Source organism: Macaca mulatta, chromosome 6 (genome assembly GCF_049350105.2).
Source record: "Macaca mulatta isolate MMU2019108-1 chromosome 6, T2T-MMU8v2.0, whole genome shotgun sequence".
NCBI classification, from domain to species: domain Eukaryota; kingdom Metazoa; phylum Chordata; class Mammalia; order Primates; family Cercopithecidae; genus Macaca; species Macaca mulatta.
The window spans coordinates 89,783,673-89,897,395 of record NC_133411.1 but is presented as its reverse complement, the minus strand read 5'-3'; the positions used below and the strand labels follow the sequence as shown (position 1 = coordinate 89,897,395).

The following is a 113,723-nucleotide window of genomic DNA, read 5'->3' as shown; positions in this document are numbered from 1 at the left end:
ATACATAGTATTCAGATAAAAACATTATCAGAATTATTATCGCAACTTTTGCGGGTATATATATAATCATTTCTTTGCTTGCCACAGAATCATTTCATCCAGGCTAGAAGCTTGCTCTCCATGATGGAACCAGAATGTAAAAATGTTGGTGCACATTAGGATTTAAAGTTGTAAATAACCAGACCAGTCACAGTGTAGTAAAAGAAGGATTTTAGGTTTCTTTGGTGAAACAAAAGCAGATATAAAAAGTTACAAAGATTTTAGATTTTCATTCACAAAAAAAAGTCATTCACATTTTACACTATACACGTTATGATATAAATACAGGAAAGTATTATGTGCATTGTAATGAGAAAAGAAAAATAGAAACCTAATAGATCAACACAGTGTTGTTCTGTGCTCTAAAATACCTAAAGGTGGATTACATTTAATGCAACAACCAAGGGAACCTGCTTAAACATACTGTGTATTATTGTAGCTAGAGTCATTCCTTCTAAGCCAAAGAGGTTTTATAAAAAAGAATCAATATTGGGCCAATCTCTGGGTGCCCTTTTTCTCTTTTTCTATGTGCATTTTATTTTTTGTCTACTCTTCTTCAAGTTGCTCTAAACTGAAATTAGGGAAAGAGTCTTAATTTCCATTACAGGTTTTTCTTTAAACATTAAATTAAGTGGATAAGGATTCAAAGTCATCTTCAGCAGTCACTTTATTCAAATAATGGGGAGAAAACAGAGTGGGAAGAGATGGGGAGAAATGTCAACACATACACTCCACCTAACAGGAAGAAATGCCCACACTATTTCTATGTATTCGCTCCTTTCTTAGAATGGGCAAACACCATTTGCTAAAAGCTATATACTTTTCCACTCTTTTCGTAATAAACACTTGATGCATTCTATCCATCACATTATTTAATCAGGGACAAAGTACCTATATTATATGATTCCAAATTGTGTGAGGAAAGTAAAAGGCTAACACTGAAAAATAACTAGCATACTATGTTCATTTTCAGGTCTTAGGGAAAATAACATCCAATAAATTAAATCAGTATGGCTTACTTCATTTATTTATGTATGCTTCACAGCTGCAGCATTCATACATGAACATTCAAAACTTTATAAAAGATTAAAATGGTTATATATACAAAATTTCTTTTTTTTTTTTTTTTTTTTGCATGTGTGTTGTTTTAACAATCCCCCACCCTCCAGAGCCCTAGGTCTATATCCATATGAAATGCGTTGATCGGTAACCTTACGAGTTAGTTTTATGAAAGCCATTAAAAAGTAGACCTGGTTGAGTTAATTATTAGCACTTTGACCCCTAAAAAATGCTCCTGGTTACAGAAAAGTCCTCCATTCAGGCCTTTCTTGTAAGTGAAGAAAAAGGAATGCAGCAAAGAAGAGTTCCACATTGGAGTCCCTAGTTCCATCAGGATCCCATTTGCAGCCTTTAGCATCATGTAGAAGCAAACTGCACCTATGGCTGAGATGGGTGCAATGACCTACAAGATTTTGTGTTTTCTAGCTGTCCAGGAAAAGCCATCTTCAGTCTTGCTGACAGTCAAAGAGCAAGTGAAACCATTTCCAGCCTAAACTACATAAAAGCAGCCGAACCAATGATTAAAGACCGCTAAGGCTCCATAATCATCATTAAATATGCCCAAACTCATTGTGACTTTTTATTTTATATACAGGATTAAAATCAACATTAAATCATCTTATTTACATGGCCATCGGTGCTGAAATTGAACATTTTAAATAGTACAGTAGGCTGGTTTACATTAAGAAATGGACTGCACTGGAGGCAAATAGAAAACTAAAGAAATTAGATAGGCTGGAAATGCTTACTTTCTGCTCTCATTTTCTTTCATTTTGTCTGCTGTCTTTTTGAATGCCAATACTTTCATTTAAAATGTTTTGGGAGCACGGCAACCCAAAATGACTGAACGGTGGTCCAAAAATCCAAACCAACTGGTAATTACTTCTCGAGGTGATAGGAAAGGCACAGGAAGTTAGGACTTTGGCTGAAATGATGAAAACACATGTTCGCCATTTTAGGGATCAGCGCCTCGTCTCCTGCCACCTCCGGCTCCAACGATGATCATGTTTGGATGTATTTATTGAATTGTCCTTTGCTGATGAGGAATTTTTAAAGTATTTCATAGAATAAGTCCTTTGGTATGCAGATGCTACATGGAAGGAAAGAAAGAAAAAAAGAAAACACAACAATATTACTTGCTCCATACCCTAAACTGCCGATACCACAGCCGTAAAATGAAGGTGTCTAGTAGTTGTTATAGCACGGTAGTCCATTCTTTCTAAAGGACCACTTACGGTTCATGCAGGTAATTTTAGGTATAGCCCATCTTCCATTTCCTAGGCACCGGATGGTTGGAAGGTGACGTTGAATGAAACCATCTTTGCAGTGGTATCTAATCAGGGAGTTGATTTCATAACGAGGTTTCATCTTTCCAAAGGTCTTGGCATTTTCTACAACAGGGGGCTGGCCGCAAGCAACTAAAGGAAAGCAAATTGGGTTACTTCCAAATAATCTAAGTATTTCAGCTAATATGAGTCTCTTATTTTTCTCTCTTTCTTTATGGTACCAAAGTAAGCAACTTCATCAAAAGCAATCTTTCAGAATTAAGAATATGAAATTTTTCAAGAAAAAAATTTAATGTTGAGGCTCTGGGCCTACTTTAAATCTCAGATTATGCCATCTTGAAATTTGTTTTATTAAACAACCATAGGGCTAAATGGTCATACATTCGTCTACCCCTCTGGAAGGGCCACTTTTCTGACGAAAATTCCAAATTAAAAAGCATATTGTCTTCATCACCATCCGTAAGTTTTTATTTGTTAATTACCTTCATTGGGACAATAATGAATTTAACTATTACTATTACCTCCTTATAGAAACTTACAATCTACAGGCCAGTCATGGTGGCTCACACCTGTAATCCCAGCACTTTGGGAGGCCAAGGGGGGTGGATCACAAGGTCAAGAGATTAAGACCATCCTGGCCAACATGGTGAAACCCCATCTCTACTAAAAATACAAAAAATTAGCCGGGAGTGGTGGTGGGCACCTGTAGTCCCAACTACATGGGAGGCTGAGGCAGGAGAATCACTTGAACCCAGGAGCCAGAGGTTGCGTTGAGCCAAGATTGTGCCACTGCACTCCAGCCTGGAGACAGAGCGAGACTCCATCTCAAAAAACAAAACAAAACAAAACAAACAAACAAAAACCTTACAATCTACAATAACATTATAGTTTTTAAATATGGACAAAGACTCCTAAATACAAATATCTTTTGGTTCCATTTACATTTATTTGCTCTTTTTTGTCTTCTGTATTGGTACAAGAAAAAGAGACCGTAATATTCATGCCTGAATGTCATAAATACCTTAATGAATATAAATTTAAACCCTTGAGACAGGTAAATGAGGGTAAAGCTTGGAATTCTTAACCATCATTTTAAATTTACAATGAAAAATTATAAATATCAATAAACAGCAATAATATAAGTAACAAAAAAAGAAGTAGAAGTAAAAGAAATATCTTCATTTTAAAATTCAAAAACTTGGAAAATTGATTTAATTGAATTTGTGTTAACATAGTTTTATTCAACATTAGCACACTTATTTTAAATGATATACTTTAAAAAAATCAACTTTGATTAAATTATTGTATTTTCCTATATCTCTTTAATATGAATGTAACTTAAATATAATTTTCCCTAAGTGGAAATTTCTATTGTTTAAGAATTCTGACACCACAGGCCCACAAAAACATGCCACATTCTCTCATGAAATATTGTAAATATTCAGTGGGAAAATGATTATCAGAAACCTTGGTACCAAACGTTTGAATGCCAACATTCTAATATTAAAAGTTTACAGTTATTAAATATATTTGCATATTCAGAAGACTGTTTACAACCATATTCTTTTGCAATGACAAATTTTGGTTTAGTTTAAATGTTTGACCTTCTAATTTACCTCCGCTTGACCTCAATCTGGATACCTGCACAATTTTCTTTTTTAACTTTTAAGTTCAGGGGTAAATGCACAGGCTTGTTATATTGCTAAACTCATGTCACAGGGGTTTGTTTTACAGATTATTTTGTCACCCGGGTACTAAGCCTAATACCCAATAGTTATTTTTCTAATCTTCTCCCTTCTCACACCCTCCACCCTCAAGTAGGCCCCAGTGTCTGTCCTTCCCTTCTTTGTGTCCCCATGTTCTCATTGTTTAGCTCTCACATGTAAGTGAAAACATGCAGCATTTGGTTTTCTGTTCTTGTGTTAGCTTGCTAAGGATGATGACCTCCGGCTCCATCCATGTTCCTGAAAGGGACATGATCTCATTCTTTTTTATGGCTGCATCGTATTCCATGGTGCACACTTCTTTTATTGCAATATGAAAAGCCTATACTAGGGTCCAGATAATAGCAAGTATCAGATGGAATAAGACCAAAGTGATAGAGAAGGTTAAAAATGATCAATTCAATTATTCATTATACTTGATTTGGTGCTAACAAATTTGAAGTCATTTTTATACTTTTGAGGAAATAATTGTATAGATTTCTTCTAAAACTAAATATGAAGACTTATTAAAAAGCTAAAATAATTCAGTGAGTGTGGTATTGGCAAGGACAGGAAAATAGACCAGAAACAGATTTATACACATATGCTTGATATTTGAAAGAGGCAACATGGCAGAGCAGAGGGAGAGTGTAGTCTTTTCATTTGAACACTTGTGTATTCATACGGAAAAAAATAAACTTGGTTCTGTACTTCAGAGAATACATTAAAAATAAATTCTAGATGGTTGAAATATATAAACACAAAAGGCAAAACTATAAAACATTTAGAAACTATAGAATATCTTTATGACTTCAGGATAGTGTCAACCAAAATTAAGGCTGTTGAGGCAGAAATAATTTGATAAAGGTTTATTGGAAGCGAAATGCGAGGATCTACCTGGGAAGACACACCACAAAGTTGGACATATTCCAGAATCTGCTACAGGTTGGAAGGCTTTTATGGGGAAGTTCAGAAGGGAGGCCAACTCCTCAGACCCGAGTTGTGATTTTCATTGGAGGGTACAAGACAGAGGTTATAATCATTGGCTACAGACTACAAAATACAAGCTAAAATGCTCTATGTGCAAAACAATCAGTAAAACCTCATGATTCACAAACAAATCAGTGTTTTTCCAGTGTCAGTAGGCTACATATTAATCAGTATGTCAACAGTTTAAGGAATTCATGATAAGATTTGAGGAACTCACGATAAAACTGTTTACTCAGGGACAGGATGTAAGCCATGAATCATAAGACCTCCCCCAGGTGGATTAATTTGGAAGCCTGCCAATGTGACCTGTAGGTTATCAGTAGGTAAAGATTTCTTAAAATACAAAAAAGATTAGATCATAAAGGAAAAAAACATCAATAAAGTTAAGAATTCTGTTCATCAGAAAATTTTAGGTAAGGGTGAACTCAAGTGACAAACTGGGAGAACATATTTGCAACATATAAAATTGTCAAGGGATTAGTAACCAGAATATAAAAAGAACTCCTACAAATTAGTATGTATAAGATTATAAGTAAACAATTTTCAAAAATAACCAAAAGATATGAACAGAAACTTTACAAAAGTAGAGCTTCAGGTGATTGATAAATATATGAAAAGATATTCAGAGAGACGTATCAAAAAATGTGAATTAAGTCACAAGAGATTACATTTTATACCCACCAGATTGGCAAAAATTTCAAAGTCCAATAGTGCCAAATGCTGGAGAAGATGTAGAGCAACAGGATCTATCACAGATTGTTGGTGGGAGTGAAAATTGGTACCACCACTTTGGAAAAAAATTTGGCTTTTTAAAGTAGATTTTATGGTACATATATCCTATGACTCAGCAACTTCACTCCTGGAAATATATCTTACAGAAACTCACAAAAGTTGACCAAGAAGAAGTTCAAGAATGTTCATAGAAACATTATTTATAAAAGCAAAAACACTGAATATAACTCAAGTGTCCACTGACAGGAGAATTGATAAGTAAAATGTTGTATAGTCATACAAGCAATACAATACAGAAACGAAAACAAAGAACATGCCACTACATGCATCAACATGAATAAATCTCACAAACATAATGCTGAACAAAAAAAGAGCAAAGCACAGACTATATATAGTATGATTCCACTTATTTAAAGTTCAAAAATGTAAAAAACTAAATAATTTATTGTTTAGTGAAACAAGTGTATATCATAATAGAAAAGGGAAAAGCAAGGGAATTAAGTCATTATCTCGGTGGGAGTTGAGAAGTAAATGGATGGGATTGAGAGGAACCCACAGGATATTCCATAGATGTATGGATAGTATGCATTGAGGTGTTCTTTTTAAAAATATGCCTTTTGTATATATATTATAATTCTTTGCAAGTATTTAATAGTTAATTAAAAGGAGAACTACGTAGGTCTGTAGGTTTAAAATATCTAAAAACAGAAAAGGGTATCTTTTTAAAAAGCCTATAAACATTTCCAAACTTCCCCAAAGTACTGATTAGCAAAGAATTGACTGCACAAATATAAAAATCAGTGAGTAGGGGAGATAAAATACAAAAATAGGGGTTTTTTTTCTTCTTCTTCTTTAATGAGGTAGAATCAGTATTTTATAAAATTTGTTCTCCATTGGGAAATGTAAACAATCATGGTGTTTTGGTGAATCTTTTTTGGTATGGGGTAGTGGTTCTCAACGTGGAGCAGTTTACCTCTTCTGGAGACATATGGCAATGTCTAGAAACATGTTTGCCTTTTACAAGGCAGAGGGGATGTAAAAGTGCTACTGACATGTAGTATGCAAAGGGCAGGGATTATGCTAAACATGCTTTAATGCACAGGATAGCCTCTTAAAATAAAGAATTATCTGACCAAAAATGTCAATAGCTCTGCTGTTGAGAAACCCTGCTATAGGAAAAAATAAAATAGGAAATGTAAGAATGTATAAATCATAAAATGAAAAGTATGACTCCGGGGACCATTTGGAGACAAATGGCAAACATGACATTTGGACAGAGACGAACAATTTAGGAAAGTTTTCTATGCTGGAAAAAGAAAAACAGAAAATCCTTGATTTGCTATTTTTACGAATCCCATCGCAGAGGTGCTGAAGCAAGGGATGTGGTCAGGAAAGCTTCTCATGTAGAAAAGGTATTGAGAATACGTTCTACCTTGGGTGAGAAAATAGCAGAGTAACGTACTCATTGCTAACAGCCGACTTTCATGAGACTCAGGCTTTGTGTATGTTAGTGTTCTCTTTCTTCTAATAGAATTTCTCATTATTGGGGTTTAAATCCTTACTAAAATGTTTATAGAGTGTGATTTTTAGTTTTATTATTTTTGTATCCAAAGACAAATGAATCAAATAGGTTTATATTTTGTATTTGTACTTTGTACTCTTATTTGAAGTGGGTAAAAGTCTGGGTCTAGGGGCTAAATATTCATGTGATAACACCATTATTAATTGCAAATAGGTTAAAATATTTTACAGAATTTCTATTTGTTTAGGGAAAAAGTCTGTACAGCGTGCTTTAGAAATTGGCCAATGATAAACACACCTTTTAAAAAATTAGCTTTTAAAATACTTTCTGTTTAATGTTAACTAAACAATTCTCATAAAATTTACATTACACATGTTCTTGTTTTATCTTATAAATATTCAACTACAGATATAAGGATGGCATTTGTGTTCCATAGTTTACAAGCATAAAATAAACTTCTAAGGGAATGATTAAAAAACTCAAATGCTTTCTAAGGGAATGATTAAAAAACTCAAATGCCTATAATTGGCAAAAAACAGTGCCAATTATAATCCCAAAAGATACAATCTCAAAAGTCATAATCCCAAATTTTGAAATTCCTAAAGACCAAAATCCGTAGAGGTTAAAATCCCCAACATCTAAAGTCCCCAAAATCATAATTCTGAAATATGTTGAAATCCTGAAAGCCAAATTCTAGGGAAGGGATTAGTGCATTTTTGGTTGTATGCAGGATAGTTATATCATGTCAGGAGGAATCATTATATTACCTTGTCATTGTCTTTATTTGGAAATTTAAATAATGGTTTAACAAGATGCATGTGGGTGCCAAGCTGCAAGGGGTAGACTTGTGGACTTAATTTTAGGTGTCAACATGACTGGATTAAGGAATATCTAGAAACCTAAGAAAGCATTATTTGGGGCATGTCTCAGGGTATTTCCAGAGAAGATTAATGTGTCAGTGTGAGTGGATGAGGTGCCCTCATTGTTGATGGGCATCATCCAATCAACCAAGGGCCCAGAGAGAACAGATACAGAAGGTGAGCTGGTCTTTCTCTGAGAGCTGGGACAGACTTCTGCCACCACGGACATCAGAATTCCAGGCTCACTGGCCTTTGGATTCCAGGACTTACACACCAGAGGCCCCCCAGGTCTTGAGGCTTTCGGTCTCAGACTGAGAGTTACACTACTGGCTTCAGCTTCCTTCCTTGGTTCTCAACATAAAAAGGTTGACACTTCCTCAATAAATGAAGAGATGTTCTTTTGTACATCTCCATTTATGAAAGATAAGATTTCTCAAGATCTTGGCTCTTTGAGCGACTGAACATGCGGTGGTAACCCATCTCAGTTTTTTATCAATCTTGTGAAAAGATTTGTTGTTCATCATAGTATTTCACATGACCACCGTTATAAAGCTGGTGCACATAATTACAACCAGAGTGATGTGCGTTCATACATTTTGGGTTTTCCCCAACTGCCATTAGTATACCTGAGTGCTTATGCTTGAAAATATATGTATGTTTTTATTGTCTATTTATTTTATTGTCTAAAGTGGCTTATGAAGCACGCTGTCATGTTTTTATATGTTTCTCTAATAAATCATCATTTTAAAATGTAAATAAATGTCTTAAAATTTTTTTCTCTTTAAAATAAATGTCTTTAAACTTTGTTTTTTTCCAGAACTCTATTTTCAGGCTTTTAATCCTTTGGGATTTCAGCATTTAGGATTATGGCATTTGGGATTGTGTCTTTCAGGATTGGGGCACAGACTCACATAAAACAAAGGAAGGACTCAATGAGGACTGCAATAAATGGAGATTGCAGCCCCAACCAAGGGAGGGCAGTGGTTCTCAGCTCTAGTACTTGAAACCACTGACAAACTTGAATATGGGTCACATGGTACCAGGTCTTCTTATTTCTTAAAAAAGCTAGACATCTAGATTTTAAAAATATAGACAAGTATTTTATTTTGTAATGTTCTACTCATCAAAATAAAAAAAAAGAATTCTGTCAGGAGCGGTGGCTCACACCTGTAATCCCAGCACTTTGGGAGGCCGAGGCTGGCAGATTACAAGGTCAAGAGATCGAGACCATCCTGGCTAACACGGTGAAACCCTATCTCTACTAAAAATACAAAAATTAGCTGGGTGTGGTGGTGCGCGCCTATAGTCCCAGCTACTTGGGAGGCGGAGGCAGGAGAATTGCTTGAACCGGGAGGCAGAGGTTGCAGTGAGCCAAGATCCCACCACCCAGCCAAGATCTCCAGCCTGATGACAGAGAGAGACTCCATCTCAAAAAATAATAATAATAATAACAATAAATAAATAAAAATAAAAAGGTCTATTGTCCTTTGGGCTGGCAGTTGTTCTTCTTAAAGATATTACCAGGCAGCATTCCTACATTAATGCCACGTTGTTATCTTTAAGGACCTGAAATCTAAGGTGAGAACATTGCTGAAAACAAACTTTTCAATCGTTTTGGAAGAGTGAACTATTCCAGAGCAACGAGAGATGACATCCATGGACATACCCAGTTTAGGTCTCAAACAATGAATTTGAATCACAAATTCCTGAATTATCTTTATAACTGAAATGAAGATTAAGTACACATTATTAACGGAGTAATCATTACCTGTTCCTTTCTTGCACGTATAGGTGAGATGGTAATTGCAGGGAACATCATTCCACTGGCCATTCTCATGCCAAATAATTACAACACAGTCTTCTCCAGCAGAAAAGAAGCTGTCTGGCTGGTTGGGCCTCCAATTCTCGTATTGCTGTCAAAATGGAGGGAGAAGGTAACTACTTGCTAGTGAAATAGTAACATAAGAGCAACGACGGTATTATATCACAATCTAATTGGAATAGACTCAACAATTTCTGTTGTTTCATATAGCTGAAATTATTTTGGTGGTAAAGAAAAAGACTTAAACTGTGAGTAGAAAATATATGTGTCTCAAAGTCTTTAATTCAACAAATGTCTACAATTTGGCAATGAGATATCATTGAGAAATTTTGGTCTAGTTATTCTAGATTTCTAAATATATAACCAACCCTCAATTTAGGAAATTTCATCATATTATTAATTCAATAAAATTAATGGAAGTAGAACTAGAGAAAAAAAATCTCATCATTTTAATCTTGTTTTCTTCTACCTCTTATGTGCACATATAAATTTATATAATTGTGATGATAGTTCAATTGAATTTTCAGCCTGTCTTTTCTTATCTTTACTACTATAAAGTACCTTTGTCTCATTTATTGTAATTGCTTTTCACCCAAATTCATCTATTTGGTTTAAAAAGTTGAGATAGTTGCAATATTTATTTTTTGTATTTATCTGACATACCTATGCTAATCATTTTATATACAACTTTTCAGAGCTAGTTTGTTTTAGATGTGATTCTTATCTGTACCATACAGTTGAGTTGTCCTTTATGATTTAATATGAAATGTTTTTAGTGGAAACATTTATGACATTTATGCATATTGATATAAAAAGATACGCCTTCAAAAGTAGATCTTACTATAGATTTTTTTTTTGTGAAATGTATGTTGAGATCATTGAAAAGGATTTTATGGGTTTGACATTTCTCTGCTGGTTACCTTTATATATACGTGTGTGTGTGTGTGTGTGTGTGTATATATATATATATATCCTACTCTGAGCAATAATATACAATTGGAAATATCTTTTGCCTTCCATCATATGTGTCATTCATTTAGCATCTACAATAGATGAAGCCCTTTTCTAGGTACTTAATATGCATTATCTGTTACCACAATCAAGCATAATAGGGAATTATTTGGACCTTAGAGATGTTACGCACCCAGGACTCTCTGGTTTAGGTTCATTTCTTTGTTACTTAAAAGATTGCCTCCCTGGCAATAATAATTGTGTAAAAAACATAGTCGCTGTGCCTATTCAAAAATAACAAACTTTGATAAGACGAAAATAATATTGCCCTATAAATAAGAGACCAGTTTCCCAGTCCTGGGTCCTCTTAACTAGAATGTGGTATGAGACAAGTTTGTTTGTTCAGCGCCTTTCTGGGTCAATTTGAGCATCACTTTCTCACCATGCTTTGCCTACTCTCATGCTTTATCATGTCTAGCATGACAACATTAGTGGTGACAAACTTCCAAAACATGCTAGAAATACAGATTTAAATTTATGTGACAATGGCTAATATGACTGTCTTTTCTGGGCCTACAGATCTGTTAGTCTTTCCTTGAATTAAGTTTAAAGTAAGTTTATGGTTTGAGACAATAAGTTAAGTGACTTTGTTTGGCAAAGAGAAAGTCAGAGATTAAAGTGTATATAAGATTTAAGGCAACTATTCTCAATTCAGAGCATCAGTGAATGCAAAAATGAAAAAAAAGGAGGGTCCAACTACTCTTACTACCTACTTATTCCCAACAGCACCATCACTATTTTTATGTCTTTTAAAATATATAATATGTCTGATCCATTTTACTGTATTTACCCAAAGTACTATACTTAGCTATCTGCAGTGTTTTCAATACCAAATGTTTCTTTTGTGTTTTAAATCTTTTCCTCCTACCTATGAAACTGAGATTTGTATACCAATAAACTCTAGTTTAAAAACCAAAACAGTATAATTAATATACTAGAGGATGTCTGTAATCTTTCTTCTCAGAACAAGTGGTTTTCAAAACTTTTAAATATGGTAAAAAAAAAAAAAAAAAAAAACACTTAGATCTTGGATAAAATAATTTGTGAAAAGACCTAAAGTTTGAAAACCTGCTTTTCTTTCAGTCTTCTAGCTTTTTGTCTTTTTAGATTGTGTCCTCCTCAATCCTGCCAGAATTAAGACATGAGACAAGAGATCACTGCTATGTAAAAAAAGAGTCTTTGAAGAGTGATAAACTTGCAAAAAACCAAGAGACCCTTAAGGAAGTTTTTTTTTTTTTTTTTTTTTTTTTTGCCAAAATACAGCATGAAGGGTGGTTTTATTTCTCAGGGGAAAACCTAATCCAGAAGTGAGGCAAATTTAAATCCAACTTATAGCCTAAATGGTCCCACTGTGTTACTCTCCAAATGGCCCGGAAAAGATGCTCAGGGGACCATACTCACTGAAGTACTCCTTGACTGGTAGGTCTCCCTGCAACCAGGAACTCACCTTGGCTCTGAACTGGCTTTCTAATTCTTTCCGTATTTTCCTTTTCGTTGCTCATTTCCCTCATCATCCCTCAGCCTCCACTCACCAAGCCTCCTTTTTACATTTTTGATACTCTCCTTTAGTAGATAATCAACAAAGCAGAGATATGTCATGTTCTGCCTGTTGCTGATACAGAACTAAGTTGTTTGTAATGAATGAGTTAAAGTAGGATAAAAATTTAAAACCAAAGAATAGGAATCCACTAAAACTAACAAAATCTATATTTAGTACTCTCTATGGTCAACGATTCCAGAGTTCGCCGAATATTAAATTTGGATTTAGGAGCTCAATATTTTCTAGCTTACTTTCCAACTAGTCTCTTACAGGAAACCAGTAATGTCCTCAAAGGTGGAAAATTTTCCAACGTCCTAATACTATGTGTACACTGTCCATTATTCCCTCATTCTTTGTCCCAACCTACACTGTCCCATCTCCCTTTCTTACTTTCTTTTTCTTCATAACATTTATCATATTCTAACATCCTATATAATTTACTCACTGATTGCATTTTTTTCTCCTAGTAGAATGTAAACTCATTGAGGACAGGGCTTTGGTTTATTTGGCTCATTACTGTCTCCTCAGTGCCAGAAACTATGTTTGGCACATACTTATGTTTATTTATTTATTTATTTATTTATTTATTTATTTATTTGAGACGGAGTCTCGCTCTGTTGCCCAGGCTGGAGTGCAGTGGCCGGATCTCAGCTCACTGCAAGCTCTGGCTCCTGGGTTTACGCCATTCTCCTGCCTCAGCCTCCCGAGTAACTGGGACTACAGGCGCCCGCCACCTCGCCCGGCTGGTTTTTTTGTGTTTTTTAGTAAAGATGGGGTTTCACCGTGTTAGCCAGGATGGTCTCGATCTCCTGACCTCGTGATCCGCCCGTCTCGGCCTCCCAAAGTGCTGGGATTACAGGCTTGAGCCACTGTGCCCGGCCAGTTGTTTAATAAATAGTTTTGATACTTAGAAATAATGAACCACAGAGGGTGTTTCATTCTTCCCAATCCACACCAATCCCTAATCAAACATCCTACTTGCTGCTAGCAAATAGGTGAGACAGGCAATTAAAGACATAGCCAGTGGAAGTAAATAACCTTTCTGGAAAACAGTTGGCAATGCATATCAGGAGCCTCAAAAAGTTCTCGCTTTTGGACTCCAAAATTCCACTTCTAAAATTCTGTACTAAAAAATAATCAGAGATGTGAATGACATTTTATATGAAATACTATGTTTATTAGCAGTAAAGGGAAAACAATTTATAGAGTAAACATATGTTCGATAAATTGATATAGCCAGACAAATAGAATATTGTATCACCATTTAACATTTTCTTTGAAGAATAAATGAAGAAATGGGGGATAGTAAAAGAAGTGTTAAATTATTATATTATAATGATCCAAAGTTTACTCATGCTCTCAGATACAGCTGTGTGTATGGGTGGATGTATGTGTGCATGTTTGTGTTTGCATGTGTGTGTGCATATAAAAGACCAAAAGCAAATGTGGCAAAATCTTCCAGAGTTTATGTCTGAGTGATATGAGACTGAGATAATATTTTATTCTATATATTCTTACTCTTTATATTTTCCAAGTTCTCTAGAGTGAGCATTATTTTTCTAATTGCTAAAAATGAACTTTATAAAATGATATGTGCATTTCTCACAAAAAATACAAATTTCTTAGCTAATCATTTTTAAATCTAGTCTTAACAAATATCACTTCAAGTTACTAAAGTCACCTGACTGCCCTGTATTTTGCAGCTGACACTTCCTCCTGATCTGAACAATAACCATCTCATTTTCACACTGAAATGAGATTCGGATTCCATGCCACTAAAGTGATTCTCAGGGCTCAAATTGCCCAGATTCAGGCCTCTGGTAAAAGATTTAATTGTTTTGGGTGAGAATTACATTTGGCTTGCAGCAATGACTTAAAATGAGTGTTCCTGTTGTTGCTTGGCAGAGCTGTGTTTTAATGGTGCAGGACTAAATTTTAGATCTGTGGTTTTTACAAGAATGTCTGATACCCACAGGCATGTCACACTGTTACCTCATATCTGATCATTCCATTGTGCAGATTTATCTTGGCTAGGATGCTTTGATTTTGCTTCATGTTATTGCCAAACTGACTTAGCAAAGAAAACTCCAGTTTTCTTAACAACTTTCTTTGTGTCCTTCTGAATTCTTTACAGCCTTATTTAACATTACTTACAGGGAGAGAGTATTAAAAAAAATATTCAACTTTAGCTTCAATAATGTACTTTTCTTTTCACTAAAGTTAAATGTTAAGAAGGAATCCCTTCTCAGGGAATCAATTATGGGTTATAAGAATGTAACAGATCTTCTCGCACAATATGGTATCTCAAACATACAGGAATACAGATTCTTGGAATTAGCAGGGAAAAACTCAGTACCTCCCATCTGGATTTCTTTGTTCTTCACTTGGAATTATGAGCAAACATCCTGAGTGATCTATCCTGGATCAACCCTCTTCTAGGGCTGAATGTGTAAACTAAGAATTATTCCCAGAAGCCAGCATGGGTTAGGGAGATTCATTTTAACCCCTTAGGTAAAAATAAATGCTGGTCATTCCCTTGCATGTTTGTCTGTGCCTCAGGGACTCAAGTTCAGCTACATACCTCAAACTCTTGTTGCCTCCCAGGGACAAGAATTAGATCACTACTCTACCTGTAAGAGAACCCTAAAATTACTTTGCATTTTCACTCTCTTCTGATGGCAGAGGAAATCGTGACATAAAAATCAAAGAGTTGCTGGGTGCAGTGTCTCATGCCTGTAATCCCAGCACTTCTCATGCCTGTAATCCCAGCATTTTGGCAGGCCGAAGCGGGTGGATCACGAGGTCAGGAGTTTGAGACTAGCCTGGCCAACATAGTGAAACCCCATCTCTACTAAAAATACAAAAAATTAGCTGGGCATGGTGGCGGGCACCTGTAATCCCAGCTACTCAGGAGGCTGAGGCAGGAGAATCACTTGAACCTGGACGGCGGGGGTTGCAGTGAGCCAAGATCGTACCATTGCACTCCAGCCTGGAGGATCAGGCAAGACTCCGTCTCAAAACAAACAACAAAAAAAGCAAATAGTTGATGTAGAGGAAAGCCATCTCAGATGCACATTTTTCTTGCATTTTATTAAGAGATAATTATTTTATATCTAGTATATAACTGCTTAATGCTGGATAATATATGATAAAATTGCTTTATTTTTAGAGTCCAATTAATTAACTAGTTCTCCAGGTCTGTAATAACATGCCAAAAAGGGCAACTATTTCAATTAAGCAGGAATCAGTCACTTTTCAGCTATTGTTTTTCTTTCTTTTTCCCCCAATTGAACTCAAGCAAATCAGCTGCCAAAATAATAAAATGATTCAAAAAACCCTGGACAAAATCTAACAGCTAATAAGTGTGATTCTCTCCACAAACTAGAGAACTCATTGTGAACCAATCCTAACAGAGGGTGAAAACTCAGAGCAGACTGAAGCTATTCATCGAAGTCTATTGAATTCTAAATGTTTCGATTATTTTGTTCCAAATAATCTGTATTTGTCAAAAAATTATTTCTGTCTCACAATAACACAAAAGAGAAGACTCATCCTGCAGGTCTTCTGCGGTGCACATGACTTCTGTGCACGCCAGCAACCTTAACCGTCAGAGTGACCTCAATTCTACATGTCTCAGAGTGATTTGACTATTTTTCTCACTCAGAATGATTGGAGAGTTATTTCTCTCCTTCCCAGTTCTTTGCAAGTCTCCAACTTAATTCAATCAATATACCAAGGAAAAAAAGATGATAGTGGGTGGAGAGAGGTCTCTGCTTTTGAAAGTTACCAACAATCTACCAAATTCAGATGGGGTTTACATCTGTTCAAGGAGAATTTCTAATTACACAGTGTCTAGGAAGTCCCAATTGTCATTCAGAGATATCTTTTATCTTTTAAAATACGTACCAGGTAGCCATGATCGATGACCTAAAATCTCAGCAGATAACTAGCATCACAAGCATGAACAAAACAAACTGATGATGCAAATGTAATGTACACTAATAGACCTTTTCCTTATGCAGTGATGGATAACTGCCTTTTTGCAAAGGTTAAAAAAATCAGTTTTTCAGGGCCAGGTGCAGTGGCTCACGACTATAATCCCAGCGCTATGGGAGGCCGAGGCAGGTGGATCACCTGAAGTCAGGAGTTCGAGACTAGCCTGGCCAACATGGTGAAACCCCGTCTCTACTAAATATACAAAAAATTAGCCAGGTGTCATGGCGGGCACCTGTAATTCCAGCTACTGGAGAGGCTGAGGCAGGAGAATCACTTGAACCCGAGAGGCGGAGGTTGCAGTGAGCAAAGATCACACCATTGCAGTCCAGCCTGGGCAACAAGAGTGAGACACCATCTCAAAACAAAACAAAACAAAAGCAGTTTTTCAGAAATAGATAAGACTTAGAAATAAATCAGGAGTTTTTTTTCCTTCTTTGTGTTAAAAAATGAGTTTTCTTGGGTTCATCTTTAGCACTACTTTCAGTTGAAGAAAGGAAACCAGACCATCCAGTATCAGTCACTGCTGTCACAGTCAAGTCCCAGCTGGCCCTTGCACATCACACAGAGAAGCAAATTCATCTATGAGCAAAAGACTAAGAAGTTTTAAGAGCAATTGTTCTTATCACAACCTAATCAATAACTAGCGCTTCTTTATAATACTCAACCCATTTCAAGTTCTTTTCACTGAGATTTCACAATTCCTTAACTTGGTCAAATAACCACAAAAAATAATCAATGAACACTGGTTCTACAGAAGAGTCAGAGTCTTTGTTTAGAATCTTTCTATTTCTTTTCCTCTCTACTGGCTCCTAAATCATACAATATAAATAAAAAGAGACAGAATTTTCATAGACACTAGACAAAATTAAAGTCCTTATTTTTGTGAGTCATAAATTTGAGACTCACACACACACACACACACACACACACACACACCCCACACACACACATACAGTACTTCTTGGCATTAAAGAAGTGCCTAAGACCTAAGACTTGGTAATGCTTCTATTAACACACATCTGTGTAGCAGATAATTTCCTGCCATAAATACAGTAGAGAACAACCAAAATGGTCAGCAGAGTAGACAGCAACCTACTTCTTGCAGTGGGAAAACTGAGCTGTCCAATAGACAGACTTGAGAGCTCACCGAGAGTTTTTACACACTAGCCAGTCATTGGGTACAGTTCAAATTTGTGCCTGAGTAAAAAGTACAAATGTTTTCATACTGCAGAACTTCAGGATCTCATGTATAACTGAAACTGCAAATCTTGACTCTGTAACTGCCAAGGGCCTACTTTCCAACTCTCTATCTATCCATATATTATCTACAATTTTTCAGCTTAGATGCAGTCACCTTTTGTTTTTTAAAATTCGCCATAGTTTAGATTACCTTGAATGACCAACTAAAGATGATGTTGTACAGATTTTATGGATTTTGCCAAACACACCCCCCCTTTGGGAAAAACCATTCTTGACATGTGTCTAGTCAAGCCATTCACAATATATTAGTTTAATTGTCAGGAGAACTTACTGAACTTCAAATTATGATTTGGAAGTTTTTCTCTTGAACGGTTCAGTCACTGCTCTTCACGTACTCTCTTTTCCTCCAAACAGTGCTAATTTAGTTCACAGTAAAAAAAACAAAAAATTCATTTATAAAAACCCCGCAAAAGCCCTCTCGGTTCACCTCCCAAGGAAACTGGCCAAGGAAAACTTTCTCGAGGGTTCTACTATTGTGTATAAAGTGAAAACACCGGACAGATAAGTCCTAATATATGCCTTAGTTGCTAGGATTTTACTAAGCACTACATGTGTTAGTTTCATGCTGCGTTTGAAAAATCCTCTCATTTCACATTTAACTTTCAGGATCACAGTATCATGCAATTTATACTAGAATTTAGAAACTACTCAAAGCTACAGGAACTTGATTTACAGATAGTATTATTCCTGTGTGTATCTGGGTGGAGTTCTGCGAATGCGGTTTGAAACACAAAATACAATACGACCACTAGGTGGTGATATGTATCTACTCTCATATTATGAATTAACAGCTACACCACTTAACAAAAGAGAACTTAGAATATGTCCCCCCAAATTGTGATTATGTACTCCATGTAGAAAAAAAAAAAAATTGAAAGATTGTCTGGGATATGTTCTTTCAGTTTGGTGAGTGAAAACACAAAGAGAACACTTTGCAAGCAGACAGACCTCAGTGAACCAGTATTTACCAACCTGACTGCATTCTATTCTGTTGAAGTCCATTCTGTCTATAATCTGGATTTTCTTTCTGACTAAAATGTTCACCTACAGCAGTTGATTCTTTTCCATTCTGTCTTTTAAAATTATCAGGTGATTTACATCAATGGTGAAATTGCATCAGAACCAAAGCCAAATGTGTAATATCCACCTAAAATCCTTAGGACAGGTCAGATCATAGATCAACACCCAAGCACACAAATGCAATGTCTGCAGTGTGAATCACAGTTAGTTTGTTTTTCAGTAACAATTTGTCTAGATTAGCTATGAAAACGTGACACCTGCAGTAAGAACTGACTTCTTTGTGTGCAAACTCTTTTCATCACCTGGGCCACTGCTGTACTCCCAGAGCTACAAAATTCAATCCAAACACACTGGATGCCAAGGGCAAGCAGATAACCGCCGAAGTAGGAAAGCAAATTCCAAATAGAAAACACTTTCCCAAGAGGACAGGTACCTGTTTTAAACATACGCCGATAAGAAACCATCTTTTCATTAAATAACAAACAGAATAACCACTTGGGGTTAGCACCAGCCTTTCAGAACACAGGTCAAATGGTTATCTGAAAAGAGGCTCTGAAGACTACTTATTACAGAAATCAAAACATTTGGTAACTTTAAAATGACTTTTTTATCCCTAGATGGCTGGTGTACACAATAGACATTTGTTTGCAGTCTGGAGGGGGAGTGGGCATTTAACTTTGTCTTGTTTGTTAGGGGCAAATGACTTCCCTGCAAGGTAAAGATAAACCTTCTTCTGATCCTTGTACTTGCTTAAGGTTAGTCTAGTCTGGGTCCTTATTTATTTATATTTTAAGGGAGGTTATGGTTTTGCTGCTGTCTTTTAGTTGAACAGGGTAATTCGCTGACCGACAACTGAAAAGAAAAGAGCAGCTTTGTTTTAAAGGAGAAAGAGCCATTTGTTTTGGTGTCACTACCCTATGCTGGCAGCCTGGAGTTGGATCCTACAAACATGAATATGCTGAAGGGAAGAAAAACTAACTTGGGGTCTCCTGATAGTTGTTAAAGTGGCAATATGCCCATTATTTTCCTAGCTGGCAAACCTCTGTGCGGGAAAGACAATCTGGCCAGCTCTTGAGAACAGCACTAATCTTGTGTAATAGTGTGAGCTCACTGCCCTACAAAGCAGTAATTATCAACGCATTTTCAGAAGGATGTGAGTTACTTGCACTGTGAGACCACTGTCAGAGAGGGGGCCTCAGGCAGAGGCCCACAGAGCAACTTGCATTTAATCCATAGAATGAATGGTGCCAGTAGGCTCCTTTACCCCAAGCTTGTTTGCACAGGTCTCCAGTCATGAAGGGCTAACGATCCAAATGTAAGGAGAGACTGCCAAAACTCATTCAACATTTTTTTTTTTGGCCTTTTCCATGGTTATGCATTGCCTTAAACTAATTAGCAATTAGATTTAAATATCTGCACGTGATTTTAAGGTTGCATAGAAGACTGTTGGAAAAGCATCTGTGAGATGCTACTGCACTAAATCTCCTTTTCTTATTCTTTATAATAATCTTGTCAATTATAAAATGATTTTCCAGTAGTGAGTAAATATGGTTCTTCCAGCTGTTCAACCCACCACTTGTTGTCTGAACTGAAAGACAAGGCAGAGAGTAGGGTTGTGTTCTAGGACTACTCTATGACTCACAATATCTCATATTTAGAATCGGAAGAATCAGTTCTTGATTCCAAATTAAATTAAACTACAACACAAGTCGAAATTTTCATTAAGAACTCAGTAGTCTTTTGCAGAAAGGAATCTGAGAATTCTTCCACTCACGAGTAATGTGTTAAAGGATGAGAAATGAGCATATGTTTTCCTTGGCTTTTGGCTTAATACAATAAAGACTGTGAAGTTTAACATAATTAAATTAATGTTGATATGCAGTGTGACTTGTTCACAGAGAAATGGTATTTGACTTAGAGCTAATGTCACACCACAGCTGACACACATCCATCCGCAAACATTGTATAGAAAGTCTTCTAAGATTTTCAGGTAGGAAAAGGAAAATTTAAATTTTTGTTGTGGAGATTCTGTTTTGCATTGTTTTTCTGCCAAATCATGTGAAATCCTTTCAAACGAGCAGAAACCTACAAACAAGCTTAGAAAGCACCGGAATTAGTTAATACTCCATATTCTCTTTACAATGTCCAAGACATCTGGGAGAGGAAGGGGAATAGGAACGTTTGTGTTTATGAAAGGGTAATAATGATACATTGCTGCAGGAAAAGAATAATGGTTTATGGTCTGTGATTTGTTACTCCCTTTTTTCTGCCCCTTTTAAGTGTCTCTTCCTAGGTTAAGGGCTATTTCTTTATTGTTTCTATCTTTTTCAAAGTTGGCTTTTCTCACAATACTTTGCTTGACAGACTGATGTGTTTATTTATGAAAGAAGAAGGGGCCTCTGGATTTAGAGTCAAATCCACACATCTAGCTATTCTTGTGCATCAACTCGAATCAACTGGTCAAGGGGGACAAGCGGGTGTTGGAAATTGTAGGTGTTAAGTTGCCAAAGCTGAACTATGCTTACCAAAATGAAAAACAAAATGCAAAATTGAGTTATCTTCCAGAAATATTTTTAAGAAGAATTTAAGTTATGAAGATTAATTGTACAATCAATTGTACTAATTATCCTATCAATTAGGTTTTTTTTAGTTTATATTATAACTGCCATAGCAAGATGAGTTGGTTAGAACTAGAAAATAAGATATTTATGAATCTGTGATTTAGTAATTTGTTCTAGAACTTCCTGACCACATTTGGACAAATGGAGGAGAAAGTCTCTCTGTTTTCTCCCAACTGTGGAATGGAAAGTGAAAAGAAGGAAGCTGTGACAACTTCCCAGGAAGCAGGGCAGCCAGCAGCCTCATGGGGGGTGACATTTGAGTCCTGACAACATAGAGATGACAGAAGTAAAAAAAGTGAAGGGGATGCAGAAAATGATTTTTAAAATGTTTAGGAATAAAGTCAGGGCTTTTTCTGCAGAACAAACTAAATCTTCCAAAAGCTCCTCAATATTCTAAAACTGGAATGGCAATGTCAGTTTTATTCAGTCCTCACCTCTACACATGGCCATCTAAAGTGATGGTTCCCTTTGAAGTAAGTGCATCTGATCCACTGAAGACAACAGTGTCCAGTGGGGAGGGGTCAGCTTTGATGGCGCTGGGGGGAATCATTGAAGAAAGGCAAGTAAGGAGCCATGTGGAGCCCAGAGAATCCCCTCATGAGACTCTTACTCCAGAGGGTCCAAGAGAGAAGGAAGCAATATGACAGCTTTAAATGTCTGAGCTCCACAATTTGATTTTAAACCACTTGTTGGAGAGGTTTATCAGACAAGAGAGTACAATGAAGGCATGTAAGAGTTTCTGATAGCTCTTTAATTGGGCTGTCCCATAGACACTATAGTCCTTAGTTGAAAACAGTGTTGTGAAATCATTTTGGAGGTATATTGATAGATAAATATAAATGATTCCATAACGTTCCCTGCCTGTCTGGCTTCCTCTGCACTTGAATAAACAGCCTCAGATAGTGGATTTACAAATGAAGCCCTATCCCATCTTATGCAACCAAACCATTCTTAGCCAAAGCATCTATAAAAAGTAAAATGAGCTGATAACATTTGGGAGTGATATTTCCTTTTCTTTGTTTCACTCCATTTTGGATATAAATAATAAGGTTTCTAAAACTCTTTTTTCTTCAGAAAGTATACCTACGGAATATGTGCCTATCTGGAAAAAAAAATCCTCCTCCAAAGTTTTGAGTAATTGTTGGTTTCTTAAAGTTTCATGGAAAACCAGCCCTGATATAACTCAAACCTGCAGGGGTGGCAGAGTTTGAAAGTTTACTTTCCATTTTTAATTCCCAAAGTTTATTGCAAAGTTGTTTCTAGGACAACCATGGACAAAATTGTCATCATTTCTAGTAAAAACACTTGTTTTCCTTTGGGTTGATACATTTATAAGATGTACTACGTTCGACTATATACTTCTATTTTTAAAGAATATCTTTTTTTTTTTTTTGGTCTTTTCACCATAAAACCCATCTATTATGTTTTGATGTTTTTCATACTGGTACAACTTTAAATAAAATCTTTAATTTAGGTAAACAAAAATGTCGCAAAGAGATTCAGCCAAAAGACATAATGTGTTCATTTCAGGATTCAAAAGGTAGAGTTAGCTGAGCAATGTGTGTATACTGATTATCATTTGTTCATTCAAATATTTATTAAATATCTATTCTATGTCAACTACTCTGCTAGATGCTGAAAAAACAGAGATGAAAGTTAATTCCTATCTCAGAAGGCTCAGTGTCAGCAAGTCAATTTCACAGGGGCCTGAGTTAAGATGGGAAGAGGAGAGAAAAGATGTGGCAGCACAGAAGAGGAGCTCTGAGTTATACCCAGCAAGGAAGGCTTCCTGGAAGGAGACCCTTGGCTATGCAGGGTATTTGACTATTTGTGAGATGAAATTAGGACAAGATGTGAGAATATGCTGAACACTAGGGCCAGTACAGGCAAAGCCCCCCAGGAGTGAGAACCCATGGCTTCTTCCAGGAACTGAGAGTATTTTTGAGGTGCTATCGCTTAGGAAGTGGCAGGTGGAATGGATTGGCTTTGTCTGCCGTACTAATAATTAAAATTTGATACTGAAGGCAATGAGCAGACACTGAAGAAGTTTAAGGGAGCAAGAAGAGTTCATAGCCAGGGAAGGGAAAGGTCATTAGCACTGGAAAACAGATTTGAAGGAAAACACTCTGACTAGTCATTCATTTAACAGTTGGTTTAAGAAAGAACTTATAAGTCAGCTAATAGTATATAAGCTAGATAAGAAAAGTTTGTTTAAGTTTGCCAGCTTTAATGTATATTTAACTTGGATGGTTTAACTGAGTGTCTTTGAAGATATTACTTGGGTGACAAGCAAAGCAATTCATTAGTGAAGTTATTTGTTAGGGTTTCCAATAAAGCAGTAGGTGCATTTTGCTATAGAGAGCAATCCTCAAGTTTACAATAGTCAAGTTAAAGAGTAACTGGGTTAGGAGAAAGCCAAGTGACAAAGTAAAAACTGAAATGTATTAAAAGAAAATAATCTTAATATAAATCACAAGGATAAGGCTAGACACAATTTTCTTCATGAATTCACTTTTGTGAAATTTATTGGGCAAACACCCCAAATAAAAAAATTAATAGATTTTTAAAATATAACAGAAATAAGAATTTGGCATTTTATCAATGATAACAACATTCTATTATAGTGGCCAGTAATGTGGAATGAATCCATCAGAATCTCAAGAATAAGGGCAATTTAGATCATTTAGCCAAACAACATCATTAATTTAGTATATTAGTTGAATTAGTCTAGCTGTATAGCATAATAACATTAAATATGATACATTTATACTACAAGTTTATTGAAAGCAAAGTTTAATTATTTCAGTAAAAAGGATCGTTGAAATTGAGACCTAATATAAACTTGTCTGTTCTTACTGGACTGTAAGGCTAAATATCAAAAGATACTTTAAAGTAAATATGAAAGGTTCTTTTTGTTTTAATACTGTTCTACCACCCAAGACGGAAAAGCTCTAATAAATCTTTCAAAGAAAAAAATGGAGGGAGAGAGGGTGTGGAAGAGGAGAGAAATCACTCCAAAACATAAACAAAGTCCTTAAAATTGCACACAGTCAAGTTAACACCATTCCACGTATAAGCAGATACCGCTCCCTGTGACCAAGACTTCACTGTTAGGGATATTTTTAAAAGCAAAAACCTTGGAGTAAACAGCGAAACAAAGCAGAAGGATTTTATTCAAAGGCCTGCACACATATGGAACCCGTTAAGGGGATGGTGACTGTAGAAAAAACTACAAAGGAGTTTAAGGGACACCTAGGCTGTGTCAGAGAGGAAAAGGATAGAGGAAAGGGTGGTTACAAAAGCAAGAAAGTGGGCAGGAGATCAGTCGAATGCGAGGGAGACAGGCTCTAGGACAGATGGTCTGTTCTGTTCCAGAATGTTCAAAGTTAAGGGACACTCCTTAGCACACTTCTATTTTACACAAAGAGTGAATTAAGAAGAAACCAAGGGTCTGTCAGAGTTTTTTTCTGGATTTACTTGTGTCATTTCTTTGATAAACTTTGCTTGTTAATACATTTCATCACGTGTCTTCTTCAAACTGAGGCCCTCGGTGCATTCTCCATAATCCTTACATTTCAAGTGAAAGTGCCAACTAATTAAGAGTAAGGTTCTTGTTTACGTTGTATAATTATCTATATTAGCTTATGTTATCTTCCTCTGGAAGTTTCAGAGGAAAATTTCAGAGGAAAATCAATATTTCTTTTTTGACAAGGTGCAATGCTCACTAATTTACCACGTTTAGGACCATTCTAGACTATGGAAATGGTAACTGTTATGTTTTTCAGAGTATTTGTGTACCTACATTAAAAATTAACGGCCACAGACAAAAACTAGTTGAGTTGCATTGCTTTGGCATAGAGGAATAATGACATATGATGAATCAAGCTCACCTGTATGGCACTTGGCAGGAAAGATAAATTTCCTAAGATATTCTACAGAACCCACATAGCTGCCAGATATAGACCAATATGAAGTCTCTTTAACCAAGCACACAGGAATAAAGGATTACACTTTATCTCAGACGCCATGAAAAATAAAAAGCAGGGAAAAGAATCACTTCTTGAAAGACGTGAACTGCTAAGGGAGAGACCAGAATAAACATCTAGTAACACACATACATGCTAAGAATAAAAACACACACATCAAATCTGTGTAACCAATGACAGATTAGAAATAGACGGGACTTGGTTCAGTCAGGTCAATGTGTAGGCAAAAGAGATTTTTTCATACACTCCACCTGGTCAAATGCAGCTATTCTAGGCTCAGGGCTGGAATCTATAGGAACCCAGACAATAGGTACACTTTGGGATAAGTTATGGGCTGCATCTGCAAAGCACAAGTAAGTAGTAACTAGATAGAAATGGCCAGCTGAGTCCTGGGCAAGTCAGCTTCTGTATACATGATGGGGGCTCACAAAACCCTGCACTTTTCACTGGGCTATAAATAAGGGAAATTTGTGGGAGGTAGGCGTAATAGTGGCACCCTAAAACCCAATGTATTCCGTGAGAATGAAGTACACATTTAACAAGGAAAACTCATTAAATGTATACACTGTATGATATACGTTAATAAAATTATAAAAAACAGTTTATAATATATAGAAATAATCTCAATCATATGTTCACTTAGAAATTAATAAGAACAAAATTATCTTCAGTTAAAATGAATGTAATGTAAAGATTCATGCCATACCAATCGCTATTAATGGAATGGACCAGTATTATCCCCCTAAGTACAGCAAAATGAAAACATAAAGAGGCAACAATTGCAAATACACATCCAATACATCCAGCCAGGACAACTATTAATAGAAGAAACTGAGACTACTGATTCTAAGGTTGTGTTTCCTATAGTTTACTGGGAACATATTTTAAGAACAACCTACTTTTCCCTATTTTTCTCACATCTTGCCAAAGAACCTACTTAAGAACTTCAATGACAAACAGTGAAACAGTGTTGATTAAACATAAACAGTGGTGACAGAGAGAGAAACTCAGGTCTTATTTTGGGTTACTCGAAGCAAAAATTTAATAAAGGATATACTCTTTTTAAAGCCAAGAAGGTACTGGTCAGATGAAACTGTGGCTTTGGAGACAAGCCTAAGTTCAAATTCTGGCTTCATCAGTTAACAGCTTTGTGATTCCAGGCAAATAGCTCAGTCTAACTGACCTTCCCTTTCTTCACCTGTCAAACAGGTGAAGGAAAACCCAATGCCTCTTGTAACAGTTATTGTGGGGAATAAACATATGCAAGGGCTTAATACAGTGGCTAACACATAGATAAAGTGAGTAGTGTGTCCATGACGGAGCAGCTTCCCTTAAGACACAGCAGAACTTCCAAAAGCAGAGATTACTTTGGCATCTGTTTTAGAATGAACCTTATATTTTGCCAAACTCATTAAATCCAAACAAGTGGCAGATAATGAATGAAATTGAAGTACCTAAGTAATTCACACACAAAAAGGCCTTTAAAATTATCTTCAATTTTTTACATTTTGTTTCTAATTTAGAATTTAATTTACACTTACTATCTAGCCCAGTGGATCCCAACTTTGCATTTCAGAATCGCCTGTGGAACACTGAGAAAATACAGTGGCTAGAGGTTTTGTTGTAATGGACCTGGGAGAAGGCCTAAGCACCAGTTTTTAATTACATATTCCAGGTGATTCTAATGAACAGCCAGCACTGAGTACCACTAGTATAGCCAATCACATTTGAACGCTTTCTAAAAAATTAGATTTATTTGAGTTCAGTAAAAGTGACTCAAAACAGCTTCACCTATTCTAAGAAACTATTATAGCCTTCTCAAAGTTGTGGCCAGCATTTCCAAGTCACTTCTTTCTTCAAAATATAGAAAACCAGTTGAAATACGTAATTAGTCAGCAGAGATTCGTAAGATCATATCAACAATCTTCTTTAAGATAAAAATAAATGCATATTTTTGCTTGGAAATGTGCCATGCCTTATAGCAGATTTCCAATGCCATTTTTAAGAGGGAACAGTATTTTTTTTAAAAGGACTTTTCTCCTACATTTATTCTTCTCTTCTTGCTCTGAAGCTAGAAAAAGCAAAGATAACCATCTGAAAGACAGACCCAAGGTAATTCTACTAATTGTCTGGTTTTCTGGTTTGATGGAAATCTACTACACTCCTCTTTTAAAGAGAACCACAACCATTGAAGAGAGAACTGGATGTTGGATCAGTTAGCTTGGAACTCTTCTAACCCTTCCCTGTTTCACTGAGTGACCTTGAGCAAGTCACTTGTCTCCAGTCTAATGCACCCTCTGTAATGTGCAATCAGTGCACAGTACCAAATTTCCAGAAGGTAGAACTTGACATCATTTTCAAGGACATCTTACCAGTGTGCTGCCATCAGTCCAGCGGAAGTCATGCTCAAACATCTTGTCATTGAGGCCTATCCACTGATAATCATGGCCCACACCTAAGGGATAGGAAACCACACAGATATTGGTACTACTTTTCCATATATGGATGAAACTATATCAAAGAAAATTATTTTCAGGATGAATCATGTTTATTTAGTTGCTCATAAAAATCTCTCCTAGTCTATCTTTTGCTCTTCTGCCCAATGTGCTTTAAATGAAAAAGTTAATGTGCAAACACTGTAAAGCATTAAAGTATGACATAGACAATAATTTCCCTAGCAATTTACTATAATTAATTTTTTTTCCATCCTCACTCATGATAGAAATGTTCTATTTTTCTGTTGTTGTTGTTAAGTGATGCCATTGGCAAAAATTCAGTGGCCCAATGAAATGTGCCAGATCTTATCCATGCTACCCTCATTTTGGAAGCCATGTGTTTTTTTTTCAAAGCATTTTAATTAGTGAACACCTAGACAGTTCTACAAATTTATCCTCAAAAATATTTACTTTTACCACAAGATGAGTCACTGGCAAGGATATCACACAGTAAAGTTAAATGAACCTCTATCCAGATTACAAATTAACAAACTTCTAAAAGATAGTAGGCATCATGAGAAAATATTTAATAGAACATCAAACAATGCTTCATGAGGCTGGGAATGGTGGCTTACGCCTATAATCCCAGCACTTTGGGAAGCAGAGGTGGGAGGATTACTTGAGGCCAGTAGTTCAAGACAAGCCTGGACAATATCGTGAGACACTATCTCCTAAAAAAATGCTTTATAAGCAACAAATTTCTACATATTGCTACATGAAAACCATTTGCCCTCCTTTTTGCTGCAGTTGAAGGAGTTATTAAACAGCTCTGATATTAAGTTTCATTAGCTTTCAATCTCCACCTATTCAAGTTCTTAGGATGGAGCTCACTTTCCACAGTTTAAAATATTTAGAAACTTGAATGAGAATCAATATGCCCAAAGGGTAAGATTAGGGTACTATTATTAACAATTCAATTTTAATTAGCAGGACAAAAATAACTGAAAGTAACTGTAATTTTAGACAGGCATATAAATATTCAAAATAGAGACTATGAAAGTATAACCACAGTAAGAATTCTATTGAGCCATAAGAATTGGCTGTTTTTGTAAATTTAAAAATGATCAAATAGCAATTTCTTATGATTCAACCTATAGCAAGTGTTTCAACCATTACTGCCGGCCGACTAACCAATGCCTACATATATTATAGTTGAATGTTTCCCAAAATGGGGGACTTAGGCGAGATGATTTTAAGTAACCCACAGATGAGAGATTTGATAAGTTGTATTATGATTGAAAAAGCTACTTCTTTTCACTTGCACACAGACAAAACTAAGAGAGTGATGAGAAAGAGTGAAGTTCCCAGAAACTCATGTCTATTTGGTACATACGATTAACAAACGTTTGTTCTTCGTGAGACAGGATGCTTGTGAGATGGGCACCCTGCAGACGGCATTCCCGTTCAGCTGCATCCCATGTGCGTCGATGGGCAAAGTATTTGTAGCACTGCCCTTGGAATTTGTGCCAGCCATAGTCACATGTCTCAGTGTCTGAGAAGAAACAGGCAGGAGCTTATTAAACACACACACATCATTCAAACTTGGCACCCTGATCCAAGTGTTAATAGGATACCCAAGCCAGTATCTGTGCAATGTCCCTGAAGTAACTGATTCATAAAATTTAGTCATGATGACAAAGAAATTATTTTAAAGTTAGCCCAATTGATTCGTGTGAAGTGGATGGCTGTACATCTTTGGACTGCAAAGGCAGCATCTAACAGCAACTTCCTTGATTAAAACCAGAGAAAACTGGAAGAGGGGCCAGCCAAAATCTCTTGGGCGGCTATAGTGTTGGCTGACTTACTTGTGAAGCAACTGGGGCTAATTCCTTACCAACACAACTTTTCTAAGAGACTCATTCAAGTGATAGATAAGAATTCCTGCTAATAGGATTACGAATGCCCTATTTGCATAACAACTTCAAAGGTTCTGGAAGTAGTCCTCTCCCACTTCCCAAAGAGATATCTGAGAAGTCACAGGCTCTTGTCATAGGAAACTGACAAAGAGAAAAAAATCCGTTATGAATAGGTACCTTTTGGGATATAACTAGAGCTGTATGCCTTCTTCCTAAAAAGAAAGGTAAGATAGGTAACGCCCAATGAAAATGCATCAAGATTTTAAGTTTATTAAAAATAAAATAAAATAAATTATTTAACTCATTCCCCTATTCCACCAGGTCATATACATATGTGTGTGTGTGCGTGTGTGTGTGTGTGTGTGTGTGTGTGTCACAATAAGCACACTATAACTGATACTCCAGTGAGATGAAAATATTTTTCAAATATATCTAAATTTTACACTGGCAGTATCAGCTACACTTTCTAGGTTGCCAATTTTTACATAATTCCACAGGAAAGTAGCCTTGTTCACAGCAACTGTATTCTTCACTGGCAGTCTTCCCACAGAATCACTCATCCACAGGTGGGGTTACACTATATATTAAATCATAATCAGTAGAAATAATTTTGACTTTCACAAAATACACCCCACAATTATATTGAAGTTGTTGCATATAAAAACTAACAAAACTGCAAAGTTTATAGAATTTCAGGCACCAAGAAAACCTTCCAGAGGACCTAATAAGTATCTCCCCCCACCCAAATATGCCGATTAATAGAAGAAAACACGACTGGACTAAATTAATGTTTGCTTTATATGTTAGTTTTGGTGGCCAGATTGAAACTCAGATTGTCTCTTGACTCTCATTCCTGTTACTCCTCTTTCTATAACCGTGGGAAAGTATGAATTCTGAAAGATTTCATTTCTTTCCTGGCTTCAGTGATTAAAACCATACTCACACAACAGATGCAGCTTATCTGAGCGCAGTATTTATTTCAGTTTAGTCTATCAGGCCTGTTGTTTAGTTGCAGCCAGCTGACTAATTCTTTTGAGTAATGTGCACTGGAAGTTTTGCGTTTATTAAAGTGTTGTTTGGAGATCACCAAGTCTCATAGGAAAGGACTCAAGACACAGTTAGATGGTTTGGTATAAAAGTAGCACTCAGTGCCTCAAAATGAAGCAAATTTTGGCTACTTGGATGTAGTGTTTTCACTTTGGGGAAGTTCATTTGTAAGAATTTAGAGGTAAGGTGAGAGGGGTAGGAAGAACACAGCTCTTCCTATATGAGGGTATTAGTTTACAGAGGAGGAGAATCAAACATTTTTTTAGAACATTCTTATGCCAATGTAAATAATGTGATTTGTAATGGCATATAACTTTCCTTAACCATGGACATTATCATTTAACTTAAGATACACGATGTACAATTCTGGAGGATCTTAACCTCTTGAATAATACATCAGAAAAAACTTTTTTACATACCCTTTCTTATCTGCTATTATCCCAATTGGTTTTAGTTTGGTTTCCCCTTTTTTGTCTTTTGTGTGTGTATGTGTGTGTGATGAAGTCTTACTTTGTCACCGAGGCTGGTGTGCAGTGGCATGATCTTGGCTCACTGCAACCTCCGCCTCCCGGGTTCAAGCGAGTCTCCTGCCTCAGCCTCCCTAGAAGCTGGGACTACAGGCATGCACCACCATGCCTGGCTAATTTTTGTATTTTTTGGTGGAGACGGTGTTTCACCATGTTGCCCAGGCTGGTCTTGAACACCTGACCTCAGGTGATCCACCTGCCTTGGCCTCCCAGAGTGCTGGGATTACAGGCGTGAGCTATCGCACCTAGCCCTTTTTGTCTTCTAAATAGTTTATCATTAAGTATTTTTCCTCCTAAACAAGAAAACCCAGATGATCACAAAATGTAGATGAGTGACGACGTCACTACTAACAATGCCAGTCTCAGTTAGCAGATGCATACGTTCCTATCAGAACACAGGTCCAATAAACAGAGGCAGAGTTTCTGTTAAAACCAAACTGGGAGAATGTATTTATTTGTACTATCTAAATCATAGCTTCCCAATGATTATAAATATATCTAGTTTTTGTGTAAAAAAAATAAAGCCAACTATCCACATTGATTCACTTACATTTTTTTTTTTTTTTTTTTTGAGATGGAGTCTCGCTCTTGTCACCCAGGCTGGAGTGTGGTGGCATGACCTCTGCTCACTGCAACCTCTGCCTCCCAGGTTCAAGCTATTCTCCTGCCTCTGCTTCCTGATTAGCTGAGATTACAGGTGCTCACCACCACACCCGGCTAATTTTTGTACTTTTAGTAGAGATGGGGTTTCGCCATGTTGGCCAGGCTGGTCTCGAACTTCTGACCTCAGGTGATCCACCCGCCTTGGCCTCCCAAAGTGCTGGGATTACAGACGTGAGCCACCATGCCTGGCCACTTAAATTTTATTATTCATGAATGCAACAAATATGTAATGAAGGATAATGTGTCAAGCTGCATCTCCCAGGATGCTATTCTGATAGGAGATATTATTCATAGAAATAGTCTATTTGTTTTCTCAACCTTACCTAAAAATTATGTGAAACTCTTTTTATTTATTAAAAGGCAACCCTTGTGGATGACATTTTCCTAAAAATCATTCAATGGATGGAAAGACATCTTATGCTTTAAAACTCCTATAGGTTTTAAAGAGGTTACAGTTTCGATAGATTACAATACAAACCCAGATTGTAGTGTGCACAGCTCCTGGAACATAGAAGGTGAAACTATCACAAACAATGTCACCAAAAATGTATTCTTTTGATGCTGTACAGGTAGTGTTTTCAACATCTCTGACACATAGCCGTCAAGTCCTAAGAAAGTGCCCATCCTCTATGCTTCTCACTGCGCAAGCTGTATCATTGACTTTGGCCAGGGCAGTTTGTGCAGCCAGAACTGCCTCTCTACTGTTCCAATAGCCTTTTCTAGATTGTGTATCTGTAATTATTGCACCAAAATGTGTCCCCCATTTCAGAGTAACTGTGACTTGGGAAGTTACTAGTGCAGAGAACAGAAAATGTCAGCTGAAGGAACACCGACACGGTCATCACCGAACTTTGGATAGAAAATTGTTTAGACAACAAAATTGCTGTTAATGAAGAAAACATTTGTTCTTAGGCAACCTGGAAAGAGGAGAAAAAAATCTTTCAGTATCCTGGCAATAAATCACAGGAGCACAGCTGCACTGCATAAACAGACTGGGATCGATGTTTCTCAGCAAAGAATGTGCATGAAAATCAAACTTGCTTGAAAATAAAATAGAAAGTACCTGAAAGTTAGGTGGCACCAGAAATAAAATTAATTAACACTTTTTACTTTCAATATTCTTTTGAAAAGAAAGAGAAAAGGTCAACAGCACCAAAGTCCCTTCCAAAAATCTGTTACTACTCAATCCATCAGATAAACATAAATACAGGGTTTATCTTTGAGAGTTACTGTAGAAGTGTGAAGATATTCAGAGAAACTTGGGCTGTAGAGTTAAGCCATTTAGGTTCACTTTTCCCACTGTATGATTTACTAGCTGTGTGACATTAAACACATTACTTTTTTTTCTCTGAGCCTTAATTTCTAGCCCATTTAATGCATAGAAATGCCACGCCAACCAAATGAAATGTTCCAGGATGCATCTGATAGTCTGTAAAGTATTACATTTTCTTCTCTGCCAAGAGTTATGCTAAGTCACCAGGATCAGGGACTTTGTTTTGTTTGTATTTCTATCTCCAATGCCCAGAACGGTGCCTGGAAGACAGTAGGTGCCATGTTGAACAAATGATTTTTTGAATTGCTTCTTGTACTTGGAACTAACAGAAGCCAGAATCATGTTTAACATATTGCAATGTCTCAACTGTCTCAGGCTTTTGTTTTCTTCAACAAATGCCATCTTTCTAATGTTTCTACTTTAAGAAGAGGATCTTGCTTGGTCTATCTTTATATTCAAAACCTAAAACAAACAGATTCACCCTATGCAATAAAAAAAGAAAAAACCAACACCTAAAAATGTAGCCATCATCCATCCACTTGGAATGGCAATTCAATACATGCTCCTTTTGGATTTGCATTCATTGCAGTGACGTCCAGATTAACACCATGAAGCAGAATGTGGGACCAGACCAACGTGCCTGAGTGTCTAATGCATTTTCAGTTTGTCTGGTGGAATGGAAGTTTGGCACTGAACACTTTTATCAAAGCCAAACCACTGTACGAGTTTAAGTAGAGGAAATCGACATTCCAAAGCTGAGTGTGCTTAGCACGCAATCTGTTTCTTATTGATGGACCAAGAAATGCTCCCATTAACCACCCAAAATATACTCTCAGGTTGGCCATAAAATGCAAATTACAGGGATCATGAGATTCAAGCCATCGTGAACATAGGGCTTTCTTTCATTCAGAAAAAGTCAACCTTTCTTTAGTAGGAAAATTTCCTGGTGAGCAGATTCACAATATCTTCTACTTAGCATGTGCCAAGGCAAATGTATTCTAACAACTATATCAACTCATTCTCCAGATATGATTGACTATGAAAAATAAGTCCATTGAGTCTCAAGTGCTTAGAAGGAGAAAATAAAAACAGCTAGCATTGAATTCAGTACTCCTTCATACACGAGCCACAGTAAGGTCAGTGCTTAGCTTGTCCCCAAGAAAAATACATATGACAATATTCCTTCTATTGGCTGGATGTCTTTAAATTCAGCTCAGTGTGCCTGCCTGCAATTCCAGTCTATCAGCTAAACAACCATAATCAAGTCAACACTATGACTCAGACATTTTGAACTATCCATGAATAAGGAAACCTAAGGAAATGTGAATTTCCGCTGCAGGAAAGAATATGCATTGAGGCCAAAATTGCTAAAAAAATCAATAATGTTCATCACACAAATGTTGCAATAACTCTTACCTTGTTCACAAAGTGCACCAACATAACTTGGAAGGCAGAGGCACCTGAATGTGTTAAAACCATCAACACAAGTGGCTCCATTCCGACAGGGATTAGAGTGACATTCATCAAAATCTGAAACAAAATAGTAAAAGCTCACAAAATACTTTCAAAAAGTATCAAAGAATTCCATTTAGTGTGAGGTTACAAGACAACATACAAGACAGCCAGTTAAATTTGAATTTCAGATTTTAAAAAAGTACAATTTTTTAGCATAAGTATGTCCGTGCTATATTTAAGGCAAACCTATACTATCAAGTTATTCCTTTTTTACTTGAAACTCAAATATAAGTGGCCATCCTGAATTTTTATTTCCTAAATTTAGCAACCCTAAGAAAATGTCAAAGGTATTCAGAGTAGGGTCATTGTCTCCACTGCTAATAAATGAAACAGATAAGCCCCAAAACTAATGAAGAACCAACACCCCCAGCCTTCCCACCTCCAATCATGGCTCATTCTCTGATTACCTCGCACATGGAATACTCAAAGTATCTAACTGGCCTCACCATCCCTGGGCCCCTTCCTCTCCAATATATCCATCACTCTGCTAAATGTCATCTTTTTAAAACACAGTCATGATAATTTTATTCTTTTACTTTCAAACATTCCATGGATCCCAATTGCCCAGGGCAGCAGTCTTCAAGGTGAGCTCCCTGGGCCACAGCATCAGCATCACCTAAGAATGTTAAAAATCCACATTTCCAATTCTACCCCAAATCTACTGAATCATGTACTTCGAGGTGGAGACAACAATCTGTTTTACCAGCCCTCTGATGCATGCTAAGGTCTCAGAATCACTTGACTAGAGTGTGAAGTAACACTATTCGGTATCCTGAACTCAGGACCTTCTTAGACCATCAGGGCTTTCTAGACCCAACCTGCTTTCTGGTACTGTCTCCCAATGTCTCTCTCTCCCAAACCCCTAAGTAGGCATACCTGGATCCAGGCCGTCATTCAAATGCCTTCTGTAGTTTTTGGCCTCTGTGCTTTTGTTTGTTGTGTCCATATCTCCCTCCACCACCTGTCAAATCTTCCCAACTTTAAAATCTATGTCAAATAAATCTTTCTACACAGATTCTAATCTTTCTACATATGATCTCCCCTGATGAAATTAGTGGCTTTATTTCCATAGCATTTTGCAATTACACTAAAAATTTAATGTTTAAGAATATTTTTAAATGAATAAACAAAGCAAGTTAAATTTCTCAGTCATATAATGTATTCTTACCTAAAGAAATGGTCTTAGTAATGATGCTATTATATAGTAATAATACCAAACATGTTTATGGTGCTTGCTGAGTGCCAGACACTTTGTCACCCAGCCTGGAGTGCAGTAGCATGAACACGGCTCACTGCAGCCTCGACCTTCTGGGTTCAATCTATCTTTCCACCTCAGCCTCCCAAGTAGCTGGGACTACAGGCACGGTTAATTTTTGGTTTTTTTTTTTTTCAGAGGTGGTGTTCTGCCATGTTGCTCAGGCTAGTCTCGAACTTCTGGGATCAAGCGATTCGCCCACCCTGCCCTCCCAAAGTGCTGGGGTCATGGGCTTGAACCACCGCCCCGGCCTCGTTGACTTTTTTTTTTTTAAGTACTCTTTTAATATGAATGTTGGGATTGTATCTCAATATTTATGTATAATTTAAAGTGTTATTGGTGAGCTTTCTTTACTCAACCATTGTAAGCAAATCAAGCAAACCTTCATGATATCTCTAAAAGGAACATCTGGACAACATATTTCATCATTCTTTTCTCAGAAGTGAGGTCTATATGTAGCCAAATCAACACTGGTGCCTTCTTTTTTCTTTAAAGAGAAGGATGCCTAAATAAGAATATGTAAGGGTCAATTATATTCCTTGGAACCGAAAGAGAGGCAGGCACCAGCAATTGCACAGCTCCCTGAGGCTGAGGCACGTTGGGCTGGTTCCTGCGAGTCAGGGAAAGGTCTTTCCCATTCCAAATGACAAGAAAAACTTATCCGAAAACTAGGGACTAAGCTCTCTACCTTTTATTATTTTCCTAATTTTTAAGTCTAGCTTTCTAAAAAGATTTTTATACTGAAATTGATTTTTATTTATATGCAGATTTGGGAGATAGATGTACATTTTTGTTAATATTTATGCATCTTTATATTTGTAAATTCTACCTGTAAAAACCACAAAAAGGCTCAGCAGGCCTCACTGAGTCTTGGGTATGTTAACAGAATTCACTGAACGTCTGTACCCATTTTCCAGCCCCTAGTTAATTACCCTCAGATTTTAACTTCAAATAACATATAATTAATCTACACATGGGTTTCTCTGAAATCTCTGATTGATTCGACAACATAAATTCTCCCCCAATATATCTTCTGTGAAAGAACTGCACCCTTTCAGTCAAGTACCATCTTACCAAGTTCACACTGGTCTCCACTGTATCCTGGCACACAGGTGCATACATAGGAAGTTTCAGTAGGATAACAGGTGCCTCCGTTAAGGCACGGGTTCATTTTGCAACGATCAGGTCCTACCATATTCAGGAAAGTAAGAAAAGCAATTAGGCCCATCTCTAACGTTTCAGTGTATTTTAGCATAAAATGCCCCATATTGCTACCATATTATAGGCTTTACCATAGCAATTTAGAGTTACTACATATAAAAATTAACATTAACTTTACTCTCTGGAGTGTTTCTTGGCATTATAACTAATTGTTACAAATTGCATCTATTCATTTCTGGGATTCAATCATGATTACTCTTAAAGGATATTTTTTGTACTGTATCTGGCAACTAATATATTCTACTGCAGATTTAGTTGGCATGATAATGGCAATTGATTTTAGTCAAAAATGATTACACATATGTGCACAGTGAATGGAAAATGTATTCTTTTAAATGGGGTTAGTTCATGTGAAATGGCTGGATACACAGAACATGCATTCTTTTTAGCAGGTTGGCTTGTTATCATCATTTGAATTATTATTGCCTTTTACCACTTAATGCTCAGAAACTGTTTTTCTTCGAAAGTGTGCACTGAAGTCTCTTCTGCTACATTAATATGCTTTTTCCAAAAACACGTTCCAAATGTACTCCTTTAAACTATACTTGAAGAAAAGCAACACATGGATTAAACTCTACTGTAGAAAAACAAACCCAAATACAAAAACCTCACCTAAAATGAAACACCAAGTTTTTATTATAATTTTCTTATTAAAATACAAATAAAACTGACACTCCTGGGAGATAAATATAAAGGTTGAAGACATAAATTTATGAGGACAAACAGTTTAAATATATTTTCTAAGTGCAAATACTTTTATACCACTTGAAGCATATATTTTACGCTGCAATATTGCTTGGGTAAGTGTATTTTCATTGAGTTTATACTTATTCTTTGTATATTGTTTCAGAACTGCTTACATTTCCAAATGTTCAAAGATCCAAATGAGAGTTGAAAGTTTTACAAAATAATTGAAATAAACTAGATTATCTATGGAATACACCCATATTTTCAAGAATCTTAAGTCCTGAAACCCTGAAATAATTACACGTAAAAGAAGAAAGATGTCTAACTTCTTATGAAACATTAGCTTAAAGAATATTAGGATAAACAAGGTACTGCTATAAAAGATAACTGAGGCTTCCCCACACCAGAAAGTCAAACTCAAATTCTGACTGTTAAGTAAATTCTGGATGAATATAAACCTGGATAGGAACTCATTCCCACGTTTGGGATTCACATTAAAATTAGGTTAACTCAGATGCATCAACTGCTCCACAAACTTCCCTGAATTTTCTAAGACAGTTTTTCCTGTAGTTCCAAAACTGTTTGAAACCTCCCTAACACTTTTAGCTTTCTGGATCTGAAAGTACAAGTACGCTGCCAGGATGACAAGGCTGCAGTTAACACACACCATAGCCACATGCTGCCCTTTGTGCTGAATCCAAATGACACTATGTGAAAGTGCTTTATCAGACTGTGATGTGCCACACAAATGTGAAGAAGTACTACTACTATTCCCACCACTGACACTAGACACAATGCTGAGACTATGAGACAAGGACTGAATGAGTCTGTGAACTGGAAGTCGTTCCAATTAAAAGGAAACTTCTGTTTTTATGAATGTTATTCTCCCCTAAACAGTTCATATTAACCTCTGAAAGCTGAATCTGCAACAGATAGACCAGGTAATCCCATATGAGCTGCTGTTTACTGAATGAAACTAAAGAGACCATTTGTTTTGCAATGAAGACGCAAACTATAATTCTTGGTAAATATTGCACACTGGATAATTGGTACATATTTCTCATTCGTCAAACTAAACTCTATATGTACCTAGTTATTACCAGTTATTTTTATAGCATATTTTTAACAAACTGAAGTATATTGACCTAAATTAAAAAACGATAAATATTAGCCAAATTACTAGATTATCATTTACAGATTAAACACAGTGATAACAAAAAACCCAATGTCAACTACCTTTGATCAATTTTCCTCAAAATATTTCAAGCCATTTATTAAACATTGTACTTTCTGACTATTTTACTCTTTCTGAAGCACATCAAAATAAAGCATTGGTGGCACAAAAGGTAACATTGATATGATCAGAAGAATAATTTTAATGATAGTCATGGCATAAAACATATTAATTAAAATAAAACATATATTTTCAACCAAGACAGACATTAAAGTACAGATTTTTTTCTCTTTTTCCAGGTAGCAGCTAGCTGGTGATGTCTATTTGTGGATTCCACTAACATTGTTAATTTAAATAATAACATTCTGGGAAAACACCATTAGAACTGATTTCTTAACATTCTCAGGCTAGATTAAGACGAAAATAAATTCTACAAAGTAAATATTCCAAGATTCCTGGTTCATATATTATTTAATATCAATTGTTTATTTTTATACTATACTGAAACCAGCAAAGAGCAGTGAAAGGACTATGGACTTTAGAGTAGAGCTAAGCTGGGTTCAAATCCTACTTTTACCACAAGGTGGCTGTGCCACCTTGGGCAAGTTACCGAACCTCTCTGAATCTTCACCTCTTACTCTTTCACATAGGGCTTATATAGCCTTTTTGTGACAATCAGAAGAGATGGCTTATATGAATCAGTATCAAATTCATGCTTTCCATACATTCACTAAATAAACAGAAAACTTCTCTCAATAGGCAATATGTTTATATAATAAATGACTACTCACTACTGGTAGGCACTGTGTTTGATGCATTATGTAAACTGTCTTAAACAAAGACATTGCATACAAGTATGAGCTGATATTGATACTGCACAAACTCTGAAATAGTTATTAGAGCTATTTACTACTCTCAAATGTTAAAGGCCTGACAGATTTTGATACTGCACCAATAGCATCCATCAATGAGAGGGTTTTTAAAAATAGGACTTTTTATCTACTTTTAAACCTAAAATGTATAACTATGAGACATATGACAAAGCAATACTCTAGTAGTGAGTAAAAACAAATTGAATTTTTATAACATTAATAATTTCATCTTTTCCATGTTGTAATTGTATATTATTTCTAAAACCCAGTAAAATACAAAGTCTACTTTAACGTCCAAAACTAATCTATACTTACTGTCATTTCATCTCATTATGAATTCAGTACTGTGGCCTGGCCTGCTGTTATGTGAATAACATGAAACTCTCCATTGATTTAACATCACAATAAAAATTATATACATATAAATATTAGCACCAAGGGACTGTTTCCAGGTTTGAAAACAGATTTATCAATGTTGTGATCTTACCTGGTAGATAGATTGCCGTGCCTTCCACTGACTCTTCATTAATGCCAAGCAGGAAATCTGTTTCATTAGAAGTTTCCAGAAGGGAAAATGGTGGTGTTGCAACCTCAGTATTAAATTCCACCGGGCTTACAGTTGCCTGATTATTGGAATCAAGAATTCTCGCTGTCACTTGCTGTTCTGATGCTGCTACTGTGGAATCCTGCCCTCTGATTAAAGCTGCTTGAGTTTCAGGATTTATATCTGGAGAAGAAGAAAGCGTGGGCCTCTCAGAAGTCTGTGGACTCAGCCAAGGCATCACACCTGCCTCGATCCCATAAGTGGCAGAAGCAGAAGTAGAGTGTGGCCACTGTGTAGCACCTTCTAATTTAATTTCATTGGCAGTTGTAATAACAGTTCCAGCTTCGGTTGTTTTAATGGTGGGAAACATCTTGATTGCTTCTCCAGAAACTTGACCATCGGTTTTGTTTTGGAAATCTTGGAGAATCTCAGTTCCTTCCACAGCAATAAATTCTGTGGGAGAAGCTTCCGTTTCTTCTAATAACTCAGGCTTACCATCCTCTTCTGAAGGTTCTAATTTTGTGTCAGGAGATATAGAGGGAGGTTCAGTTATGTGAAGGTATTCCTCACTTGATGGTTTGAAAGTCGCTTCAATATTTACATGAATTTCCTTAAAAGAATCCTCTGGAGACATTACAGATGAGCCGACATCTACTCCTGGCAGAGCACTGGGCTGGGGGATCTCTGGGTGTCCAGAGGCTTCACTGCCTGAGTAGATAGTGAGCGGAGATGACGGTGTCTGAGAAGACAACTTTGCAAATGCTGAAACTGCTAATGTTGTATCCGTGTAGTATGGGGCATTGGATCCTTCCATCACATTAGGCACCTCTGTTAAACTCTCATCCACAAGGTGGGTAGTAGCAATACTTAGATAGGGAGTATGATCTACTAATGCCTCCTCTACTCCTGAAGAGAATTCTGGCTGAAAAGAAGGACCCGCATGTTTTTTGTCTTCATACTCCTCCTGGGTCCTTTCAAATTGGCCCAATGTTGGTATTATTTCACTTTGGTCTGCAATAGCTTGACCATCAGACAAGGTGCTTGATTCAAACATGTCATCCAGGGCTTTTGCTTCAGCTTTTATTTCTTCAGTCTCTGGAATAACTGTGGCAGACTTACGAGAAATTGGCAGAGATGTTGCCGTGGGAAGTAAAATGTCTAGTTCTGTTTCTGTGCTAGGAGCAGGGATCCCAGTTGTGAAGTTAAAGTCCATGTGATCTAGTTGGCTTCTATCTTCATAAGTCATTGATTCATCATGTGTTGCCTGAGTGTAGCTAGCCAGAAGAACATCACCAGAGCCTTCAAATGTTTCCTCCGTTAAAGAACGGTTGACAGCTGCCTCATAGGTCTCTTGAACTTGAGTGCTGTAATCATTACTTTCATCATTACTGTCATGTGGTTCTGATGGTACCTCTGGATCTATATCTGTTTGCATTCCAAGAATATCTTCATATACAGGTTTAGTATGATCAATATCTATGATAGTATTTTTATCTGATGTCAGCTCAGGTAGAATTTCAAGGATGGTACTCTCTGTAATTGTCAATATTAAATCCTTGTCCTCTTTGTCCAGGTCTATAATAATATTTTCGGTGGGTTTTTTTCTGTTAGGTTTTAAGGTGGAATCCTCGAATTCCCTGAAATGGTCTTGGAAACTACCGTCTGTGGACCTCTCATATGACACTGTATTTGACAGTGTGCTAGTTGGATCAGGGGAGCTTTTGTTCTGCTCTGAATGAAAAGGCAGCATCGCTGAAATTGTTGGGAATCCATCAGCAGTAACAGCTTTAGTGCTTGGCACCTCAGGATGTTTTTCCAGGGACCCATCAGAAACGAACGTGGTGCTGCTTTCTTGTGTGGTTGCCTGAGTAGTTGCAGAAGTGTGAAATGAATCAACAATATCCGCTTCTCCAGATCCTTCTCCAGAAGGTTCATAAAACATATCAGATGGTTTTGGTGCTGATGTAACAAATTCTTTGGCCATTTCAAACCCATAAACTCTAGCCAGAAAATCAGTGGATGAGGTTGTTGTTTCGTTAATTTCTGCTGTTGAAGAATTCTTGTTAGAGTCTTGTTCAGTTATGGTTTGTGGTCTACTAGTCTGGATTTCTTCTGCCCATCTGAGAGTCTGATTTTGCGGATGTCCGATGTTCGCGGAGAAAGGGAGAGGTGCCACCGTGGGTCCTTCTGCTCCAGGGTCACTTAAAATTTCTATTAAAGTTGTGCTGGTTACTGACTCATTACCTTCAAAGATGTCTGTTTGAGACACGAGTGGTCCAACTTCTTTTGCCACATTTTCCATTCTGTTAGAGTCTTCAGTTTTGTCACTTGAGGTACTTTCCACTTGAGAACTGTGGGGATAGAATGTGTTCCTAATCTGTTCCACTTCAGTAAAATTCACTGACTTTGTTGGTAGAGTAGGTAAAACTTCTTCTCCTGATCCCAGTCCAGAGAATAAGAGCTCAGTATCTAACTCTTGAATTGTTGGTCTCATGCCTTTGGGAAAATGTTTTGTACTTTCTTCCTCTTTGATTGGTGAATCTGTGACTACATGTTCAGCTGGTATAGATTCAGTCACTAAGGCAGTAGCTAAGAAAAAATGTGACTTTTCAGTAGCTTCAGGGAGAGTTGTAAAAGATTCCATGCCATTTGCAACTGGATCTGGAGTAGACATGTTAGCTAAGGAAGTGCCTTCCTCCTCCATTTCTTTATCATCGCTGTAAGTTTTCTTTGTCGTTAGTACAGAATAACCTGTGGTTTTGAGTTCAGTTTCAGTAAATGTCTGTGAATCAAAGATTGTTTGTTCTGTTGCAGGAGAGTTTTGGGGGGATTCAAAAGACTTTTCTTCTTGAATTTGTTCCTCTGATGTTGTTTCACTTTCAATTTCTTGTCTTTCAGGGTTGACTTCTTGCCTAGACCATAATTTGGCTGGCTCCATAGTTTGGGGAAAGTTTGTTGAAATTGTGCCACTGACCTTTACTTCCTCCTTTTCTACCGGAGCTTTCGTACCTTCCACTTCTGCTGTTGGTAAAATGGTGGATCTTCTATCAATTTCATTGACAGTATCCACTTCTCCCAATCCTTCGTCAATAATGGAGGAAGCTGTACCAGAAAACCTTCCAATAGCACTGGGAAGCACTGGATCAACAGAGCTGCTGACTATGACCAGTTGCTCACCTGAGCCCTCAGCTGAGGATGTAAACTCTTCCCAGGGGAAGGCTGAAGTGCTGACCATGGTGCTACTGGGTCCTTCTGAGTCAGATATGTGACTGATGTGAACTGAAGTAAGTACTGTAGATGGTGAAGTCTGGGTATCCCTAAATGCTGCATCTCCAGAGCCTTCCATCATTACTGTTTCTTCTTTTGCTATGGGATGAGACACTGTTGAATATTCTTTAAAGTCACCACTGAAATCCTCCTCCAAAGGAAAACCTGTGGAAAAGCCCCTTATTTCTGCCCCATGATTTGGTTCTCCTAATCGTTCTGAAATCAATATTTCCCTGGATGTTTGGCTTATATTTTCAGCAACTTCTCTGTCCATTACTGTACTCATAACCAGTCCTGTTGGCTCAGTGGAGAATGTAGTTTCCACATATGGAGACCAAGTGCCAGCTGCTTCCTTTTTGGCTTGAATTTCATACTCTAAATTTAATGAAAATGAAGAAACAGTGGTGGTTTCTGGGTCAGCAGCAGCTTCTCCAGAGCCCTGCTCCATAAAGAGAGAGGCAGGACTACCTGGGAGAGTGGTCAGCCCTTCCTGAACCCCAGGTTGATGGATACTGCTGTGCTCAGTGGTCTGTGCCTCCAAATTTTCTAATGTATTTGTTTCTGTAAAGACAAGAGTAGAATCTGTCATTTCCCTTTCAGACTGTGTTGGTGTTGTCAAGGACATAAAACTTTTCCTGGTACCTGAATCATTAGATACAACTACATTTGAACTTTCTAATTCAGAGGGTAAAATTAATTGATCCGATCTCTGTGTAGGTGAATATACCTCAACTGTGGAAGCCGTACCTGTAGTTCCCTCCTCCTCCTTCCTTTTCTCTTCCTCAGCAGAGGTACTAGAAATCCACTCAGAAGTGTCTGTTTCACTGACAAACTTGGTAGGCACCACTTTTGCAGAAGGTTGTTCAGAAACTGAATAAATGGTGGTTGCAGGAACCTCAAAAAAGCTTTCTGTGATTATCCTGCTAGTGTCTAAAGTAATGAGTGTATCAGTAGTATTTCTCTGTGATAAATCAGTTACAATGGTGAACATTGTATCTTCATCTTCTTCTGCTTCTCCAGAGCCTTCTGTAACTGGAATTGAAGAACTCCCTGAGAGCTCTACAACTTGTCTAGGAGTTGCTTCTACCCAGCTTTCTTTGGTAGACAACAGGTCATCTGGCCAAAGATTTCCTATTAGGGTAACTGCTTTTTCCTCTGAAACATATGCTGATGCAGAACTTGGAACTACAGTAGGAGTGTATGTGACAGAAGTACTTTTTTCTACCTCTTCACCAAATGTTACTTCTGTAGGCCTTGCAAAGGCTATTTTCTGAGATTCTTGGTCAATGGCAATCTCTCCTGAAGACTCTTCAGGAAACAGAGATACGGTTTCAATATGTTCATGTGCCTGATGACCAACTTCAGTAACTCTCTCTGTGACTGATTCTGCCCCCTTTATGGCTGTTCCACTTTCAAATTCCTCATGGAATGGGACTGTGGGGAAAACATCAGGCTCACCACCTGAAAAATGTTCTGATGTTTCAGGGTAAGTCTCAGGCTTCCATGTAATTTCAAGAGATTCAGTTGTTTCTGTAGATCCATTAGGTTGCACAGCAGTAGACAATTCCGTTTCAGCTATTACAAATGGACGAGTATCACTTTCAGAGCTGTCCGAGAAATTTTGAGAAGGTGCAACACTTTCAAACTGGCCACGCCTAGCTTCTGCAGCTTCTGGGTCCTTGGGCACAGTGGTAACTAGATGCTTCCCATTTATGTACTGTACAGACGGGGTGGTTGTCACATCAGTAGCATTTGCACACTCTTCTTCTTCTTCTTCTTCATTTTCTTCACTGTGGTATAGGTCTATTTCAATTATGTCAGGGAATTCAGGTAAAATTTCAGCCATTAGATCATGCACTGGATCTGTTTCTTCACTACAAGGTTCATCTTCTTTAGATTCTGAATCTATTGGATGACCAATTACACTCAAATCACTCATTCGACCTGAAAAAAACAGAGTTTTCACAATACTTAAATAGAAAATTTGGCAGTGTATGACAGAAGAAATTGATAGCAAGGTTGGTCACACTCACACACAAAAAGGAGGATTCAAATCTTTTCATAATTAAGTGCAATCACCCTCTTATATGGTTCTCAGTCTTCAAATTTGCTGTTTTTGTATTAACAATAAGAAAAATGAATTCAATTTAACATTATTAAAACAGGTTATAAACACTCATCAACGCATTTAAGAAAATGACATAGTCCTTAAAATGAAGCAAGGAATCACATATACAATGCAATCTTGAAGTACAGGAATTCATCTTTGTGTGAACTGCAAAAAGAGTAAAATTAAGACTATTTCATATAAAAACAATTTAAAAATTAAAAATCAAGGCCATATCATATAGAATTACTTTTTCTATAGACCTATTTCTATATATGATCTATATAGAAAAAGTAATTGTCCTTTATGTAAGGGAATATTTATACACTCTCTATTCAATAAGAAAATGAGAAGAGATTCCTTCTGGCCCCTTTATAATCTGTTCTAGAGCAGATTGTTTTATAGAAAAACAAGAGAGTATTATTTATAGCCCTTTCATATTGCAATGGCATCCTCTACCCACTGTGGCACTGAGACAAGAGCTTAACCACATCCCATGCACAAGAGTGGGAAGCTCTGGATAGGAGGGCTCTGTTGGAAATAGCTCACTGAAAGGACCAGAAAGAGCCTTCCACACCTGTAGACCTTTATCCTTCATGGGATGTGACCCAGATTAGGTCAATTTTAGTTCTTCTTCTTAACATCTTCTCTGAAGAAAGTTCAGGACTCCTATCTAAATATTCTAACTAGCATTCTTCGAAAAGCACATGTCATCAGAATATTTCCTAGATTGTAAATTACCATATGGTACCAACCACTAAGCTCAATGGCCTTTTCTGCTATCAGAAATACATCAGCAAAGCTCCTTGTCTTGGGCACTAGGAAAGAGGAAATTCTGAGGCCTCATGATCGAGGCATTCAACTGTCCCAGGACAGGGTCCTGTCACTGCAGCTGCCTTACTTTTAGTGACAAGGCAGTATGAAAATGTGCCTGTGGATGTACTGATCCATAAAGAAGACAAAGAATTCCACACTACTCACCACCTTGCCCATAGGAACAATACTGCAGAATTCGTTTTCAAACTATCCCCAATCCATAACACATATGCATAGGCTGAACCCGAGAAGTGTTGAGGAGAAACCATTATGACGGAGCCAACCCTGCTTCCCACCCTATCATCTAAAGGGGAGAAAACAACTGTTTTCTCCTGAATTGCTCCTGTTGCAAGAAGCTATTTCCTTCTATGTATAGAAGCAACAATATCTAGCATTTGCTGTTCCATCAGAGAAGAAAAAACCCTACTGAAGAGGAATCAGTGTTGCTTATATGCTAATCTATTTTATGAATCAAGACAAATATAGAAGTGTAGGAACTACTAAGACAAATTCCACAGAAGTTCCTTGATTTTTTTTTAAATTAAAAATCCCAGACAATAAGACTTTTATGTAATCAGAAGACATATACATTTATCCCTTTTATTCTAATAGAAACAAGAAAGAAAACTCTCTTTTGTATGCCACCACATCTTCACTAAATTATTTCACTAAAATACTTCTGTGTAGGACTGGGTTATTCCTACCCTAACTAAACACCCTTCCTATTGAACTTTTACACACTACAGTTCATTTCTTATCTCTCTATTCCATTCCATTCTATACATTCAGCTTTTTAACTACACAAACTACAGCACATGGATATTCAAATGAATGAGAAAATATTTCTACCACAAAGAGAAGTGAGATAAATATATAACTCTAGTGTATTATAAAAACATAAAATGAATACAAATTATTTCTGACACAGATGTTGCAATTATTAGTAATTGCCAAGTGCAGGGAAATTATTAAATGTCGTGTCATTTAAAAATATATATAATTAAAAAGACTAGGTTTCTTCAATATTAGGTCACTAAAGTTGTTACTCTGATCTTATATATAGTATCCATGGTGTATATGTTTTAAAACAGGACACCATAAAATATTCAGATGATAACATCCTCTTAATACAGTTTGCATTGAAGGTAAACTTTATGCTATGAAAAAAGAATGTGAAGAAAATGTTTAAACTATATGAGAGGCAGCATTTAAAATGCCTTCTGTACTAAAGAATCTCTTGAAATATTCACATCAACAATTTTTATCTAAGCCAGGAGTCTCTCATTGCTAAAACTATTTGAATATAGTTGAATTAAGCCAGACTCAGTTAAACTATTCAGTACGATTTCGTGGGATTTAACTGGAGTTTAAAAATGTGCATATCTTAAATTGCTCATACTATCATTTCACATGCAAGCAACCCTTTTATTTTGCTTCATTAGACTTAAATAAAACTAGAATTGATGATTAAGAAATATTAGACACAGATACACTAAATTCTTACTTACCCTGTTTGGTGACACCATAACTTTCATTTAAATACAGAAAAAAGATTTTAAGTAAGAAATATGGGTCAGTGTCAAGCATATAAAGAACCTCTACCATATTTTGTACCCTTTTGTAAATAATGAAGTTAAAACAAGCCATTCAGCTAGGTTTCTCCAGCCAAACACAAGGATAAATAAGGAAATATCTGATCAATATTGTATATTTACAAACTCCTAGGCCAAGAATAGGGTAAAAACACTCATTCCTATTATAGATTTACTTGGGTTTCTAAGTAAATTCTTTACTTTAAAAAAATAAGACTGATACAGACATATCTCATGATCTTCTTATTGAGTAATTACAGATGGAAGTTCTGTCAAGTATGTTCGTGGCTCTAAAAAAAGTGGGGTGGAGAAAAGCAGAGAGAGAAGACACAAAGTTATGCCAACATGTCACGTCAGTATGGTAAGAAACTGATGGATGGTCATAATGCTCACTGAAATGTTTTGTTGTTTGTTTGTTTGTTTTGTTTTTCCAGGAAAGAAAATAAAGAAGAACTCTAATTGTAAATCAGCACTATACAATAATTTAGCTAACTATCAACTCATATTAAGAATACTTAATTCTACTAAAGACTATGGCATTCACTTTATAGTTTCTGATTTTAGCTCCAATTGACAAAGTACAGTATTCTTTTAGTTCATATTCTACTCAGAGCAAGAACTCTAACGCTTCCAATTGCTCACAGATCTATAAGGACTTCCTTGCCATTTTAGACTATCATACCGGAATTTTGCACCAAAAACCCAACTGTCTGATGTAGTAAATTCCATTTTCCAACCTAAATAAATATGATAATGTTTCAATCACAGCAGTACAAGCATATCAGAGACTGAACCTTTGCATACATTGCACAAACACAGCATTGCTTCATATTGGTTTTTGCACACAAAATGAAATTCACTACAACCACAACCATGCATGCCCTGAATGTAGTATCTCTTCAGGCGCTAATTGATTTCTCAAAATCTATTAAGTGCCTGTTATGTATCAGACCCTAGGGTAAACACTCTCTTGTCAACTTCAGAGAGACCCAAGTGTACTTTCCAAGTCTCTTCTTGCCCCGTTCCTTCTCTCTCTCTCTCTAAAACAAATGTTCCTGCCAGTAAGTTAGAGAACTGGCCTTACTACACTCTTTTCCCCTATTTTAATGGGAAACTTCCTGAATGTACTTATTGCAAATGTACCAATCATTGAATTTAGGTTAGGATTCCTTTCTCCACCCACCTCGCAACAATTTGATCTGATTTGCCTTCAAAATGATAGAAAACAGAAACGTATTATGCAGTTTCATCTTACGTTTCTCATCAAGAAGCTGGCAGCACATCAAAATAAATTAAGTAATTGAGAAGTAAATCTACATATAAATAAAATAATATGATCATTTAATAAGTATGATAGAAATTTTCTTTTTCTAAAATAAACTCTATTGTGTATTTGAGGTTTACAATATGATGTTATGGGATATATATAGATGGTAAAAGGAAGCAGATTAACATATATACCATCTTTTTGTGAGAAGAGCAACTGAAATTTACTTATTTAACAAAATCCCTCATACAATACAATTTTATTAACTACAGTCTTAATGTCGTATATTAGATCCCCAGAAAAAAAACTGTCTACTAAACAGGAATTCTGTAATTTCAAAAAATATGCAAAATGGGAGTTGAAATTATTTTTTTCCTTTTTCTGAAAGTAATAGTCTCACAATTAAGCAACCATTATTATTCTTTAAATAAGTCGTGACAACTTGCAAATGGTTTTATTGAATTTTTCTTTTAGACAGGGTGTTGATCTGTCGCCCAGGCCGGATGGCAGGGGTACCATTACAGGGAGCCTCAAACTCTTGAGTTTGAGCAATCCTCCTGCCTCAGCCTCCCAAAGTGCTGGGATTACAGGTGTGTACCACTGCACCTGGCTGGATTTCTTAATATCAGTTTGAAGGAGAGAGAAATGTTAATTACCTAGGGTTTTAAAGTTAAAATTTTCTGCTGACATTTCTTATACATACAATCGAAATTTTATTCTATCAGTATAGTTTATTTCTTCCCATACTTTTAACATCTCATAGCAGGGAGAGGTGGGGTATAAAACCTATCATTATTAATATATGCAGATAAATTTTTCCCTGCCATGTCACCCAAATGTCTGTCACTAACCCCTTGCATCTTACCAAATCCTACTTGCCCCCTTAGTTTATTCTTCCTCTGAAATTACCTCTTCATCCCCATTTCCTGTCACCACCTCCACCCACCACACACGTTATTAGAGAATCTCAACAGAGATTATTGTAAACCAGAAACGTTTCTTTGTGGTGTATAGTAAGAGGGTGGAGGGTACACCTGTGCTATTGTGAGAGGAGGTATCTCATTCTGAAATGGTGATCTGCTCTATTTCACAGGAACAGAGCAACCCAATGGTGTAATTGACATTCCAAGCTCTTAGATGAAACTCTTAGTCTTATAAAAGACTGCTCTATTCTAGAATTTTACTCAAAAAGCAATATAACTTTTATTTGGATTTCAAGAGTCAAACCACAGAACTCCACAGAGTGTATGCATAATCTTTTCTATGTTTATATGAATGTATTTTAACAGCTTGACTTGAATATACCAGTACCATAGTTAATAGGCTTTTTTAATGACATTTCACACAAAGCTTTATTGCTAGCTGACCTCAAATTATTCACCAAGTATTTTTAAGTACTTCATAAGAAAGTTTTGTAGACAGAGCACAAGTCTTCCAGTCATACTGTTACCAGACACAAAACATAGTTGCTAAGATGCATAGGCAGCTGGTTAAAGTTCACGTTCTCTTTGGGGAATTTTACAATTTAAGTTTAAGAGTTTTTAATTAAATATAAATGTATACCAATCTACTCAGCAGAGTATATTCGGATCACATTTCTTTATTAAAATGAATTTTATTTTAATGTGTAACAAAAAGATTTTGTTTTCTTATTTAAAAAATACAATAGACAGCCATCCCGAAGTGCAGCATAGTGAAAATGATGATTATACTATATTCCAATATACTCTCCAGAAAAATACATTACCTTTTCCCTTTCCCATCTTAGAAAAAACAAAACCTCCAGAAACCTACTGTATGAAGCACATGGCCAAAGTTAGTAAACTACCCTTGTGAGACACCAGGGAGATTGTACTACAAGGTCAAAAGATAAAATCACTAAAAGCCAGTCACGGTACTTACTGTGTACTGGTTATACATGTGTATAAGCAAGTTTGGGTATAACACAGTGACACCGTGTATCAACTTTTCATAGACATAGATACTGAAATACAATCAAACTTTTCCTCTCACTCCAGAGATTCCTTTTTTCTAGTTTAAAATCTCCTTTTTAAGACTTACATTATTTATGGAGAATCAAAAGCTGGATACATTACCCAATCATTCTAGCAGTTACTTAGAAGGTTCACCAGAATTTATTTTCCTCCAAAGGATCAAATCACTCTTAAAAAATAATTATATCCATCTTCTTGTCAATGGATGTGTGTTTCCCTCCTGATTCATACTCAAGAGGTCTAAATACTGGCACTCTCTCTAAGGAACACCATTTTTAATGTAATCAATGAATTCTCAGATGTCCACATGATGCCCCAGGATGAAGGAATATTTTCGTATTTTATATCACCTCAATTAGGTTGTAAAAAATTCAGAATACTTCAATAGAAATGAGAAAATAGTTTCTACTAAAACATATCACTACTCCCTCGTCCATCCCACTCCCACCAACCTGGGCCCCATTCTTGGAACCATTCTCTTAATGAAGCCACTTAATAACTAACATTTTTGTACATGAAACACTGGCCTCAATGAAAAGTAATGTTATACACTTTCTAAACTGACAAAAATAGGCAATGTCTTTTTTAAAGCATAAATTTTTCAGCTTTACCTCATTAAAATGGAACCTCAGCAAGCATTTATTTTTCCTTTTCTTTTATTCCTATTGCTCCTCTCACCAGGCACGTCTCTCCCCTTAGCTACGCCCCTCACCCACCAAAAAAGTTCTGAACACTGTCTGGACCTGTGAATACATTTTTTATTCATTGCACAAATGAACGATCTAAGAGCTATTAAGAAAGAAGAATGTAATCCCTGTGTAGAGAACTGGGGGTTTCCTTGACAACAACAAAAAGACAGCAGGGAATGTCCATCCATTCTATAAATATGCAAGAAGCTAGGCCCAATACCTGGGGAAATGTATCGAGAATTTGTAAAATGATTTTTATGAGAAAAAAATTAAATTGGTAGTTATCAAAATCATAAGCCCAACTTTCACACCTGAGAAAAAGCAAAAAGCTAATAAATTCTATTCTTAGGTCCTATAGAGCCAATACTACATTTAAATTTTAAATAAGGGCTGCAGCTGCTTCTGATTTGCACCCAAAATGGCACCACCCAAAAAAACACAACCTATGTCAGGTTCAAATTTTAAGAAGTTATTTCAGTCAAGCAGACACTAAAGTACAATTATACTTGGCTCCTTGTGGCATAAATGATCTTGAATTTTAAGATCATTTGGCTTTTACCTATTTAGTACAAAACAGTCTATATTTTCCTGTACTTAGAAGTTGGAAATGAAATAATTTTTAAAGCCCATAGGGGATGAATTTGTACTAAGTCATTACTATGTATCAGGCATTGTGCTTGGTGCTTTCTAGTCACTGAAGGAGTATTAAATGTGTGAAATACCTGTCCCAGCGACTTGCATGTGGCAATCACTCTGAGATCCCCTTCTTTAAGCAATGTGGTGAGGTTGTAGTATTATTATAAATTTTTAATTATGTAACCACTGAGGCCTGTGCAGGTTAAGTAATTTATATAAGACCAAACAGACTGTAAATAGAGTTATCCCTCAATAGCCAAGGGGGATTGGTTCTAGGACCCCCAATGATACCAAAATCCATGGTATTCAAGTCCTTTCTATAGAATGACACGGTATTTGCAGGAATCCTATACATACATTCATATACATATACTTTAAGTTGTCTCTAAATTACTTATAATACCTAATACAATATAAATGCTGTATAGTTATTACAGTGTGTTGGGGTTTTATTTGTGTTATTTTTTATTGTTGTATTGTTCTTTGTTATTGTGGTGCTTTTTTTTTTTTTTTTTCAAATATTCTCTATCCATGTTTGGTCAAATCAGAGGACACAGAATTGTGGATACAGAGTGGCTCCTGTAACAATGTTGACAGTGAACCCAGGTCTCTTTCCAAAGGCTCTTTCTACCACATTAACTGCCTCTTCCATGTATCCTACCAAACAAACTAACTACATCTCCATGTTGGTTCAGAATATTAACTAGAATCTACTTCAAAAAAATCCAGTTCTACTGTAGTTAGTATATTGTCATTATTTGACTGTTAAATAAATTAGAAAAAATGTATCTGTATATTATCTGTATATGTGTGTGTGTGTGGTGTGTGTGTGTGTGTGTATCTTTGTTTCATAAACCCTGTGATTTGGAGAAAGAGTATGTGTTGAAGTTTAGGAAATATCATTCCATATAGTAATAGCCATTTTACCATGTTAAAAATTCTGACAGAAAAACTGAGAAATCCCTTGGTCCACATTGCACGTAAGCAAAGGAGAGACTGACTCCAGATTCCCTAACTTAGAGCACCTGCTCTATAATCCTACTGATTCAGTATTCACTTGAATTGAGATGTTATAAACCTTTAAATCACCTTTTAGAGAGTGTAAGCACTTTTTACAAAGTAGTTTTACGCCATTTAACTTTGTAAGTGTGTAATTCTGAACCATGATACTTCATGGGAATATATTCTGAAAAGGTAAATGTACTTAACCCACAGAACATGCTGTCTTATCAAAATGTATGAATCACTGAAGCTCAGAAAAGTATGAGAACACTCCTTCCTCAAGAAGCTGGGAGAATAACTCTGGTGTCCAGAAACTGTACTAGTTTCTGCGTGAAGCCTATGAAGGTACTCAGCTTTCGAAGCAGGCCATGTCAAATAGCGCTGGGATGACATGGCCTCCTTCAGAAGCTGTTTAGAAGCTCTATTTAGAAAAACAGCTGTTTATACTTGGGCCTCCTTAACCCCACTGGTGAGCCTAAGTTGGGAAGCAATTGGCTAATAACTGGCCTCTCATTAATTGGATTGTAATCTATCCCTCCAACAGAGACTGGCATAAGTCTCCTCCTTCTCATGAAATATTCTGTAACTTCCTGCCATTATTGATTCCTTCCTTTTCTGACCTCACCTATCATTCACAGTTGGTCATACCATACTACCTACTGTGTCACTATATGTTTTAGTATGACAATTGTATTTGATTGTGTTAATGTTATCTGGCCAATATGCACTTAAAGGCCTTAGGAGCACAGCCTATGGTTTATGTTTCTTTTATGACCACCTTTAATATCTGTCAAAGGACTAGACATGCTATAGCTTTACCTGAAGGTGATTTGATTGACTGTGCTCTGCTGGAAGATGGTGCATGGGTCTCTCTCAAGGTAACTGCCAATAAATGCTAAGTGGTATTTGTTTTAGACAATGTCCCTACCTCAGAGGTAGCTTTGATAATGGCAAATTGTAACTGTAAGTGCCATTTTCAAAATAGGCATTGTTTCATTTTAGGAAGAAGATAAAGTTCCTTTTGGTTATCAAAGTAACGCCTTTTATTGTTAAACCTCAACTTTTGAAGAAAACACTTTCAATTTCTTAACTTTTTCCTCAAGGTTAGTGGGTTAGTAAAACTACTCAAAGTGGTGTTAAAATATTGAGATTCTATATGTGTGTGTTTATATGTGCACCTATTTGTTATATATACAAAATATTTCACCTCAAAGGACTTTTTTAAAAGGTAATCTTTGGTCTATAGTATAGTGTTAAGCTCACTGATAATTTAGAATCATTACGGTCATTTTATTTTCTTAACACTACAGAAAGGAAAGGAAGACAAACATTCTCCTCCCTTTTATTTGACTAATAGAAGAGGAACTTGATTCTTTTCTAGAAAAGGGACAGTCCTTGAGAGATGGGGGAAGCCATCCTAATTCTCTGCAGAAAAATGTGCTTCTCTGGCAGAGAGCCACAGTTGGAGCTCAGGAAAAGGAACCACGGAAGTGTGCAGGCACCAGACCGATCCACTTTCAGAGATGTGCTCCAAAATTCTACAGGAAAGAAGCTGCCCAGAACTGCAGAATAACATACTACCAACTTCAGCACGCACTTTCCTTGCTATGTCAGGTATCTGAATAGCATGCATAGTGCCCCATATTAGCAGCAACCAAATCTAAATTATATATTCTTAACAAACCACTAGAATGCCAATGAGAAACCAGTCTTCCCAGAGTTTGCTCTTTCAGGAATTGACAGACAGGGCAGTACCTAAGCGACTGGGCAGGGGGTGGTTGTTTTCTCAGAGCTCATCAGGGGAGAGAATCACTTTATAGCAAAAATGCTCCAAAGAGGGCCAGGGCTGCTAGACCCAATGCCAAGAATGTCAGGCTCAGTGTACCTTCGTTTGCCTATCTGCTTCCCCTAGTTGTCTTAGTTGTCTCACAAACTATCTTTGAGGTTTAGACATGATAAAATATAGAAAAAGCGGTCTGAAAGTATCAAACCCGAAGTGTGAATTTGATGATGACTTAGTTTTGCACATACATGTGAGACTCTGACATACCATTATATATTATCTTGATGACATATAGGCATCAATAAGATTGAAACAATATTTGTTTAATGTGTTTTATTCAGCACCATGCATAGTGCTATTCAAAGGTAAATGTTAAATGTGTATCATTATAATGAGATAAAGATATAGATAATCAGACCAATTTTTGAAATATTTTTACTTTTAATAATTCTCTCAGGAATGAGTCACTGTTTTTGCTTTATTTTGAATTGTCTAGATATCATTCTTTTTCTAGCTGTGTTCTAGGTACATGTTATTTTAGAAACCACCACAGGAGATGAGGAGGAGGTCCCAAGGGATTGAGGCTCCCCATGTCCCCCTAAAACATTAACCAACACAGCTACTCTTTTGTCTGTTCAAGATACGGGGGCTCTCGATAACATTTTGTTTGAAGAAAGGACCTGGATCTCATAATAACAAATCAGAAAATAATTTTTCTATAATTAAAACTTTCTATAAAATTCTATAAAAATAGGAAATATGTGATTTAAAAAATTATATGAGACTATCTTAAATAAATATTACCTTCTAAAAAGTGATGACTTGGCTGGGTGCAGTGGCTCACGCCTGTAATCCCAACACTTTGGGAGGCCAAGGCAGGTGGATCACGAGGTCAGGAGTTCAAGACCAGCCAGGCCAAGATGCTGAAACCCTGTCCCTACCAAAAATACAAAAATTCGCCAGGCATAGTGGTGATCACCTGTAATCCCAGCTACTTGGGAGGCTGAGGCAGGAGAATCGCTTGAACCCAGAAGGCAGAGATTGCAATGAGCCGAGATCACCCCACTGTACTCCAGCCTGGGTGACAGAGCAAGACTCCATCTCAAAAAAAAAAATGTGATGACTCTGTAATCAATGATGTAAATATTGGTATCTGCCCAGATGTCTCCTGCCCTCAGAGCCAATGTTCCTTGTTCTTTATCCTTTCCATAACACCATATTTAGACAATAAGTCTTTAGCTTTTTGTATATTTCTCAAAATCTAATTAATCTTTAATAGCATTACACTAATAATTTTACTAACATCTTAATCTTTCTATCATTTAATTTAATATTGCTTTGCATCTGCACACATACATTTGGGTAGATATAAGTTATAAAACTAGTAGGAAAAAGAACACCTAACAAGACAGCATCAACCTGGTCTGACACATAGTAAGTAGCATATATGAATTTGTTTGTTAAAAAAGGTAATAAGCTGCCTATTTTAAGGTTATAACTATGAGCATTTGCATAATAACGTTGGTATTTAATATCCATACATTTCTAAATTATTCTTTGATTTAAAAATACCTGTTTGTCAGTTTTTAAAAACATTCGCAGTTCTGTTCCACTACCTTGTGACATTTTAGATGATTTAGAGGAGTGCTCTTTAAAAAAAAAAAGTCTAGAGTTGAAGAAACTCTTCCTACACCTTCAAATTCTGGCCTTCATGCATGTTCACAAAGAAAGCCTTTCAATAATTTTTCAAAATGCAGGTGTGCAAATTACTCCTGAAATAGACAGGAGTAAAGTTTTCAGTATCCCCTGAACCACTGTTAAACACACCCCATAGCATTTTTCAGCTCATAAAACTTTTATGAGCTGAAAAGTTCCTTCAGATTTTTTTAACTGCTAACTACAGTTGCCCTCTAGCAACAGCACCGTAAGTTGCTATTAAGATCCATTTGAGCAAGTATAACATAAGTGTGTCCTGAGTAGCATATTTTGTTTCATAGTAGTAAAAAAAAAAAAGATTTATATGACTCGCTGAGTACAGCAAAAAATTATTGAATGCCTGGGTTTAGAATAGCATGGGTGGTATTTTTGCTTACTTGGATATACAGTATATATAAAGGTGTATTCTATTCCTGTGAATAGATTTATACAAGTTCACACACGCACCAAGGACTTTCCAGTCTGGAAAAGTGTGCCTTGATACACAAAAAGGTTGGTTCTCCAGGCACATATGCACTTTTCCTTATTAAGGTATACACCTGCCTTGAAACTCATTAATTGAACATCTGCTTTAGGATTTTCCCTTGCCAAAGCTCAAAATGTTGGAAGATAAAATTTCTCATAGAAAATAAATAATATTAGTATAGGTGAGCAGTTAGAGGTGAGTAAACTTCATTGTCTTATGAAGACAGTAAACAATGCTTTTAGTTAAGGAGAAGAGCATATACAGAACACATAAAAATACAGATGATGACAGGTAGGTAGGTAGGTAAGAAGGTAGGTAGGTAGATACGTAATTATTCCACAGATACATCCCCTCCCCTGTACACACATACACACACTCTCACATTAGAATTCTGCCTGACGGAAGTAACCAAGTATTGCACAGTTTTCTGACCCATTATTATTATACAAAACAAAATTAATTTGAAGGTGGATTATAGTTCCACATTTTAGAAGCAGAAGTAAGGAGAAGAAACACCTATATATGTCTCCCAGGTCTAGCTGAATCAAGTCCACAATTCGCTTATAAATATACACCTTTGTAATAAATTGTTTCAGGTTTAGCTTACTCAGACCCTCCATTTCCAGTAACCATTTATAACTTAGTTCTTTTTTTCTGATGACTGCCAATTCTTTCAGAGAGATCAAGTTTCACTTTTTCCATTTTGTAATTTGACTATCCTAACTTTAACTGGCAGTTTCCCACTTAGAAGAGTTTTTAAATGCAGAACATTTTTACTGGATTTTATACTATTCAACTCAACTTATTATCTACACTAACAGGATAATATCAATTGAAAAACAATCTGCATATCCATTCAAGTATTTGTTTGAATTATGAAACTAAGTGTTAGTAGTCATTTACTTTTTGCTTCTCTTTACTTTTTTTTTTTCTTTCATAGTTATACTCCTGTCTCTTTTCCAGCCTTACTAACGCAATCCTCATTCCGACTTCTTGGCAATTCATTTTCTCTTTCCTACACCAGTTCCGAGAGATGGAAAAGGATGTAGAAAAGAGGAAATATGTTATGATTTCCAAGAAACAATATCATTAGCAAGAAAATCATGATCAAATCCTAACCTTTTGAAACTATATTGGGAAGTGGAGATTAATTTTAATATTCTGTGGGTGTGTTCTCTTCTCTACTATTCACTGACAAGAAAGTTTTCACACGGAAAATTCTGGAGAGTAGAAACCTATAGAAGCCATGAAGTTTCCACCAACAGCACAACATGCAAACACACTTGACAATAACGCTACTTGTTTGTTTCCAATAGGTGCACTCCTGAGCACTCTAATGAGGATAGCATCAGTCTTCAGAAAAATGATACTTGAAAGGGAATATTCCAACAGCAAGATAGAAACCCTGCTTAAAAAAAAAAAAAAAATTCTTCTATTCTGTCTTCTCAGAGCCAGGTCAAGAAAAACATGAATACTTATTCATTTAATTCTTTATGAAAATAAGAATATAGCAAATTAACAAAAAAACATGATCTTAATTTCTAAATTAGAAAGAGACAAACCTGAATTGATTTATTGAACTGCATTTGCTATATATTCTCAACTCAGCTCATCAAATGTAAAAGATGGTGGGGTCTCACCTTTAGACAGCAATAAATCATATTTTATCATGACAACTGCAAGTATTAATCAATGTAAACAAAGAGCTTTTACGGGTTCTGTCAGAGAGCTAAAATATTTGAGTGGAATAGAAGACATCACAAATATTCCTAGCGGTAAAATAATTAAATCATAAAATAAACAACGTTACAGCCTGGTTTTTAGGAAGCAAGGATAATGCATACATAGCCACCTTCTGAAATTATATTTAATACAATAAACTATAATACTCCCTACAACTAAGCTAGGCTGTATTTGCTCTAAATAGATAAAACCACAGTATAATACCCCAAAACAACAGCATAAGAATATGTTGCATTTACATTAAAATAACACTTACATTAGAGACCTATTACCCACCACACAAGCCATATAATAAACCTGTAAAATCCTGGAAAAGAAAAACCAAAACAAACCTTCAAATATCTTTCTGTTAACCTTAGGGATATGCAAAACCATTTTAGCCATCCACATTGTAAGTACTGAAGGTTAATAGTTAAAGACCAATGGAATGTTAACACAGTCTAGTGCTACACTTGAGTAGTAATGTATGAAAAGACACTGAAATTAAAACATTTTGTTCTGCATGTTCTGAAGTGATGTAACAGTGATGATTTGGTTATATTAGATGACAAAGCAGGGCTTCTTATGACTTTTAACATAAAATTGTATCTAACATTCTTCCACATTGTTTAACATATTCTTCCAATTCTTGTATAAATATATGAAGCTAAAACATTTATTTTTCACACTCCAGTTATCTTCTAATGGCAGCATTTGGTATGTTGATTTTTTTTTCCCAAAAGTAACTTTCAAGATAAAATGCGGATTGCCTTCAATGGCAGTCTAGAAAGCAAAGACTTACCTGTCTTGTTTTCTCTGACCTCAATAATATAAACATTAATGTCAGGGTGGAATTTTGTCCTTGCTGGGGGCTGTGGTGTAGAAAGTGCCTGAGGTCCAAAGGCCTCTTTGTCTTCCACAGTGGGTGGTCTTGTTGGCTGTGTAGTGGGAGGACTTGAAGTCGTGAAATACTCTCTATCAATATCGGTTTCTGTTTCCTTAGCTACAATATCTTCAAGGGTAGTGGGAGGAACATGAGATGTTGATTCTCCAATGATTATCATGTCACTGGTTGTTTCTTCACCAGGTTCCCTGTCGATGAGAGGTGGTTTCTTAGTGATCGCGGAAGCTGGCTTGAGTGCTGAAGTTGTGTGAAGTCTGTCTACTGAACTGAAGGCAGTGGTAATATCACTTGGAACTGTGGCTTTGATTGTTGAAAATTCTATGAGTTCTGTGGCTTTGGGCTTTTCAAATAATCCTGAGCCTAAATCAATATCCTCTAGGGATATTTTCTCAGCAGTGGTTTCTTCCATAAGCTGGGTAACGTGGGTACTAAAAGGACTCAAAGATGATGTAAATCCTGTTGTACTACTACCTTCTGTTTCATATTTTTGTTCAGGCCCTGGACTTATAGATACTTTTGGCCCAATGCTTGGTGTTAGTGTTACCACTTCAACCGTTTTCACTTTGTGCTCAGTTATAGCACCTGGTGGATAAGACACACTGTGATCAATTTTTCCAACTGGAGTTGTTTCTAAAACTGAGATGCTCTCAGAACCTGTCAACAATTCGTCTTCAGAGACTGTATATGCTGATCCATCACCCTCTTGTTCATCCAGTGGTGTTACTGCCTCCTTGGGAGTCCAAGCTGTAGAACTGAGAGCAGGAACTGGTTTCTCTGCAGTCTGTTCTTTCCAAGGGAATTCTTCCTGAGTTGTTTCCTCTGTGAGTTTTGTTGTTCTTATAGTTTCCGGAGAAATAGTCACTTCAAGGTGAGTCTGATCAATGACACGTATGTCTTGAGAGGGTTCACCTAGAACTTCATCTTCTGATGGAACAGAAGGTACTAACACTCCCCAGTCTGTCTTGGGAATTACAGAAAGAGGAATGGTATGGGAAGAGTCTACATAAGTAGTAGGCTCTTGGGTGCTACTATAACTAACAAATGCTAATCCTTCTGCCTCTGAAGTGTGTGCAAGTTGGGGAACAGTAGATACTGACTTAGAGAGGTCCACATCTTCTACTTCACCCAAAGTACTTCCTTCCATGGTTGCATAAACTCGGCCTTCAGTGCTTGTGATAGGTGGAACTTTTTCTTCAGTTATAGAATCTCTCAAAGTTGACTTTTCTGCAATACCAATTGATGTAGTTGGCTGAAATCTAATTGTGAATTTTCCATGGACTGCTATGTCTTCATCAGTAATCTCCTCTAACTGCTTTTGAGTACTATCTGGAATAAGAGTAAATTCATCTGCTCCATCTTCAGTGAAACTTGGGATTTCTTTATCCTTTCCATTCATCCCCACAGTTGTGAGTAAGGCAGGGGGCAATTTTGAAGAGGCTGAAGGTTCTGTAGATTCTAAAGGCTTGGATGTTATATTATCTTCATCCCATGACCATTTTGATATGGTGGCCGCTTCAACACTTAAAGTACTATGGGTCAAATGCACTGTTGTAGTATTTTCATCATATTTTATAGTACCTGGAGTTGCTGTAAATTCTTCCTCCATATCTCTTACTTCTGTTGGCTCAGCACTTAACTTTGTTGTCAATGTTGGGAAATCAAAAGACTTGGTCATTTCCACAGAAGACTCTGTAACATGAATTGGCTCCGAGGGAGATGTAGAGAGTTTCATCCCAGAGAAGTCTTCTTCTTCTGTTTTTCCCATAAATGGGCTTTTAGTGATCTCTTCTTGTATTTCATCTGTATAAGTATCTGTTCTCATCTCTGGTATTAGTGTTTCTGTTCTTTCTCTTCTATGTGTCATTTCTGTTTGTGGAGAAGGATAAATAACTGTGGAAATTCCCTCTACTAATATTTTATCACCAGAATAAGGAAACAATTCTATTTCTGTATGATGCTGTGATGGAAAAGGTGTAGTAGACAGATATTTGCCAAAAAAATCTTCCGTTATCCTACCATTAGTTTCTCTCTGTTCCCAGTCATCCATGGATGATCCATTATTGTCAGGCATAATTAAAGGCAAAACAGTTGTGGATGCTAAGACTGTCTCCAAGTCCTCTAACTGAGTGTCGGTGGTGTCTTCTGAAGTCTTTGACACTGTAACGACTTCAGGCGTTTGGTCAAAGATCAAGGTGCTCTCATCAGATCCAACTGGAAGTGTTCTGTCTTCATCATCCTCTTCTCCCAAGGTGAATCCATAGTGACCTGTGGTTACCAATTCAGAAACAGTGCTTACCGTTTTCTTTTCAGTTTTGGATTCCAGGGTCATTCTTCCAGTTACCAATGGTGTTTCAGTTACAGGGAATTCCTTGGAAGGAATGTGCTTTAAAATTTCCATAGATGTTACCAAAGGACCCACTTCTATTTGTTCAATCTGTGTAACCGATTCTTGTGTTTGTGTATCTTCCACGACACCATCCCATGAATCGGTGGCATAATGAGAGACGACAGTTGTACTTTGGAGCACTTCGTCCTTAAATTCTGATATGTCTGGCTTTCCAAGAGGACGTGAAGCAGAAGGTGAGTAGTCGTCCATATCCCAAGGCTTCTTGCTACTGCCAGTAGGTGTGGGTAATTTGGTGGCTAAACTATCTGTGACAGCCTGAGGTTGGACTGTGGCTTTCTGTTCAAAATCGACAATATTTCCCACGGGAGGGAACTCTGTTGGAATGACAGGTAATTCATCAACTAAAGGGATGATTGGTGTAGTTCTATCAGAAACCATTTGTGGTTCTTTGGATAAACTGGGTGATGCAGTTTCTGCGAGGATACTCAAATCGATGGTTGTAGCCTCTTTAGCTAGAAAAATAATTTCAAAGAGTTGATTAGATAAGTCACTAATAAAAAGTTGTATGCCCAGTGTTTGTTAAGTGTTCCTGAGTATTTTGCAGGGAGTATTTTGGGGTGACCCGGAAATGTTCTGTGATGGAGAGGAGTCTTAAAACTATACTGGAATTGACCCAGGGACAGATAATTGAACACTTAATAGTCATAAATTGATCAGTTGTTTTACGTTATAAGGGTTATCATTGCTTTTACCTAAAAGTATGCATGACTGTTATCAGTTAAGGAAAATTAATATTATATAGTTTCAAGATAAGGAAAAGCTCCCAAAAATATAAATGCAGATTTTGGATACAGTAGATTGTTTATTTACCAGAAACTACAGTGTCAATTTGAAGCCTCACAGGAGAATTGAGTACTATTCTTCTGGAGGCTTCTGAACCCTGCCTCTAGCTTTCTCCACATACTCCCTTCTTTTGAAGTTGCTGTGCATTATCTCAGGGGAGAGGGTGTGCCTCAGATTGCAAAACAACAAAAAAGCCACATCAAATGTGTCCAAGTTACATATAAACCATTACATTGTCCATAATGTGGAGACTTTCATAAAAACAGGATATTAAAACTTTTTAATACCACTCTTCACTTGATCCCAGGTGTTGGACATGTGTCTTCATCTTTCCTTCAACTTCATGGTATAGATTTGTTTCTAATAAATTATAAAATGTGCCTGGCAGAGGCTGGTTGGCATTTATTGTAGTTCTACATTTTGTTCTATGTTCTACACACTCTGTTTGTATCTCCTAAGGATCTTGTTTTCAGGCTTACTTTAGCCTGAAACACAAATGTAGAACAGGAAATAAAGTACCCACATAATGTATTTTAGGTCTGTAATTACAAATCACTGAGAACAACCCTGAGCATCAGTAAGAACAGGCTCAGGCAATATAAAGTAACTTGTCATCATAAAATGCTGCATTAGAATGTCTCCAGATTTACAGAGAATGGCCTGGCCTGTTTAAAGAAATTTAAATTGTGTATAAAAGCAACAGTTTGTAAACAAGGTTCTTTCTCAACACAGGGAAAAGGCAGCAGCCTAGTATATAATGATTGTTTTATTTTTTAATTAAAAAAATCAGTATTTTTAAAAATAAAAACCTATTAATAGTTGCCACTGAACTCGAAAGAACTGTCCTGAAGAAACCTGCAGTTACTGTTTTGCTATATCCCATAGGACTTAAAGCTAGTTTTGTGAGTAAATGCTTGTTTGCCCTGAAAAGAGATGTAATAGCCATAGTATCTATAGTATCTTCTTTTTTACTTTTCATAATTCCAGAACAGGAGCCCTCAAAAAAACAAAACAGGCTACCTTTTAGCTCCACTTGATCTGTAAAAACTTAATCATAAAAGGATATGATTTTATTGTAAATCAGACTAGGGCTGTAACAGGTTCCTTATTTTTTGTCTGGCACAAGCTGTTATTAGTTGTGGTCATTCCCCCAGACCATTTTAAAGCTCAGCCTCACTGATTTTATCATGAACATTTGATGGTTATTTACATTATGATACATTTAAATATTCTTTAAAGTCTGCCATTATTTATCTTTCTAATATTAAAGCAAAACTAAACCAAAAAAGAATTGGAGTTTAAAAACATTAAATAACCTTTTCTTCCCCTTTTTAAAGTAAAGCTTTTTCTGCATTCATTTCCTGGAAGAAGCGTTGTTCTATTTTGATTGACATGAACAACTTAAAAACCCAAAATGTGGATGACTATTTTAATTCAATTCTCTATCCTCTGAAATTCCATAACCATTACTTCATTTAACTGCCAAATTTCATGTTTGTCTTATAACTGCATTCTTTGGGGAAATAGTAAAAAGATACATACAGAAAAAGTTCCCATGGAAACATAATATAAATACTTAGCAAACAGCATATTAGAGAAAATTTAATCATACTATTATTAATAACAACAAAAAAGCTAAATTTACTTTTTCCCTCTGAGTATTTCCTTGGCTAATGAAATTAACTTAGAAACAGGTACAACTGCATAAGGGGCTGTGAATCCAGGCTTCCTATGTTCCAATCCAAGCTCTCTGCTAGCAACTTTCTACAATGCTATGAAAATATGTTTATAGTGTTTTAAATATTGACTCATATTTTTAAAACTAAATAACTGGATTTCATTGTCAATTATTACTATGGAGTTTGCTGTTGCATTCCTTCCTCTAGTCCTGCTGTGTAATAAAGTAGTAGCAATATGTCCTAGAGAATCTGTTCTAGAAAGCCAGTATTGATGTGACTTTGTTTCCAAAAACAAGGGTTTTCAATAATTTTAGAGCTCTATTTAAAAAAAGAAAAGGTCTGCTTTTAATTAAGTTAATTAATTCTACTACTTGGAATGGAAAACCTCAGACTTCCTTTTCAGTTTGGGTGGCTTTTTCATCAACTTAACAGCTGATTTTGATCACAAGTCAGTGTATCTGAGGATCTGTGCCATTTGTTTCAGCCATTCCAGAAAAGGAAATAATTTTATAAAGCACAAATCTACAAAGAGATATTTTAAGAATAAATACCACTGTATTCATGATGACTATTGTAAAGATAAAAACAATTCCAGGTTATTCTACCAGTGTCCTTCCAATAGGTGCATTCACATGGAGACGTTTTGGTTCTGGAAAACTACCAGCATTCCTTCAACTTTATTATTGAGGAAGCCAACATAAATCAACACAATTCTTTTCCCACAAAAGTTCCTTTCCAACCTTTGCAGCTGTCTGCCCACAGATGTTTCACATCACTGTACTTATGGCATTTTTGTCCTATGGGCCATCTTCTCTGCTTCTGTTGCGAGACATGAGACAGATTTTCCTAATAAAACTTAAAACCCCTATTAGCAGCATGATACTCAATTTAACTCATTCCCATGCTATCTACATTATTGAGAAATGACTAATTTTAACTTGGTTCTTCTATATTAAATTTGTTATACATAACTAAATGTAAACATGGTTAGAAAACTGTAAAGATTGGAGCAGTGGAATTACAATTCAAACTATCTTTTTAAACTTGTATGAGTGATGGAATGCTAACAAATTCAAATTCAGTAAACAGGAAACATTTCTAATATACCAATTGGGGAAAGGTTAGTTTTGACACATGTGGTCAGATTATGAACTAGGGCACACACAAAAAAGATAATGAACTAACCACAGGTTAGAAGGGCAGGCCAATTTTAACAGCGAATGAGTATATAGGATAGGATAGAAAGTGGTGGGAATTAATGTAGCCTTCTCTGGACCACCATTTTGATTTCCAAGCTTAATCATAAATAGAGGAATGTGAAAAACAATGATGAAACTTCAAAGCAAGAACCTATCAATGATTAGAAATTTGGAGGTTGAAACTGTAAAACAAGAAAATTGTTTCAGTTGGAGAAGATGCTGAGGGAAAAATAAACAATTGTGATCAACAATAGAAAGGGCTGTTATTCAGATTTTGGTCTCCAACTCAAAAATGAAAACATGGGTTCAAATTCAAATGCAAAGTACTTAATTAGAAAAATTATCTGAGAGTGCAGGTCATGGAATATTAGAATGAGTTTTCTAGGAAACATGTTCCATCTCCCTCTCTGGAGATAATTAATAACATTCGGTGAGAGATGATCATGAGTCTTGAATGGTTTTGATTCACTTAAGTTTGGGGATGTATGAAATGATCTTTCAAAGCCTTGTATAACTCTCCAACTTTCACAGAACTTGCTAAATTCTGAAGTCAAAAAAATAAATACGTTAAATTGTTTAATCATTAGGAGAAGATATACAGGAAAACTTTATCTTACAAAGACATTACTTTGCCTACTTTTCAAATTTATTTGAAAAGAATAAAGCCTAATTTTATATTTTCTGTCTGTCGTTGTGAATGTTTTAGTCAGTGACTTTGTGAGGTAAAGGGAATTAAAGCAAAGTAAGATTTGGCATTGTTCATTCACCAAGTGACTTAAAAAACACTTTCTACGTTTGGTAGAAGCAAACAAGAAAAATATGGTTATATTTCTAAATTCCTCTACATAACCAGCCAGCTGTATATCTCTGAAATCACTTTTGGAACTGTAGCTGAGGCCATGACTCTTACGAATTTTACCCTTTAGTCACTACTTGACTATGTGGGAAAGGTGGACATCAATTAAGTCATTTCAAAAATATTTTTCAAATTATTTAAAAATATATACTAGGCCAGGAGCAGTGGCTCACTCCTGTGATCCCAGCATTTTGGAAGGCCGAAATGGGTGGATCACCTGAGGTCAGGAATTCGAGACCAACCTGATCAACATGGTGAAACCCCATCTCTGCTAAAAACACAAAATTAGCCGGGCATGGTGCTGTATGCCTGTAATCTCAGCTACTTGGGAGGCTGAGGCAGGAGAATCACTTGAACCCGGGAGGTGGAGGTTGCAGTGAGCTGAGATCGCACCATTGTACTCTGGCCTAGGCAACAAGAGCAAAACTCCATCTCAAAAAAAAAAAAAAAAAGTGTGTGTGTGTGTATATATATGTGTATATATATGTGTGTGTGTATATATATATACCCACACACTAAAAAAAAGTTTGAAAAATAAATTAGAAATTTTGGAAAACTATTGGCATTATGTGTGGTTTAAGAAAGGCTTCTAGGCCGGGCGCGGTGGCTCAAGCCTGTAATCCCAGCACTTTGGGAGGCCGAGGTGGGCGGATCACTAGGTCAGGAGATCAAGACCATCCTGGCTAACACAGTGAAACCCTGTCTCTACTAAAAAAGACAAAAAAATTAGCCGGGTGTGGTGGTGGGCACCTGTAGTCCCAGCTACTTGGGAGGCTGAGGCAGGAGAATGGCGTAAACCCGGGAGGCGGAGCTTGAAGTGAGCGGAGATCGTGCCACTGCATTCCAGCCTGGGCAACAGAGCGAGACTCTGTCTCAAAAAAAAGAGAAAGGTTTCTATATGGCTAAACTCTTTTAACTTTCTATGTACTGAATGAATTCTGAATATAATAACATCTTAAGTAGGAAATAAATAAGAATCTAGCCACATGCTTAGGTGGGGAAGAAAGCAAAATATGAATCCATTATATTTACAAGTTATATACATGAAATGAATTAGAGAGATAAAAATGAATATAAACTTTTAAACATTTTTTGAATTTTGTGCAGATTTTTAGTAGGTGGTTACTCTATTTAAACATAAGTACCTTGTTATTTCATGTGTATTTTTCAATTAAATAATTTAAAACACATCAGGATAAATTCTTTAATAATAGTCTTTGTGGCTATAGACAGGCTTTGATTTAAATTTTACCCACAGAGAGACGAAAAACGTTGTTTAAAAGTTTTCCGGTGCCAGTTTTATTAATAAAGCACAAGAAAATATCAAATAAGGAAGTCAGGCTGGATAATTCTACTCCTTCCCTAATTTAACCTCTCCAAGCCTTCCCCACAGCATACCAATCTGATTTTGTGCCTTAATTATGTCAGTCACGTAATGTAAAACTGATTTTAGAGCCTGAAGTACTTGAAAAATCATTGTTGTGACAATGTGGCTTAAAGGAATGTACATCTGTCTACTTTTAGAGATAAGGTTTATGTTATTGTTGTTTTCCTGAAAATGATTAAGGAAGAATTCTGTTGTTTCAGGGCCTGAGAACAAAAGCTAGCATTTCTACAGCCTTTATGGATTGACCAGCTTGTATCAAGCTAATACACAACACATGGCTTTAACACTCAAGTTGAGTCTAAGGGAGGAGATCCAAGCAGAGGCTTCTTAGTAGGAGATAAAAGTGTGAAAACAAACCTTTTGGTTGCACGAACATCCATTCTACTGACTACTTACAACATCACAGTCTGTGTCTTTTTGGTTGCTTAAAAATGCCTTTGTATTTCACTCTAGAAATCAATTATATAATAAGCTAGTACATTTTGTACTCATTTTAGTGACATATTGCTGTAACAAGATACATTGGAAATTTAGTCAAAATTGTTTACAAATTTGTTTCAACATAACCTGACTCTGTCTTGGATATACCCAAGGTCACCAAAATTCTGGGAGATCTTTGTTTAGCTAGCACAGTACAGATGGTTCAGTAAATATTCCAATGAGATGCTAGATTACTTGCTCGTTTAATTTGCATACTACAATTATGATACTTTATCATGTGACTATTGCTAACATTATTTGAGGACATCTGGAAAATTAAAATAATTATGAATGTTGAGAAACATTATTTAAAAAAACAATGTTAATTAGTAAACCTAAGTAAAGATACTCTGTTATAGGCTGCAAAGAACACATACTGTACTTCAATATGATATTACAGATGATTAGAAGGCATGAATTTCCATTACTTGAAATAAATGGAGATTTTTATTGATAGTATAGTTCGTTTTTAGTTATGACTTTTTGAGTATCCATGTCAGCTTCAAGTACTCACCTGTAATTACTAAAATTTAAATTCTCTGCCATCTCAAAGAAAGAGAGTGATACCAAAGACAAAATAAACAATCTTAAGGATTTAACTCAGCCTCACTTGGCCTCAGCACTGTAGCACCAATAAGCAAATTGCAAAATTTAGGGACTGCAATTAATATAAAATACTCAGAAATATGCTCTGTGGCTCTGGACAGAACAGAGCACAGTTAAAGCTTAACCTGATATTTCCTCACCCCTCTAAAAATCCATTTGTCAGAATTCCTGTGGTTTTAACCATATCACTGCTGTTCAGTTTGCTTGCTTTTGAAAATCACTGAACTGTTTCCACTCCGTGCACAAACTGCAAGACATGGAATCCATTCCAACGGCTAGTTGAACATCAATGCATGCTTCGAAGCATTTTTTTTAATCTGTAATTTTTAAAAAGGTATCAAACACTTACGTTTAAAGCAGTAGGCATCAAATCTGCTATCAGGGGGAGGGAAGCCTGTCTGGTTCTCAAAACGATACAGGGTTCTCACCCCAAGTAGACCACCTCCACACTGGGCCCTGGCCACAGTCACAGGGTGGCGCACGCTGGCATCCGACAGCCACCCGTAATCGCACTGGTCAAAGCCGTTCCTCCACGCCGCCTGGAGTTCCCCCACTGTTGCCAGCCTGGCGTCCTGGTTTTCACACTCTTTTGCGGCCTCCTCGAAGGTGAATTTACTGGGGGCAGTGAGGTGGAACACATCACCTGGAAAAAGAAGAGGGGAAAAAAAGCCCAAAGTTTTATTATTCATTCCTTTCCTGTTGGATAAATATGGTGGGGGAGCAATTGGAGAAGCATGTAATACTTTTTCATGGCAAGGTAGCAGCTTCTGATACTTTAAAGCAGAAAACATAATGGTGACTTAGCTTCGTTATAATTATGAATACATAATCATAAATAAAACATACCAGAGAAGTTTTATTCTGTACGTGTGTGTGTGTGTATATTGGCCATAGAATCAGTCATTTGATAATAACATTTTATAATACATTCTTAAAAATAAACAAATCCTTCTGAGTGATTCTTTAGATTACTATCCAGGATTTTTTTTTTTTTTTTTTTTTTTTTTTTTTTTTTTTTTAAAGCCTGCTATGTGCTTCCTAACACTGCATGTTGGAGGGGAAATCCTGCATTGAACTGCCACCACGGTTATTCCACTTTGTTTATCCTAAAATCCAATCGTAATTATCCGGCTTTCCTTCTCATTTATAACTACCAACAAAAAGAATTAACGCCATTAAATAAAAATAAAAATAAGAAAACCTCCAGAAATGTGAAAATGGAAAGAGCTCAGAGCGGTACGGAATTCTACTTCCTGCCTTCCCGTACCAGGAACAGGGCTGCCATGATGGTCAGGAAGGTTGTGGCCTGCACAGGAGCAGCGGGCCCAGTGTGTAGGGAGGGCCAAGGTCGCCTCCCTCTCAGCCAGCCAAAGAAACTGCAGCCTCTTTGGAGAAAGCCTTTGTTTCACTTGCTCTGCGCAGAGGGAGCACTTTTTGCTAATTCTTACAAAGACACCCCAAGTGCTAGCAGGGGCTTCAACTAGGTCAAGATACTTTTTTTTTTTTTTTTTTATTAGGAGAATCGTTTGAACCCGGGAGGCAGAGGTTGCAGTGAGCTGAGATCGCACCACTGCACTCCAGCCTGGGCGACAGAGCGCGACTCCATATCAAAAAAAAAAAAGAGAGAGAGAGAGAGAGAAAATACTACCCCCCTCCGCCACCGGCTCGGGTCCCAGATGGAGTCTCACCCTGTCGCCCAGGTTGGAGTGCAGTGGCACGATCTGGGCTCATTGCAACCTACACCTCCCGAGTTCAAGAGATTCTCCTGTCTCAGCCTCCCAAGTAGCTGGGATTACAGGCGCCTGCCACCATGCCCATCTGATTTTTGTATTTTTAGTAGAGACGGGGTTTTGCCATGTTGGCCAGGCTGGTCTCGAACTCCTGAACTCCTGATCCACCCGCCTCGGCCTCCCAAAGTGGTGAGATTGGTTAAACAGATTTTTTAATTTGCTGACTGATTAACAAGAAAAGGCTGGACAGTTGCTTTTTTTATTACTAAGTCTAATTAGCTGAGGGTATATTCATTATCATTTAACATGTTACAATGAAAGATTCTGGAAATTTTAGAGTTTATTAAATTGGACTTTTACTTAGCTAACTAACATAACAGTTTGCTGAAATAAATTCAACACAAATTAAATTATGTTTTTCACATGTGAGCAAAAGTAACCAAAGACAGAGGCAGAATTAGAGAATACCTAAGCCAATATTGCAGGCAAGAGGAGAAATGAAAACTGAAATAGAAAGTTAACATGTTGATAGCCCACTATTGTAGCTGAGAGTCCTGTTTCCATCTCACTGAGGCTGACCTCTGATTCTATGATATATTAGACAACTGGGATCCAAAGAGCTGTCATGATTTGGATCTTCATCTGACTAAATCCAGATGTAACAAGCAATTGTTTAAAATGAATAGTGCTATTACTTTCTCTGAGTGGGCGATAGCACTATAAAACAAGAAAAATTAGTGATGGGGAAAATGGCCAAAGCACACATATCAGCTTTTCTCCCTATATATCTAAAACTGCTATTGAGAAAACTAGGCCAAATTTCAGTGAGAGCTATTTGAAGAAGGGAGAGGGAAATTACTTTCACCTAACTGAAAGAAATGGTAGAGGTGAACATAGCTTTTTATTCTTAATTATCTAGTCTGGCAAAGGACAGTAATCTCAAATACAACAATACACTCAAAGAAAAAGTTCCCCCTCCCTGCTCTCACAGTGTCTCCCTTCCAAATAAATTTTAAAAGCATAAGGGTCACAGTGCCAGTTACATAGTATGTATTCAATAAGATTTGTTAAATGAATGGCTCTTCAAGTTCTTATTAAGAAGCTAGGTCTCTTTTTTCCCCCATCCTTCCTAACAGCACATTAAATAAAGCTAACTCTGCTACAAAGCTTTGGAGAGATGGCTGCTGCCTGAAACAGGCATTTTATCTCACCATAGACTTGGCTCAAAGCAACATGTAGAAAGGCAGAGAAATTACATCACCCTGAACAGCCTCCTTCACCTCAGAATAACACTTGCCTGAGGCCTGAAAGGGCTGCAAGTGTAAAGAAGGCAGTGTGCCAATAGTTTTCCCTGAGAGGTAGAACCCTTGGACTTGTTATTACAGCTGGAATATTAGTTGTGTTGCCTTAGTTTCCTGCATTTCCTGAGATACTCCTACCTTAAGGCAAAACTACCATTCCTCTGAAGTAAGAAGTGTGATTGGCCAACCACAGCAGGGCAAATAAATATAATTAATTGAGTAAAACTCTGCTTCTCCAACTGCACTGTTAGTCTATCTATTGGGGGACATCAACTTCTCCAAGGAAGACCAGACCAAAGGGCTAATGAGGAAAAAATGGCAGCATGATTTCACGGGTAGCTGGTTTCCCAGTTTTAAACAGCAAACATGTTTGCAGTATTAAAAGAAAGAAAGGCTTCAGTAGGTGCTGGCCTGTTACAAAGAGAATTCTCTTATTAGTAGTAAATCAGTTCTGACCTACTTACAAAACTTTTCATGTAGAAACTCTTGTTAAATCTGACTTTATATCAGAATATCAATTATTTAATTCACTTGTTTGAAGTATACAATTTTCAATTATTTGTTTGATACCCATAGAATGATCATTTTACTACTCTGATTAAATTGTTATCCCCAATGCCATTCGTCTTCCTTCCTTCCTTCCTTCCTTCCTTCCTTCCTTCCTTCCTTTTCAAAAAAGATGGAGTCTTGCTAAGTTGTCCAGGCAGGAGTGCAGTGGCTTTTCCCAGGCACTGGGAAAAGATAGAAGCAAAGTGAGCAGACTGGGTACCCAGTCAGAATTGAAGCAGGAGACAACAAAGCAAAGTATATATGATCATAGCACACTCTGTCCTCAACTTCCTAGCCTCTGGCAATCCATCTTGCCTCAGATTCCTGAGGAGCTGGGACTACAGGCAGGCACCACTGTGCCCAACTTATCTTTTCAATTGTGTGTAGAAATTTTTCAAACTTTCCAAATAAAATTTTTATAAAACATATTACAAGAAACATTACCACTGGGATTTTGATAATTCTGATGAAAAAAGGAAGATTTAACCAGAATCAATTGAGTTACTTTAAGGTGAGGATTAAAATAATTAATCTGTTAAGATAATGTGTGGTCGGTTATTTTATTCAGCAATAATTATTGTTTTATTACAGAATGAGAAAAGAAAAAAAATACTTAAATTATGTTCTAAAAAATAACTATCTAAGCTTTCCTAAATCATAATTGTTTAGTGCGAACATAACCTTGCTCACCTCAAAAACCTAATGATACAGTGAAGCATTTACACTATAGAATTGAGTATGCCTTTAATCTCTTATAATTAACACCCAATCTATACCAAATGTGATAAGTTAAATGTCCAAACTTCTGTCCTTTCCATGTATCAACCCTCTATTATTAAGCAGGGACATCTGTACACAAATCTGTTTTATGGAATATTCTGGAAAACACTGCTCTAAAGATGTGTATTTTAATCAAGAAGAGGAATCTCAATTAACTTACAACATACATAACTTGGTACTAAGTTTCTGGTGTGTCTCAGCCTGTTTAAGATAGAAGCAAAGTGAGCAGACTGGGTACCCAGTCAGAATTGAAGCAGGAGACAACAAAGCAAAGTATATATGATGCCAGTTGCCTCCCAGGGTTATGTCAAAGACTGCAAGTGAGCAAAAAGGGGAATGAGGCAGAGCGGGGAACTCTGATGAAGGGTCTAAGACAGCAATTTAAGCTGAACATAGAAAGAGCTCATTACTTAAAAAGAAGCTCATTTTATACAAAGTAAACCAAGGTATGGCAGATAGCAACAGGCTTTCTCCTCAACAATAAATTCCAGGAATAAGTCTTTCAACCCCATATATCACAAAAAAAATGCAGATTTTTAAGCTAAACATTACCTATTTCCACACTGAGAAAAGAAATGAAGATGTTAACATTTTCAAAGTTTCTATTGATCTATTTTCAGTCTTTAAATCCATAGTCAGGAATTATTTATAAGTCAAATTATATGTTGTAAACTATAGCACAGTGGAATGAAACTAGATAGAAATGAAGCCTGGGCCAGCAACAGAATTGTAAATCCAGGCTTGGTCCAAAAATGAATGGTCATAGAAGGATGCCTCCAAAGATAAAATCTAATGCCTAGAGGGAAAGTCAAATCAGGAACCCAAGGAATGGACAAAAGAGAAAGCCACTGATCACAGCAAACATGGGAAATCAGGCAAATCAAATAGGCAAGTTTGCTTAGTTGCTGTTTCTCAACATGATTTAGTTGGCCCAGCTGTGTAAGCTCCTACCCAGAGGGTATCGTAAAGCTACCTTTTTACCTCTGATGAGAATAATAAAAGTTCTTCCTGAGTTTTTAATCACAGTACAACCTTTAGAGTTAGACGGGGAATGCACAGCATTCAGTGAGAGAAAATGCCTATTTTATTAGCATAGAACTAGGTTGTGTTCTCTCTCTGCTCCTGGATAGTTGTACCTGAAGAATTTAATGTACTTTTAGATTTACCGGATAGTTGCTCTCCTGGAAAACAAGCATCTTTTTTTTAGTTTGACAAGAAGCTTATTAATAAGTTCCAGGAGTAGCCTCATCAAAGCAGCTAAATTGATAGGACAATTATCAAAGTTGTAATTACAGCACAGATTTGGAACTTGTTTCTAAATGTTGCCTATCCATGAGAGAATGTTTTATTTTTCTCTAATTGAAAACAGTAAATAAAATGTCAAGTGATATGGTTTGGCTGTGTCCCCACCCAAATCTCAACTTGAATTGTATCTCCCAGAATTCCCACATGTTGTAGAAGGGACCCAGGGGAAGGTAATTGAATAATGGGGGCCAGTCTTTCCTGTGCTATTCTTATGATAGTTAACAAGTCTCAAAAGATCTGATGGGTTTATCAGGGATTTCTGCTTTTGCTTCCTCCTCGTTTTCTCTTGCCACTGCCATGTAAGAAGTGCCTTTCACCTCCCGCCAAGATTCTGAGGCCTCCCCAGCCATGTGGAACTGTAAGTCTAATTAAACCTCTTTTTCTTCTCAGTCTCTGGTATGTCTTTATCAGCAGTGTAAAAATGAACTAATACAGTAAATTGGTACCAGTAGAGTGGGATGTTGCTGAAAAGATACCTGAAAATGCAGAAGCAATTTTGGAACTGGGTAACAGGCATAGATTAGAACCGTTTGGAGGGCTCAGAAGAAGATAGGAAAATGTGGGAAAGTTTGGAACTTCCTAGAGGCTTGTTGAATGGCTTTGCCCAAAATGCTGATAGCGATATTGACAATAAGGTCCAGGCTGAGTTGGTCTCAGATAAAGATGAGGGACTTGGGGACTGGAGGAAAGGTGACTCTTGTTATGTTTCAGCAAAGAGACTGGTAGCATTTTGCCCCTGCCCTAGAGATTTGTGGGAACTTTGAACTTGAAAAAGATGATTTAGGGTATGTGGCGGAAGAAATTTCTGAGCACCAAAGCATTCAAGACGTGACTTGGGTTCTGTTAAAGGCATTCAGTTTTATAAGGGAAGCAGAGCAAAAAAGTTTTGAAAAATTGCAGACTGACTATGCAATAGAAAAGAAAACCCATTTTCTGGGGAGAAATTCAAGCCAGCTGCAGAAATTTGCATAAGTAGCAAGGAACCTAAGGTTAATTCCCAAGACCATGGATAAAATGTCTTCGGGCCATGTCAGAGACCTTCACAGCAGCCCCTCCCATCACGAGGAAAAAGTGGTTTCATGGGCCAGGCCCAGGGTCCCCATTCTGTATGCAGATTGGGAAATTGGTACCCTGTGCCCTAGCCACTCAAACCATGGCTGAATAGGGCCAGTGTGCAGCTCAGGCTGTGGCTTCAGAGGGTGGAAGCCCCAAACCTTGGCAGCTTCCACATGGTGTTGAGCCTGTGGGTGCACAGATGTCAAGAACTGAGGTTGTGGAACCTCCGCCTAGATTTCATAAGATGTTTGGAAATGCCTAGATACCCGGGCAGAAGTTTGCTGCAGGGGTGGGGCCCTCATGGAGAACATCTGCTAGGGCAGTGCAGAAGGGAAATGTGGGGTTGGAGCCCCCAGACATAGTCCCTAAAGGGGCACTCCCTAGTGGAACTGTGAGAAGAGGGCCACCATCTTCCAGAATCCAGAATGGTAGATCCACTGACAGCTTGCACTGTGTGCCTGGAAAAGTCACAGACACTCAATGCTAGCCCATGAAAGTAGCCAGGAAGGAGGCTGTACCCTGCAAAGCCACAGGGGCAGAGCTGCCTGAGACCATAAGAACTTACCTCTTACATCAGCATGACCTGGATGTGAGACCTGCAGTCAAAGGAGATCATTCTGGAGTTTTAAAATGTGACTGCCAGACTGGATTATGGACTTGCATGGGCCCTGTAACTGCTTTGTTTTGGCCAATTTCTTCCATGTGAAATGGTTGTATTTACCCAATACCTGTACCCCCACTGTATCTAGGACATAACTAGTTTGCTTTTGATTTTACAGACTCATAGGCAGAAGGGGCTTGCCTTGTCTCAAATGAGACTTTGGACTGGACTTTTGGGTTAATGCTGAAATGAGTTAAGACTTTGGGGAACTGTTGGGAAGGCATGATTGGTTTTGAAATGTGAGGACATGAGATTTGGAGGGGCCAGGGGTGGAACGATATGGTTTGGCTGTGTCCCCACCCAAATCTCAACTTGAATTGTATCTCACAGAATTCCCACGTGTTGTGGGAGGGACCCAGGGGAGGTTATGGAATCATGAGGGTCGGTCTTCCCCATGCTAGTCTTGTAATAGTTAATAAGTCTCATGAGATCTAATGGGTTTATCAGGGGTTTCTGCTTTTACTTCTTCCTCATTTTTTCTTGCTGCCACCATGTAAGAAGTGCCTTTCACCTCCCACCATGATTCTGAGGCCTCCCCAGCCATGTGGAACTGTAAGTCCAATTAAACCTCTTTTTCTTCCCAGTCTTGGGTATGTCTTTATCAGCAGCATGAAAATGGACTAATACATCAGGAAATATATCAAATATATTTTATATAAACAAAGTGATGCATTACTTAAGATGTCAGGTTTAAAGTAAGTTAAATTGTTATAATAAGAATTCATCAGGATGAGCGCAATGGCTCACGCCTGTAATCCTAGCACTTTGGGAGGACAAGGTGGGTGGATAATCTGAGGTCAGGAGTTCGAGGCCAGACTGGCCAGCACAGTGAAATCCTGTCTCTACTAAAAATACAAAAATTAGCCAGGCGTTGTGGTGCATGCCTGTAATCCTAGCTACTGGGGGGCTGAGGCAGGAAGATTGCTTGAACCCAGGAGGCAGAGGTTGCGGTGAGCTGAGATCGTGCCACTGAACTATAGCCTGGGCAACAGAGAGAGACTCCATCTCAAAAAAAAAAAAAAATTCATCAAGGTACATACATATATATTCAGATTAGTGTACATATAAAATATGATATATAACAGAGCCTTTCATGCATAGGATAATTTGCATATTCATATGGAAAGCATATGCAGTATCTTAAGCCATAGTTTTCCAAAATTTCAAATTAAATACATATAGCTTTGACATATTCCTGTTATTTCAACTTTCCAGGGATGCCCTAGAAGAAATTGGGAGACATGTTGTAAGACTTTAATATCTGATGACATTCCACAAACTAAAGTTATCTTAATTGTGGGAATTAACATCAGAAATTAAGAGAAAAAATACTCTAATTTGACCAATAGCTGCTACAAGACTCCCTAGAAAGTGGACCATGTATATTTTTTTCACAATTCTGTTTGCTAAGTGGAAAAGCTGCTTCTTGACTGACTCAAACATGACACATACTGAAATGGCAAGCAATGATGAAAACAAATCAAAACATTAAAAATGACCCAAAGTGTTCAAAAGCTAGTTTATACTCAGGAGTCACTCAACAATATGATTAAAAAGCCTGAGTCTAGAGTAAAACTGGGATAGTATCTTTCTCCCCCACTGACAATTCTTGCAATCACCAAAGTGAAAGGAGGACTTAATCACAGATAATTACACAGTTCTTTCCTGGACTGCAGCAAATGGGCTGCTCTCTGTGGCAGTCAAAGCTGAGATCTCACCAGTTTTCTAGCAGAGTATATTTGCTGGGTGATGTGATACATGATTATGTTTCTTCTGTTCATTGGTGCTTATAGCTCTACTATACTGCACTATTTGGTCTGAAAATCAGTTCTTATAGACTAATTTATAATTTCCTTTTGGAAATTTGGGACCAGAACTCCCTGGTTTTTTGGCTTGTTGTTGTTGTTGTTGTTTTACTATAAAAGTTCAAGATTGTTAAATGTTTTCACATTTCCTTGCTATCTGGGTCAAAATGGTATATAAGTAATAAATGGATGCAAAAGTAAATGGGATGAGTAAGCAGGAAGTAGTTACATGAAATGAACTTCTAAATACCCATATGATAAAATCGCTAACAGAATATATCAAGTATCAAGGTAATGGCAACAATTCAATAAAATGATTAGCTTTGACGTGTTGGACTTTTAAGCTTTTTCAACACTTTCTTTTTCTTCTCTGTGTCTCTCTCTCTATCTCTCTGTCTATCTGTCTCTCTGTCGTATTTTGGTCTGTATTGATAAACATAAGATCAAAGCAGCAAAAACTAATGCTTATTATCCACTGAATCACAAAGTCCATCAGCTTCACATGGATTGGTTAACAGCTAATATATACAGCTATATAATCTTTTAAGGGCTAACATTTGTAGATAATTTAAAAGCCAGTCAATTTCCTCTAAGATTTGATTATTTAACCTGCACAAAGGCCAATCTTCTGTTAACCGAGACAAGAAAACTCTAGGGCTGCCAAAATAACTTCATTTTAGACCCCACAGTTAGTGTTAGGCTGGTAATGTTTCTAATTTGGGAGTAATGAGACTAGAAAGCTAGGAGGGCCCTCTCCAAATTTCTCCCTTGTATTAGGCTAAAGTAGAGCATAATGTGGCTTAAAGCATAGTCTTTGAGTTTTAAAAATATTAACCTGTAATTAATTATTAGAGAATTAGCCATAGTCTACTATGATAGTTAATATTCTCTAAATCAGATTGTATTCATTTGAAAATGAATCTGCATATTTGCAAATGTGTTATTACACAAGATCTTACCTATGTCAATTTGAAGAGGTTAAAGATGCAGGAAGCCCCCACTAAAATGTAAACACATTTGTACGGTTTTCAGAATGTCTGGACTCATTCTTTCCCATTGACAGAGCAGTAGGTTTTAATTAGAGTGAGAAAGAGGTTCTAAAAATTTCTGGGTTTCTGAGTCTTCAAAATATACAAAAGATTGAACGTGTTATTTGGTTTGACAGGCACAGAATGACCTCAGGTCAACACAGGAGGATCAGCCTAGTTTGGGTTTTTTTGGCTTTTCACAGCTGGGAGGTAAATGGCGACTGTATTTCCAAAGAAGTTCTTTTGATTCAGAACTCCAGGAAACCCTGACATCAAAACCTTAAAGCAAATGACTGTCACATGCTTCAAGGAGTTTATGTCAAGACCGTTCTACTTATGTAAAGTAAGATTATAAAATGAAAGAGAGTGTATAAAGAAAATCCTAAGGAATCCACTAATAAACAATTAGAACTAAGAGGCAAGTTCAGCAAGGTTGCAGGATACAAGACCAATATATAAAAATCAATTGCATTTCTATACACTTGTAATAAACAATCAAAAAACAAAATTAAGAAAATTATATTTGCATTTGCATCAAAATAGTAAAATATTTACAAGTAAATTTAACAAAAGAACTGCAAAACTTATACTCTGAAAAGAACAAAATATTGTTGAATAAAATGAAAGAATATCTTTAAAAAAGCGAAAGATATCTGAGGTTCACAGATCAGAAGCCATAATATTGCTAAGAGGGAATATACCCCAAGTTGATCTAGAGATGCATTGCAATCTATATCAGAATCCTAGCTGGCTTCTTTGCAGAAATTGACAAGCCAATTTTAAAATTCATATGGGAACTCAAGAAATCCAGAATACGAAAACAATTTTGAAAAAGAAGAACACAGTTGGAGGCCTCACACTTTCCAATTTCAAAATTTACTACAAAGCAATTGTAATAAAGACATTGTGGTACCGGCATAAAGATAGACATACAGATCAATGGAATATAATTGAGAGTCTAGAAATAAACCCATCTACCTATGGTCAATTGATTTTCAACAGGGTGCCAAGGTCATTAAATGGAGAAATAATTATCTTTTCAACAAATGGTGCTGGGACCACATCCAAAAGAATGAATTTGGGCTCCAACCTCACACCATATACAAAAGCTAACTCCAAATGGATCAAAATAAAAGCAAAAGAGTTAAAACTTATAAATCTCTTAGAATAAAACACAGAGATAAATATTCATGACTGGAGATTTGGGAATGTTTTCTTAGATATGACACCAAAAGCACAGAAATTTTAAAAATAGACAAATTGGACTTTTCATCTAAATTAAACACTTTTGTGCTTCAAAGGGCCTTATCAAGAAAGTAAAAAGACAACTCACTGAATCAGAAAAACTATTTGTAAATCATTTACATGAGAAGACATGCAAATCTAGAATATACAAAGAGCACTCACAATTTAATAATAAAAAAACAACACAATTATAAGTGGGCAAAGTTTCAGAGTAGACATTTCTACCAAGAAGATTGATAAATAACTAGCAAGCACATAAAAAGATGTTGGAGCTCATTAGCCATCAGAGAAATACAATTGAAAACCATAGAGATACTACTTTACACTCATTAGGATGGCTACACAAAAGGTCAAATAATAGCAAGTGTTAACAAGACTGTGGAGGAATCAGGACCCTAATATACTGCTGATGAGAATGTAAAACGGTACAGCCACATTGAAAAACAGCCTAGAATTTCCTCAAAAAGTTAATAGTAGAGTTACCATTTGACCCAGCAATCCCAATCATTGTAATCCTATCTGTAATGCAATCATTGCTCAAATAAGAATTATGATTTTTTCTAATGAGATATCAGAGATTTGGGGGAGCTTTGAGGGTACTTTTTATCTTCTTGGCTTGCAAGACTGTCTGCTGCTCTACTGGGGAATCTTTGGTGGTCCCGTGAGTTTATGGCAGTAGAAGAAGAAAAAAAGGCATATCCAATCACTTAATGTCTGTGCCTCAGTTTCCTTACAGGCAAAGGTGAGGTTTCTTTTAAAAAGTTCCTGACAAAGATTTCATAAGATTTAAGTTAAATAATACTCCAACCATACAGTAGATGTTTTCCTTCCTCATTCTACTCATGAAGCTACCTCACAGTCAATCTTACTGAAGTCACTATACTGAATAAGGACATCATCTTCCAGAGGTGCTCCCCCCATGCTGTGCTTAATTGCTTTCCTCTTTGGCTCTTAGGTAGACTGTTCAAACACTGTACACAGAAGCAACTCCAAGCAAGGTGTGTTAATCTCCAAAGTCTATATAGGAAGCTACAGAGCATAAAAAGTTTTCGGCATCTTCTAGGCCCAACTGCAACAAATGTGAAGAGATTCTGAAATCAAGAATCACTATTTTAACCATCAGCTGAATCATAGTGTGCAAGAGGCTCTTCAAGCTGATATGTGGCTTTTTAACTGAATAAGCCCAGTAAGGACACACATCACTAATTCTTAAATAACCTCCATCAGTGAAGTATTCTGTGGATTACATACTGTAAATCTCATTAAAATTAACAGGCAATCTGAGAATCTATAGGAAAAAAATTACACAATTTCCAGATTTGATATCTGATTTTGGTTCAATCAAAACCTCTACAAAGCTAGAACTAACCCTGCTTTAAGACCTACTTGATGATGTTTATCTAAATGCTTAGATTTTCATATCTAAAGGAGCTCATAAAGTAACGAAAATGCAAAAGTTGTTCTGGTTCTAGGTGAGTCACAAGAATGATATGGAGGCATTAGGTAAGTCACAGAGGTGACAAAGCCATCTTGGAGTTTGACATCAGGAAACAGTAAAAATAATAACCTATAATTGATGAATAGGTATTAATACAAGAAAAGCAATCCCAGAGAGGACAATTTGCTGGGAAGGAATGGAAGGCAAGAAAAATAAATTATCATGAGAGGCCAGAAAGGAGTATCTCTGGGAAGGAGTAATTTCTAAGAGACATCAAAGAAAAGAGTGAGAGGAGAAATACAAAGAGAAAAAAATTGTATCATGGTGATTAAATAATGGTAAAAAGTAGATCTTTTTGAATTTGGTAAATAACGCAAAGCATTTTTTCAAGTGTTATAGATAAATGGCAAGGTGGTGGTGGAAGGCAGTTTCCAGAAGAGACAAAGATTGGAAAAATACTACAATTACCACCAACTATTTGTTGGATAACTATTATGTGTCTGTGATTGGAACAGGCTCTTGATTGCAGTTGGGAAAGATATAGAAGTTTACGGTCTTATCTCTACTAGAGCTTACAATAATTTTGCTGAAATAAAACAAACATATAACATTTTATATTTTATGAACACAAAGAAACCAGAAAGCAATTAAGCAATAAATCACATGGAACTAACTCTAAGTAAAGTAGAAGTTCAGAGTCAAGAAATTTCAGTGTGAGCTGCAATAGCCAAAAGGGGGATCCTGGAAGCAGTAAGTCTTCAAGCACAGGCAAAATCACAATGTTGAAGGGATGACGGGTGTGTGTTCCCTGAGAGGAACAGAGCAGACTTGCAAGCAGGAGCAAGCAAAGGGTTTGTAAAGGGCAAGATGCACGTGTGTGGGGTCACACTGAAGAGTGTGGGAACCAAGGGTGAATAGATTGCAGTAGAGCAGGTCTAGGATTTGAAGACCAGGCAGAGTATATGCTTGTGGATGAAGCCAACAAAACCAACGCACAATGTTAAGTAGGAGAATTACATGGCAATGATGTTTAAGTGTTTGATGGTAGTAAAACAGATCCCCCGAAGTACTCTTAAAGTGATGGGGACTATATGTGACAACCAAAACCAAAAATGAAACTCAAAAGTGATTCACAAACTAGAAATATGGGTATGAAATTCAGAAGAGAATTCGGGGGCTAAACATGCAAAACTAGAAATTAACATCTTCATTGTTCACTTATTAGTTCTTTTGGTATTCTTTCATGCCCCATAGGTCCCACAAGACTTTTGGCTTACAATTTATGTATAAGAGAACAAAAATGAAATTAAACAAACTAATAAGAAAATTAAAGCAATAAAAAAAATCAGGAAGCTGGTAGGATACTGATGGAGCCTAGAGAAGTGTGAAACTATCCAGAAAGCAATTGTAAAGTAAGGTGAGTAGGGAGGCATTAATGGTTTAGAAGCATTAATTCACTCATTTATTCAGCTCTACCTATGGAGCACCTACTATATGCTAAGGAAATATTGGGCATACAGAAATGAACTTGTATGTTTCCTTCTTTCCCCAAATCCATAGTTTAGTAGGAGAGAAAGAAGTATAAGCAAATATTTGCAAGAGGGTAATTATAGTCATACATTCAAGGTTCAGAGATGATAAAGATGAGAAGAATCAACCAGGTCTTCAGGAGGGAATATGAGATGAAAGAGAGTGCCCACAGTATAGGCCTGTCAAAGTGCTGGGAAGTTTGTGTAAAAAACCAGGAAATTGGAATAGTAGGATAGTAGTTAACCCAGGTGAAGTAAATACCAAAAGGCAGGGCTATATAGAAAATGCAGGCCATAAGAGGATAGGCCTATGTCATAAGGGAAAGAAACTCCTGAACCAACCATTTGTCAGGTCTGGGGACAAGACTGGAAGTATTGACTCATTTGCAAGGAAACTAAGTGGGTCAACAATGAAAGAAGGTAGTAGGACCTCATCTGCAATCCTCCAATTTATCTGTGGGGTAAATTAAATGCCTAAAAAAGAAACTTGTTTTTTAAAGTACCTGCTACCATCAGGAAGCCAAATAAATAGTCAGTCTATTAATTTCATTCTTAAATAATTCCAATCCTTTACCTAATTTCTTGAGCCATTTAATCATCTCAACTCTACCTTAAAACCCTCCCAATGTTTTCCAAATCTGTCTTACTGGGAAACAAAGTTTAAAATTCCTAATAAGGATTATTTTGTGGATCTTAATTTCTAGATTCCCATTTATAAATTTTAATTTCATTAATTTCTTAATAATAGCATTATATTACTGATTGAATCATGTCTAATAAGCCATCATAATTTCCAGACCATTTCTAAGAACACAAGCTGATATTTAAATGTTTACTAGTGAATATAGCTAATGTAATTACTCTTTAACACTTAATAGGTTATTTTGAAAAGCAGAATTAAGTATTCATTGAATATGCATAACTGTTATAATCACCACCTTAGGAAAAGAACTCTACTAGATTTTTCTCCCAAAACTGGCAGGATTTAATTTAGTGCAATTATTTAAATTTTATAGAGAAACACATATGTCAGGAAAATATAACATTATAAAACAAGAAAGGAGAAAAAACAGGTCAACATTCTGTCAACTATATATCTTTCACAACAAATAATTAAATTAAAACAGAAAATTAATTGCCTTTTTGAGCAAGGTTTCATTTTATACTTAATTGGCTTTTTCATCAGACCATCTGGGCTATACGGCTTCTGATCTAAATTAATTGCACCTTGGTTCATAACTCCTGTGTGTGTGTGTGTGTTCCATTACATGCATTCTGAATACATCAAATCTTTTACTGTCCCCACCATTTCTCATACACTCACACTTGGCTCCCCCAAATACAATAAAATATAGGTGGGAATTATTTGACTCATGAATTTAGCAATGCCTCTTACAAGGAATCTTGACTCACCTTCAAATAATCTTTTATCAACATGGTAATTGAAGTATCAGATGTAATTTTATGTAGTCAACTTTCCACAAGAATTTTTTATTAATTCACAGATTAGCCAATGGTCTTTACTTCAAAAGGGAAGACATATACTTCAGTTAAGAAATGAAAGAAGCCTTACAAGAATGATTTCATGATCTTCCTCTTACCTCATCAGCCATAAAAGTTACCTTTCACCCCCATTCCTGCTCACTTTCAAGCCAAGAAAGAAAAGAGCAGTGTCCAAAGATTTGATACTTAGTCCAAGAGTCAATGAACAAGGAGGAAAAAAATGTCAGGAACAATGTTATTGTAAACATGGTGAATATCCTCCAGATTTGTCAAATTTCTTCTATGAAACAAATAAATGCCTTGTTACTTTGCTGACACAAATTTCAGTGAGTGCTTGAATTAATATTTGAACTGACTCTTTTATATTTCTCTTCCAAGTTTTACATATCAAAACAAAAAGATTAAAATTCTGTTGATTTGGTATAAAGACCCTAAGTAAAGTTATGCTATATTCCACATTACAAGTTTTCAGTTACCAAATATTTAGATTTATCCAAAATAACTTTATAAACTACAGTTTGGTTACATTGGGACATAAACTGGCTTCCTTAGACGTGACTGTGTTTATGGAACTGGGAGAAGATGTCTATAAGACTAGTAAGTCCTTCATCATGGGAGATATACATTCATCCTCAGAGCTCCTCTTCTGACAGAGTCCAGTTCCTGAACACTGGTTATGATACTATGAGCAGATTGTGGGGAGCCATCATTCAATGAAGACAGTGTGACTAGGAAATCCCTGGAAGGACTCCCACCACCAAGACTTGTCAAAAGTTCTTCAAACAATACTTGCAGAGGCCCTGAAATTTCTGGGACTTCTATAAAATCCCTCTCTGGGCTTGAAAAAATAATTTTGAATTTGGGCAGTCTATAGCCTTAGAGAGCTGAGAGCTGATAGTACCTCTATCAGAGCAAACTGAAAAACACACGGGGGTTCTCTAGAGCTCTCTGGCTGGTGGCTTCCTGGGTACATAAGCCTATCTTGCCACCAAGGGATCTGGCTTGGGATGCTTATTCATATTTGAATCAGGCCATGAAAGCCCACCGTTTAAATAATATTTGGTAAAGAGCTTTTAGGCTAATTAGATCTTACATATACTTTTGCAAAAGCTACCTCTGGATCATTTCTAGTATTACTAGCATTTCAGATATTGTTTATAACTATCACCCTTGCAGATATTACACTAAGTTAAAACAACAGTGATACAAATTCCCACCTTACCAAAATAGCAGCAACCCAATTTATTTCCTAGATTATTTAATCAGATTCTCCTACCAACCATCTTCTATTATATTTTTTTAAGTCAATTAAAATAAATGCAAGAGAAAAGCTCTAGTTTTATATATTTCAACCATAGCTTGGATGTTATGTTTTCCCTTTTCCTGTATACAAAAATAAAATTTGCTCACATCTGCACTTTTGGTTTAGAAAATACATCTGGCAATCTTCAGTGATAGTGAAAATAAGAATGCTAAGATTCTAGAGAACCACACCTAAGCACCCTTTTTGAAAGCAGGCCTTCTGATGCAAATTTAGTCAAGACATTAGGAAAATATCAGCTGCTTATATTCTAGCTTTCAGGCTCTAAGGTTGCTTATTCAAGTCACAGAATCAGGGAACCACAGAAATTTAAGGTTGAAAGAGACCATAGAAATTATCTAGTCCAGCCTCCTCATTTTAAACATAAGAAAATTCAGATCATTCTTTTTATGTGCACCTAGTCAAAATTAAAAGTATAATTTAATTTAACACTATTATCTATACCTTTAGGATTCTAATAATAGCTGTTAATACAAATGAAAATAAAAACTTGTAGAAACTTCTATTCCATGTGCCTTTATTTTATTTATTTATGTATTTGTTGAGACAAGGTCTCGCTCTGTCACCCACGCTGGAATGCAGTGGCACAATCTCGGCTCTCTACAGCCTCTATCTCCTGGCTCAAGTAAGCCTCCCACCTCAGCCCCCCTGTCCCCCACCCACTTCTTCCACTCCCTGAGTAACTGTGACTACAGGTACATGCCACCACACCTAGCTAAGTTTTGGTATTTTGTAGAGACATGGTTTCACCATGTTACCCAGGCTGGTCTCAAACTCCTGAACTCAAGCTGTCTTCCCATCTAGCCCTCCCAAAGTGCTGGGATTACAGGCATGAGCCACTATGCCCGCCCCCCTGCGCCTTTATAATAAAGCTGCACCATGCTCTTTAGATGTCAGCACTATTGAACTCAAATTTGTCTTTAAGAATCTAACTCAGGCAACGGAGAAATGACAGTGCCAAAATCAGACTGTAAGCAACTTAGAAGGAAGGGCTATATCTTAACTGACTTCACATCTCTAACAACTAGCAGAGTACCTATAAAAATCACAGTAGGAGATTTTTTATGTGTTAACTGGTTTAATGTATTGATTGGTTGAATGAAGGAAGGATTGCTCTGAATATTAGTGTAACAAAATAAACAGGAAGTGAAACTTGAAAATTCCTTCTGGGCTAGTTTACGGAATTATTTAGTTAGCTCTAGGGTGTTTATCAGTACTTGGATTCACCGTGGATTGTCTTCACATGATTTTTATCTTATGCTCTCACCAGAATAGGTACCACCCTTACAGCTTTCTATTCTCAATGCTCTAAAAGTGTATTGGAAACAGTCCAAGAGCAGCATGACTGTAAGAAAACCTGCCATTAACTGAAGACATTTCTAACCTGCATAACCATTTACACACTCCTCCTTCCCTTTCCACTTTAATTTCGGCTTATTTTACCGCAAAATCATACAGTCGTATAAACAAAATGCCACCGTTTGGAATCCAAACAAGCACGAAGAATTGCTCTATTCCAATGCACTTCTGGTCTTCCCTCAATTTTCTCAGTTCATACAAAGATACAGAAACTTAAACATCTTACCATCCAGATGATCCACATAACAATACACATCGTAAGTTTCCTGGGGAGAACGGAATCCATAGGTCCTGACTCCTGCCTTTCCCATCATATCTCCGTAACAGCCTACTCGGGGAGCCCGGATGGGATATCTGGGGAAATAAATGGCTAGTTAGTGGCACTTCCTTCTCACTCTCAAGTTAATAATGAAGGCCTGTGGCCCCCAGACCTCTTACCTGACAGTCTGATCAGCCAGCCAGCCTGCGTCACACTGCTCAAATCCATCTTCATAGGCGGCAAAGAGCTGCTCTGGAGTTGCTATGACCGCCCCAATGTCCAAACAAGCCTTCTGAGCAGCCTCAAAATTCAGTGTGTACCTGCTGGTTGACGCCCTGTAGTGAAACACAACCCCTGCAAAGACAACAGCAAACAATTGCCAGCCTGTTCAAATCTCCCACTGCACTATGCAAAATTTCTCATTGGAGTAATGTATCAACTTGGATACACAGTAATATCATAATAATCATTTACTTTTACTTTATGCAGCATTATGCAAAATCATGTTGATTTGAGGGACTCCAAAAATGCCATTCATCTAGACATCCCATTCTGCTCCATCAGAACATTTCCTAGCAGATCTCCTAGATCCAAGAAAGAGATTTAAGTCACTGAATCCCAATAGTTGTCCTGATTGCAGGTAGTATTCAGTCTATCATGGGAACACCAGATACCTAAAGGGAGTAGATTCTGCAGAAGATACAAAGACCTAAAGGGACCACAAGATCAACTTTTACTTCAGGACTTTATCCAGGGTCAACCCAATGTTTATGCATGAAACACTCACCTGTCTCATAAAAATATTCACTAACACCACTTCCTCCAAATATAAAACACTGAGATATTTACCTTCAGAGACAATGTACCAGAGTGGGAAAGACACTGGACTATTTATGAGTGAGAAGACTTGTTCCAATCCCTAATTTGCTCCTTACTTTTATACAAGTCAGTTTCTCTGAGCTTTAATTTCCTGACCCATAAGGTGGAACTAAAAATATGTATGTTACTTGATTGGTGTGAAGGTCAAATTAGGTAAAGGATTTTCAAATGTTGAGTAGACCACCATGTATCATTCCAATGTTTATCATATTCTTTACCTGACCAGCATAATGTAGCGTCTCTGCTATGACAGATAACATGTATAATTTTTATCCAAAGAAAGCCTGAAATAAATTATCAAATTCTTCCTAGTAGAAGCTCCTGATACTTGCCTCAAATTCCACTTTGTTGTATTTTAGGGGTTGTATAAACTAGTGGTTCTGAATTGTGCTCCAAGGCTCAAGAAATTTTCAAAGGGATGAGGATAGAGCAAGCAAGGGGGTGGGGCTCTGGATCCTCTCTTCCCATGTCAACAAGAGTCTCTCCATTTTTAGCTGGAGTAAATATGATGACTCATTTCTGCAAGACATCAAAGTGGATTGAACTAATGTGCCAGAGAAGTCACTGAAAAATAGAAACTGAGGCAACCAGGTCTTATGAATGAGATTTTATTAAGAGTCCTCCCACTTAAGAACACTTTTTGTTGTTGTTATTTGGAATAAACTGTGGTTTCCAAGATACATGCCGCTCTTCTTATTCCTAGTAATTTCCTGGGATTGACAACAGTTTATCTTCTGCAGCCTGACTTCTAGCTACAAGACTGTCTCCCACGTGTTCATCCTTCTGTCATCAGATTGTCTCTGTCTTCCAAGTTATATTACTACAGTAATATAACTACAGGGGAAAAGACTACCCATCTCATAGATAAGTACCTCAGATCAGTGCCAACACAAAAAGACCTGCACAGGCACTAAGTAGATGCAATGACAACTAGCATTCATTTTCTCATTTCTGATATTTTATGACTCAAATAGGAGATTTTGCCAAAAAATAATAATAATAATCAAATGGCAATTTGTACCTTCATAGAACCTCTCTAAAATTGCCAGGAAATACATATGGTGCTATCTGGTGAATATAAGAGATAGCTTAAAATGATCTCTAAGGCTTAAGCAAGAATTTGAATAGATTTAGATTAGTTTAATGTTGATCAAAGCTTCAAATAGTCTTCTTGGTAATTAAAAATCTTCCATGTGCACTGAAGATTGGCAGTAAAGGGGCACAAAGAGGCCTCCTCGACCAAGGCAGGGAACTTCAATCTGTATAAGTATCTGCAGTTGCTGGAATAATTTGAAGACCCCATGGAGCTAAGGAGATTAAGTGGAGGATTTTCATTGTTTCAGAGGGGCAAGGGGCAAATCCATTGCTAATTCTTTAATGATGAAAAATTGTAAGAAGTTGTTAAACTCCTTTGGGGATTTTAAAAAGTGATATGTAAACAGAAGAGTGAGAGAGAGAGAAATCACAGTAGTGAAGCTAACAAAAATAAATGATAAAAAGGTTAGAAGAACCCAGGATACTTAGTGGATGCCTAGACAACATAAAAATAGATTTATAGAAGGAAGCAATAGAATTTGAATATAAAAGGGTATTTAGAAAGTTAATGTGTTGCATCTGAAATTCAAAGTATTTCCTTTTGGCTACACAAGAAAGACTTTTAATAAAACCCTTTGTATATATTTCTGAAAGGTAAATATTTTATAGGGAAATGGAGGATTGGAAGAAAATCTGTTCCATCATGTCTGGGTATTAGAATTTTGCTTAATAACTTGCCAAAATATTACGCTTCCAAGAGCTACAGCATTATGTGTGTACCCAATTAAAGCAATTTTTCTTTGCTTTGTCTCCCAACTTAAATTCAAATGACATATAAACCACCCCTGAAAAGAGGGTGAAACTAAAATGTCTCACTGCAATACTTAATGGATAACAACTAGGATATTAATCTTAAAAAATATACTAAATGTCTGTTTGATCAAGTTCAAATATTTATTAAGTCTTGGCCTTTTTAAGACTCTGATATGTACCAGGGTTTTTATTAAATTCCTTATTTCTTCAATGTAAGTTAAGATAGAATTTCTTAAAAGCAAACTCAAATAGTTTAATGATCATATTAAGAGAGAAAAAAGGGGGAAAGGGTTTTCATGTATATATGTATATGTATGTGTGTATATGTATGTACATGTGCATACACACATATGTAATAATTTTTAAAATGTAGATTTGCCTTTAGAGTCTTGAAAAAGAATCACTGATAAGACTCAACACTGAAGTAATGATTATTAAATTATGTGTCATGCCTTGAGGTATTCGTTATTTTCAGTACACAATACTTTCCTTCATGGAATCAATGAAGCGGTTGCCAAAAATGCACCTGCCTTGACCTTTGAATGAATACCAGTTCATTTTTGGTGAAAGACATGGGCTACTGAATTGATGGGTGTTTTTCCACTCATCCAAACCCCAAACAACAGTTACTTCTGAGTGCTATTTCACAATGCTTCTGAACCAGGTGTCATGTTATACTACCTTCTTGCAGATACTAAAAGCCTTACCATCCACAGCCAGTGACACCGTGTCTTGCGTGTCATCAATCCCGTACATGACATCACAGCGGTAGAGGCCCGCATCACTTGCCAGCAGCTTGACCACAGTGAGGGAGGCATCGCCCACGGCCTCGGGATGTGTGGGCACAGACACTCTCCCTTTGTAGTCCTGACCAATCTTGATATTTCCATTTTGGGCCACAAGGACAGTAGTTTCTTTCAAATCTTTTCCATTTTTGTCCACTTCAATCTTAGACCATTTGATGCGGAGAAATTCACTGGTGTTGTAACTGGGTGGCAAAGTAGGCATGGTTGAAAAATGACAAGGTAGGCTGACTTTTCCAGAGAGGGAGCCCCTCAGAGGTGGGCTTTTTCCCACTTTGACTAGAGGAAAGAGAAAATACCAAATTAACAATCTTAAAAAACCCAAACTGAATCTATTCAATATGTGAATGAATAAGCAGCCCTTATAATAGTTTGGTTACATCTTCAACATGTGAAATAATTAGAATGACTTTATATAAAGAGAATAGCATACAATTTCAATGATGTTTTACAACAACAGGGATTAATAATGCTCATTTCTATGTACGTCGCATCATTCATTTTAAAATACTTTTAACTTAGTGTTTAACATGAACAAAATAAGCGATAAAATAAGGCAAGCATAAGAGATCAAGCAATTAAGGGCAAAGAAGGGCAGACTAGAATCCATAGGGCAGGTTTAAAGGACTGGACCAACATTAAGAAGAGCAACTGAAAGATGAAAATTATGTCTACAGGTCAAAAGACAAAAAATGTTTGTTACGATAACTGCCACATTACCATAGAGGAAATGAAAACAAAATTCAAATATGAAGTGGAAATAAAAAGTGCTTCATAGGACTGGAACCAGGGAAAGTCTAACATTTGAAGGATGCTCTTTGGTCCTGTGTTGGAACCAAAGGCTTTCATAATTATAACAAATCCAACTATCATCACTTTGCAGTGAGATATTACCTTCAATTATACAGTGGGGAAAGGTTGGTTTCTGTTCACCTAACCCTCCTAAAATATTTATCTGCAGAATGTCCTTCTGTTTAAACTCTTAAACTGTTAATGATAAAGAATATATTGGCTACAGTTTAACACCATTACATGCAAAATAAACGTTCTTTCACTCTTAGAGTAATCCATCCCTTTCTCTCCCACTCTCCTCTCTATCTTCCAGCCTCTATTAATTAAGCTAGACAATATGTTAGTAATAATGGAAGTTGTTGATAATGCACAAACAATGCTCACTTCATGAAAATATGGTCAACAAGTTAATAGTAGCCTCTAGGTGAAATGAAATAATGATTTTTAACCAACGAAATGATGTATATCTAACTCTCTGCTAGTGGTCAAACATATTGGAAACACACATCTCAACATGGGCATGCATTGGAAATGATATCACTCTCGATGTAAACACTGGATTCTCAATGTAAACACAGTTGGAGAAAAGCATTTTGAAAATTGCAAGAGGATACTATGGAGATATTATACCCTTTAAGAAAAAAAATTCTGTTGCTAAAGATTAAAATTTTAACCTAATAAAAGAATTGGCCTATAAAATATTTCATGTGATGCAAATAAATCCAAAATAATTAATATAGTATCATATTTAATGTACTTACAATATAAATCATTAATTTATTTCAAATGTATAATAACCATTGTCATCATGCATTTATTATTTTATTAATCTACATATAGCTTATCCAAAACAGACTTAAGGCACTTAATGAAATTAAATAAAAACAAAATGAAGTGTGCTATTAGCTGTAGTAAATTATCCTTTGAAATATTGCTAAGACTGTTATCATTTTGGAATATCATTACAAGGGAATAATTCCACTTTTAATGGCCTCCTTGGCTTACAAAGTAAATTTTCTAACTTAGCTCAACCGTAAAGTAAAACTGGTCCAATTCCTTACTAAGGATGCTCCACTGAGAGGAAGGATAAGCTCCCAGATGGCTGCTGAGAGACCTGAGTCAGAACACATGCCTCCTGACACCTAATCAAGGAATCTTTTAGCTCTGGTGTGCTTCCTCTGCCCCTAAATTAAGCAAAAGAAGTGTTCATTTCAGTTCCTTTTCAAAGTCTAGACGCATCCTATTTCTATAAGTATTTAATTACTATCTGAACTGAAATCTTTTAGTAATTTCATGATCTTTTTAATAAATCCATAAGGTTCACAGAGGACTATCTGAAAGTACCTTCTACCTATTTCATATTCCTTTAATTTGGACCTAATTAGGGAGATGATGATAACACAAAGATATGGTTCTGAGAAGAGAAAGGGTGAGAATTTTGTGATCTAAAAATCTCCAAATTTATATTCATCATATGTTCTAGGAAATCTCATCTTCCTTCCTGAAGAATTATTTAGATGACTAACTTTGCCACAAATAAAGTACTATTTTTAAATGGAAAAATAAACAGCTTTATCATCAACTTCAATTCTGGTATGAATTTTGAAACTCTTTATCGTGTCCTCTAAAATTAGTTTAAAATAAATGTCTTCCAATTCTTCAATATTTCTTACCAAATTATATTTATCTTCACAATTTTAAGTATACAGGGGCAGACATAAGATTCAACCCAATCTATCCAATAGGGAGGTTTCTGAAACATAGAGTATTGCTAAACAACTGTGCTGTAAAGAAAAGGTATGTTGGAACAAAATAGTGTTAAAAAGCAATTTCCCAAGGGCTGTTTATTGTTCTAGATGTTTATATACATAAGAAAATTAAAAGCTTTGGTTGGATATAAATAATATACTCATGTGAATACAATCTTAACAAGATTAACAAAAAGCTGTGTGGTCAAATCTTTTGTGTATTAAATCTCCGGTCTTAATGCACTGGGTCACAAAAATGAAATTCACTAAATCTAAATATTTTAAGAAAGAAATTCAGTAGTTCAGAGTACAATGTTTACAGAGTATGCATGTTTAAAAGAAATCTGCTACCTGCAGGAATTTGTCTGAAACGCTGACAATTCAAGTAATAAAAATGAATCCTAACAAAACGTTGGCTGTTACCGATGGTTTGTGGTCCAAATGAGTACAGTAAGGGAGAAATCACTAAATAATGAATAAGCAACTACTCCTCATTCTCTGTCAGTAGATTCCTCAGAGTAAAGATGATGTAAATTCCATCTGCACAGTTTGAGCAAACACACACCCACAGATCTTGGCCAAATAAATGTCAGATTGAGAATATGGGAATTTATCACCCTTTCAAGTGACAAATATCACTATCTAATTCATTCACTTATTCATGACTGTGCATGACTGTTTCCTACTATAAGGGGAACATCAAAATAACTAGGTCAATGGTAGATAATCAAAGATTAGGACAGTTTATAAGATAATATAATGTATTGTTAAAGGAAATAGTTCTTCCTGGGTTAAAATAAAGCCCATAACAATAGACAAGGTGTTCATTTATGTTAGTCGTTGACCTCGTCAGTGACTGGGAATAAACAGAAAAAACCTTAAGATGAAAGTACTTGTCTTGACTCAACAACCAGTTACTACTGTGTTTTCCACTATAAATCCAGAATATCTGTTTTACATGGCTCGTATATTTGCAACTTTCACCTCTCGTATAAAAAAATTCTCCTGAAATTAGTCCCAAACTAATTACATCTAATAACAGTGATCATGGATTTACAAAGAATAGGTACAGACATGCAGAAATTACTCAATGTTGTTGGCTATCAAAATTATTTTTGTAAACACTGTAAAGGAGCTACACCGCAAGTTGTTTTTTGTTGTGTGAGTTCTTTCTTTAAGTGGAAAGTCTAAATTTCCGCCGAGGGATGGTCACCTACTACTTTCCCTGTAAATTCCCTTCCAATATTGCCCATCCAAATGCCACTCCCATTTTCATATCCTTTTCTCCATATTCACTGGTTGCTGTTGTCCTTTCCTCTCTGTGACCTTCACCTTCACCTCCCAAAAACTTTGAGGAAGACAACTCTTAGGCTTCACCATCTGATTAGTGTGTCTTCATGATCCAGTTGGTGGAGCCTAGACTCTAAACACCATCCGGGTGATCCACTGTGGCATTTATTTATTTATTCACTCATTTTGTCAACACACAAAATGACTAAGTGCTGTCAGGGTGTCAGGCACTCTGCTAGAAGATGAAAGGCTTTTTTGCAGCTTACAGTAGTCTACTTGGGAAGAAAAGCAATTACTTATCCCAAGAGCATGGTAGATGTTATTATACCTGTAACAGCACAGGAGACAAGGGGAACATGGAGGAGGAATTTATCTATTTATTTATTTATTTATTTATTTATTTATTTATTTATTTACTAGTTATTGAAATAGGGTCTCAGTTTGACGCCCAGGCTGGAGTGCAGTGGTGCGATCAGGGCTCACTGCAGCCTCGACCTCCTGTGATCAACAATTCTCCTGCCTCAGCCTTCCCAGTAGCTGGAATTACAGGTCCAAGCCATCATGCTTGGCTAATTTTTTTAAATTTTTGTAGAGATGGGGTCTCACTGTGTTGCCCAGACTGCTCTTGAACTCCTGGGCTCAATCTCTCTTCCGACCTTGGCCTCCCACAGTGCTGGGATTATAGGCATGATCCACTGCACCTAGCCAAGGAGGAGCTTTTAAATTGGCTAGAAAGGGGAATCCGGAGGCGAAAAGGGGAAAGAGAGCCATCCCAGGAGTCAATTTGTCCTTGACTCCTCTCATGCCCTCACTACACACCTCATCCAATCCATCAGTGGATCTGACTTCTCCATCTCCACATATCCAATTCACTTCTCTTCATCTCTACTGCTACATGATCTAAACTACCCCCCTCCCCCCATGTCATGCACAGGCTACCACAATAACCTCCTAAATGATATCTCTGCTGCTACTCTTGCTCTCCTACAATCAAATCTGCATAGATTATCAAAAATAGAATTTGTAAAACATTCATCAACTCACATCTTTCTTTGCTGAAACCCTTCAATGCTTCCTACTGCACTTGGAATAAAATCTAGACTTTTTTTTTTTTTTTTTTTTTTTTTTTGACACGGAGTTTAGCTCTTGTTGCCCAGGCTAGAGAGAAATGATGCGATCTCGGCTCACTGCAACCTCTGCCTCCTGGGTTCAAGTGATTCTCCTGCTTCAGCCTCCTGAGTAGAAAATCTAGACTTTTTTAAACTCTACAATGTTCCATATAGATAAGAAGTATAACATGGTGGTAAAGAGCACACACTCCCATGAACTGGTTCATCTCCAAGATTTGCTTCTTACTGGGTATGGGCTTTCGAGCAAGCTGCTTAGTCTCTCCTGGTACCACAGTTTCCTCAGTAGAATACATGGGTGTGGATGTTTCAGTGAGTTAATGTTAAGCACTTAAAACAGTTCCTGGATCATAGGGAGTTCTATTCAAGTGTTGGGTGTTATTATTATTTAGATGAGCTGTTTTCTGCTAATCTCTCTGTTCATGTCTCCTACTTTCCCCTTGATCACTGCTCTTCAACTATAGTGACATTTCTGCTATGCAAACACACTATGTTTCTTCCTAATTTACAGACAGGTCTTGGCTGGCTGGTTCCTTGTCATCATTCTCATCTCACTTTAAGTGTCACTTTCTCAAGGAGGTCTTATCAACTTCCTCCAACTCAGGCCACTCTCTATGATGTCACTCTGTTTTATGTTCATCAATTTGAAAGTACCTGGATTGTTTGTTTACTTGTTTATTGCTGGTCTCCTATAACTAGAGAAATAAGTTTAATGAAAGATACGTCAATTTTGAGTCCTTCATGTGTATATTCCTGGATACCCAGAATAATATCTGGCACAAAGAAGGTATTCAAAAAATATCATCAATGGGTGAACAAATGAATGGGTGAGTGGGAGAAATGGATGGATGGATGAATGGAGGGATGGATGGATGGATGGATGGATGGATGGATGGATGGATGAATGGATAGATGTTGATAAGCGAACAGATGGAAAGATTTTGGACAGATGAATGGATGGCTGGAGGTATGGATGGATGAATACATAGATGATGGATGGATGGATGGGTAAATAAATAGATGGATGATAGATAGAGTGATACTTAAACTTTTGTAAAAGGAATTCATCTAGAGAACCATAAAAGGTGAGTCTGACACATACGTGTGAGGAGGAAATGGAATCTGAGTCTGGAGAGGTACATTAGACAGACAGAAGCAGATGAGTGAAACTCTTGGATAGTATGTTTCTTCAAATTCCTTGATATATCACCTTGAATATATTAAATAATAAACTTGGAATTGTAGAACCCTAGTTGGAAGAATATAAAATTTCAAATTAAAAAACTAGGGCATAAGCATATCCAACTGCTTTTTTAAAAAAGAAAATTAAGGGAAGTAAGGGCAAAAACATGGCTGTCAGCTTTCTCTTTATCTTCTCAATTCTTTTCAAATTCTAGCCCGCTGGGTGTTTAATAGTGTTTCTTTTTTTGCATAGGAAAGTTTTTGATAAATAGTGTTAGAATTTTAATATATGCCCAATACCATATACGAGGTTTTTTGCAAAGCGTAAAAGTAATCAGGGAAGTTACTGAAAGCTCACTTGCATCATTAGCATCCTATTTATTATTTTGTTTTGACTTATTTATTTAAAACTAATGTTTTTAGTCCAATAATATTTTAACTAATAGTTTTCAGCACTTAATAGGTTTTAAAAATCAATATTTTATTCCAGTGATTCCACATTACCATTTCGTCCTCCAGCACTTACATTTTTATTTCAATTAACACCAAAGAAGTTGTTAGCACACTCACCTTTATGTAGCGCATGGGTTGCTATTAAGGTTGAACACATCCATAAGATGCTGTTTATATTTATCAACATCTTGGCCTAGAAATTAAGAAAAACACAAAGTAAATCACCAGCATTCAGGTTTAGAGCAGGTCATAAATCACACGCTTTTTGTGCATTGTATGTAATAAGGGTAGTATTAAGTATTAAGTAATAAGAGTAGAAGAAGTAGCTCCTCTTGGACTATAAAAACAGGAGGAAACTTGTAATAGCAGAAGTTATCTCAACGCTTTATTAATTTGAATCTCATCCAATGCAGCCATTGCCAAAATCATTCCAGAATACAGTTTGGGAACATATAACAATGTGGATGTGTGTGTGACAACCACAAGTGGGTAGGCTGTAGGAAGAACAATAGAGACCACAGCTCAAGTAACTAGTGGCTAGGAGCTGGCACAAAGAGAAATGGGTGATCACAAAGTCTATTTAGAAACAGAAAGCTGATCATTAATGGAGCAAAAGAAGATGGGGAGCAATAGAGAGAGATGTTGAACGAAAGACATCTTCATCAAGTGTAAGGTGAGAAGAAACCAATTGGTGGTTCATGCACATAATACCAAAACAGAGAATAAGGACTTCAGCACAGACTTTTTAAAGCACAGACTCCATGTAGTTTCTAGCTGGCTAAACAAACAAAATAAATGTATTATAAGGAGGTGTTAATTACAAAAGTGACCAGTTCTTGCCATGAATTTTAAAGTGGTACCAACAGTTCTAAAGTCTCAAGAGTAAAGAATGAAAGAAAATACCCTGTACTGAGTCAAGAAACTGCCCTGGCTTTGCCATTTAATTTATTGCATGACTTTGGAAAAGACATTTAACAATCTGGGTCTCAGAGTGTTCCCTTCAAGCTCAAATTTCAAGGCAGCTATAATTATGAGGAGGATAAGTACCAGTGTTGGGGAACCATCTAGAAATCAAAGTGCCAACTTCAGAAGAATGGCAAAAGATTATTTGGTCTCCACAGTTGTGCCCTCCTTGGTAACATTTAGAACTATTCTATAATAGCCATGTGTTTCTCCTTTCTAACACAACTCTGGTTCCATTCTAGTGCCTACCCTCAGCCATATACTTTGGAGGACCTGGGTCAAACTGCAGCCCAAGGGATGATCCTGATATCCTAAGTCAATTACAGAGGTCCCATTCCCTTTTCCGATGATTGGATTTGGAACAGTATATAATATAGTTTTGGCCAGTGAGATGTGAGGGGATCTCTTCCTCCAGGGAAGGGCCCCTGGGAAAGATAGATTCATCCTGAGAAGAGAACAAAGGAAGAGGTGGTCAGTTTTCTTCCCTGGACATTATCATGCTGGAATATTTCTGCTGGAACTGTTGTAGGGATTTTGCATCCATAAGTAAGTGAGATACCTCTGGAAATGAAGCTGAGAAAGAATCAGCAAAGGCAAGGCGTAAGTCCTTAAGGATTAGACCCAGAGTGGACCATGCCTTTGAACTTCATTTTATATGAGATTATAAATGTCATTATTGTTTAAACCCAATAAAATCGTGACTTTTTGTTCCTTACAGCTGAAAGCATCCTAACTGATATATATTTTTTTTAGTTGGGACCCTGAATAACTTCCTTGGAAAATAAATTCTATATTATTTAGCAAACCTAGATTGAAAACAAGCAAATGCTGAATTAGTCATAAATTACAAAACTGATCTTGAACACTGGAACATAAATTGGGCTTGGATTTGTACAGTATTTAATTAATTAAGACCTGTTTTCTTAATATTTTTCTGCATTTGATTTCTTCATATATTTTGAAATGAAAATTAGACCTTTTGAAAACAAAATTTTAAAATTATATAATTCTAGATATTTCCTGAAGAGCTTTTTTTAAGCTAATACATTATACATCCTATATTTTCCATCTATAGACCAACTGATAATTCACAATGAAAAACATATGGTTGATAATCTTAAATTAACCCTGCTAATTAAGTTTGTTATTTATCATATAATCACTAGGATCTAGTAATAGATTTTGTTAAACACTAACTGGGAAATGCCATAATGCTTCTACGTTTCTGGATTTCTGATAAGACAGCAAAGCAAGCAGGAAGTATACACCACATCTCTATGCTATTACAATATTTCAAGGAAAAATAAAGGTATCAATTGCACAGCCAAAGTAAGATTGTATTTTCTCATAAAAAGGTGCTAAAGAAAATGCATTCCATGAGTATTAGCTGAATCCAAATAAGAACTCTTTCTTTAATTATACTTATAAATAATAATGTCCTACTTTCCTTCAGGAAAATTTGTTCTCTATTTTTTATTTTTCTTTTTTTCCAGGAAATCTTTATAAGCCTAATTTTAAAAGTTTGGGATCCACTGTCAAATAGCCCAGAATGCAAGTTCTGCATTTTCTACTTATATTGTGTGACTTTAGGTAAAATACTATATCTTTCTAAACCTCATTTTCCGTAGCTACTTAGTTGTGAAAATTAGTACTTATTGAAGTGATCACAGGAATTGATATAATAATGTATATAAAATAAATCTCAGTGATATACAATATATCAGTATGCAATATTTATTATTAAAATTACTAATTCAGACTTTCTGCAGATGTTCTAACATAGTTTCATATCACTAAGAGTAAAAAGAATAGTATTTGGGGCTCTTACATTTGAAAATTATAACCTAGGTTACCACTATAGTAGCACTACACACTTTATGCTTGGAATAAGTCATCCTATAACTTATTGCTATGTACTTCAAATTGTTATCTGTAAACACGTCTAATCTCCTCTGTAGAACAGTAGGCTTCTGGAAGGCAGAGCTAGTACTTCATTCAACTTAATAACTCCCACAATATTTCTTCAGTGCCAGGTTCAGAGTAGATCCTTGAGGAATGTTTGTAAATCAAATACATGATCAGTGCCTCTATTTCTTATGCAGAAACACCTTTGAAACTCAGTGCTAACAGTTCCTTAACGCCTGAAATACTTTTGAATGCTTTTGAATCAGTCCACTTGAAGATTTACCATGACCCAATAATATGATGTTTGTCAATATCTAGAGAGTCAAATCTCATATAAAAAAACCAAAGGTGTGACCAAGGAAAGGCTCTTCTGCATTTGAGTTTCCTACTCAATTTAAATACTAAAAACAAACTCTTTGTGCCACACTCAATCCTTATAAAAGTGTCTTTTGTTGGGGACAGGAGAATGGTCCTCCATCTATATAGATATAACAAGTATACACATCACTATTCCTAAGATTACCCCTAAGACTAGGTAAGAATACAAGGAAGAGATCAGACATGCTCTAAATACATTTGAATAAGTTGCATAAATATGTTTGAATGAGTTACTCAATTTAAAAATTAGACCGTTTACACTAAATATCAGATCTCTAACTTCTTTCAAAAACTCAGAAGGTCTAGCAACATTAAGTCTATATTTCAGCTGGCTGATCATGAGCATTAACCAAGCAGCAGTCTCTCCCCTTGAGTCTGTGTGCTCACGGCCATTGCTGCCCCCACTTAGTCTCTTACCCATTTCCACTCCATGCCTCGACCCTGCAGTCACCTAAGTTTGCAACCCTTGAATTAAAAGATGATCATTTATTTCCATAGTAAATATATCAGAGGGCTTTATTGATGTTAGCTGCCTCAGAACTACATTTCCATTCCTTCTTCCTTGGAGTCCAAGGCATTCATTCCACTTCTCTAATTTTCTCAAGGCTATGCCCCTATCCTTGGTCATTAAGTTACATCTTGTGTCTTCTGTGTTTGATTTTATTAAATGGAAAGCTTTCAGAAGCCTCTTTCTTTGTTTTTAGCACCACTCCAAATCCCTATTTCCATTCTTCCACTTTTCCATGTCTCTCTTATAAGCACCGTCTACTAGTGATAACAAGTCTGTCTGCATGGAAAGACCTGAGAGATACGAGAGCGAATGCCTATATTTAGCCTTCTACTCCAGTGAAGTCATTGAGAAGGGAAGAAAGTCATTGAACAATCCAGGTACAGGGTACTGAGACTGTTTAATTGCCTGGGAGACATAAAAGACAAGGTCAATAGAACTCCTATCCATGAGAAATGTCTGCAGGGAGGATAAGGGACACACCAGGGATGGGCAGCCTCAGAGAGAAAGCCAAGATTCTATTAAATAGATATTTAGTATTCTCCCTTGATTTGGGGGAAGATCAGCTGACAAGGGGTGACTTAAGGGCACAGACACGGTGGTTTTGTCCACCATTCTGCTAACTAGTTACCCCAGACAACCAACTTTCTAGGATACCTCAGCTACAAAGTAGATGTAATGAGTATCATGTATCATATTGCTCCTCGGTTCTTTCTCACAGAAAGAATCATTGTAATGCAGAGAGAAATCACATGATTTAGGTGTGAAATTTCATGAATTTACTTCATACAAGTAATAGCATCATGTGAATTTATTACTAACCTGAAACTGGATTCCTGATCCTGGACTTGGCTAAGCTTTTTCACATTGTCACCTCTTAGCACTCCTCTGTTCTCTGTCTGGTGAACTCCTTTCTCATTACTCTACCTAAGACATGCTGTACTCTATTCCCTTTCCCATGCTCTATTTTCATCTTAGCACATATCACCATTTTGCATATGTGATTGGGAATTGCCTTTCTCTACCTACCATCATAAAAGTTCCAACAGGGCAGTATTTGATGTTTTGTTCACTCCTGTATCCACAATGCCTAGAACACTCAGTAAATATTTGTTAAAAGAATGAATATACACCCATTTTACATAATTAGATGTATACTATATACACAGTTTTGTCTATCAATTTTTTCACTTAAAATACATTGTATTTTGGAGAATGTTCCAAATCAGCAAATACAATTTTTCCATGTTATTTTGACAGCTGCATAGTTTTCCATTAGGTGGAATACAGCAACTTTTATTTAAACAGTTCCCTATGATGAGCCTTTACACTGTTTCCAGATATTTGCTCTTAGAAGCAATGCTGCAAAGAACATCCTTGTCCATTTGTCTTGGGTGACATTGGTACCAATATCCATCCATGTAATAATGTTGAGAAGTGGAATTGCTGGATCAAAGAGTATCTACATCTTTTTAAAAATTTTGATAAAGAATCAAAAACATGTGATTGCCAAATTATTTTTTAAAGTAGAGGAACCTATTTACATTTATACAATAGTATATGAGAGACCCAGTTTCTCCACAACCTGGCCAACACAAACTTGCATCAAACTTTTTTATTTTCTTTTTGCCAGGCACAGTGGCTCACGCCTATAATCCCAGCACTTTGGGAGGCCAAGGTGGGTGAATCACTTGAGGTCAGGAGTTCAAGATCAACCGCCATGGCCAACATGGTGAAACCCCACTCTACTAAAAACACGAAAATTAGCCAAGCATGGTGGTGGGTGCCTGTAATCCTAGCTACTAGGGAGGCCGACACAGGAGAATCGCTTCAACCTGGAAAGTGGAGGTTGCAGTGAGCTGAGATCGTGCCACTGCACTCCAGCCTGAGTAACAGAGCGAGACTCCATCTCAAAAAAAAGAAAAGAAAAAAATTATTTTTTTGTTACTCCTCTGGTGAAAAAATGGTGTAGCATATCATTGGTGTTTTAATTACTATTTATTTAATTACAGATGAGGCTGAGTGATTTTTAATATAATTTTAAAACTTTATGTCTCTTTCTGCCACTACCTGTACATAATTTTTTGTTCATATTTTGATAGATGTGAACTTTTCAAAGTTATTTATAAAAGTCCATGGACTATCGAGAGTTATTAGCTCTTTGTCTCTCATATGTCATAGATGTTTTCCAAATGTGTTATTTGCTTTTGTGTAATTTTTACTTAGATCTATCAATATTTCCTAGAATGGCACTGGGTTTCATGCTTTGCTTAGAACAGGTTTCTCTATTCCTAACTTATTTTTTTAATCCTATGATTTTCTTTTATCATTTTAAAAAAGTTATTCCCTACATTTCATATTTGATTCATCTTACATTTCTTTTACGATGAGAAATCAGGTAGAGACTGATTCTTATTTTGCGTAGAGACTGATTCTTATTTTGCATGGACCCATCAATGGTCCTGAAACCATTTATTGAATAATTCTTCTTTTCCACTGAATGTCCAACTTCATTTAAGTCAATTTCTGGAATCTGTCTTCTGATTAATGAAACTGAACAATTTTTAAAATAATATGCCCCTCTCTGATTTATTTTATAGATTTAGTAGAAACTACATGGCTTGGGTAATGCGGTTATTATTAAAATTATAGAATTAGATCAGTATGAATCCCACAGACACAATATATTATCATCCCTTTATTGTATAGTTTTTCAAAGTACTTGCTCTTTTGATCTTTATAATTGCATATTCATTCAATAGATTATGACATTAAACATCCAAAAGTAGTCTTTGCTTGGTTTTCTCAGCTAGTGAGTTCAACTCAAACTTTCTGATTCCAAGTCCAGTGCTCATTCCACTATACCTCAAGTAATATCAAATCAATAATTTAATAATAAAAATATTATATCAATATATGTGTTTATTGTAAAATATGTAATCTCATTTTACAGACATAAACACCTCTTAAAATCCTTAGAAGAATGAGGTAGGATGTATATATATGTGGAAAGTATATACATTTGTATCCTTTTATAGATGGTAAATCTACCCAGAGGTGTGTTTCAGAAAACAGAACTGACACATTAAACAAAGATTCTTTGTACTGACCTCTGAAATACAACCACCTCTAACACATTCAATGGTAAGAACTTAGCAGTGTTTAAAAACCCTGTACACACACACACGCACACATACACACATGCACAGAGAGAGAGAGAGACTTTATATATATGTACTTTACCAAGTCTAGGCTACAAGAGGAAACTGGCAAAAATTTGCTAATTGAAATGGAGCTTGGCCAAGACATTCATCTCTAATCCCCCTTTTTCTGATTCCAAATCAGGGAGAGTACATGCTTTGTGTTTTCTGGTAAAATACAGACCTATGTAACAATCAGTATATTTTCTCAGACCAGAGTAAGTAACTCCCAACAATGAGTGTTTGTCAGTCCTAACTGGTTTCTCTAGGTGGGTGGTGAAAAAATACCTTACTACATACAGTCATTAATTCTTTCCCTCAAAAGAACCGTGTGTCTTGAGAAGCTCTGCTCCATCACAGGGCAATATCCCATTTTAAATACAGTGTTTACCGATGTTTGTCCATGAATGACGTCAACAAAAGTGTTTAAATCCCACCAGGAAAAGAGGGCTTAGTTGCCAGACTTTGGGAGACAGAGTTAGTTGATCTTTGTGCTCTCAAAGGTTCTGTTACTCAATTAAGTGACCAATCATTAACTCCAAAGTATTTAAGCCTAATAATGCAACAAAGGAGAGAACAATGGATAGTATCTTTAACATTAATCATCGTCACCTTTGGTTTAGCTGTTTCAGTCCTTTCCAACCAGAATTTACAAGTGTATAGATACAGGTATTCTGGAATATCAAAGGCATCTCCCTCCAGTTTGCAAACACAGGGAAAAAGAAGAAACTTACATCTGTAAACCTATGTAAATCTAGGGGGTTTCCTTTCAAACCTCGTTTTTTTGAAAGCAGGAAATACAATTTAAAACCAACTCTGTTTTTATCTACCAAAAGAAACAAAACTTTGAGTTCTGACATAAATCCTAAATGATTGTCTTGAATCTCATCCCGCTTCCTACCTAATCTTCTCACAAGAAGATTAAGGACTGTGGACTTGGTGCTGGAGGAAATAATTGCTCAAACACATTGGAATCCATTGGAACCCTTTGCAATATTAGTGCGGGCAGACAATATAATTCTAACATATTTCTTTCTTTACTCAGAGCCCAGAGCAAGAAGTCAGACTCTTGGAGACCTTCTCCCTGATGTACTTGCTCTTAACATTTCCAAGTTACAAACTGGGAACCGCTTCTATCTCAGAACACTAATTGTTGCTTCCATTGGTACCTTCCTATTTTTATATCACACTCACAACATCCTGTTTTAGGACTTTATGTATTTTCAGGATGGGTTTGGCAAAATTGTCAAGAAGTACTTAAAACAATTAGGTCACAGCTTTCAGCAGACAAAAAGAAAAAGACGTGGATGTTAGCTACAGAATCTGAGGTGATAGAAGAGATCTTTAAAACCCAGTTCTTCCAATATAGAGCAAAATGGGAGGACTTAAAATGCAGCTCTAAGTAGCACCGTCTCGTCTGCGCCAAGCTTGTCCAGGTCTCCAGCTCAGCCACTCCCTAAATAGGTGCTGAGCTTCCAGTCCCCGCCAGGTCCCCGCTAAGGCTCCTCATTGACGCACAGGAACCTCAGTGACACTCGCAGCCCTTCCATATTTGTCCCCATGAAATTCTATTAGTCTTGTCGAATGGCAATATTTGCCATTCCAGGCGAACTCTTTATGATAGTCTGGAACGAAATTAATCTGTTAATTGACTAAAAATGATCTTTAGACTGACGTGAATGTATTTAAAAAGTCAACAAATGGAACACAGTATAAAGTCGTCTCATTTTTCTGATAAAAAGTTTGCTTGGAGTAAATGTTAACCTCCCCCTTGCCTCAAAACAAAAGTACTATGCCCCTCCTACCACTCCCAAGAAGCAAGCAAAAAAACTTAAAACAACAACAAAAAAAAAAAACAAAAAAAACCCTTCAACAGCCTTTTAATAAGAGTGTTTAGCGCGGTCTGGATGCAACTCGGGTCAGCTCCAGACGCAGCCGGCCCGGAGCCCTCCGGGCCAGGCCACTCGGAGCTCTCGGCTAAGCCGGGCCCCGCCTTCCCCGCCCCGCCCCCATTGGCCTCGGTGGGTGGGGGCCTCGGCTGCGCCGACCGCCTGTGCGGCTGTACTGCAGTCTCCGAGCCCAGGAAGTCACACCCGTCTCGGGCTGGGAGCCGAAGCTCCAACCCACGTGGCGGCTGGCGAACCCAGCCGCTGCGGGTAGCGCCCGTTGCGGGTCCTCCCTTGGCGCGGGCTGAGCGAGTGGGGGCGGCTCCCAGACCCAGCCCCTTTGGGCGGGACTGGCCCACCTCCGCTCGTCTGGTTCTTTCCCACCCTTCCATCCCGACACGCCTCTGCAGTCACATTTGTTGCCGCTGGGAAAGAAAAAAGAGTATCCTAAAACGAGTCTCAAAATTCAGACCCAAACCCCGAAACGAACCCTTCCGGTCCGTTCCTGGCTGTTTGAATGCCGTCTGCCCCATCTCCGTTCCTTTCTTCTTTCCCTCCCCTCCACTGTCCTCTTTCCTTCCACTTCCCTTCCTTCCCTTTCTTTTTTCCTCCCGCCGCCCGCCTTCTCTCAACTTTCGCGTCTGACGCGCGCCCTTAAATTGACGAAGTTTAAGTTTTGGATTAGAAGCCCTTCTTTTGCAATATCCTGGGGCGGGGCCCTAGCCTTGGGTTCAAGTGGTTATGGGTTTTGAGAGCGCGGCATTTGTATTATCTTTCGTAAAGACGCACAGGGTGGCGCGTCGAGACCTCTGAAACCTGGCCCCACCCAGGCCATGTGCGTTAGTCCACTAAGCGGCGAACTCGACTCAGGGCGCCGCGTGCGTTCCAGCCGACTCGCGAGAAGGCGTCTCTGCACTTTGCACATACCAAGACCTTTTTTCAGGGTCGTCCAAACCCCTAGATGTACGCCGCAGATTGTGGAGTGCAAAATGAATGACTTAAGGGGAAACTAGGGCCTTCCATCCTTGAACACAAGGTTGTGAAAGCTGCTCGCTAGGTCTGGGGGGCTCGTTTTTCTCAACCCGTGCGGGACTTGTCCATTAGGGGGCGCCAACACCCGCCGCAAAACTCCCAATTCCTAGACATCTAGGTTCTGCAAGTCCTGTGCGCTGAAGTGGGGGCAGATCCGAAGGAGCGCACCGCCTCCCTCGCTCCTCCCTCCCTGCTGCCTTGGAGGACGGGGAAGGCAGGGATTTCACACTAGCCATTCATTTGTCAGCTGTGGGGGAGGGGACGCAGAAGCTAGAGAGACAGAACAGAGGCTGGGAGAGGGGAAGGGAGGCAGAGAAGATGGAGACAGAGGGAGACACAAAGATGAGAAACGCGACCGAGAGAGACTCTGCCGCGGGTGTGCGCACAGCAGGACAACTCTCCAGGCACCGTGTAGATTTCTCCCCCTTCCCGCAGCATCTTCCAGGGACATGCAGGACTTGCCGAGACGCAGTTGGATTGGAGAGCAAATAGTTTAGGCTATGACACTATTTTTGTACCCCGCTCTCCGTTGCCTAACACCCAGACCGCTCCACGCCCAGTGACACAGACCACGAGCCAGGACAACCCGGATGCCCTCGGTCCGCATGCACCAGGGATGTCGCCCTACAACGCCCACGCCTCTGCAGGACAGTGGGGCGCTCCAGCCAAGGACGTCCCCCGGGGCTCCCGGCACACGCGCGCGCCGCTGCCGCTAGACCTGCCAGTAAAGTTGCTCAACTAGAGCGGAGAACTAGGAGGGGGTGGGGGATATGTAAGGAAACGGAGGACTCCTGTAGTCTGGGCGAGAGCACTGGACCCAGAGGCCCCTGATGCGGGTCCCCGCGCCACCTTTGTCTGCAGTGCGCTCTGGGTGCCGGTTTGCTTGTTGAGATGGGAGCGACAGACCCCATTTCGCTCTTCAGGGTGAGAAAAATTACTGCACATCCCTGCCGGTTCAGAACAGGCTTTTCCCGCCCAGGGGCCTCCCAGACCTCCGCGGAGCTCCAACAACCCCACCCCCCATCCTCTGCTCCTTGCCTGCTGGCCCCTTCGCACCGCGCGCAGGACAAAAGAACCCAGGGGCGCCGGGAGAGAACCGTGACAGTCCCCAAGTCGTCAAAGAGACACGGCGGGGATCCTGCACCTCCCCCGGCCAGACCTCCTCCCAGACTGCCTGCGGTCTGAAGGGGTCAGGTCCGCGCAGGTCCCAGGCTGCTTGGGCGCCGGGTCGCACTGTCAGGAGCTGCCCGGGAGTGGCTTTCCAGGAACACCAGGCACTGACCACACACCAGGGGCTGGGAAACCAGGTGGCCTGCACCAAGGCGGCTTCGGGGACTTGTCTGTGGCAAGTCTTGGTAGTCCCCATTCAAACTTTTGCCTCGAGCGTGTTAAGAACAAAAAAAAAATCAAAGTGCCAAAGGTCCCTCTCTTCTCTCCAGCTCAAGAACCCACCACTTTTCTATGATTTCTCTACAATTTATTCCCTCCCTTCCCCCAATTCCGTTAGTCATTTTACCCCCACTCCACCCTGCGTTTCTTTTGTCTGAATCTTTTTCAACACCAAGGTCCCTCTGTATCCCTCTCCCCAAAAGCCCTTTTGAAAGTTACCTGCATTTTTTAAGTGCCTACATTTTCTTAACTTCGCCTTACAGCTCCTTGCCTTAATTAAAGCCTTCTACCAATTGCAATGTACTTCTTTTTTCTAAGATCGCGGGGTATTTTCTATAAGTTTTTTTGGTTTTGTTTTTTAAGGGGGGAACAAAAGAAACATGATTACCTTCGAAGGCGGCTTATTGCAGTTTGGGGGGAAAATTCACTGCAGCGCTGCGCGACTGGGTTCGGCGTTGCCCAGGCGGGTCACATAGGAAGCGTGGTGGCCCAGGGAAGGGTGCGGAGGGTGCGGGACGGTGCTGGAAGATGCGGGAGGATGCGGGGCTGGCCGAAGATCTTGGTCCCAGCTCCTGTCCACAACACCTAATGTTCTCGGTTGTTGCGTCCGCACGCCTGGAGTTCTTCCCCAGAAAGGCTCGGGGCAGCTCGCCTGCAAGTTCAAATGCGGGTTGTGACACCCATCATCATTATATCACTGTACCGTCAGAGCCGAGGAGGAGACTCAGAGAGAAGAAGGAGGAGGGAGAGGAGGAGGGTTCATTCACAGGCTCCAAAAGCGCTCCACAGCTTCAGCCACTCCTAAGAGCCCAGGCTTGGAAAGCAGGCGGAGGGGCGGAAAGGCAGCTCCCCGCGCCTGCGGTAGGGACCGCCTGCCTCCCTCCCCAGGCACTCCCACCTCTTGGCGTTTCTTCCTGACAAGAAGTACCAATCGGCTTGGGGACAGCAGCACTCCCCATTCAGGCACTCACTCAGTAACATCGCTCTGCTCGCGGAAACCATTGCCCTCCCACTCCTTCCCCACCCCCACTTCCCCGCCCCCCGTGCAGCTAGTTCTGGGTTAGGGGAAAGGAGCCCCCAGGCTCTTAGGGGGCAGGCCAGCAATAGACAATTGAGTACGATCACTTCTTCTCGGGAGCATACAAAACTGTAAAATCAGCAAAGAACTTGGTTACAGCGTGTTTACGCGCCCACAGAGCTTGCCTGTCCCATCAAAGGGAAGTGTCAGGCTCAAGGCTCCTGCCAACCTGAAAGAGACACTAAGAAAACGAGATCCTTCGGAGACCTAGAGGGAAAGTGTAAGAATTCCCCACTGCACTCCCAGGGAACTGCCCAATGGGGAGCCCGGCGTCAAAAGACCCTGGTAATAAAGGGCTGGACAGGAAATTCCCCCAGGCAAATCCCTTGTCGAATTCAAAGAGAATACTTTTCCTCCGCCACAAATCTCTCCCCACATAAGTCTAGATTCTGCTTTCTTCGTTCTTCCTTTCATTCAGTCTTTCCAAGTATCTCTGAGTACAATATTTGATAATTTTCCTGAGTAACAGGGACTTCTTGGAAGTATCAATCACCTTTCATGCTGTCAGGAAATAAGACCATAATCTTTCATGCGTTTATGCGATTTTTTTCTTCAGTGAGGCCCATTCCACTGTGTAAACGGCATCAACACATGGAAGAGTCCCGTGCATTGTGCTACAAAAGATTTCCAATAGGACCTTATAGAGCAAAGGGTCAAACAGTTGACACAAAGGATTTCTGTCCCCTTAGAAAAGAGGGACTTTAGATTTTCCTTTTCTTTGAAGTCAAGTATGAGTTTATACAATAGGAACAAAATAAATCCAAGGTGCACATCAGTATAACACTAGGGATACTAGAATGGGTGGCAAACTTTTCCTTCTACACAAATAAGAAAGTATCCTCACAACTCTTCTCTCTGAAGCCTCTACTTAGAAAATTATATTAAACATGGGACCTCAGAACAGTAGTGATTAAAGATGAAAGCCAATTTTTCCTCTCAACTCCTTTGATTAGTTTGGTTTAAACTTACACTTTAAAACTCTTAGTAACCTAGACTCTTATGCATGCACATTTATAAGATTTCTTTTATATTTTGTAATTTGTAGGCATTCAGCGTGGTCATTGATTTTAAGTGATAAACAGGTAGAAGACTTGTCAGGATGATTTCAGGTCTCACAATGTGCATCTTTCATTTCTTTTGTTATTTATCAGCTCACTGCCGTGAGTAACATAACTATCAGTTACATCATTTGGAAATCGATTTGTTTTTGCAGTGAATTATTTATTTTTAGTAAATTTATTGTACTACCATTGCAAACATTGAAATTTGATTTCATCAGATATTTAGAATGATAGTCACAGAGCAGAATCAGACTTCAACCTTCATGTATAACATGTAAGCAAACTAAGGTGCAGAAAGTGACTGTCCCAAGGTCACACCATTAATAGTCCAGTCGTCTTTTCAGTGCTTCTCATAGCAACTTTAGATTCAAGATTGCTTGATTCAGGAAGGGGGAGAAATAAAATAAAATGAATCTTCATGGAAATAAATACTCCAGACATTAAGGTAGACCTTTCTGTGAAACACTCCAAGATACGGATTTTTATTCTCTTTCTTAAATTTGAGTAAATCTAGTTGAGCTTCAAAGAGTTCAAGTAACCTGCCCAAGGCGTTTTTGTGAGTGACAGATCTGCCAGTCTGAAAAGTTTATTATCTATTATCCTTTTGTCCCTTTATGATACAGTTAAGTAAAACCTTTCAACAAAGGAGAACTAGAGCAGAAACAAGCAAGTAATAGCAGATTAATGCCCATTTTTAGGGAAATGTTAATAGTTAAAATTCTCTATAAATAATGCCATCTGTACATAATGGAACATGGTTGAAAGTGATGGGTTAGATACTTTTTACATTCTGGTATGTTTTCATTTATGTTGCCAAATTTGATTCTCTAGTCCTCCAAAATTTACAGTTTCTTTTAATGCCAAGAGATATCACAACCCTTGACCGAATAGTTCTACAGGACAAAGGCACTTTCTCAGAGCTGACTTAAGGAATTAGAATATGCACAATGTTGAAAAGCTTTATACTGCCTGTCTTCTCTCTTCTTTGACTTGTAACATTATTATTCAGAAAATTAAATACTTCTTCAGGTTATCAGATAACTAAAATGAAATTATATCCCATGGAGATCTTCTTTCTGTCTCTAGGGCAGACCTTCCCCTCTAGCTATCTAAAATAGAGAATGGATAAAAAAGAAAAAGGAAAACATACTGGGTATATTAAGAATAGAGTCGGGCCGGGCGCGGTGGCTCAAGCCTGTAATCCCAGCACTTTGGGAGGCCGAGACGGGTGGATCACGAGGTCAGGAGATCGAGACCATCCTGGTGAACATGGTGAAACCCCGTCTCTACTAAAAAATACAAAAAACTAGCCGGGCGAGGTGGCGGCGCCTGTAGTCCCAGCTACTCGGGAGGCTGAGGCAGGAGAATGGTGTGAACCCGGGAGGCGGAGCTTGCAGT

The 113,723-nt window shown here is 37.3% G+C and overlaps 1 protein-coding gene across 3 annotated transcripts; it reads right to left on the bottom strand.

The window, feature by feature from the left end:
- Positions 1–572: 572 nt before the first annotated feature.
- On the bottom strand, positions 573–110,854 carry VCAN (versican). 3 transcript variants are annotated; one of them, XM_001112269.4, is made up of 15 exons: positions 110,575–110,854; positions 99,043–99,118; positions 92,238–92,612; positions 88,983–89,157; positions 88,771–88,898; positions 70,284–70,577; positions 60,436–63,396; positions 40,520–45,787; positions 37,153–37,266; positions 34,725–34,838; positions 29,276–29,434; positions 27,820–27,902; positions 9,960–10,104; positions 2,334–2,516; positions 573–2,188 (listed from the first exon to the last, which is right to left on the bottom strand). In XM_001112269.4, the coding sequence occupies exons 2-15, from the start codon at positions 99,110–99,112 to the stop codon at positions 2,061–2,063; spliced, it is 10,197 nt and encodes a 3,398-aa protein (XP_001112269.3). In that variant the 5' UTR covers positions 99,113–99,118; positions 110,575–110,854; the 3' UTR covers positions 573–2,060. The 3 variants fall into 3 exon arrangements, with proteins under 3 accessions (XP_001112269.3, XP_014995845.2, XP_014995844.3); XM_015140359.3 differs by lacking the exon at positions 40,520–45,787; XM_015140358.3 differs by lacking the exon at positions 60,436–63,396.
- Positions 110,855–113,723: the final 2,869 nt, after the last annotated feature.

Bases quoted from the DNA above. Each gene is read 5' to 3' on its own strand.
- VCAN (XM_001112269.4), bottom strand. From the start codon at position 99,112: ATGTTGATAAATATAAACAGCATCTTATGGATGTGTTCAACCTTAATA. The intron at 37,267-40,519 runs GTAAGATCACAA...TGAATATGGTAG, and splicing joins CACGGCAATCTATCTACCAG to GACCTGATCGTTGCAAAATG. The intron at 10,105-27,819 runs GTAAGATGTCCT...CCATTTTGACAG, and splicing joins GGACTGATGGCAGCACACTG to CAATACGAGAATTGGAGGCC.